The following is a 144,179-nucleotide window of genomic DNA, read 5'->3' on the forward strand; positions in this document are numbered from 1 at the left end:
CAGCAGTTTTGATGACACCCAACTCATTCGTTTTATGATTATTACATTTGCAATTTTAAGCGTGGACTTTTGATAAATATATTACAAAACCTACATACGTGTGTGTGTATATACTTTTACCTGGTACAGCTATCCAAACCGTCCAATGTCAACACTGGACATCGGCCAAATATCCAGGTCGCATGATGACTGACTAATTTAGTTAGGCCTAGCAGGGCACATTTTCGTTGCAATACATAGAAAAGGATCTATAGAGTATATTTAAGTCGGTCAAATATAGATATCGTCCGCTTTGGGCTTTTGTCCGCGTGAATTTCTAACATAAACATTGTGGTTCTGTAATGCACACACAAAGGTACTGGACTTTAAACACATCGTATTGGAAACTGTGCCGCCGTACACCGGGTTGTCAGGAAAAACAAAATATCACCTCTTGACCATTATGATTATGTGATTCGCTGTATTGACCGAACTGACCATAGAGTATTTTAGGACAATATTTGTACTTGTATTTTCTTTGTACCGATGTATGTTAAACTTGGCGTGAGCTTATTTTCTAGTTCCCTCCTGGGTGTATAGACCTGTATAACACAGGCGCTTGTGTAAAATAATATCTGCACAACCCACTTTCACTGCTTTTTTGTTTAATTTAATATTATTTCTTTGTGATCAATTCTTAATAACCAATCATAGTTTGGAGGTCAAATAGGGTCATACAGTCCAAATGTTTAAATTGTTTGCTTGTCAAGAAGAATTAGTGCAAAAAATGGCAGAAAAGTAAAAGAATGTCCCAGGTATTGTAGGTAACGCACATCTTCAAAATACACATCGCTATACAAACATGTATCTTCCTTACACCCTTTGACTTTCTCGTGACAGAATCGAACACTTCCTGTTAGGTATCATTAGCTCCAATGATGTAAAATTGACCAATCACAAGACTGATAAACAGGGATACACTTGCCGGTTTTCTCCGGTTACTCCGGTTTCCCGCCACACGAGGACCCCCGCGCGTTATCATCCGGGCCAGCAAGAGTGATTAAAATAAGTTGAAATAACTTGTTTCATAATTGTTGTTAAATAGATAAAGTTAATATAGGAATACTTGCACATTGAACATTACCACAGAGCTAATCTCAGATCAAATTTGGTCAATTTTACCGTTACGCTGCTGAATGAACTACATTTTTCCAAAGCACTTTTCTGAGATCTTCTGGATTCCTTTTCACCTTTTCACCGGGTTAGTCAACACGAATCATTCACACAAAATGCATGAGGACTGATGTCATAAGGAAATCCAGGGGTGCGGAGAAGCTATGAGACATCGAGATTTTCAAAGAGGGATGCAGCAGCCCGAATACTATTGAGTAGGCTTTTTTGTGCCATTTCGCTAATTCGCCGCAAAATAACGAGATTTTAAATCATATAATATCGTCGTTTCATTATTTGCGGCGCAGTAACGACATTTTTAACTTAGTAAATTTTGCCGCGAAATAACAAAACGACTACATTTTATAATTTAAAATCCCGTTATTTCAGGGCGAAATAACGAAATAATGAAATGGCAGAAATAAGCCACCATAGAATACAGTGAAGCGTGTTCACCAATGTCCTCTGCATGGTCACAGACGGAAGCAAACGAGTCTAAGGGAGATCCACATTGGACGCCTCGTGAGATCAGGGCTGCTTTCGTTTATTGCAATCTAAACGGTCGAAACGGGGTGGACCAGAGTTGTTCGTTTGTGAAATAAGGTCGGACCTAATAATCTAATGCTGCTTTTCAGGGGAGCCTTGACGCCTGCATAATTGTTTGCAGGTTCGTCAGGATTTGTACCCGAAAATGTTACATTTAAAAACAGCTAAAACGGTTGTTCCGCATAAATAAACAGTCCCCAGTTGTTTCCCGCAAATAATATGCCGGATTCTGTGTAATTTTAAATTTTATTTTAAATTTAAGAACATTTCTTATAAATCATTTAGGATATTAATTCCTGACCACAAATCCCTGTGATATTGATCAATAAATGTCTTATCGGCCTCAGGACGAAGTACGTAATGGTTAGAGTGACGAAGAAGCTTATCGCCTTTGTTCATAAATCATCGCTTAAAACCACTTGTTTGTGGATTAAAAGTGCCCTTCCTATAACATAAATGAACAGTGCTTGTATTTTTTAAAGACAAAAAGTAAAAACAAATATACATATCTGAAATCATAAAAAATTAAACTAGCGTGTTATGTTAACCACACCGGGACTAGAAATGATTGTATTGACACATTTGCTCGCGCTTTCATTTTTTATCAGATGTGAAATTTCTATTAATTTTATGAACTTTCAACTTAATTCGCCGTATCAAAAGTTTTAAATTTAACCCATGCGCCATGTAAGTGTTGCAAGTATTAATTAAACCTTGTATGAAAGGAAATCTTAATTAAAGATTAATTAATGTGATACGTGAGTAATATAGATAATTACTGGTGTAATTAATGAGATTAGGTGAAATATTTATTTAGCATACAGGTGCGTACTAATTCACACCGGCCGATAGTCCTAAAATAAATGTTTTTGTGCTGATTTTAATGAATTTATTACAACGATGTGCAAAATAAAAAATACCCGAAAAGTTATTTCCTCCTTGTATTTTTATTATTTTTATTATTTCCTTCTTTTCATTACTGCAAAGTAGCATGAAATCACCTGTGGTTCGATTTCTTCAGTTTCATATATGTTTTATCAATATACGTAATGAATTAGTGTCGTCTAACTCACCTCACTATAACTGATATTTAATGCACAAAATCACTTAAAATGACTACAGGAATACAGTCGTATATTACAGTGTTAATACATATGTGTGTCATACACACATTATTTACATTTGCTCTACATCATTCCATTGTAATGATGCTTTAATTTAATCTTGCTGGTATATGTAACAAGCATTATAATTGGCTTAAAACATTATGTTATCAGTCCATAACCTAAAAATGACGTCACCGTTTGTAACGTCGCCGTTTGTAACGTCGCTTTTGATTGGTTGATACAGCGGCGTTACAATATCTAAGAGAAAAAAATCCATCAATAAAAGTGGATTTCAACAGGGATTGTGTATAGTAGATTAAATTATAAGGATTGACTTGAATATATTTTTTATATTATGGAGCTATAACACAAAAAAACGGAGTGTACTCTCACTTCGCGGTTTATTTAGAGTACACTCCGTTTTTTGTGTTATATCTCCATAACATAAAAAATACTTCCAAGTTTTAACATCCTTAAATAACAACATTTCCCATTGAAACGTCATCAATCTCTCTTGTGGCGTCATCAATTTCATTGTTGTCAGCACTTGATTTGCTGTTCAAAAACTGCTCAAATTATTAAATTAAGCCTAACTACTCTATCAAATTGTAAAAATGAATAATTATTTTTTTACCAAATATTGTTATGGTCCTATAACACACATTGCTATAGATGACAAACTTAATAAAGTCCGGTTACATAAAGCTCTACCGGGTTTTATTAAAGGTTGTCATCAATAGCAATGTGTGTTATAGGACCATGACAACATTTGTCATGATGTTTTCCTTTCGTTTTGGTGTCTCCTCAGATCACGTTTTTGATATCGATTTCTGAAGTCTGACTTTGTCCTTATGTGGTGAGTATACAGTAAATACACTTCATAAAGGCATTGTTCCTGTTTCTGAAAGATACAATGGAAAATATCCAGAACGAACACCAGGAATCGATGTTAAATTTTAGCCTATTTTGGTATAACTGTAGATAGTAGTGTAAATATATAGCTGGTCGTGTGACACTGACACTCCGTGATGGTATAACAAAGGAAATATGTACATTGATACCGAAAACTTTAAATCAAAAACTGCCATACTCCCACGCATAATCTAGGATTCTGGATAATCTAATACATCTATATAATATCATTTCTCCTTTATTTTCGTGTTTTATCATTTTTAAATATTCTACGTCAGATATTAGTATGGACAGACAGAGAATGCCGTTAGCAACCGACTTTGAATCTGTTAAACTGATAAGTATCGTCCCACGCGCCTGTTCAAAACTAGAATGTCACTGTGGCGGACATCATTCGTGTACGGTAGATTGCGCCCAGTTAAAAAGGTTCCACGGCCGAGTATGGACAGCTCGCGTGTTTATTAAGATATTTCATAAGTGACGTATCTGTAAATTTGTCGCCTCTTTTTGACACATCCAATAATCAGCACCTGTATGCTTGAACCATACGTGGTAGAAAGAATACCATGTTTACGAGATAATTCAGCAAATATCATAATTATGAAATTAGCTTCCAGCTAATCGCCGGCCCGTGTGTTGTCGGTAAATAAGAAGTACGGGTCGACTACCTTTGATGTTTAGAATTTGTATAGAGGGTATACCTATGACCAACTCGGCAGAATAATACGCTACGACCAATTGGGCTTTTTTAGATCTTGATTTATGGTATATAGCTAAATGCACTGAGTAGCTTTTACTGACAATCTTTGCATATATGTGTCAGTTTGGTTATACTTGTATGTGGTCGGTGTCTATTTCAGAGGAGTTATAATTATTGAGCATTATGAGTTTTTTTAAACCAGTTAAAGATTTTTTTCATTAAATGAAGGCTCTGGCGTGTCAATATAAAAACAAATTCACGACGAGTTTTAGATGAACTGATTTAGGAGTTTCTATTTCAGTTAATCTGTTTTTATATGAACCTTGGTAATCGATTTCAATATCACGACTTCTAGAATTTTTTCCACACATGATATGATATCACGTAATTGGAAGGTCGAACCACCACACCCGTCTGTAACGATAGAAACGTGATAATGAAAAAATGCCTGTCCAATTGATCTGCATCAAATCACACCAGTTTATATTACAAAAGAACTGGAAAAGTTCAACTTGAACGTAAAGCAGCACTGCATATACTCAGTGGCTTGGTATTGGGAAGCATGGTAAGGAGAGGAAGAGTTGACGCTTTAAAAATTATCTACTACGAGTGGTCGGAAATGAAAATGCATAGTTACCATGTTGTTACTATTCATGCACTGAAATGAATTAAATTAAATTAAGAAAAAAAAATACACCCTGCTGTGTGTGTGTGATGTAATACCAATTATGTCTATCAATATCACAATGTTGAGCTGAACCACGTTAGGTGGCGGCCGTCTATATGAAACGTCACAAAAAAAACCAGACGTCACTATTAAGCATCCAGAAACAGCAAAAAAATATGAAAATCGTTTATAGGCAATCAACTTAAAATTTCTACAATAATTGGATACAACGATTACGTCACAAATTCTCCAATTAGAGTGCTAATAAGTGACGGAATGACATTCATCCCTTTATCTACCCCGTTAAGTGTCGACCACAGTAACGGATGGCGGACGAGAAAAGTGGTAGCGTCATACTGTGAGCAATAACAAGACATTAATTGTCAGAAAATGTCGTAAAAGTAAACGTACTTTGCGACATAATTTATTCATGGCCCTCCGTCATGCCATTTGTCGGGTAGAAACAAGTAGATAGTGTGTTTTAATACGTTATCAGTGTGTACACCTGTAGCTATGATACAACACCCAGACAAACACCAACCCACTTCCGCATCAGCTGTCCATTGTGGTAGCGAAACACGAGTCTTCATCACGTATTTTGACCTCCTACTACTTAGTAAAAACCGAATTATATTTTAGGTTTCATGATCAGCTTCATTGCTTTTGAAATATATTTAAATCCCATCTGAAGGAAATGAATATGTGTTTCGTGCTTTGGTAAGTGAAATATAAATAAAGCAGAAATCATAGCGACGTATAAACAAAACTTTGTCAAGTAAATGTTTAAGACATCCCAGTTAACAGAGATAGAACCAGGGGTGAGTTTTACTAAGCAACTTAAGTTACGCAAAAAAATCCAACTTACGAATTTCGTAAGTTTAAACTTAAGTTACGAAGTGTCTGTTTTACTAAAGCGTTCGTAAGTTTCGTCGTAAACTTAACTTACGAACATTTCGTAAGTTAAGATTTCGGAACTCTCTTGTGTTGAAGGTAGGATTCATCTTAGTAACAAACACCACGCAAGCGCAGTCGCCAGTTTCGCCTTTTTTTTGGCCAAGATTGGCAGCATGCCTACATTTGACGTATACGTAGGTCACGTCATTGATGCCGCTACATTAGAAATAGATGTGAAAAGAGGGGGTTTGTTTCATACATTCTACTTCGTTTCAACTCAGATAAACAACAACAACAAAATCGAAAGAAATGTTCTTGTGAATACCCTGGGAAGGGTTAGGGCAGAGATATGCAGATTGTAGAAGTGTAGTATATATACGTCTCGTGGTGAGGGGGGATCTATGTAAGAATCGCGGTTCTGTACAATTAACTTGTGTCCAAGCTCATGCTTATGTTAGTGAAGGCAAATTCGTCACATTAGTAATGGTTTCAGCTAATAATTCGTCCGAATATAGAATGCATAGTATCAAAATGACGACGTTCACCAATACAGAAGATTTTACTGAAATGTCTTTAAATAAACATTGTTGTAAACACGCCTGAATGACGTGACGCAGCAACATTTGTGACGTCAGTCATTCCGTGGTTTGCTCAATGTTTGATACAAACAGCTCCAAATGTGTGTGTTTAACAATGATTAACATTGAAATAAATATAACTTTTCTAGGTTGTGATAGTTGAAATGCTGTTTACGTAAGATCGTTATTTTTTTTTAATACAATCAACCAACAACAACAATTCACGGCAGGGTCGGAAACTGCTGTTTCATTTGTTTTAAGAACAAAAATTACGAAAAACATTTCCCCGCCAGTTTGATTTGCCACTTCTATCATTCAAGCACAATTCAGTAAACTACCGTAATAATGTATACAATGTACGTAGTGGAATATACATGCAGTCATTTAAGTCCATGATTAAAATCAAACCATATTTCAACAATATTGTTTTTTCTTTAAGTCCTTTAAGGTCAACGTTACAGGTACTTTTGCCACGATTAGAAAAGTGCTGATTATACTATTTTTTGCAATGCTTCATTGAACGTGACGGTGCACGTGGCATCCTTTGATTAATTGAGAGATGTTCTACGCACAGGATTCTAACCGCGGTTCTTGATTGCTGACAAGTCAGCGGATTCGCACATTGCTGACATATACTATAGAAACTATCATTTGAAGGAAAGCTAGATAACTGGCGTGATTACTGTCTGAATCTTATCAAAGTAAACTAGCTAGTCTTGTGTGTTTTTTGTAGGTAATTGGATCCAGAAATATAAAAAGTTATTTATCAAAAATGTGTACCGATTTACCATCCTTCTCACGTATGGTTTGTGTACCATATAGCTCCTAAATACTTACACAGTTGTAATACCAACCATCATAAATATATTCAGATTATTAAAAAAAAGAAACATATTATTGTGCCTGCTGTGTAGAAGATGTTACTTGAACCTTAACATCATTATGGTCTTTCTTTACTGTACTGCTACAGTATGTCCTTTTATTTATTTATTTATCTACTTATTTATTCATTTCAACAAAAAGTATCCCTTGTTTCCTCTCCTCTGTGTAGAGTATGTTACCACAATTTGTACGTGTAAGATTGATCGTATTAGTTGACGAGATGTCCAGCGCACAGACCAAATGTTTTAGATCGTCGTCATGTTACAAGCGATTTTATAACTGTTTAAATTAATAATATTGTTTTTTCTTCTTATACCGCTTCTTGTCATTATGTTTAAAAGCTGTGCCTGTGCTGATGACTCCAGTGACGTTATTTACGTCACATCTTCTGTAAATATGACGTGATATGACACAATTACGTCACCGGTTGGCGATTTGGGTGCATGGCGAATTTGCCTGCACTAACCTTATCTTTTAAATATATCCGAGAAAAAATGTAAACTTGTAATTGTATTATGGTTTCAGTGAATCAATTACTAATTTTATATGATTGGTTTGAATATATTCTCATATGATGATTATCAATATCAGTTTAAAGACCCCTAAAAACAAACACGGAGAACTGTATCTACATTTCCTTTTCTTTTTACGCCTCGATACAATTAATTGTTGTAGCAGGAGCTAAGGATTATGGCAACAATTTTCGTTTAAAAAAAAAAAAAAGACAAAATTAAAATGCAATTGTGTCTGTTTAAATACTGTACTTTAGAAAAGCGAAGAAATCATCCAACAACATATGGGCTGGGATGAAGTTAGATCTTGTCGTTCACAAGCCACCCGTCAAAGAAACCTGTAGCGCTAAATAAATCCATTTGAGTAAAGAAAGTTCATTACTTAAGAAAAAATCGTAAGTTAGGGTAGCCCCTAAGCTGTCGTAAGTTACGATGGTTTTTTACGCGTAACTTAGGATACGAACTTTAGTAAGACGGAGATTTAACGTAAGATAAGGTTACGATAAAATCGTAACTTAAGTTGCTTAGTAAAACTCACCCCTGGCCTTTCGGGTAACATATTATTACCTAACCATCAATAGGACGTAAATGGAACATGTACTTACAAATTGTTTTAGCAGATCTCGTGTTTTTAATGTTTAATGGTTGATGGCGCCGATTTGAATTCCCCAAACACCGATGGAAATGCGGTCGACATTTGTGGGAAATGAAATGCAAACAATGGCGTCTGGTTTCGTGCTGTTTGCTTTTTAAAATCACTTACGAATGTGCATATAGAGGCGGAAATATTCCTATTTCCTGTGATGTGCTGAGGACAAGCCCACCATTATTGTTTCTGCATAACTGCTTGTATGTGGCGACGGTCTGTCGCGCATGCACATGTCAATTGTCTATTGTGCATGTTTTTCTCAGTGGCGCGTTCCAGATGACCAGAACTTGGCTCTCATATTTCACGTATCATTAATATCGAAATGTAGTGCTATTTGTTTTTTTGCGCCTGTCCAATTCACTTTACCATGGCGCCTATTAAAACCTATGACGCCTGTTAATGTCACTAACCAAAAAGCATGGCGCATGTCATATGGCGCATGTCTTTGGAGTAAGTCAAAGATACCTATAGGGCGCCTGTCTTTCAATTTAGTCACAGTTACCTATATGGCGCCTGTCTCTTACGCACACCAAAGTTGCAAAACGCCTGTTGTTTCTGGTTTGTGTCTGTGTGCCTGTCAATGTAGTTTCTTGGGCGCACATCAAAAGCACTACCCTCGTCTTAGTTGTCTATGGCGTCTGTCTGTCGCACCATTCTATGACGCTATCTGTGACACATGTCAAAGAATATTTATTCGCAGAGCAAGGTATGTATTAGGGTTACGTGTCGTTAGCGCGTGCTCACTAATTATAATATTCCTTGTGCAATGATTGTAATGTAATTTGAATTTGGGTTAAAAGTGTTATTCACAGCATACATGTGACACATCTGTGTTTGAGTTAAAATTTGACGTTAAACATTAAATTATGTGTTTTCGCATTGCTAATGTGTCTACAAATAAATAATGCATAAATGTTTTGCACTTATTACGATTGAGTATGCAGGTAAACAAAGACCTCGTGATCAAGGCGACACTACAAACAGACAGGCCAGAAGGTATACAAGATACACATTGATAGCTTGTTAAAGGGACTCCGTACAAATATATACACAACCGTAAAACAAATAGTATACGTCATTAAGATTATGAACCGCAAAAAAAATAATAAATACAAATCTGAGCAAGTTCAAGAAGGTATAAAACATACGTCAATTTGTATTTAGTTAGCTGTACAGGTGTACGTTCCCGCCCGAGCCCGGGTACGAGACACTCTCGTTTAATGTGGGGCTCTGGTCGTGGAGATAAGGACCAAATCGATAGCTTCTGTTTAAATCATGTTTAAATTGACAAATTAATCATACGCTCAAAGGAATTGGTCACGCTGGGGTCAAAGCGATTAAGTTGCCAAGCTACGCGAGATAACTATTCCAACAACACTCTGTAGTAAATAACGAACAACTTCATCAAACATACATTTCTTAAAATGTTTAATCAGGAAACATGTTTTATAACAAGTATTTAAATTTCCATCATAACAAAAGAATTTGAAAGCAAAGAATTGCTTCTGTTTGACATGTACAGGTATCGCTTGCCGTTTTAGAAACTGCCTCCTTTCTAACGCATCTCAACCATAGCAGTTACAATTTCACGGTCGGTTGCTTTGAAGTACAGCAAACGAGTAACGATGATAATCAGTCAAATAATATATTTTTAATTCGACATTTAATTGTTGTTGTTTTTCCTCCAAAAGACAGGTAAATATGTCAATGCATATTTGTTTTTGTACCATTAAAATTAAATGGTCATTTTAAAATTAAGGGAACAACGTCCACGAACGTACCTGTATTTATCAAACCTTGGTTCAATAATCCATTCTTTTCCCAAGTGAAACAAATATCGACCAATCCACTGTGACTTCTTTCAGTGAAGAAGACATGCTAATTTCACACCGTTAAGTTATACATATATATATATATATATATATATACCTTGTGGATATCGTCTTTACTGTAAAGACAATGAACGTTGACAGTAAGAATCTGACGTCATAAGAAGCAATACTAACTGAGAACAAACAATTCAGTTCAGGTTTTAAAGAAGAAATGTCTCCTCGGCGACTTAATAAATGGAACAACAGAAAAAGATTCGAAAAGTATTACCATGAGGCATATATATACATGACTTATTCACTTATCAATTCGATGGAAATATTATGGGATTTCCTTACTTATCAATCCGTAAGTTGTACCACGTCTCCAAAGAAATTGTCATTAAAGTATGTGGTACAACGCCAAAACTCTATCTCAAGCCGGAAGTAGCTCCAAGAGTCCTCAAATAAGTTGTCCACAATAAAACCTCCCCCGCTTTATGAGCCGGAAGTACGTGATGCACATTTGAATAAGGAAGTACGTTGCAGTTTCCATGGTTACCTAAGCACACGTTTCTCCGGTAGGGATGACTAGCGCTCGCTCGGCTCGTTGACTCACGGCCGGGTCCAGAGGGGGTAGCTTCATTAGTCCAATAGCCTGTGCTCTTCCCCCATATACAGACATGTTTTTTGTTGAACTCCTAACGGCCCCCGAACCTTCAGCTCGGAGAGAAGCCCTACGCGAGACCGGTCTCGCTTGCGGTTTCCGGTCGTAACTTTCCCTTTGAAGCCGCTGTGGTTGCGTTAGTGTGTTAAGAGGGAGTTGCTGTGACTGGTAAGTCTTTGATGATGTTGTGCCCTGGTTTGGACTGGTGTCAATAGTCAAGAGAGATTTTGTATTCCCTGACGCGTTAACTAAAGTTTTTTCTGATTTGGGCCTAGATGTGGTAGTATGGGGCCCCCTTGAAAGGCGGGATTCCGTCCGCTGTCGTACTAAGAACACGTTTTCAGATGTCGGTCTATTCGACCGTGCAGATTTCAGTTGCTGTCTCCTGTGTTTCTGTAGAGGTGAAGACTCCCGTGCCGAGTCCGGGGGATCTATGGAAAGAACCGTCGTCTCCTCCTGAATTTGGCAGTTATTTTTAGCGTTCATGTTGTCAGTACTTGATGAAGAGACAGACATATCGGTCGCCATACTAGTGTCACAAAATCCTCTGATCCGTGATCTCTGCCGTATGAGACCAGTCGTAGGCGCATATCGTGTGTTCGCGTATTTATCATAGTTCTTTGTTCCGTCCACAGAATCTTTGTCGAGATCCGCGTCTACTTGATTCCTGAAGGGAACTTCCTGTTGGTTATTGTAGTTGGTTTCCTTAAGTACCATTCGACGACTCCGAGGGTCCCCGCTTCGAACCCCGCAACGCGACATTGGCCGAACCTGCGGTCGAGGCTCATCGTCGCTGTCACCATAACTCTGACACATCGTGGTTCGTCTTACATAGCTTGATTTGGGTCTGTTGACCCGCGTGTTTATCTGACGTTCTTGTTCTGCCATTTCGTCGGTTTTTTCGTTGTCTTCGTCAGAACTTATATCCTCAGCATTGTGATAAAATCCCACAGAAGACTTCGACCTCCCGCCCCTTTGTCTATGTAACGATAGCCGGACTGAAAGCCGTTTTTCAGTTGCTTTCAAAGAATCCTCGCTTAAACTGTCGTCGATTTCGTCTTCGTCGTCTTTTGCTAACTTTACGCAGCTAGGCTTTGACGTTAACACTTTGTTTAGATTCTCCTGATCTTGTAAAAGTCGGAAGATCTGGTTTGCTTTTGATTCGTGGTAACTTTCATTAATTCGGGACAAAACGTCTCCGTTGATAGATGCGGCTGGGCTAGCTGTACCACTGTTGTCTATTGTTGCGTTACTGTGACTCCTAGCACTGTTTGGCGAACCGGCCATTGTCTATATACATTTCAAGTTCCTGAAATAAAGAAAATATAGTTGGAATAGTTAGATGATATTTGATAACAGACAAAACGACTCCAGTAGCGCTGGGCCCAATCTATCTACAAAGAATATTTTAAGAATAGTAAATACACACAGTTCGATACGAGTCATTGATCTGTCAAATACACACACATATATATATATATATGTACATGAATACACCGTCTTTTTAGGATTCTATTTATGTTAAAGAAATTCCTAGCCAAGTTTCTAGTCAACGACGGTAATATTAAAAATCTGTAAGACATATTTTATATATGTAACATGAAATTAATCTTACAATAGTAACAATGACAAATCGAATTATTCTGACGCGAAGCAAACATTTCTAAACAATCTCTCGTGTATGTCGTCGTAACAAGGCCTTACATACGGTATCTAGTTTCTTCTTAAATTCCAAACGATTTTGTTCTTGCGATCTCCAACAAGGTATTTTGTATACCGGTCTTTGTGACAGTATGAAACATAAGTCGGTATCTATAATTCCCGCACGTCAGTAATCTATATTTTTTTAGTATTAAACAGTCACCATTACAAAGCACGCGTATTTGACCTAAAGCCTTCGAAGGCTTGTTCCAAAACAAAATGTTATAAAAAATAGGATATCAATGAGAATTTAGGAGTCTTACCTATTATTGTTTAATGTGTTACATCATGATACAGTGTGAAATCAATATAAATGACATTTCAGTATATTTTAAAACGTTAACTATATAAAATATATCAATAACAAGAAATATCAATATACCAACGAGTACCAAAAACAAACATGCTACGCGTTCAACTCACCACTCGGATACAGTACGTCCAAAAATTAAAAATCACATTTGTCATCGAGAACAAATTGAATGTCAACACACATTGCTAGAATTGGAAGCTGTACTGCCTAAATAGATAGTGTCACCCGTCCGTTCCCACACCACGGAGCCCACGGAGTCTCATACATACACGCTACACTGCCTTCAACCTGATAACTGAACGCTCAGCTTCAAAGCCAGACTTGGTCAGTTGACGGTGATCGATCACTAACTTATGTTCGCTGCTGACTTCAAGTCTCAGCTCAGCCTACCTACAACGAATATTCGTTAGCAGAAAAATGTAGAAATAATTATTTCAAATCACCTGTGTTGCCTCCATGGTATAGAAGGTAGTCCGTCTTCTCGGTGAGTCCGTGGTATACCGTTGTAAACTTGTGATCAGAGAGAGCGCGGCCCGAACCTCACCTGTGTGTGTATCTGGGTATACAGAAAACACCTGAGCATACCTGTGGCTGTATGTATATGTATATCGCCGTGTTTGTATACATGCACAGTTACCACAGAGCACCTGTGTATTTCAGGTATGTATATAGATGTGTGTTTATACCTGTAAACATATACCTATACATAACCCAGGTAAGTTTACCTGTCCGTATCATTTACCTACGTCCACTATCAAAACCGTTAATACAAATAAACACCATCAAATCACTATTCATATCTCCAAGTCCAACCTGACACTATAGACACGCCCAAATTTCAATTTGAATTCAAAAATGTTTTCTTCAATATTCTTCAGTGTTCGTGAGTCTAACCGGGTGAAAAATTGTCAGCTACACGAGAAACATGAAAACAAAGGTGTTCTCTCATACCCAAGAACTGAAATTTAACCAAAAGTGGAGGAGGACGTATCTGGGCACATGGAACGCTTTATATTCTCGTGGACAGTCAGAACATACGATGACTTCCGCGAGTCAATAACGCCATTTATCATTTAAGTTTGAATCGTTTTCAAAGGTCAAAGCAAGCTCCACGCGACAAAGACGATGCTGACTTGTAACTGACATACAAAGATATATTGGGTTTTAATGGAGATCTCTTTTCACAACCTTGCAAATACAATGCCCTGAGAAACGATTTGCACTCCCAATACATTAATCTAAGTTTGTTCTCACTCCCTAAGAAAGTCTCACACCTAAATAGACGTCAATAGTGGGAGAGGGGGAAAAGTGTCTTATAGTAGCATTCTTTTCTTTTGTAACAATTGAACAAGGCAACAATTCCATGCAGGGGTCAAGCACGCTCTCGGCGATAGCTGTGAGAGATGCGTTTCTGATGTCTACTTTTGAATACCTGTAGATACCTGTGAATAAAGGTAAAGATATATATCAGTAACTGTGCCTCCTGCAACGATGTAAACAATACTGGCGTTTATCGGTTACCTCTCTGATTTATAGCAAGTATACAAACCAAATGTATCGTCCTTCTACGGCTACGGCAACTAGCGATGACGCACTTCCGGTCGGACCGCAGTAAACATCGGTCAATGGCACTCGTTGCTGGGACGAAACATTTTTAATCGATTTCGGAGAAGATTAATAATTCATCTCTGGTTCGTCTTTTGATACCACACTGGACTGAAATGGAAAAATGAAAATATTTATATTTTGTGGTACAGTTAGATTTTCGTTATTCCCACGTTTCTATAATTCGGATAGTTGGTTTTACAGTCATTATCTCAGTAATCAATTAAATGATATCGTGAACTAAACTATTTCATTTCTCTGGACCTGCAGCTGATACTTTTTGGTAGTTTGGAATAAAGCCAACATGAAAAGGAAATAATATGTCAACATACTCGGCCATATATCCTAGACTCACATAGATTTTGATAAATATATCCACACACACACACACACACACACACACACACACACACTTTTTTTACAGAAATTATACGATCTTGGTATTACGTTGGTTAATTTATTAGTCGATAATCATTTTTATCTTAAATGTTGAAGAGTCGTGTTTTTGGTCTTCCCTGATACAAACGGCACTAGTGAAACGAAAATACCAGAAGGAATCGAATTTACAAGGTGAAGGCAACAGAGGCACGGGAAGTGATGAACACTTGAGTGGTCCAACCCAATGTATCTGTGGAAACAGTTACTGTTAAATGTTTCTTCCCTTAAAATAGATCCTTCAGTAGCAATTGTCTGGTTTCGTCCACTGGTGCAACCTGCTTCAGAACAGCCATCGTTCGCCACCTGGTGAAGAAACGTAGAACGAAGAACGAAATAAAGAAATGCCGGTCTTTATCTAATATGTCCTTTTTGTTTAAAACTGTTGAAACATCGAGATGACAATTTTCTACATGAACACCAACAAACTATTAACTGTATATACGACTCAACAAAAATTGTTTATCAGAGAGTATCTCATCGCAAGGCCTTGACCTTGATACGTTGATACCTTGACCTTGATACCTTGATACGTTCAGCACTTCTGTTGGTACTGGATGTATCTTAAATTTGATGTCACTCAAAATGGTAAATGGCTCAAGCGACTGGAATATGCATATGGTATATTTGAAGAACCAGGTTCCTTGATTTAGTCCGATTCAACAATTAAAATTTAAACTGGGTATAATTCCTAAAAGGCTCTTGCCCTTAGATAGAAAGATAATTGTGTGTGTCCCCGAGATTAATCTTTCATGCGGCCAAAAAAGCAAAAGCACTAGACATGAAACACTGTAACATAAAACAAGACGTCACTATAAACATATGGTAAACCAGGGGTCACTATAAACAAGCGATAAACAGGAAGTCACTTTAAACAAGTGTAGACCGGAAGTTCACTATAAACTATTGCAAGTAACCATGGAAACCGTTTTCCTAGATGTATCTCTTTGCGTCCTTCTGAAACGGGACAGCTTAGCAATGTCAACGACTTACATGAATATTAGCAACGGTCAGAACACCAATGTCCAGTAATTGACCAGTGAAGGTCAGTCTACATCTCCTGTCCTGTGGATAATGACCTCACCTTCTGTAAAGTGCGCGCTGATTAATAAAATAAAATGCTGCGTCATTCTACGACTAGTTACATATTTATATTGCGCCGCATATGAAGCGCTCTCCTGTCGTCGCTTCGTATGGATCTTTATGACTGATAATTGCATCCATGTCATTTCATAGCAGAAAGAGTCCCAAAAGCTGTTCTCTTTCAAATTACCAAAACATTAAAAATGAGCGCTTTTATTAAGATTCTTAGGGCCTTCTAACAATGTCGTACGCTATACAAATGTTTGTTGTGTTGTCTTGTGTAGCAAACACGTCACAGTACGGCGGCCTTTGCTGATGTGTAATGGCATACCCCATTAATATTGATAGTTGTAGTCGGTTATAGCTCGCTGCGTCTAATAATAGCTTGTTAATATGATCACTGTTTCGCACTAGTACATTCCACAGGTATCACAAGCAATATAAAGGTCCAAAAATCAATGTTTTGATATCTGTTTTGAAGACGAAAGTGTGAGGATGACGAAACCATTGCGTGTCTCATTATTATCAGCTGGTAGGGTTTCCTTTGTACTCACTTGTTTGTCCAGAACAGCAATAAATAGTGTTGACAAGACTAAATAACATTGCTATTTCAGTTGTTTTTTATGTCCTCAACCCTTATTGTAGTTTTTGTGACCATTTTGAGCTCGTGTCCTTGTATATCGGCGCTGTTGTACTTTTTTATCTATTTTTTTCCACTGTGTTAAGCAATCTAAAACTAAGCATCTTGTCAAGTGCATGAGGTTTTGTAACTTGGCTGTGGCATGCTGGGACGAAGGGCTGTCAAGTTTCAAACTACAGCTCGTGAAGTTTGTACACGGGTTTCAAGGTCACGCGGGTCAAATGTGTTAAAAAGTTTGACTAACTTCTTCTTGACAACTAAGAGTCCAAGGGTCATGAGTGGATGGAGGGTTATCAACTCTATCTAAATGAATGAATCTTTATCCAATTTCAATGTCAAGTGTGTTAAGATTTTAAGACAACTTCTTCCGAATAACCTAGAACCTGGCCTGTAGAATGTTGGGATGATGAACTATCAAGTTTGTTGTTTTAACGAAAGACATTTTATTTGTTGTTTTTTACATGTCAAACAGGTCAAATGTGTTAAAACTTTAAAATAACTTCTTTTAAATTTCAAAAAATATTTGTGATACCAGCTAGTCGCATGTTTTGATAAAGGTTTATCAAGTTTATTGTTTAAATGAATGACCCTGGCCCACTTTTATGGTCAGAGAGAATAAAATGTTTTAAAACATTTAAACGACTTGTTCTGGGTAGCCAAGAGGCGTATGGTGATGGATCTTGAGCAAGCAGCATGCTTTGATTAAGATAAATCTTATATTTCAAATCGTTTTACTTTACCGACTTTCATGGTCAAGGGGAACATTTTAACAACTTCTTTTAAAAAAAAGAGGTTTGTTTTGGTTTGTTTATGTTTTACATCCTATTAACAGCTATGGTCATTTAAGGACGTGTCAGGTTCGGTGGTGGAGGAAAGCCGGATTTTCCGGAGAAAACCACCGACCTACTGCCAGTACCTTGAGGTAAATGAGGAAACCAAGAGGCTTAGGATAAAATGCTATAACGTTCGGGTCTAAATTCGTGACCTAGATCATTTTTGAAAGTTATTGTGATGAATGAAATAAGTAATAACACTCAATGAGCAATCCTCGGATGTAGAGTAATAAAATATCCCTTCTAAGATCAATAATGTGCAGAGTCATGCTATTTAGCATACCAGTATTTAAATAGCTGGCGAGCGATACAAGTCCATTGGGCCTCTTGATAAGATTTACTAGTGGACTTGTGGGACAAAAATAATCTGGTTACATACCAGATTATATATTATTCTGGATGGGAATCGAAGGTTATATTTTTGTTAAGAATCTTTAAAAATCTAAATGTAATATGACACGTGTTCATTTAAAGCCAAAAAGAATTATCAAAATTTAAATAAGCTCAATTTAAACATATCGAACAGCATATTAATTCGTTTGCAATAAAAACACGTCATCATATTTGAAAGGATGCAATATCGAGTATTTCTTTTTTATACGTTAAGATTAAAATTAATTTAAATTCCATTAAGATAAATATTAACTAATGAAATCTGATATTGAATAAATAAATCACAAACCGTGTTAGATTCTGAATTGCTTTCGTTGTGCATCCGTTTGTTTTGTTTCTTTGTTGACTGACAACCTAACGGTCGTCACAAACAACTTCCAATCTCCCGTGAGGCAAGGTGTCACACCACCAATTGTCGTCAATACACATGGATCTTAATTGGTTTGTTAATCATACGCCACACATTACAGAATGTCTCAGATATCTTAAGCTGCTCCGTCATTTTTTACCCGAGGATGACTATCAATAAAGACGTATTTCAACTGAAAATACATTTTAAAATCCACAGAGGTTGACGTTTAGTGACCTTATCAATCTTAAAAACCACAAGACATCGGAGTTTCTTTTATTGTAACAACTTGATCACATTGCTTGGGTAACTCGAGGAGTAGAAAGATTAGTAGAATGATCATTTAATAGTGGAAAAGCTTACCGACATAACACGTCTATAACAGTTTAAATACCTCCATTACTTTCGTATTAAACGTTTTATACAAGCGATAATTAATCATTTCGGAGGTTTTTATGTATACATAGATGGATATTCAAACCCTCCCTAGGTGAATTATAACGTACAACTGGCATCGCATATCAACCAATGTGTTGTGAACCGGCATCCTGTTTGGCTGGAAAAATCCAAATCCACGAGATTTTACGTCTTCGCAACAGGCAAGGTCTTATGACGTCGGAAATCTACATGAAGGCAAAGAAATTAAAAGTCATCTACCCACCCCCACCCCCATCCCCGCAGAAGACACAAATACGTGTTTCCATTTTACATTTTTTCAATTGTAATATGGCTTAATCAACCAAATTAGAAACACTCTTAATGAAAGACATTTTAGATTAACCTTAGCGGAACTCTTTCAGAAAGGAGATACAGTATCACAGTAAAGTAGCATGCATCTTCTGAAGGCAAACCTCCGCTATTGATCTATACATAACACAATGACACTTTCCCCTTACGATGTGAATGTGTCTCTGACGTATTTATTTGGGCGATCATGACTGTTATCAACAGGTTATATTTAGCAGTACAAAGGTGCACAGACATACAAATTGAATCCTAATTTCCACCCCCACATGTATGCGATTCCTACCTGACGCGCGACGCACCTTTAGTACAAATTAACGATTCATTAAAGCTTATCTACTTTACCTTTTATCAGATTGCAATCACTGTATAGCCTTCCTTATCAAAAGGCCGACATCGATCACAATTGACAGGCTTCCAAGAGGTATGTTACCTAAATAACTCATGTCTACACATTTAATTTTTCCTTTTCAAAATGAGACGATACGATTTTTTCAAATCATTTAGTCCAGTTTATAATATGACGACATGTATATAATGTTTAATGTCGTTATTAAGATTCCGTGAATAAATTGATTGACCTGTAAGATCGGGGGTGAAGCTACATTGGCGCTCGTCTCTTTCAAAAACTCAACACGGAAGTGTCCTCTCTACGTTATAATATTCCAACTTTCAACACTCATTGAAATAAACCGGATTGCGAAATCAAATTAGCGAGAAAGCAAAATGTTCTATACGCATGAAAACATTTGTCGATTCACTGTACTTCGCTTTTTTTGTTTCTTTGGCTGTGTAGTAAGCACTTCAAACGTGAAAAGGGTATTGGATCACCTGCTGGAGTAAGTGGTTTGTGTTCCTGGTACTTCGGATTCCTACAAAATCAAGAACCTCTATGCGCTTCCATCCGTACAAAAGAGCATTAGGGCCACGCAGAAAGAAAAAAAATATTTCGGGATTTTTCGTGTTAATAACTAGAAACATGTACATCCGGGCCATCAAAAGTGATTAATATAAGTTGGAAAATTTTGTTTTATAATTGTTACAAAATAAATAAAATTATTGTATACTTGACGTTGTGCGGATTTGGAAGTCGATTCTGGCATACCGACCAACTTCGTTGCTGGTATGGGTAGGCGGGGGATCGTTATAAGGAAATTAGATCGCCACAATGGTTAGAAATCTCAACATCTACGTATCAAACTTACAGGGGGTGACAACGTAAAATTCCTCTTGAAAAAACGTACATAAGATTAATTAAATTCCGAGAAGACTATGGTCCCTACACTAAGTAAACCAAGATACAAGCTATTTTAGGGATTATAATCAATGCTACATGATTTCTCAATTAGCATCATGTGCTTTGGGCCTATGTTTAGCTCATATCGTCCTAACTTATCGGGAATTATCGACTAATGAATGTAAATAGGGTGTGAATGTAGGTGGAAAAACAGCTAGTATCAGTATAGATGTGTTAATTTTGACCTACTTCTCAAAGGTTAAATTATTATAAATAAAGACTCATTATTTATTCTGACCGTAGGATCACTTAAGGATCACTGTCCCACTGCGCTGTGGGTTTTCCTATTAACAGTAACGTCCGTTTAATACATGTAACTGTAGCACACTTAGACAACCACGCTTCCGTTGAGCAGGTATAGCTCAATTGGTTATATCGATATAGTACATCACTCTGAAGGCCTGAGGTTCGAATCTCGGTTTAGATGCACTTTTACACTCAGGACACTGTTGTTAATCGTATTTTGTTTATATCGTTTTTATTGTTTCTCAAAAATGTTCAGTAATGTATGGATGTAAAGGGTTCATCAGAGCTATAGTCATGCATGAAAAAAAAAGTTTCCAATGTAGTTATAGTTTTGGGCAGTGAACAGAGATAATTGGAGATCATTTCTGCGGAACGACTGAGATGATTATAATGTACACTTGTATGATGTAATAGGGCTACTGGGGAAAACATTCATCTCAATTCAACGATAACAAAAAATTATGTAGATCCACACAAACTAGAAAATGTGAGTTTTGAAATGAACATTTAAAGTTCGGTAATTTTGTTTGTTTCGAGAGTGTCAGAATCCATTTTATCTCCTACGTTATATATCAAACGTACATTTGTGACTACATTACCTGGTCCCGTCATCAGAACAGATCGGAATGTTCGTATTCCACTATTGATGAGCGTCAAGTCTGATAAAACCCATATCCATGACTTTGTTGACGTCATCGTGACGTAAGAGCAAGCGAGAAATAGATACAGACAATGTATTTTTAGCTTTCCGAGTCCTTTGATCGCTTGCTTCAGGTGGTTTGTGGTATTGTCGTACGGGTATGATCAAAGGACTTCAGACTGCACATTTCCTCTGTGACGGGTGGAGCAGAGCTGCACCTGCTATCTCTCTCTCCCCGTCCTTTCTCCACGAGCGACCTGCCTCCCACACGTACTTAAACCTAACGTTACTTGTTCTTTATTAGCCATTGATAACATCGTGTACGTGTATTATAATTTCCATTTTACAAACAAACAAAAAATTCTCATATAAAGCTTTTACATTGGGCAAAGAAGGAATAATTTTGTCCTTATTTCAAAAAGGAAACTATTTCTTTTTTTAAATCGTCATATCATCGTACATACACATGTTTTGTTTTATGCACACCAGCATTACTTTAACGCGATTATGATATACCAGACAGCAGTGGTTACGAAAAGAGAAATACTGTATTTGAAAATTATTCTAAACATTTTGTTTTAAACCAAACCTTTGACATTTTCGGAGCATAGATGAAATTTGAAAACAAATCTGTCTTTCCTATCCGTCTCGCATTGTGATTCCTGTTTTATCACATACCTGTTGAATCTTGTTGTAGTAATTAATACAAGCAATTTTCAGACCATGAAATACAACGTTCTGTATTGCACATGTGCAATACGGAATGTTGTATTTACCTACTAGCCGGAATTACTTTTTATGGGAATCCCCTTGTCATGGCGAACTGAAAAGTTCCCGGTATTTGCATAAAATATCAAAGTTTATAAAATGTTTGTATCGATCTCTACCAAATTTGGAAGGTATGTGATAAAAGCAAGACCATCCGCGCACTCGTGAATATATTCGTCCGCGCAATAAACTCTGATTCGTTAGAAAAACAGAAGTGGCCTGTGTAGAATCGAGAGGATTCCGTATGTGTCCTTGGTTTAGGGACATTGAGTGAATCAAAAATGATCAGCTGACTCTGTTGTCATACTTGGTATCTACATCTTTCTTTCCTCGCCTCCACGTCTCTCTGGGTATCTGTCTCCATATGATCTTAACTGTGTCAATGGGAACACCGCCGAAGATAGGAAAGAACGATCCAAAGTCCAACAGAAGTAGATTACACGGAAGATCCCCTCCCCACCGCCACCCAACCACCGATTCTACAAAATGGCAGGGTCATGTTGAGTTTCTCCAATGTTCTCTAAGGGCCTGTCACACCTAGCAGATTTGGGTCGCCGGAGCTATACCGGAGCACAAATTTGGCGATTTTCGTGGAAAGGTTCTAGTACGGCAGCGCAACTGTATCACATCGCTAAGAACGGTAGTACATCGTCAGGACATCGGCGAAATAGTTAGCAACGGTAGGCGACAGTAGAATGTTTTGAACATGCTCAAAAATGCTCCAGCAACGGGACTACAACGAAAGTACATCGGCAGTACTCCGGTATGGCTTCCTTTAAGCGGCAATTTCACCAAGGATTGTTTGGTCCCGATAGTAACCGATCCTATTTTTGGTCGATCGGCCGCATTTTTGCGTAAATAGTCGGAAACTTGCGAGCACTGTCGAGCACTACCCTATACCTTCGGGTAAGATCTGACGCGATCACCTCAGTCCTCCGAAGGTCGGGTACCGGAAAAGTGATCGGCTACTGTTTATAAACATGATGAAAAACAGTAGCCGATCAAAATCCGTCGGCCCGTGGTCGTCTTGGTCGTCGGAGGGTCCCCTGAAGGTCCCCTTGTCTCGCCCGCCCTCTGGAGCTTTCGTATAGCCTCTGCCGCTCTCTACCGAGGGTCGTGCATATTTTCAAGTGTAATAACATTTTGCTGTGCTATTGCAGAACGACGTTGTAGAGCTACAACAAGCCCCACCACTGCTTGTTGGTCCATGGCCTTCCCTGGCTGGTCAGAAAGGGATGAAAGGCTTCGATCTGGGTCGCTTTATATAGTCGGGCCCCAAAAACACCAATCTCCGGCCGATGTAGGCAAATTTGGTCGGCCAAAGAAAGTCCGAAGATCGTTTAATTGTCCGAAGACCATTTACTTTCGGCTTCCTGCGTCAACATACGCCTACATTCGGCCAATCTCGCGCGAAGAACGGCGGACATCGGCCGCAGAGCGGCCGAACAAATCGCGAAGATCGCTCACTTGCACGCGAGAAGCGGGTCTCTACCGGGCCTTTGCCGTGTATCTGCGGGTACTTGCGCGTACTTTCGCATACGTGCGCCCAGGAAACGTGTAGATCGTGCGAGGAACGTCCGTGATTCGTCCCCCCCCCCCCCTCGCAATGGTCCATTGTTCGGGACTCAATCGGGTCAAAAAGGGGGACGATTGGAGGCGATTCAGAACGACAATCGGGCCGATCAAAAAATTGATTCATCAGGGACAATTTGGTCCAGATCGGGCCGATTGAAAAAAAAAAAAAATCCTTGGTGTAATGGCCCCTTTAATGTCGGTAGAGCACCGGTAGCGCCCCGTAATGGATCGGCGGCTCTTCGGTGGCCTCAATGTGTACCGTACTGGTACTGATGTGATACCGTAGTACTACCGAATAACACCGAAGTAGTGCCGATGCGCCGCCGATATACTACTGTAACATTGGCAACGCAACGGTATCACTCCGCTATAGCTCCGCTCAACGGTGGCACATCGTTAGAACAACCTTTTATTTTATTTGCAATAGGCAACAATGCCTTTGTGCTCGACGGCGCCTCGTTATAACATCGGCGGCGCCTCGGTAACACTGATGTGACAGAAAAGTGGTATTCGGTAGCACATCGGCAGAACAACGGTATCACAACGGGAACGCCGAAACTTTATCGGTATTGCTACGGTCAATTTGATTATGCAAGTGCTTTCCGATTTTCTCGCCGTTGTTTATATTTTGCTCCGGTTTAGTACCGGCGAGGTACATCGGTAGTCTGTGACAAGCCCTTACTCTGGCGAGCGCGTTAACCCTCAAACAAAACCATTTGTGAAGCAATACGTACGTATGCGCCTTGTTGTTTTGTTTAACTCAAACATATGCTGACGTGTCACAGATGATGACAAAGTTTTAAATGACTTTTTAATAGCTTTAATATTTCTTTTCAAAACAACTTTTGATAACAAATACTGATGAACGTTCAGGGGATTCGTGCATGATTTGATTCGAAAAAAAATCAAATATTTTGATTATAAATGCACCAAAACTAATAACCCCTTTAAGACCATTATGCAAATATTGTAATAGACAGCAAATAGGGAAGGCACACCACAGAACATGACCGCGACAAATAGTTTAAATTAAACTCCCTATATTTAGCTGATTATACGCTCCTATTTAACGTCCCCGTACCTTGTAAATAGCGTACCTATTCATTAGTGTCATTTTTCTTATTACCTACATTATATACAAAGATAACGATCTATATTAAACTTAATAAACTGTGCATGTCAGTATTTATTTTAATAATTAAATATTTACGCATGTTTAATGAAACTTAACCGAAAATTCACATATTTATATTTTTATACTTATTGGTATACATTATATCACAACCTGTTTAGTTCATACACCATGTATTTAGCCAATAACAAGCGATGAACTAGATTTACATCATTTTTAAATATTTATAATATACACAAAGAAAAAAGTTAAGCACCCCCTGATATATTGAATTATAGTATGTTACCAAACATTTCAATTTAAATGCAAATATTGATTTTAACAAGACCATTGTTCCATTAAAAATATGTGATCATACAGGTGTGACAGGTAATTAAGATATTGAGGTATTATGCACGTGAGCCATGCCTCCCATGCAATTTCCAAAATTCACTCAATAATACCTCAATATCTTAATTCCCTGTCACACCTGTATGATCACATATTTTTGATGGAACAATGGTCTTGTTAAAATACTACCCACGCTTCAAATTTGGGTATTTTTAAGTCCGGCGTTTTGAAAAAAAAAAATTCATTCTCTGTGAACATGGTACGAAGACGAATATCAAAGTCCCAAAGATGGCAAATTATCGTCATGCGGTCAACAGGGATGTCCTGTAAAGCTATTGGACGTCAGATGGGCTATCATTATACTGTAGTCAGCCGGCTTGTGAGAAAACACAACCAAACCAACACCGTCAAAGACTTGCCAAGATCCGGTAAACCTACCGTAACAGCGCAGCGTGAAGACAGGGCACTATAACGCCTAGTTAGACGAATGCCATTTGCAACTAGTCCTGTTCTAAAAAGACAATGGTTACCTTATAGACGTCTATCAACCAGTAAACGAGGAACCGGTTGAAATCAGCAGGACTGAAGTCAAGGAGGGTAATTAGACGCCCCATGTTAACTGATCGACATCGAAGATTGCGTTTGGCATGGTGTTTAGCGCGACGTGGCTGGAACTTGAGGACCTAGAGCAAGATCCATTGGTCGGACGAGAGCCGGTTTGTGCTGCATGTAACAGATGGACGAAAGGGAGTTTGGAGATAGGAAAATACAGCATATACCCCAAAGAACATCAAACCAACTGTCCCTTACGGTGGAGGCTCTGTAATGGTATGGGGGTGCATCTCTCATGATTGCAAGTTGGACTTGGTGACCATACGAGGAAACCTGAATGGTGATCAATACATCAGAGAAATTCTTCAGCCAGATGTTGTCCCCCATTTTGATAACCATCCATTAGCTGCAAGACATGTGTTTATGGATGACAGGGCCAGGCCGCATCGTTCAAGGGCGGTAACCGTCTCCCGTCAAGGCGAAGCAGTGACTTCTCTTTCATGGCCAGCCTTGAGCCCGGATTTGAACCCGAAAGAGCATGTTTCGGACATGTTAGGCCGTCGTGTACAGGCAGTCGAACCTCCTGTACAAAACTTACGTCTGTTGGAAGCAGGATTGCATCGAGAATGGTGAGAGCTACCACAGCAGGAAATCCGACGACTGACTGGAGGGATGAGACGCAGGGTTGAGGCCGGCATCCAAGCACGTGGTGGTTTCTCTCGTTATTAAACTTTGAACCATGGATTTCGTTAAGTGACTTAAAATTGACGTTTTCTAAGTGAAATGACAATCTTATCGGGCATTATGACCTAAGAAGGTCAATACTAAAAATGGACATGTTTTAGTGTAATAACTGGACTTGTGATTTTTTGACAATCTTTTCATTAAATTATCATTTCTGTTGATACTTGTTGTGTTTTCCTTAAAGCTAATGTAATGTCCTAACAGGCTGCGTTTGTATTTTTGCGATTATTTGTTCCGTTATCTCATGACACTAATCGTATCATTTGTCATTCCAAAAAAACGTGGGGGTGCTTAACTTTTTTCTTTGTGTATATATACGTTAGGACTCTACAAGCAGTGGAATATAAAAATAGTATCTATAATTAGTTGTTTGTTATCTAAAAACAACAAATATACACACCCAAACATGATAGGACCCCGTGATTTTAATTATTTACAAGATGCACTGAAAACACAAGTTATGCAATTATATAATGAATAACTATTTATCATAATTACTTCAAAGGTATGTAAGGTACAAAATGTTAAATGGTAGCCATATAACGTTTATATTTTTATTTTATTTTTGTGGTGGGTTTTTTTGTGGGAGGGGGAGAGGGATATGGCGGGCGGTGGTAGGGGCAAGATAACGAAGACACCTAACAGCCTCGGGGGCTCTGTACCATTCCCTCCCTAGCACCATCCCAATATCCGTCGTTAGTCACTGGATCAACACCTCGTCAACCTAACTATAGTGTAACGAGAATAATTAGTAAATAAAAATCTCTGATTAGCACCTGGGAATACATATTGGAGCCACAACAAAGCGATCAAAACAAGATCTACCAGATGCTTCCCGTGCTTCAAGAAAAGGGAGATATATCGGGTTACCATGTACTATACTTACGGCGCGTGCTATAACCGGTTGAATCCACAATCTTGATACGGACAGCACGGCCATACTTCTTGTGTAGCACGATATCAATCTCCTACTGTATACAGTTGTTAATGAACCGTCACAGTTAAGTACTGATCGAACCAAATATAACCCCTATAAATCGGGTACAACGTCTATCTGACCCCCGGGAGAATACGCAGGGTTAGGGCGTCAAGTACGGAACACTCGTAGTCACACAATAAAGATGTGTATGAACTGCTTAAGGACATATGATCATTCCTTAACGAACCTCCTCTTCAAAAGAGGTCAATATATAACAAATATGTGATTGTAATTTAGAAGTTGATTAATTATATCAAAAGACACATTTGAAAATTCATGTGAATACATTTATCGATAGCGCTCCACTAACTGAATTATTAGATGACCATAGATTCTTTATCACTGGCTTTCCAAAAGAGAAAACTGACCACACTGGATATTGGCTTCAGGTCATGTCATTTTCACCTACGTACATTTTCAATGGGAGATACATGACCGACTGTTAGCGAATCAGTTCACTAAAAAGCCTTTGATGTTGCGTAGCACAATCATCTTTGGACACCGTTGACATAGGGATGTTGTGTGGTCTAAATGAAGGACATAAACGAATATATTTAAACGGCATATTTAAAAGTGTAACACAAACCGCATGTGCATGTACATGTACATGATGCAAATCATGATATAGCATTGAGTTTGGAGTGTTTGTGCTTCACGTCCTATTAATAGCTATGGCAGTTTAAGGACGAGCCATGTTTTGGGGGTGGAGGAAAGCCGTGCTCCCGGAAGAAAAATCACCGACCTGCGGATAGTACCTGGTGACTCGTATGCCTCGAACCCGCGACCTAGCCTTATTTTACTGACCATTATGTACATTGTATGTATGGAAGATCGCAGTTTCGAACCCTGGCCGAGCATCACCGAAAAACAGATATATATGTTGTTCCCTGTGGTAGACATTGACATGGTTGTGCCGCCATTGGTCGGGAGACATCCGCAGTTTCTTGGACACTCCAAAACATTCACAGTTATGCTAGGATTCACTTCTCCCAAGAAACATTGTTAGATGTAGGTAGTAAACTCATGTTTTTTCAACATTTATACACAATCAAACGTTCAGATCGAAACAAAGACAAAACTACCAATTATATCATTACAATGTATCGACAAACACAGGAATTTGGAGTTTCTAACAGTTGCAGTAGCTAGCGTGTTTCAGGGTCCGTGACTAGACCGTAAACATCCGGACAACGAACTGTTGATCGCAAAATCATGGACTGTAATAAACCGGGCATTTACTGACCACAAGGAGCGCAGACAAATGTAACTGGACAAATAATTGATGACCAAAAACATGGACCGTAGACCGCCAATGACCGCCTCTGAATCGCTGACAACACCGGACATCGAGCCACCGACCGCAATTATATTGACCAAATCATTCGGACACTCATGGCCATAAAGTCACGTCAATCAAGGACTAACAGATTAATTTAGTTATGTGAACTAATGAATAAGTAATCTCTCTCCGCGCGTCATGAGCAAATACAGTCTGTCTGTTCTCTGGTACGCTGTAGAGTGTGTCATGTTGCTTATTACAAACAAATAAACATGCGATCATTAATCAAAATATTTCATATTTATATAATGTTCCTAAGTCCCCCTTACACACATTTTCGGACACCCCTATCCCCCATTATTTTTCTTTTAAAACGGCTGTATTGCTGGTCATAAATATGCAATAAAACAAAATCGCGAACGCAGCAGAATTACCCCCAAACAACATACCTTGTGATGTGTCTAGCAGGGAGAGACAGAAGGGACTATTAGTGAAATATGTCTTTTTAATAATCTTGTCACAAAATCCATCGTGAAAATATATAAAATATATTATGAGCAATTCATGTCGAGAAATAGACATAAGTCAACATTTACTTGACATTCCGTAATCAACAATGGTATGGGATGGCTATACGTTTTAGCGGCAGTTCCATTGTTGTCCATTTCAAACTAACTTCAAGCGTGTTTCATTTTTGTAAACAGAAATGTTTGCCAAGGCGAGAAGTAAAATTCACGCTTTGTTCACTTTACTTCTTTGGGACACAAGTAAATGTATTTATTTTGAATCCATAACAGCTTCCAAACAACTCGCATGTTTAGCTATTTTGGCTTTAACTATCTTTATCACTGGCTTTCCAAAATGGAAAACTGACAACACTGGATATTGGCTTCAGGTCATGTCATTTTTAACTACGTAAATTTTCAATAGGAGATAGATATGTTCGGTACATGACCGACTGTTAGCGAATCAGTTCACTAAATAGCCTTTGATGTTGCGTAGCACAATCATCTTTGGACACCGTTGACATAGGGATGCTGTGTGATCTAAATAAAGGACATAAATGAATATATTTAAACGGCAGGTGTACTGAGAGAGACCGGAAATAGATGTACATTGGTCGACAGAGGCGCCGAATTGATAATAAAAATATATCCAAAAAGACCTTTTGGCTAGAAGACACTTATATCCTTAATTATGACAGTATCACGTAGAATACACCATTATCTGTATGTCACAGTAAGGTAGCATACAACCTTGATGATGTCGGCTCAATCTGGGTGTGTGACCTGATCTTAGGGCAATGATCGAACGTGTAACCACGCTGAATGATACGATAACTTGATACTAAATACGTATAATGATCCAGCCAATTAAATGCTAGCTTCATAGAACCATTATATGTGCCACATTTATCGGCTCTGCACACAAAGGTCGATATCCGTAGAAATAGAAACCTTTCCCAGGACAGGTATCAATGTACATGTATACGATGATTACCCAGCACAGGTATCAATGTACATTTATACGATGATTTCCCAGCACAGGTATCAATGTACATGTATACGACGAGTACCCAGCACAGGTAGCAATGTACATGTATACGACTATTACCCAGCATAGGTATCAATGTACATGTATACGACGATTACCCATCATAGGTATCAATGTACATGTATACGATGATTCCCCAGCACAGGTATCTATGTACATGTATACGACGATTGCCCAGCACAGGTAGCAATGTACATGTATACGATGATTACCCAGCACAGGTATAAATGTACATGTATACGACGATTACCCAGCATAGATATCAATGTACATGTATACGACGATTACCCATCATAGGTATCAATGTACATGTATACGATGATTAACCAGCACAGGTATCAATGTACATTTATACGATGATTTCCCAGCACAGGTATCAATGTACATGTATACGATGATTACCCAGCATAGGTATCAATGTACATGTATACGACGATTACCCATCATAGGTATCAATGTACATGTATACGATGATTCCCCAGCACAGGTATCAATGTACATGTATACGATGATTACCCAGCACAGGTATCTATGTACATGTATACGACGATTACCCAGCACAGGAAGCAATGTACATGTATACGACGATTACCCAGCATAGATATCAATGTACATGTATACGACGATTACCCAGCATAGGTATCAATGTACATGTATACGATGATTCCCCAGCACAGGTATCTATGTACATGTATACGACGATTACCCAGCACAGGGATCAATGTACATGTATACGACGATTACCCAGCATAGATATCAATGTACATGTATACGACGATTACCCAGCACAGGTATCAATGTACATGTATACGACGATCACCCAGCACAGGTATCAATGAACATACAATAACCTCCCAGACACTTGCGGATCTACATGAGGGAACCACTAACTTAGGGATTTTCATTTCTGAAAACCTTAAGAAACCAGCGTAGAAACCAGAGTAGGAAACCAGGGTAGAAAACCATATGGATCCGCGTCTGTAGCGTCCTATAAGTCACTATCGTAACCGAGTAATACCACACGCCACATCCTCATTGGGATGGATCACAATCACGTGGAAGTCGGAGATTTGTTACATTAACTCTGTGTTACTATTTTCAGAAACAGCGGATTAATATGCATTATAAGATGTAAGTTCATAGTAACGACACAACGCTCTCTGCCAAACGCAGTCCTTTCCCCCGTACATTTTTTTCACACGTTTTACATTGCTTTCTTATAAAAAAAGATATTTTTATCATATATAGTTTAACAGGAGAGGAAAAAATGCAAGGCCAGACCGTGGTTCGAACCCGGGCCCGGGACCTTCCGAACTTCAGACGGACGCTCTACCAATTGAGCTATCTGGTCACCGACGATCGATCCAGTCCAGTTCCGCTCCAATAGCAATCAGAGACTTTCATTTTTGTGACTATGTGGTTATATGGACCTGAGAAAGTGATGTTAACCTGAAGTTCGAACACAATTTTAATTGTATTTGAAAGTTGAATTGAAAAAAATTATGATCAATCTCCTACGGTATGAGGACCAGTCAATGCAATGGCCTAATCTGACTTTCATAGTGACGTCACGAGTAGCATGTAACGAGATGACGTCACGAATTCGCTGTAAAGGGCAATAGTAGTTACTTAACATTCTCTGTGATGTCACAAGTAGCAAGGTTACTACGACAGAAATTCGTGGGGATGTGTTTATATTCGTTTTTAATTTTCTGACAAGTTGTGTTGTTTAAAAATTTGGTAAATCTTGTCTTAAAGTAATCCCAAAGTAAATGCAATTCCATCTGAAACGCTTTTCATACAAATCATAGTTATTCAATAGGAACTTGTTTCAGTCAGTGAACCCTTTCTTCATCTCCTTTAAAGGACATCCTGTAATATTTAACATGATTTGATGTCCTCAAATGACTGTTTTTTTTCACGCTGCTGACTTTCCGAAACACCGGTATCCATAGGTCATATTTCAAAATTTTGTAACACACAACAATGATTCTCTCTCCGACCACGTTGAACTTGTAGACTATGACAGGATGAAAAGTATCTGAAGAGGTGTTCTTTTTAGTGCACTGTATTTAGACAGCAAAATTTTGTATTGCAGCCTGTATCGTACATGTAACCAATAAAGTGAATATAACACTGGTGTATTGAGCTATTCCTTTCGAATTCTGGTAAACACGCGCTAAAGTGTAACTACAGATTTTAGAATCTTTGCAAAGACGTCATGTAAATACCACCCTTTTATTTGTTCAATTATGTGCACATTGGTTACTTAAATGTATAAAAGTGAATGTAAGCCTTTGTTTTTTGTTTTCAAAATTATAACCATTACTATTATCCATATGTTGTAAAGCACTTTAGAGTAATTTTACAAATTATATAGGGCGCTATATAAATGTTGTATATTATTATTATTATTACAGATCATCTGCAGACTGCCAGTTTGTTTCATTCTAACATATTGTAATGACACTGAATAGTCAAAGAGACCAGTTAGTGTGTCAGATAAGCCATACAGAAGGGTTTTGCTGTAATCAGAAACCAACAGTAATCAGAGAATGTAAAAAATATTACATGCGTTTTTAGTGATAAAGAAAATGTGCTAGTCATTTCTCGTTGTTTTGATCATGAAGTAGTATTTCTGTGTTACCTCAGGCTGACAATATCAGTGTCTAGGAACGGTTATTTCATAAAAAAAAAATCTTAAGCATTGAACTGTTTTGTATGGTATTTATGATCTATTTGAATGACACAGCTTTGCAAGCAAACAACATAATGCGCGCTAAATACAATACAAAAACAGTTCAATTCTTATATTTACGTTTTCTCTGCCTCTTATGTTCTTTTTTAACTTATAATTTATATTTAAAATTAAAAATGCCCGCCTTATCGACAGTCCACACAATTTCGTTCAATAGTTTGAACAGCGTATTGTCGCGTGCTGATTGGCAAACAAAGTAGTACTTTGAAATTTTAACAAACACTTCAATTTTATTCCACAATTCAGTATCAATACAATTGCGTATGATATGTCTATAGTGTGATTTAAGTTTATCAATAGAACTCTGAGCTGAAAGTTAGATTTGAAATTGTTTCGATTTTTCCCCGGAACAAATTTCGCGCATGGACAAATACAGTGAACACCGTAAATCCGACCTTGCCCTCCACGAGGGAGTTATTTTTGGAAGTTAATTCGAACTTTTCTCTTTGCTCATTTTGTGAAGAATCCAGGCGTGAATTTATTTGTTGATTGTATGGGAACCTGACAACAGTCGGTAGATTCTATAACAGCCTCGTTATTTGACATGTCGTCAGAAACTGAGGAACCGTGGATGCGAGACGCGTGAAACTGATAGCGTTTGAAGTGAGTGATCTTGCGACGGAGCACAGGTTCGTTACAAATGTCTGAAATGTTTATGTGTGCTGTGACTCATATCAGTAGGTCTGTAACATATGTGTCAGTAGGTCTATAGAATATGTGTATTTCAGACATTTGTAACGAACCCCTGTTGATCAGTGCAGTGTAACAGACGATATTTCTGATAAATTGCATGAGCGTTAAAATTGTTTCCATTGCCGGCATTGGTGATTTCAACCGATGTGCATTTTGTACGATATTGCAGAACTTGGTCTTGTTTTCGTTGTAATAAAAGTGTTTTTTTTATTTTATTTTATATTTTGCACATAAATTTACAATGACATTGTCAAATCTCACAATGCCCAGCGATATTTCAGCAGCCGTCATGTTTATTTATATTGGATATTGTAGTTTCGGTCAGTGTTGTATTAATGCGCTAAGAATTGTGTCTCGTGATGCATGGTAATTAAAGTCCCATCATCGACACAGCTTTCAAAGAGGCTAGGATATAGTGACAATGCCACGCAAATGTAAATATAAGTTTATGAAGTAACGTTTCTTTCCGTTCAGCTGACTGAAAGATCTCTAAAAACAGGATGTAGTGACATAGTATAAGGTCTTTCTTTAAATCATTAAAGTTTCATTTCACTAGCCTCTTTGAACACCCCCTCTCCCCGCCCACATGCGCAAACAAAGCTTGGACTTTAGCGAGGCTAAGGAATGTATAAGTGATATGTTCCTCTGACTCTGATCGAGCGAAACGATGTTTGTGAAGCAGAAACACCATGCTAGGTTCAAATTTATTATATCCATTACAATTCATAACATTCACTAAAACGTGAAAATCGACCGTATCCAGCTCGCGTGTGTTTCAATCGTATTTTGATCGACCCCATTAAGTGCATTAAAAGCTTCTTATTCGGTATAGGACTAGTAGTTAGCGCCTGATAAGGCAGCTCCTGTGAATTCCTGAAAATTGTATTGATTAATGTATATGCTAATTGTATTAATTGTATATATATGTACTGTAAAGCGCTTTAGAGTGGCGTGTGTTAGCTAGATAGGGCGCTATATCAAATGTTGTATGTTAAATCATTTATGAAGAAAACAACATACCTTGCGGGATTCAAAAAAGGATAATAAACAAAATGGAAAACCAGCAATAGTGTTCTGAATGCTAGGCCGGGATTCGAACCCCGGACTTTGTACTATCGCTCTAACCGTCGAGCCACCTGGTCAAGGGAACTCACGGACCTGGGACAACTGTACTGCGATTACTACGATTACCTAGTTAATCAATATACGAAAAAACACGGGGCAACGGGACAGGGGTCCTCAAATGAATGACAACGTAAAGGTCAGCTTATAGCACGTAGAATTAGTTTAAAATGTACGTTTTTTAAAAATTGAAATGTAGCTAAATGTTCGGTCGAATGATCATTGTATATGGGAAAATATATAATTTATAATTGGAAGGTTTACACTGACCTATCCTCAGTATAAGTATACGGTAACAATGTGGCCACAGGGCCCTGGGAATTTGTTACAGCTGAATGTGGACCTAAACTTAGCTGTTAGAGCGTTTAGAGCAAGTGTTATACGTTATAGGAGTTAAGAACAATTTTCGGTAAAAATTCCACTCGAACATACTATCATTGGGGTGGCATGTTCACCGAAAGTCGTTCCAACCGTGAAATAATACTCTGAGCGCCTCAATTTAGGTCCAAATATAGCTGTATCTAACTCCCAGGTCCCTGTGTGCGTGGCGTGACGATACACTGGTAACACAAGTGTCAATTAACACATACCTGTACAGGTGATTACCTACCTTGAAACTCTCTTTCAGTCGTCCCAATTAGGTAATTAGCGCATAATATGTTCACTATAGAGCTCGAATCCGGTGTTTTCAAGTTTGAATGGATTTTTTTTTATAAAAAGTATCACGATTTCATACGATTCGCAGGTGATTTTTGAGTATATAATAATCAACATGGTAAGTTTTTGAATACGGATTTTATTTATGGATTAATAGTACTTATGACACGTACTTATATTAGACCGGCCCTGAGTCTTGATGGTTGAGGACAGGTGTACCGGGGGCGTTATACTTACTATTTGTTGCGCAACATCACGGATTTTGATCTCAGATGTATGTAAACGATTGACAGATGATGTAGCTAGCGTGTATTTGTTATAAACGTTATACTGCGCACAGTTTGGAATTCGTGGGTTATTATTGTCACAATTTCGTGAAAAAAAATACACCCAGTGGTACAGGTAGTGGTATTTGATAAGAAATGTTCGCTGTTCGGTTGAGTTCGAGGATCCTTCGTACCAAGGACAATAAATGTCACAAAAATACAGTAAGATTAACATCAGACTCACCCATGAATTACACTGCATCACATAGTCCGGCAGATTGGTGCAGAAATCAGAAGAATTGTGGGTTCTACAGTAAAAGCATAAATATTGTCATGCATGTATCAATCAATTTTGGATACGGGCCAATCAACAAAATACATCTGTTTCGATCCTCTAGGACTTGTAGGTGATGCTAGGGACTAAAAAAAGGTAGAAATCTAAATTGCTCTTAATTGCTTTTGATACAGAAGGGGAGATGCGTAATACACTTTAGTTATAGCAGAGTAGTACTGTTTAATTTCAGATAAATAATAAGTCAATGATATTGAGTAACTCATCTGCAGAGGAGTCTACCATCTTGTATCTCGAAAGATGAACGGAAGACACACACAAGTAGATACAGTATGCCAAAAAGGAATGAGACCGCACCGTACAGCTGTTAAAAAACCTAACAAAGACTAAATAATACACTGTGCTTTACCGGCGTGTAGATGCCTGTACGCTTGTACACAAGTGAATCCGACAAATAGTCAAAAGAGAATCCGTATAGGATGTGAATGTCTTCAGAAGGTATGTATGTTGATATAAAATTTAACTAAAAACATGATTTTATTGAAGAATGTCTCAATTTACCCATTCGAAAATGATCATAAGACAATTCATCTTAAAATAGGATTTTCTTTTTTCCGTCCGGGAGGGGAATTTTATGGCAAAATCGAGGGCGCGCAGTTACTATTTGGTCTGTTTAAGGTGGGGGAAAAATACCAATCGCTAGGCAAATATGTAACTAGCCATTGAATATTACAGAAGGGCGAACACTCTACTTCAAAGCCAGTCAATTTTACCGTTACGGTGCCGCATGATTCTTTTGGTACAGAGCCTTCGATTTCGTCCTGACAGGGACGAAGAGAATGTATGAGAGGACAACCCTTGGAATGTGGAGGATGACAAGATACGTCTCACGATTCACTTAAAGCTTATTGTCATTATTGTGTAATTAGCGCTATTGTTCGTTTTAATAGATCACGCGATACGTTTTATAACGTTTTTAGCGATACGAAGTTCCCAATTTAATCAGAATGTGCATTAAATAAAACTGGCATTTTTGACCGGTGAAAGATAAAAACATTACTGTCCAAATGCTATTTTAAACCAATCAAACACTGAACACATAGTATTAGAATTAACTGATCTAAACTATTGTTTTTATGTAAAAATTGAATTACATTTCAACTTGAAAGGAAAATGTAAAGGTAATTATTCACGTTAATGAAGAGCATCATCTCAACATCATGGTGATCTTAAATGAAAATAAACAGCAGCACGTGTGTTTCCTTTGATGGAGCGGGTCAGTACCCCAAAATTCTTTCTGTCAATCGAATACGGCCAATTTCAAAATACGAAGGTTCTCTCATATGACACCGGCGACAGTCCTCCATCATCATTAATCCAATCGGGTCTTTCCGTCATATATACTAGGAAAGTGACGGAACCTCCCGAGTGATATTCCATTTTAAGTTTATCGGCACTTCATTCCAAACGTCAGTTTTCATTATAGCTCAATTCTCTATCGGAAATCACTTTAGAAGTTATTCGGTGTGTTTTATTTCTAGACGTTCATTTATTTTCAAAATTGCCATGATTTTACACAATGTCAAGAAAGATCCAAAGAGGCTATTAAGAATTGGTCCACGAACATAGAAACAATCACACCGTGTAATTACCTTTTCTCCCATCGATCAGGTGCAACCTTTAAGAAAGATCGTGGATCGATGACTCTGCACTTAATGTTTGTTACGTGTACGCATCGAAATGTTACATATCACCGACATGATGGAGTCGACCCAAAATAGAATGTTTGAAAGGGGTACCACAGGTAGCGACGCTATTCTCCAGGAACCTGATATCCAAGAAAAAGAACAGCGTAAAAAATATACCCGAAACTCGGTGTTACCACAATGTTGTTATGCAATTAGTATTCCTGTATGTATGTAAATTAGAAAGCAGTTGATTAAAATCGCCCTTTCGAAGGCCCCATTTTTTCAAGTACATAAAGTATTCGTATATAATGATGATGACCGACGTAAAAGCCCGTTAAACATCACCAGTATACTTAGTAGATAATTGAACAATCCCGGGGGAATACGAAAGGTCGTGTAATAGGCCGCCTTGAAGAAGAATGTTTCTCGAACTTCCGGTGATCGCCATGACAACGAGACTACAGACTCCGTGATACATGTGCTCTTCCGGTCGCCTTGAATGGCACAATAATAAGCCAGAAATTGCCCCTAGGATATTCACACATTCTTTCGAACAATCTACAAACACGTAATTATGATAATATTTTTAAATAATGATTTCAGGTAAACATCATGACAAGTCACTGACTTCCGCGCAGTCGACTATGGACGCTGAGTGTAAGGATAGAGAAACTGCTATAATGGCGCAGTCGGTTGTGGGTCCGCTCATTGGACTGAAGGTCGTGGATTCGGCCCTCGGCCAGACATAACAAATGGTACATGAGTATTGTTTACTTGGCAATCAGGATGGAGAGTATAGAACATTAGATAAGAAGCATAAAACGCGTACATGCAATGTTAAAATATATAACTGTTGGCAGGTACCTGTTACATTGCGTTTGCGATGTTAAATTTCATGTAACAGTATTCAACAAAAGGTCTGAGATTATCAAGGTTTCTTTAAATATTTCTCACACAGCGGAACAATGTATAGATAGTGATGCGTGCGCAACAGGAAATAACACCCGTTATATATTGTTGTATCTCCTGCAGTGGAAAGGTCAATGTCATACAAATCGGACACATTAGTGTATTTAGAAAATCAATCGGGAGGAGGGGTGTTCAAATGAGTCATATCTTTGCTTATTTATATATAGTTGCCAACCTTTGATTTTGATTTTTAATAAAATCCCAAAATTGGGCGGGGAGGGGGACCCACTAAAAATCCTGTAGATCCGTCGTTCGGACATAGTACTAGCTATCACACAATGAGGTTAATGTCCCATAATGTTATTAGCCATCAGGTTTGACCATAAGTGTGTAACTAATCCGATGGGATTGGATATTGGTGTCATAAAGCTAATATTGACCCGACAGCTGATCCATACAGGTCGGCCCGTGGACCCCACACGATGTCGAGTGAGCTTGTTATTGCTGGGCTGTAACTGTTAACGAAGGTTGATACAAAATTTTCTACGGGATTATTATATCATCCAGCGGTAGAGGTGTAAATTACAATCTCACTACAGGGGATTAACATCTCAATCTACATTTAACTATCGGGATGTACATGTGTAGCCCTATATTGCATTTTTACTACAGGTTATTTACGGTCAATCTGATCGCAGGGGTGTACATTTCAATTGTACATTTCAATCACAGTGGATTTGATCCAACACGTTATCACAATACATTTTACAAAAGGCAAAGAAAGCTAGTATACATTATCTGAAATTTTTCCGCAAATATTCCCATTTAAAGTAGAATTGTAAACATTTCTCCATTTTATGTTCTGTCTCCGCCTGGTCCAAATGACACTCGATGTCAAATATAGTTGACATACACATGTATGAGGTTAAAAATGTTGTAATCACAATTGTTTCCATGTAATGACCTGAGAATAAGTCCCAAGGGGCGTGGCCAGATCCTTGTAGCATATATGTGCCGTTTTCCTCACGCCTAGCAAACATATACATGTTTATATGATGGAGAGCACAACCGCTTGCATTTCTAATCTACATAAAGTATCTTAATATCGTGGCTCTATAAACATAATGGCTTGAAGGTACTGTGCCACTAACTTTCGCTCTTTTTTTCTTATCAGCAGGATAAATCTGGCTTTCAAAAAAAAAGGACATAGCAAAGGTTACTAACTTTCCATTAATACCAATATCTCACTCATTTTTTCCCTCGTTTACGTTTAAACTACACCAAATCTCTAAGATGACAATTGATACATGTAAATGCACTGCTGGTTTACAATCCTGTAAGAATTGCCCTAGAACTCATTGTTGCTTACAAATTATTGCTTGTTGCACTCTATCCAAGGTACATATTGGCCAAAATGTGCGAATAATATGCTTACAGCGTTTTACTTATCTATAGTAATACACTACAACGTAATAAAGGAAATGTAAAATGAAACCCACCTTCTTTCAAAATACAGAAATTACAATGGATGCCAAATTTCAGAGTAATACATGCAGCAGTCTACTTTTTTTTCGTTCAATGTTCAATTTTCCTGCGGGATAAACAGTTTCAAAAAGACAGTAAACAACTGTTGTTTGTGTAATTCTCACGACCTTGAGTCGAACGTATGTGATAACATGGCCAAAATTTCGCCGCAAAACTCGGGTAACTTGGAGAAATTTAAGTATCGGCTTGAGAAACACTTTTATTAAACATATCATATACGTGAGATAACAGCGGTATCGATAAGTTGTTGGACTTTTCCGTTCTCAGACGAAATCTACCTCGAATCCCGCAGAGCGCGGATCATTTTGGCTCCAGTCCATACGGCAAAGATCGTTCAGACATAACCAAACAGAATTGTGTGTGACCTTGAAGATTGATGACCTTGTAAACTTATCACGTGATAACAGAATTGTATCGGACCGATACTTATGAAACACGTTTCAAAGCATATACGCATACGGCTTCTGTTGATTAAAAACTTAAGGTAGAATAGTGTAATTGTTTGTATTGCTCTCGAACCTTATATTTTAACATTGCATGCGCCCAATGAAAACGGTCGCAGGGTCGTTTTTAAAAACTTTGAACCGCTTTCACTTGGAATCGGAAGGCATTGTGAATGCTACACAGAAGAAACAGTTTCCGTGACGAGCATGGTATTGGTGCTTCACTGGGTACTTCACGTTTAAATACCTTCAATTCAATCGTTCAAATATTGAAGTAAACGAAGTTTGGATTAATTAAACAACATTGCAAAAACACGTATGTGTATGTGTGGTCATTGTGTACATGATAATGATTTAGATTTACTTACCCTCCAGTCCATTAATTGTATATTAACAGCATTTAAGGCCTTGGTGTGAATGGCCTCCCTGTGATCTCTACAGCTATCTTGGATAACGATATTTAATGTACATGTACTTTTACAATAAAAGTAGGCCAGAAATAGGTAAACATAGATAGATAGATGATTTATATTTCTTCCTTAGGCAAGAGATTTTATTTAGCACGTAGTGATGTGTTAAATGAGAAATGTATTTGTATTTCCCTTTGCCGTATTACAGCCTATATATGATTGCAAACATTTCGAAATGATAAACATTCATATCTGTCCATTGGATATTGGTAGTGTATATATATATTCGTATATATCTCAAATTATTACTTAAGCTAATTCAAAGATCTGAAATCCGTTAACATATTTATCTACGATGCTAACAATTGTGTGTAATATATTTTCTCTAATTACCCAAACTCTTTTTCGATATTCCACACCAACCATGCCATTCCCTGCGGTTGCTTGCGACTTTTCAGAGAAGCAACCGGAAGCTGCGTTTGCCGGAAAGGCCCGAAGATGTCCGATTGTACAGAACGAACGCGGGTTAAAGCTCTACATATGAATTCCAAGATAACACTTCACAACAATTATGAAAATAAAGTTTTTTCAACTCATATAAAGCACTCTTGCGGACCCGAATAGAAGCGCTTAGTTGATCTAAAAGTTTACCCTATCATGTCCGATCTGATTACCCCGGCCGTGAAAGGTGAGTACGCTACTACTGCGCCAGCCGACCACTAACTTACAACCGTAGTTCATGATACTATTGTCTTTTTTGGAAGAGAAATTAGCGAAAACGCCCATGTTCTGCTTTTTATTAAAGTTTTCACGTATAATCTAAAAATTAACAATTGTTTATACTGACAGGCAAATTTAAATTATATCAAAATTCCCGCGTTCATATTCAGAGCAAACATATGAAATACAAGGATTAACGAACAGACCTTTCTAGTTAGTCAAAGCTAGACAAATCGTTTGTACGGTTGCGGGACGTACTTCGTTTGATCGTATGAGGCGACTTACTAAAAGCCTCCTGCCCAGCGTAGGTTATGTCCTTATTTACAAAGAGTTATCTCCCTTTTATATAAATAATGAAACGACAAAAACGTTTTCTGTTTGAGAGATACTTCCCTTGTCAAGGAGTTCATCTCTCATTTTGATGCTTAGCACATATGATTCATGAAAACGAAATCGGTATAGTGTAGGATTGGCAGCACAAGGTATCGGGTTCGATCTTTGAAGTTTTCGTTCTGTTTCATTTGTTTCTATATATGCCTGTTTCCAACAACTCGAACATCGAACGACTATAATTTTGTAAACGCGTCACAAGATATGATTTATATGTAATGCTTCTGCAGAAAATACTTGAACGAATAGTTTTAACAGCGATCCCGATAACGACAATTATACACTCATTTTTTCGCAGTGCAGGATTGAAGGCCTCTGTGTCACTTCTCTTTTAAAGAAAGGGTAAGCTATCCACATCGCCTACATAAGGTGAAAGAGGTCTGAGACTTACTGGTCAATGTAAGTGTGTGTCGACTGGCCATATGTATTGACTTGACCGATTTTGTACCATGAACAATAAACCATAAAATCAAGAGGTAGGTACTTGAACGATGTTATAACTGTAGTATCGTTATCGGGGTCCCGGGACCTGTATATCGGGTGTGGGATGGAGAGTGTAAACAACGCTATTGTTTACCTGAAATGCCCTATATATATACACAGAGAGCAAATATCCAACTCCGTCACCTTCTGCCAGGCTTTCGATTAACAAGAGATCTATCAAAAGTTGTACATAAGGTCGGCCTCAATTACTTTTACACGGCGTGCAGATGAATGTGTATCATTACGGCCTAAATCGTAACCATAATAAGAAGAGCTACAATACGTACGGGTCTAGGTCACGATTAAAAGCTCCCCAATCCTCTCCAATAAAATCCTTTTTTCAAACTTGTCTTGTGCGTACTCCCCATTTTGTTCGGCATCAAGGTAAAGCTAGCAGAAGAATGGTATATCGGGTACTTTGGCCTTTTATATTGTATATATATAAGAAAAAAATACTCTTTGATCTCTTCTTCTCTGTAGTACTTAATATACATCGATATTAATATGTTTTTGATGTGATAGTGACGATCTATATATCACAGTCATATGTGTTACATTTCACATCACTGCCATTTTATCAATGTATATCAATTATATTACTTAAATTGATTTTTTTATACCAACAATAAAATATGCGACGCATCTGAAGTTACAAATTTCACAAAGATTCGCGGTGGGTATTTTTTTGCCTTTGCTGTTTTAATATACACAATTTAAGCTGACCTGGCCATTTTTATTTCATTGTCAAAAAATTCTCATGTTAAAGAACATTTACATCATTTTGAATGTTCACAATCCGCGTACAGCGATAAGGAACACGCATATTTCAATGCCATCAATTAAATACAGCTGAAAACGAACAGATCTTTAACACAAGTTTGCGTTACAAAACCAAATGAAAAAAAAAAGTTTAGTCAAAACAGAAACTTTTTTTATTCGCATATATATAAAAACAAGTTTGTTGTTTAAAACGCATTATGAACATGATATGCAGAATAATATAATAGATGACTATGGTTAAGTGTCCTGATAAAACATGTATTGTTCAATATCGGGGTAGAGAATTTAACAGAATACTTTTAAATATGACTTCAGGACACGTCAGCAGTCTTTAAAATACAGACACTACAATGTGGGTTAAACAGCAGATCGTTTATAACAAAAGAAATACAGTACAGTGTAAATAAAAAATAAATATATCTCAATTACACAAGGTTTTAAGATTGACCTACATTTGATATATACTTTTCAATGCCGATTGATACGCCCGCTGGGGCGTTATTAAAGGGTGTCGGTTTATAGTAGGTTTACTTAATAGTGTGTATCTTTCTTCTGTGGCATAATTGCTAATATCGAATAGTACTTAATTCTATTTAATTCGTGACTTATACTCAACATGTATTTGCGTTCAGCAAACTATTTGGAACTGACAGGCTACAGAACTAATTGAATTGAATTGAGTTCAAATATAATACCAACAGTGTTACAATTGGTCAACAAAAATATGAGCAATGTGAAAGTTTCCACTCAAAACGACGATTACATGACAAAGTGGAATTTACACTAGATAGAAAACTAATTTCTAATTTCGTCTGTGATTTTGATTTCTAATTAAAAAATATCAATATTGATAAAAATTAAAATACAAAATGTTACTCTTGTGATGAGACGTTATACAAAAATAACCTAGACTAAATGAACAGCGTCGTTATTGTTTTCAGTACAGTCTGCCTGTTAACTGGCCTTGGTGAGGGTTTGCTGACATTAATGACAAAAAGGGTGAAACACTTTTGACTTCGACCACGTGTAATGGCATCCTCGATACTTCATGGGTTACGCTCATTTACGTTCAACGCACAGAGCGTAAGTGAGCGTAACCCATGGAGTATCGAGAATGTTCACTGGACAGAGCGTAAGTGAGTGAGTTTACAACCCCTAGAGTATCGAGGAAACATACTGCACAGAGCGTAAGTGAGCGTAACCCCTGCAGTTTCGAGAATGTTCAATGCACAGAGCGTAAGTGAGCGTAACCCATGGAGAATGTTCACTGCACAGAGCGTTAGTGAGTGAGCTTTACCCCTGAAGTATCGAGAATGTTCACTGCACAGAGCGTAAGTGAGCGTAACCCCTAAAGTATCGAGGATGTTCACTGCACAGAGCGTAAGTGAGTGAGCTTAACCCCTGAAGTATCGAGAATGTTCACTGCACAGAGCGTAAGTGAGCATAACCCCTGCAGTATCGAGGATGCTCACTTCACAGAGCGTAAGTGAGCGTAACCCCTGGAGTATCGAGGATGTTCACTGCACAGAGCGTAAGTGAGTGAGCTTAACACCTGGAGTATGGAGGATTCTCACTTCACAGAGCGTAAAGGAGAGTAACCCCTGGAGTATCGAGGATGTTCACTGCACAGACCGTAAGTGAGCTTAACCCCTGGAGTATCGAGGTTGCTTACTGCACAGAGCGTAAGTGAGCGTAACCCCTGGGGTATCGATGATGTTTACTACACAGAGCGGAAGTGAGCGTAACCCCTGGGGTATCGAGGATGTTTACTACATAGAGCGTAAGTGAGCGTAACCCCTGGAGTATCGAGAATGTTCACTGCACAGAGCGTAAGTGAGCGTAATCCCTGGAGTATCGAGGACGTTCACTGCATAGAGCGTAAGTGAGCGTAACCCCTGGAGTATCGAGGATGTTCACTGCACAGAGCGTAAAGGAGAGTAACCCCTGGGGTATCGAGGATGGTGTGACGGTAACACTCAAGTTTCAATATACGGTTCATTAATAAGCCTCGGTTGGTCAATCAATTAAAACAACACAAACAACTACCGTGATAGCTAGAACCAATACTTCTCATCTAAATTTGTGTCGAGCTCTATTTCCTTACAGTCCGTATTTTGCACTTGTAATAGTGGATGTATTGATTACATGCATTACTGAAGGAGTTAGGAAAGCTAAAATCATTTTTAATGAGACGAGACATAGAGATGGTAGTTATTACCTGCTTAACGAGTAGCTTGTTTACCCATTGTCAGTCTAATGTGACTGGCCGGAATAATGTGCTGGGTGTCTTCGGCATGGTATTTCAGTGAAATAGCACTATAAAGGGTGATATACCCATCAGACCCGCGATATCGCAAGGAGGCAATACACAACCTATCCTATAGCACACATTTACACATGGAAGCGCATCTTTTAATGACTTTCGCTTATGATAGGGCGTTAAACAAAATAACCAACACCAAACGAAAACGAAAAAATCAATAAACTTATATAATAATAATAGTAACGTGTACATTTTAAGGTTTAATATTTGTATATATATATTCAGACAATTTCACACACATCAACATATATTTGTTTACATATAATATCAATACATCACTATATAGGATCATCCAAGCATTAAAGAGAACCATTCCCTGGTATAATTCCCGATCATTCTTATATGTATATTAAATTCCGTCTTATTCAAGCATGAAATCGGGAAACCGAACTTTAGAATCTGCCGTATCTTAATTTCGCACTCCAATACCTACTTATGAAATTGTGCCAAAATTCATTCGATATTTTTAAAAAGTTTCCTTCAAAATATTTTCCTAACGTTGTATTGTTTGCCGACATTGACATTTTGAATTGTCCAGCGAGCGTGTAGTCTAACGTCAATCGGCTCCTGTAAAATGTGTTTATAATCACTTATAAAGCTGCTATCTTGTGGCGGGTATTATATCAGTAAATGTTAATGTCAATATAGAAGTGACCATAAATCATTGGTCTTGTAGACATGTAATCAAGCTCTGTCAAAGCTGGTTGTTGACTTTGAAAAGACAGCCAGCATATATAGACTGTATCTAAAGCATGTCGGTACGGAAAATGTATTGGACAACAACACAGAACGTTGTTTATGACGCCACCGCCTTTCTGTAACATTGAGTAATATTTAATTGACTACTCGTTCATAACACAATTACGTTGTTTTTTTAATTATTAAATATAATCTAACGATAAATAGTGAATTACTGAACTAGCTAGGGAACATGTGAACAGACAGAACGACAGCACAAAGACTAGACGAAACATACCAAAACGTCATCACATCAGGACTAAATAAAAAGTCTAAATCGATACAACAAAACAATGTCTGGAAACATCATGACACCAAAACTAAAGGAAAGACAACATGAGAAACAAAAAACCCGGAATACTCCAGGGCCCGTTTTCATGAACCCGTTCTCATGCTCAAGCATGGATTCTGTGATCAGGCCATCTTTCTTGTATCTCACCTAAATCATGTCAACGATCAAAAAGTCAGATTTAAATATTGAAAATATTATTCGGCTTCAAGTCTCTGCAATGTTTGTCCAAAACTTAAACAAAATATGATTTTTTAAATATTTTTTAACTGGAACAAGAAATTAGGCATGAGCACAAAATCCAGGCTTGAGCATGAGAATGTACGTTTCATGAATCAAGTGGAAGGTTAAGTGTCTTCTGGTAAAAATCAAAATAATGTCACGTACTCAAAGAGCAAACTAAAATTGAGAAGGATTTTCGAAGGTCAGGTTCGGGCTCACGAGATGGTTTTAGGACCAAAGAGGACTTGAGAAAGCTCATGTTTTTAAGCAAAATGAAGAAAGCCAAACAAGATGATAACAGAAAGGTTAAGATTAGTTTGTGAGCAAGGACGAAGCAAGCCCATATACAGGACGGTTGAAAGATCACGTTTGGATTCTGAGCAAAAAACGAACAAAATGATATGTAAGATGGTAATCTAGAATCTAACTTTAAAGACGAAGACGCCCGACTAAGAAAGATAGTCCGCGGTGAATACTTTATTAGATTTCGTTGAAATCAAGTTATCCTTTGCAACACTACATTAAAACGACAGGTATTAATTTTGAGACATCTTGAATTTAAAATAAGTATTTTTGTTTCTTTTGTCAGATGTGATAGACAAACCGTAATAGTACTGTATATTAGTCTAAGGGAGGCAACTCCAATAAATATGGAAACCAAATCGGAATGTATTGGAACGAAGACACGGTAATATATATTTCAAAATTCCAAAGGAAAATTCCCTGTCGATATCTTCCTAAATATTCCCTGTGGTTTCTTTGGCCATATACAAACATCGTACAAAAATAACGGTTTGATTGGTGGCTAGGTGCATCACGGCAATATCACGTACCTGATCATATATATAGAGTATATATATCCACGGAATTAGATTCTAAGATATATCACGGGCTTCGCAAATATAATTCCGTTATCTTTATAAAGTATAATTTTATATACAGATTTCAATGTCACTGTTTGAAAAAAAAAAAAAAAAATGAAGGATATTATATAATATGAATTATTAACGAAAATCCTTCATTTTTTATTATTTAGAAAAAATATTTTGTTAAAAAAAAATGAATACAAGACACAAGAAATAAGTGTACAGAGGTAGATGCTGAAGAGTCGTTATGTATTCGATTCTCCATTTGAAAAAATAACAGTTTGTTCGTATTATAGTCATAGTATTTGTAGGTGTTCTACCATATGTACAACGAATAACCCAATGACATCGTCTGTTTATATACTGCTAACGAAAGCTTCGCTATACTGCCATCATTTGCTCACCATTATATCAGAATTTTCTGCTAAAAAATTATGGGCTTTATATCGATTTGGCTTTTTTTAATGAGGTTTTACTGTATATAAACGAGGGGCATTTATATCAGCGTTTGGCTATATGTAAACCAGGGGCATTTATATCAACGTTTGGCTGTATGTAAACCAGGGGCATTTATATCAACGTTTGGTTGTATGTAAACCAGGGGCATTTATATCAACGTTTGGTTGTATGTAAACCAGTGGCATTTATATCAACGTTTGGCTATATGTAAACCAGGGGCATTTATATCAACGTTTGGTTGTATGTAAACCAGGGGCATTTATATCAACGTTTGGTTGTATGTAAACCAGGGGCATTTATATCAACGTTTAGCTGTATGTAAACCAGGGGCAAAATATCTTATATGAAAGGCTTTCTTGTTTTAACTGGGGGCATATGCTATTTCCATGTTTTTACTGTATCATAAGCGATGGGCGTTATCTATATCGAAGTTTTACTGTATGACTTCATTCTGTAAATAATATCTATTTCCATCTATGTATATCAATGATACTTTTATGTATAAATATTTTGTATAAAATATATTGCCCATTGCATAATTGATACCATTATATAATTGTTAATGGCAAAGGACGTTTTTAAGTTACAATAACTTGTGTCCGATTCCTTTTGAATTATTCAAGTAAAATATGTTGAAACTGAACTTCATTCTACTAGAATAAGAGTAAACTTTTATGAATAGAGAAAATAACGTTTTCTTGATATGGACTAGTATCAATTCAGGTTTCGATTCAAGATTCATTTTAAGGATAAACTTTTATTAATTGATGCATAACTATATGAGTATTGTTGTGAACACTATCTGGGGGTTGTCATTTTGAATCCAAAGTCAGGTTTATTCTGTTTTAGTTTTAAAAATCATGAAAATTTCACATATTCGAATTTTCAATCCGTTGCCGCTTAGTTGTGTCTAGAAAGTTTCATTCGCTTGACTAAATGACAGAGTAAGATTAAATTGGAATCTAATCATGAATATGTCCTAGTTTGGTATGTTTGATATAAAAAAGAAAACATGTAGCAGGATATCGAAAAATTATAAGAACGAGAAAGTGGTGAACTTGTGTCATTGTTAAATAACACCAACAGGGCCAGAAATCAACCCCACTACCATAAATAATGTTTCAACAACAATTAACACCTAAAATCAATAGTTCTGTAAGTTGAGTTGAGGTTAAAAAGAGGTTCCAAGTTGTAGGACGGGAAGATATACAATTCGGAGCCCTCTAATCTATCCATCAGAAACAACCTACTTAAAACAAGGGTGAGGGTACCCAAAATGGAACACCTTTTAAAGATATTTTTTTTTAATTTCCAATATTTTTTTTGAAAGACCAAATTTTATACTGCTACGAAACAATACTAGCGTTTAGCCTTCATTTTATGTATTCCTTGGGTATCAACAGTGCGTGTGTCTAAGATTCACTAGGAATTATAAGCTGTGGTCGAGTACCCAAAATGGAACACTTCATCGTGCAAGTTATAGTTTATGAAAATAACTGACGACATTTAAATAATTTTCTTCGTTTCAAAATGTTTTGACAATTTATGACAAATGTTTGTCATTTAACTATTCCTTAAAATATTTGTTTGAACATAGAGCTGTCCATAGAAATATGATAAAATATTTATATGTAGTCGCACCGTACGGTTTCCCCGAGATGTTTTTTTCATTTCATTTTTTTTTTTTATATTTCAACTGAGTTTATGAGCAATGTTTAAGAAGTAGAAACTTGCTCAAAATGCATTAAATTATATAAATCTTGATTGAGAATACATATCATTTATTGCAAAGAATACTGCATCATATATATATTAAGTGTTCTATTTTGGGTACAGTACCGTTCCATTTTGGGTACAGTACCGTTCCATTTTGGGTACTCTCACCCTATAACTAACTAAACTAACTAACTAACATTAGTCTCGCCACGATCTATGTGACATACACGTGTTTATATATTTGAACAAATTACGCGGAAATACTTATTACATTTTGTCGTAAAAAATATTTTAGAACAGTTACCTCCCTTGATTATATTCTCCTTTATGTAAAAATGAAAGTAGAATATAAATAACAACACATCCACGTGTACAGGGGATTTATTTTTATTATATGGGATGAAGGTGTGGGAGGTGGGACAGTGGGATGGAGGCAAATTAAGCTTGCCGAGTACCGAGCAAGGAAGGCAAAGAAACTGGTAGACAGGAGGGCAGTCAATCCGGTCTCATATCAAACTTACTGCGGCGAAATAAGGTAATTCGTTTGTTTGTCAAATTCTAGCCCAAGTTTCATCAAGCCCTGACACCAGACTTAAAATTAACAGCTAGATGCATGTCTGCCCACTCCAGACATCTATCTGTCAAACTGTTTATGTCTGATGTCAGGGCCCGAAGAAACCCGGGCTGATTCTAGTTAGTCAAATTCTAGATTAACATCTTGGAAGTATTAGTTATAGCACGGACTTAGATAATCTAATTCCGTGGTTATAGTATCCCGATATCTAGGATATGTGACATGAATTATACAAAAATGCTATACAGTTGTGGCCTTTATTAGACCGTATGAAAGGCTATCAATTTTGTTCAAATGTTAAGCAATTGAATGTGTTAAAACCTTCTAATAACATTTCAATTTTCATGACATACAAAGTAAGAGTCCCTGGAGCATTATATTTGCTCTGTTCATGTATTTAAATGGGAGGGTGGGGGTCTTCAGACTTAAAAGGGGACAGGTTGGGGTCCTCAGACTTTAAAAGGGAGAGGTGGGGGTCCTTAGACTTTAAAAGGGAAAGGTGGGGGTCCTCAGACTTTAAAAGGGGAGTGGGGTTCCTCAGACTTTAAAAGGGAGAGGTGGGGTTCCTCAGACTTTAAGAGGGAAAGGTGGGGGTCCTCAGACTTTAAAAGGGAAGGGTGTGTGGTCAACAGATTTTAAAGGGGTAGGGTCATCAGACTTTGAAGGGGAGGGGTGTGTGGATACAGACTTCGAATNGGGGCTTAGACTTTAAATGGGAGGGGGGGTCCTTAGACTTAAATGGGAGGATGGAGGGGTCCCCAGACTTCGTATGGGAGGGATGAGGGTCTATAGACTTTCAAAGGTTTACCGGCTACGGGCTACAAATGAAAAATGTAAAGGGACAAGGCCAGTCAGCAAAGATGATCAAATGTTTTAAGTTACTTATAGAACAACTATCTAAAGAGTTTCAGGGTCAAAATCTTCTCTGGTCCCTTTGTTTTTTTATTCCTTCTGCTACACATGTACTCAGCTTTTAACAACTTATCCACATGTATATTTCAGACTGATGGGTGTGTTGACTCTTCATAATCTATATCAGAATCTCAAAATAATACAAACTCTGCAGCTATGTCAACTAAAGACGGCCAACAGCAGCAGCAGCAGCAGGAAGATCCCGGGGAAGAGGTTTCAGAGCCTAAAGTGTGGGATAAATTAGCAATAATGGTGTTTGGTCTTAAGTGTCTGTTATGGCTTGCTCTGTGGGGACTCTTCGTAGAGATGCAATTTGGTGCCATCTTTGTTTTGTTATCGGCCTTTATTTTTCTCTACAAAAGCTTGAGCAATAGAAAAAGGAAGAAAAACCAACTAAGTGCCTATTCCGTGTTTAACCCAAACTGTGAGAGGCTTGATGGAACATTAACTGCGGAGCAATTCGAGCAGGAGCTACGCTATGGTCTATTTGTTTAATGCATTTTGAATATATTGATTCTCACAAGTGGTTTTAATACCTGTACAGTGTGTATTATAGTTTCTTACAAAGATGATGTTTTTCAGGCTTTTCTGATTTTAAGTTGGCTCCACACTTTCGCAATTAACCAGGAAAATTCGTTGAAACTTTCATATAATGGTTATGCAACTACGTAGAGTTGATTTTATGAAAATCTAAACATTCCGATAGTTTGGGGACTTTTTTGGAAAAAATACCAAAAAAATGAATTTTCGTCAATTTTAATATTTTCTGTTTTAAGCTCACCTGGCACGAAGTCCCATGTGAGCTTATGCCGTGGCGCGGCGTCCGTCGTCCGGCCGTCGTCCGGCGTCAATATTTTACTTTAAACAACTTCTTCTGAATAACCAAAATGCCCAGGGTGATGATATTTGGCCTGTAGCATGCTGAGGTGAAGGGCTACAAAGTTTGTTCAAATGAATGACCTTCACCCATATTCAAGGTCACAGGGGTCAAAAATGTTAAAAACTTTAAACAACTTCTTCTGAATAACCAAAATGCCCAGGGTGATTATATTTGGCCAGTAGCATGCTGAGATGAAGGGCTACAAAGTTTGTTCAAATGAATGACCTTCACCCATATTCAAGGTCACAGGGGTCAAATATGTTAAAATCTTTAAACAACTTCTTCTGAATAACCAAAATGCCCAGGGTGATTATATTTGGCCAGTAGCATGCTGGGGCAAAGGGCTATCAAGTTTGTTATGAATGACCTTCACCTATATTCAAGGTCACAGGGGTCAAATATGTGAAAAACATTAAATAACTTCTTCTGAATAGCCAAAATGCACAGGGTGATGATATTTGGCCAGTAGCATGCTGAGATGAAGGGCTGCAAAGTTTGTTTAAATGTATGACCTTGAATCATATTCAAGGTCACAAGGAGCAAATATGTTCAAAATATTTAAACAACTTGTTCTGAATAACCAAAAGGCTCAGGATGTTGATATTTAGTCAGATCAAGGACTTCTTTGTTTGTTCAAGTGAATGACTTTGACTTATATTCAAGGTCACACGGGTCAAATTTGTTTAAAATCTTTAAACAACCTCTTCTGAATAACCATGGGTCCCAGGATGTTGAAACTTTGCAAGTTGCATACTGAGATGAAAGGCTATACAATTTGTTCAACATAATGACTTTGTTCGACTTTCAAAGTAACAAGGGTGAAATGTTTTAAAATCTTTTAACAGATTCTTTTGAATGACTTTAATAAAAAATATTGATATTTTGCCTGTAGCTTTATTTTAGATCACTTTTAAGGTTGCAAGTGTGAGATTTTAACCAGGTGAACGATGCAGGCCCATTGGGCCTCTTGTTTTGTGTGTGTGGCATTGTTCGGAACAATAACAATAATAATAAAATGAAAAGAAGCATTTCTAATTAACCCTACAAATATTTTATTTATCGCAAAATAGGTAACACATGTTACACAAAGTGTTTTTTTATTGAATTTGTACGGATAAAATAAAATGAAAATAAAATGAATGTTTACATGCACATTTCGATCAAGATAATTGGGTCCGAGCTGTACTTTTTCCGGAAGTACGTCACGAAAATGGACGCTGATGACGATGTGTGGAGCCACCTTAATAGTATGCATGTGTGTAATCGGAAGATATTTTTTCAACAACCTTATCACCAAAACATTTTTTTTGTGGCAGTGTTATTTCCAAACGAGTTTTGCAGTATAATGAGTCTGCAAAGAAAAGATAACTGCAAACATTTAAAGATCGAAATAATACTTACTTAAATATCTCTGTGCATTTGCAACACATATATCCAAAACTGCACAAAATTATACTTTTCACAATAACAGGAAAATATTGATGCATAAAATGAAAGCTGAGTACAGTATACATTTTCAGTTTTGTTATAATTTTGTATTGAAAAACAAACTGTGATTGTTCTATAACCCTATACATTCCTCTTTGATCTTTTTGTCATGTCTGTATTGTTGGTCGGAATGTGATACAAAGCAAAATGTGATATTAAAAGAAAACACCATTTCTGTGAAAACTAAGCATATTATTTACCAGGTAGGTTCAAGTTAAAACTCTGAATAGTACATACGTATATATGCATATATCAATCAAGATACGAAAAAGGCCAGTTTTCATAGGTTTCGTCCTGTAGAAGTACTTTTTTTTTATTGTATGGAAAATGTAAGACAACTGGCAATAGAACATGATATTAACAGGATTTCATGTTATATTACATTATGTAAAACAAACTAAATTACATAGTTTGTCATTGATAGCATTAATCCTGTTTTTGTATCAAAATAAGCCAAAAAAATATAAGGTCTGATTTAAAAATATAAATATTTATACTATTGAGTTGTATGTTTAGTCAAATTATTCTCTTGCTTGCAATTGTGTCCCCACCATTCTAAAGCATAGTGCTTACACTAAGTGTTCTAATAGAAACATTGAGTGTTATGAAAACATGATATTATCAGAAATGTGACATTAAGTGGAGTTCACGGTAAGATGTAATATGAACGTTAACAGTGACACACCACCACAGAACCATGGTAACCCGGGGGGGTATCTTGTACACTTGGTGCACTGTTATATAGCATTACATTTTAACTCGATTCAGTAATTAATGTTTACAATACTGCGTACCAGTAAACTTTCACCTTGTCAAACTTTCCTCCTTCACTGGTAAAAATTACATTCACCGAGCCTTAATTTGCCCATTTAATGACTATATACAGAATTCTGTGTATTACTTCTCACTCTCAGGATAAATGTCCTCATGATGGAGGACGAAACTGGCTAACGTTAAACTGCAGCGAAATGTTCCTGGTATACAGTATGTTCGACTTTACATTTATATAGTTATATCATATTGTCTTATTTATTAACTAACAAAATTTACGTAAGTACTGCTGTAATAAGAATATAAGTTATATTAAATAAGCTGAGTTTTACATCACATTTCATGTATTTTATGTACATCTGTATTATGCTTTGTATTTCTCCTTTTTTTCCAAAGGTTTATAATTTGTTTGATCTAGAAGGTATGAGAACCTGACAATTGAAGAGATCAGAACTTTTAAATTGCTATTTTCTGTGAAAAATAAAATTTCAACAGAAATATTTATTGTTCAAATAATGTGTTGGTCTGTTTTCAAATTTCCCATTTTTTATTTTAAACAAAAAATCCAGGACCACCAATGACTACAGTAATATTGTAGTATGTATCAACATAATCACTCCAATTAGTGCACATGTTCCTAGAACTAAAAAGTCCCATTTTTGTCCTGTTATAAATATCGTAAATATATTCGTTCAGCCATATAAGAAAGTTTACAAATTTTGTTTTCGATTTATTCAGTAATGTCACAAAACAATGGAAGAGTGGAGGGTTTTCAGTCTGCTTTAGATTTCAACTCAGATTAACTATTTAACAGAAAAAAACTTACGCTAGCAACTCTAAGGGCATGACACAGGAGTAGTCAATAACAAACCCTTTTATATTAGCACTCCTAACATTTTTGCATGTTTATACGCCCGTCAAATTTGACGGGAGTCAGTTATGGTATGGCGTTGTCCGTCTGGCGTAAACTTTTGTTTGTCCGGCAATCTCCTCATACATTTTTCGACCGATCTCTTTGAAACTTGGTATACATTATAATCATGATATGAAGTTGTGTCTCCCTTAAAGGAATTTTGTTTCAACCATTTTTAGCTCATCTGGTCCGAAGGACCATGGTGAGCTTATGCCGTACCGCAGCGTCCGTCGTCCGTCCATCAACTTTTCCTTTAAAACGCTACTAGTCCTTAACAGCCAAGTAGATTTTGACTAAATTTGGTCTGGAGCATCCTTAGGCCAAGGGGACTCAATTTTGTATAAATGGTGGGTGTGGCCCCCCTGGGGGCATAGGGGCGGGGCCCAATAGGGGAAATAGAGGTAAAACTTTCAAAATCCTTCTTCTACCATACGGAATAAGGGATTTTATCCTAATTTAGTCTGGAGCATCCTTGGGCCAAGGGGACTCAATTTTGTATAAATGGTGGGTGTGGCGCCCCTTGGGGCAGATGGGCAGGGCCGAATAGGGGAAATAGGTAAAACCTTCAAAATCCTTCTCCTACCGTAGGGAATAAGGGATTTTATCCTCATTTAGTCTGGAGCATCAGTGGGCCAAGGGGACTCAATTTTGTATAAATGGTGGGTGTGGCGCCCCTTGGGGCAGATGGGCGGGGCCGAATAGGGGAAATAGGTAAAACCTTCAAAATCCTTCTCCTACCGTAGTGAATAAGGGATTTTATCCTCATTTAGTCTGGAGCATCAGTGGGCCAAGGGGGCTCAATTTTGTATAAATGGTGGGTGTGGCCCCCCCCCCCCCCCCTTGGGGCAGAGGGCCGGGGCCGAATAGGGGAAATAGAGGTAAAACCTTCAAAATCCTTCTCCTACCCTAGAGATTAAGGGTTTTTATCCTCATTAAGTCTGGAGCATCCTTGGGCCAAGGGGACTCATTTTGTATAAACTGTGGGTTTGGCCCCCCTGAGGGGCGGGGCCCAATAGGGGAACATAGCAAATTATTCTTTAAAATCCTTCTACTTCTGTAAGAATTACAGGATTTGGTCCTATTTGGTGTTGAGCATCCTTGGGTTAAGGGAAACCATTTTTTTCATAAACGGTGGGTGTGGCCCCCTTGGGGGCTGAGGGGCGGTGCCCAATATGGGAAATATAGCAATATATTCATTAAAATCCTTCTTCTGTAGGAATGAAACGATTTGGTCCATATTTGGTGTTAAGCATCCTTGGGTGAAGGGGTACCAATTTTGTATAAATGGTGGGTGTGGCCCCCTCTGGGACCTGAGGGGTGGGGCCCAATAGGGGAAATAGAGGTAAAACCTTTAAAATCCTACTTCTACCATAGGGATTAAGGGATTTTATCCTAATTTAGTCTGGAGCATCCTTGGGCCAAGGGATCTCAATTTTGTATAAGCAGTGGGTGTGGTCTCCCAGGGGGCAGAAGGGCGGGGTCCAATAGGAGAAATAGAGGTAAAACCTTTAAAATCCTTCTTCTACCATCGTGATTATGGGATGTTATCCTAATTTAGTCTGGAGCATCCTTTGGCCAAGGGGACTCAATTTTGTATAAACGGTGTGTATGACCCCCCCTAGGGGCATAGGGGTGGGGCTCTGTTTGAAATTTGTTATATCTCAAGTACTGGATGGATTTTTCTGAAATTTCATATGTACTTACCATCAGCACCTACCATGGAGTGCTATATCTTTACTTCAAACCGATTATTTTTAACATATTCAGGTGAGCGATACAGGCCCTCTGGGCCTCTTGTTTTAAAAGTTATTGCCCTTTGTTCATTTCAGTATTTGATTTTTGTCCAGCAATCTCCTCCTACATTTTATAACGGATCTCTTTGAAACTTGGTATACATTATAAACATGATATGAAGTTGTGTCTCCATTAAAAGAATTTTGATTTGATAATTTTTCCAAAAGTTATTGCCCTTTGTTCATTTCAGTATTTGATTTTTGTCCAGCAACCTCCTCCTACATTTTATAACGGATCTCTTTGAAACTTGGTATACGTTATAAACATGATATGAAGTTGTGTCTCCATTAAAAGAATTTTGATTTGATAATTTTTCCAAAAGTTATTGCCCTTTGTTCATTTCAGTATTTGATTTTTTGTCCGGAGATCTCCTTCATTTTTTGACAGATTTCTTTGAAACATAGTAGGCTAAATAATCATGATATGTTGTTGTGTTTCCTTTAAAAGAATTTTGGTTTGACAATTTTTGCAAAAGTTATTGCCCTTTGTTCACTTCAGTATTTGAATTTTTTTATCTGGAGATTTTCGGTCTGTTATCGCTTAATTGTATCTAGAAAGTTTCATTCGCTTGACTAAATAATATGGTGGCCAATATCAGTACCCTGGGCCTTTTCGTTATGGAGAAAAAGTACGTCGTTTGAAGATTTTAACATATTTGACCCATGTGACATTTAAAGTGGGTCACGGTCATTCATTTGGAAAAACTTGGTAGCCCTTCATCCCAGCATACTACAGGCCCAATGCCAGTACCCTGGGCCTTTTGGGTATTTAGAAGAGGTTGTTTGAAGATTTTAACATATTTGACCCATGGGACATTGAAAGTGGGTCACGGTCATTCATTTGGTCAAACTTGGTAGCCCTTCATCCAAGCATACTACAGGCCCAATACCAGTACCCTGGTCCTTTTGGTTATTTAGAAGAGGCTGTTTGAAGATTTTAACATATTTGACCCATGTGACATTTAAAGTGGGTCACGGTCATTCATTTGGTCAAACTTGGTAGCCCTTCATCCCAGCATGCTACAGGTCCAATTTCAGTACCCTCTGCCTTTTGGTTATTGAGCAGAAGTTGTTTGAAGATGTTAAGACAATTGACCCATGTGACCTTGAAAGTGGGTCAAGGTCATTCATTTGAACAAACTTGGTAGCCCTTTATCCAAGCATGCCACAAGCCCAATATCAGTACCCTTTGCCTTTTCGTTATGGAGAAAAAGCATGTCGTTTGAAGATTTTAACATATTTGACCCATGTGACATGGAAAGTAGTGCAAGTTCATTCATTTGAACAAACTTGGTAGGCCTTCATCCCAGCATGCTACAGGTCCAATTTCAGTACCCTCTGCCTTTTGTTTATTGAGCAGAAGTTCTTTGAAGATTTTAAGACAATTGACCCATGTGACCTTGAAAGTGTGTCAAGGTCATTCATTTGAACAAACTTGGTAGCCCTTTATCCAAGCATGCCACAAGCCCAATATCAGTACCCTTTGCCTTTTCGTTATGGAGAAAAAGCATGTCGTTTGAAGATTTTAACATATTTGACCCATGTGACATGGAAAGTAGTGCAAGTTCATTCATTTGAACAAACTTGGTAGTCCTTCATCCCATCATGCTACAGGCCAATATCAGTACTTTGAGCCTTTTGGTTATTTAGAAGAGGCTGTTTGAAGATTTTAACATATTTGACCCATGTGACATGGAAAGTAGGTCAAGTTTATTCATTTGAACAAACTTGGTAGCCCTTTATCCAAGCATGCCACAGCCCCAATATCAGTACCCTGGGCCTTTTCATTATGGAGAAAAAGTGCGTCGTTTGAAGATTTTAACATATTTGACCCATGTGACATTTAAAGTGGGTCACGGTCATTCATTTGGAAAAACTTGGTAGCCCTTCATCCCATCATGCTACAGGTCCAATTTCAGTACCCTCTGCCCTTTGGTTATTGAGCAGAAGTTGTTTGAAGATTTTAACATGTTTGACCCATGTGACATTGAAAGTGGGTCACGGTCCTTCATTTAGACAAACTTGGTAGCGCTTCATCCCAGCATACTGCAGGCCCAATGTCAGTACCCTAGGCCTTTTGGTTATTGAGAAGAAGTTGTTTAAAGTAAAATATTGACGACGGACGCCGCACCATACGGCATAAGCTCACTTGGCCCTTACTCTCGACTAACTAACTACATGTGTAAACTAACTAACTAACATTATTCTCGCCACGATATTTGATAATTTTTTCAAAAGTTATTGCCCTTTGTTCACTTCAGTATTTGAATTTTTTTATCTGGAGAATTTCGGTCTGTTATCGCTTAATTGTATCTAGAAAGTTTCATTCGCTTGACTAAATACTATGGTGCCCAATATCAGTACCCTGCGCCTTTTCGTTATGGAGAAAAAGCATGTCGTTTGAAGATTTTAACATATTTGACCCATGTGACATTTAAAGTGGGTCACGGTCATTCATTTGGTCAAACTTGGTAGCCCTTCATCCCAGCATACTACAGGCCCAATACCAGTACCCTGGGCCTTTTGGTTATTTAGAAGAGGTTGTTTGAAGATTTTAACATATTTGACCCATGTGACATTGAAAGTGGGTCACGGTCATTCATTTAGACAAACTTGGTAGCCCTTCATCCCAGCATACTGCAGGCCCAATGTCAGTACCCTGGGCCTTTTGGTTATTGAGAAGAAGTTGTTTAAAGTAAAATATTGACGACGGACGCCGCACCATACGGCATAAGCTCACTTGGCCCTTACTCTCGACTAACTAACTACATGTGTAAACTAACTAACTAACATTATTCTCGCCACGATCTATGTGACAACTCTACACGTTATATATTTGAACAAATTGCGCGGAAATCATTCTTCGAATTTGTCGTAAAAAGATGTTTCTTTTTACTAAAATATGACGGTGTATCCCTATGATTCTGCAATGTGTTTCCTCAAATCAGACGAATCCATTTCATTTAGAACAGTTACCTCCCTTGATTATACTCTCCTTTTGTAGAAATGAAAGTAGAATGTAAATAACAACACATCAACGTGTACAGAGGTTTATTTTTGGACGTAGGGGGTGAGAGGTGGGATGGAGGCCAAGCTTGCAGAGTACCGAGCAAGGAAAGCCAAAGAAACTGGTAGACAGGAAGGCAGTCAATCCGGTCTCATATCAAACTTACTGCGGCGAAATAAGGTAATTCGTGTGTTTGTCAAATTCAAGCCTATACTAGGTTCCCTCAAGATGCGATAACGTAGCTTTCTGACGACGAGAGACGGGTAATAATATAAGTACTAAGTTTCATCATGCCCTGACACTAGACTTCAACATTTTGACAGCTAGATGTCTGCCCAATCCAGACATCTATCTGTCAAACTTTTTTTGTCTTATGTCAGGGCCTGAGAAAACCCCGGCTGGTCAATCTCTTTATCAACATCTTGGAAGTATTATTTATAGCTATATATAGTATCCCGATATTTCATTTCAACAAATTTTATTGTTTAGAAAACAAATAGATTGGACAACAGGCAAGACTATATCTAAACAATAAAATTTGTTGAAATGAAATATCGGGATACTATATATAGCTATAAATAATACTTCCAAGATGTTGAAGATAAGTCCTCTCAAATAGGTACCACATATATACATGTACAAGTCAAAGTGAATAAAGTAAATAATAGATATCATAGACAGTAATGTATATATATAAAGAGAAATAGATTTTAACATGAAAGCATTGATGGTAGTATTACACAATATTCAGAGAGTAGAATGATTACTTCGGGTAATGTATAATAATTAAATATGTAAACACATCTACTAATACCGATATCTGGATATATGACATGAAATATACCAAAATGCCAACGTTATACAGTTGTGGTCTTTATTATACCGTATGTTATGGCTATAAACTTTGTTCAAATGTATGACCTTGACCCACTTGCAAAGTTAAGCAGTTAAATGTGTTATAACATTTAATTTTAACAACATTTCATATCATACAATGTGAGAGTCCTTAGAGCAGCAGTATATTTGGTCTGTTCCTTGGTACATTATATTTGGTCTGTACATGTACGCATGCAGTATCATGCTTGGATGAAATGCTAGTTAGTTGAAATAAATCACCTTGACCAACTTTCAAGGTCATAGTGTGTGAAAAACTTTTAAACAACTTCAAACAATGTTTACAGTTATTGTTGTCCTAAAAGTGAGACGTTGAATCAAAGAGGTAGGGTCCTCAGACTTAAAAAGTGAGGGTTGGGGTTATCATATTTTAAAGGGGAGGACTGGGGTCATCAGACTTTAAATGGAAGGGATGATTGTCCGTAGACTTTAAAATGTGGAGGTGTGGGTTCCTCAAACCTTTTTAAGGGATGGAAGGGTACTCAGACTTTAGATGGAAAGGTTGGAAAGGGACTGAGCAAAAACAGTGAAGAATATGGCTGAATATGACAGGGTTAATTATAGATAAGCATTTACTACAGTGTATTACTGGAGGATATACCTCTAGCTCAGAGTAAAGAGTCTCAGGTTTGAATCCTGATCTAGTCTATTGAAGTTTCCCCTTCCTGTTGCATTGGTAACTGTATCCAAAGGTTTTATTAAGATTCAAGTTGCATGCACATAAAGTAGGTGGTTAATTTCAGTACAAAGTGCCCCATTACTATTCTTCTTACTGGTGAAATATCTGCAGTAGGACCATATTTTTACCAGCTACGGGCTACAAATGAAAAATGTATAGGGACAAGGCCAGTCAGCAAAGATGATCAAATGTTTTAAGTTACTTATAGAACAACTATCTAAAGAGTTTCAGGGTCAAAATCTTCTCTGGTCCCTTTGTTTTTTTATTCCTTCTGCTACACATGTACTCAGCTTTTAACAACTTATCCACATGTATATTTCAGACTGATGGGTGTGTTGACTCTTCATAATCTATATCAGAATCTCAAAATAATACAAACTCTGCAGCTATGTCAACTAAAGACGGCCAACAGCAGCAGCAGCAGCAGGAAGATCCCGGGGAAGAGGTTTCAGAGCCTAAAGTGTGGGATAAATTAGCAATAATGGTGTTTGGTCTTAAGTGTCTGTTATGGCTTGCTCTGTGGGGACTCTTCGTAGAGATGCAATTTGGTGCCATCTTTGTTTTGTTATCGGCCTTTATTTTTCTCTACAAAAGCTTGAGCAATAGAAAAAGGAAGAAAAACCAACTAAGTGCCTATTCCGTGTTTAACCCAAACTGTGAGAGGCTTGATGGAACATTTACTGCAGAGCAATTCGAGCAGGAGCTACGCTATGGTCCGGGTGCTGTCAGGTGATAGGCCACAATCTTACAGCAGTTGAACTGGTCTGAACTGTGTATTATATTTATTTTATGCATTTTGAATATATTGATTCTCACAAGTGTTGGTTTTAATACCTGTACATTATGTATTATAGTTTCTTACAAAGATGATGTTTTTAAAGTTTTTCAGATATAAATACTATGTTTGGCATTGGAAGATAGTTTTTCAACAACCTTATCAAAAAAAGTTATTTTTAAATAATGAAAAAATGAAACAATCTGGATTTTCATTAAGAAATATTTTAAGGTCAGCGGGCACAAATGTCTACACTGCTGCAACAGTGCATTGTCCATCTGTTATTCTTTAACAACTTTTTCTATAGAACTCTGATGCCTACTGTCGTACTATTTGAAGCTTCATGTAGTAAATCCACTTCCAAGGTCAACAGGTCAAATGTGTGGGAAGTTTCAATGAATTATGCAGAGCCTAGAATCATCGTAATGAGCCAATAGCCTACTTAGGCCCAAGCATGTTTTATGTTTTTTATTGAAACTTGACCCATATTGATTATTTCATATATCTACTGGCATATGCTAGGTTAATCTTATTTATTGGCAGTGATCCCCAGAACACATACAGGGTCAATATTATACATGTGAGCATTCCACCGTCTATTCTTTTCAAGTCAACAACTTATTTCAAAACTTAGTGAGAACACTTCAAACAAATCAATCCATCCTTGCTAAACCAATCAGTCTGCAGTAGAAGTATTTTTTTTATATGATATATGTTAGACAACTGGCAATTGAACATGATATAAACAGGATTTCATGTTATATTACATGATATTAAACAAACTGAATTACATACATTGTCATTGATAGCACTAATCCTGTTTTTGTATCATAATAAGCCAAAAAATGTAAAGACTGATTAAAAAATATCAATATATATACCATTGATTTGTATGTGTAGCCAAATTATTCACTTGCTTGTGTCCCCACCATTCAAAAGAATAGTGCTTACACTAAGTGTTCTTATAGAAAAATTGGGTGTTATGAAAACATGATATGAAATGTGACATTAAGCTGAGTTCACGGTAAGATGTAATATAAGAACCAGTAACTGTGACACAACACCAGAAAGCTATGACCAGCAGAGTATCTTGTACTGTTGGTGCACTGTAGTAGCATTAAATTTTAATCCAGTCATATATGAATGTTTACAATACTGTATATCAGGAAACTTTCACCTTGTCAAAATGTCCCCCTTCCTGGTAAAATTCACATTCCCGAGCCTTAATTTGCCCATTTAATGACTATATACAGAATTCTATGTATTACTTCTCACTCTCAGGATAAATGTCCTCATGATGGACGACGAAACTGGCTAACGTTAAACTGCAGCGAAATGTTCCTGGTATACAACTATTTATGTATGACTTAACATTTAAAAAGTTATACATTGTATCATATTGTCTTATTTATTAACTAACACAACTTACCTAAGTACTGTTTGATCTGAATTTTATATAACATTTTCCTCTTAGATTTTATGTACATATCTACTATGCTTTGTATTACTCCTTTTTTTCCAAGGTTTATAATGATTTGTTTGATCTAGAGGTATGAGAACCTGACAATTGAAGAGATCTGAACTTTTATATTGCTATTTTCTGTGAAAAATAAAATTTCAACAGAAATATTTATTGCTTGAATAATGTGTGTCTGCTTTCAATTTTTTTCTTTTAAACAAAATTGGACAAGTTGACTTTGTTTCCGAATTTTGAGCCACGTCTCAAAACAATGGTAGAGTGTAGGGTTTTCAGTCTGCTTTAGATTTCAACTCAGATTTAAGGTGGCTCCACACATCGTCATCAGCGTCCATTTTCGTGACTTACTTCCGGAAAAAGTACAGCTCGGACTCAATTATCTTGATCGAAATGTGCATGTACACCGTGTCGTCATTTCCGTATTGCGTATCGGGCATTCAATGTCGTTGTGCAAATTATAGTTACACCTTGACCGTTTTCGTTTAAACGGTCAAACCGATCGGACCACTGTTGTTCGTTCATTAAATAAGGTCGGACCTAGTAATCTGATGCTGCTTTCAGGCGAGCCGTGAGAAAGCCTTGCAAGGCCTGCATATACATTTGCAGGTCCGCCAGGATTTATACCCGAAATTGTTACATTTATAAACGGTCAAACCGGTTGCTCCGCATACACGAACAGGCCCCTGGTAAACAATAGTACACGTGCGTGCCGATGATATGTCAACACCCGATATCGAGATTTTACCGGGAAATGTATAATCACACGTATTTCAGGAATAAAGCTTTCAAATTCATAGACATAAACAGACTCACGGGAAGATAGTGACATGAGACCAAACGACCTCAAGAAGGTCATATAGGAAACGCATGGAATGCGGACGTACCGACCTCACATGTGCAACACGAGTTCATAAGCTCGAGGTCGTTACGATTTTCGCTGTTGAGGAAGTTTCGCTCTGTCGATTAAATCGTGTTTACAAATGTAGTCTACTTACTCTGTGAAAATAATGTTTTGTAAAATATCAAGATACCTATAAAATGCATGTGTGAGTGCACGTGAGAACGGCATACCATGCGATAGCCTCTGGTCACATATGTACCTGACATGTAATTATAAACATACCGTGAGTTAGCGGACTGTGGAATGATGTCCAAAGTGTACATGACTGAGGGTAATTTGGTTCCATTAAAGAACAATAAATTGATAATTTTGATATCATATTTTTGATTTATTTCCATCATTTTTGTTATATGTAAACAGGGACAACTGTCATTGTGTAAATGTCACCCCTCTGCAAAAAGTTCCGATTTTTTTCAAGGAAGATAACTCTTACCCGGATCGAAGTGATTGTAAAATGTAAAATAAATTAATTATAAAGCCATTGTGTATATTTTGTTCAATTTCCCATTCTATATGTATAGATCTTTGTGTCCTGTTGGCTTTTAGCTTGTAGATAATCACTTTTATCCGTTCAAATTCAATAAAAAACACTTTGTGTAACATGTGTTACATATTTTGCGATAAATAAAATATTTGTAGGGTTAATTAGAAATGCTTCTTTTCATTTTATTATTGTTGTTATTGTTCAGAACAATGTCACACCCAAAAAAAACCCGGAAAATATTAAAATTGACGAAAATTCAATTTTTTGGTATTTTTTCCAAAAAAGTCCCCTAACTATCGGAGTGTTTAGATTTTCATAAAATCAACTCTACATAGTTGCATAACCATTATATAAAAGTTTCAACGAATTTCGCTGGTTAATTACGAAAGTGTGGAGCCACCTTAACTATTTAACAGAAAAAAAACTTTCCCTAGCAACTCTTAGGGCATGACACAGGAGTAGTCAATAACAAACCCTTTTAAATTAGCTCTTCTAACATTTTTGCGATTTCGTAAGTGCCCTAGGTGCCTATGAGGAGACACCTGATTTTTTACCCTTTAAATCAGCATTTGTTTGCTTAAAAATCCCTGTCCAACTAAGTTGCCGTTTTTCCTATACACAGTAATCTGCTCTTAATTTCCATTTTAATATAACTGTAGCACAGTTGGGCTAGTACACTTCAGTTGACCAGTTAACTCAATCAGTTACAGCAATAGTATAACAATCTGAAGTCCAGGAGACCTGGATTTTTTACATTCAGAACACTGTTGATGGTTATATATATGTTCATGTCATCTCCGTTATTCTTCATAAGGCCCATTGGTTATTGTTTTATTTTCAGACACAACTTATCATGGCTATAGTTCTGCTGGAAGAAACAGTTTCCAATACATAGTTACAGTTTTTGACAGTGGTACGGGGATCCTTGATTGTCAATAATCGGTTGCAAATGCATAAAATAGCTTATACTGTATGACCAATTACTTATTCTTTTTTGGTAAATAGGGCTCATCGTAAGTTTTAGATTTTGTGATATGGTTTCATTTCCATATTTTTTTTCTTAATTTTGTCAAATATAAAGGAGTCCAGTGTCACATCATTGTGACTGAAATCATTTGATAAAACTTTAAAGACATGTTTCAGAAAAGGATCATTGCTTTTTCATTCCTGTACAGGTAAGCTCTCATCTTTTGTTTTGACCTGTGGAAGTAAAGTCTGATGTGAAAGTTTGATGTTGGCTCCTTATAATTATAACTGAGAGAGTGGTTGTTTATGTATTTTATTTATATGGAAATAAAGGTGAAAATAAAAACTGAAATATTTAGGAAATATTCAGGCTTAAAGCGTTTTCTTTTTTCTGCCAAATTTACAAAACTGTTGTTATCTTAAACATATTTATATAAAATGTGCACTCACATTTTAGCACTCAAGGTAGATCTGTTCTATCAGCATACCAGTAATCATAAATTAACACTCTGACTCTTTGAAGAAAATCTACTAATTAATGCTATACACAATTAAGCACACCAGAGATACCAGGGAAGAAAGCCAATATTTTTCAGATAGATGTCTGGAGGTACATCCATCTGTCAAAATGTCAAAAGTCTGTTGTAGGGGCTACAGGAAACTGTGGTTTGTGGGTTAAGAATTATGCAAAAATAGGTTTACTACTGCCAGAAAAAAATGGTTGATTTATTCTGACATCTTTACTCATTTTTAGAATACAATAAACATACTTGTTTGGTTTATTATTCCTAAATTATACATTTTTTGTTGAACGGTATTGTCTATCAGTCTTCCACTAAAATTTTAAAAATCAACTGTTTGTTTTCTTCAATTAAATGCCACTGAATAATTAAGTGAACTTATTTGTCATCTCCAATCATTTTCATTTCTGAGAACAAGTGTAGAAGCTCAACATACGAAAACACCAAACTAGTCCAGTTTATTTTTTTGACCTGATGATCCTCAAGGTCTTGCAGTTCAGTTTTTTTTAAATTTTAAGAAATGAACTCGACACACTTTGGGTTTTTACTATTTTATTTGTTATTTTCCCACTTTTAAAACAACCATATTCTCTTTAAAGTGCCAACCAATTGCACAAACACATACATATAACAATTAAATAATAAATATACCTCAATAAATAAGATACAGTACAAATCTGACAATCAAACGATAATAATGGACCCAACATATCTATGACCATATTGTTAATATATGTAGTAGCGACACATCGTGACACACAGTGATGTGTCTAACCATATCACATCTTGTATTAGATCGGTCACTTTTGTTACAATTTTGAAATGTTTGTGAATAGATGATTTAAGCAGATTTGAGTTTTTGTAAAAATAAAGGAGATTAAAATTACATAAGTAAATATTCATTGTTTAATGATAATGACCTATGAAACTTTTACCAGGTGTCACATGACTGTCATGTGATAGTAACATGTCATTGTCTTGTGATCACTGAGCTGTTGTCATTGCAGATTTGGCCTCTGCTGAAAGCTGTTGTAATTTCTTGTAGCTTTCCAAGCCTTCCTTTTGCACCCCATAACCTGTGATCTGGAATTTTCAAGAAAAAAACAAATTCAAATCATTTTTAAAATATGGTAATATTTGAGGGGTGGAAGAATACTCACTTATCCTCTCTGTTTAAGAGATATTTCACTTCTGGTTTTTGTGTGTCCGTGTATGATGGAAAATATTAAGGTAAGGCTATCATGGTTATAATGTTGGTTGAGTGGAAACAGTCTTTTTGTCTCAAGCATAACGTTATTGCTATTTCACTTTCATTCATCAAATCTACTGTACTTGTGTATCTTTCAAAGAGCCGAGTGTTGCATAGTGAATCAAGTCATGTGCCCACACAGAGTAATGGCCCTTTGTAAATTTCAGTTTTAAGATGGTTACCTGTTGTCCGTAGCTGTCAATGTCTAGTATGATCTGCTGTCGGATCTTGTCATCATCTGTTAGCCCCTGGGACCCCGCCCCCTTGTCTGTACCTCGCACCCTCTTTAATCTCTTCAGAGAATCCTCCATCTTTTTCACGGACAGAAGGACGTCGGAGGTCACAGAGAAATACCTGAAACAAAACACACACTAATGGTAATCAGAGATATGTCTTCTATCATTCAGTACTGAAAACATAACCATAATACTGAGGGGCAGATTAGCCCAATAGAAAAACCAATATCTTCCAAAAAGACAGCAAATATTTGTCTGTATTTTCTTGGAATTTTAGAGATTATCTCCTTTTCATAAAAAAACATTTCTACAAGTTTGATATCAGAGCAAGCTATGACTACTTCAGAAGCGACATAAACAGATTTAGAAAAATATGCAACTATCATAACTAGAGTACCAGGGTAACATTATTGAAACTACAATGTATATAAACTGCAATATGTTTTACTGAAAATATTGTTGATCACGTGTCAACAGCTGCAATACTAAGCCAGAAACGAAAAACATTTGTTTGAGATTTCTGTGTCTTACATCACAGTTAAATGCAGTTAGTAATTCTTTTATCCTTCTGCCGTTTTGACAAATCGTCATTAAATGATAATCAATTTGCATGCCTGTTGTTTAAGTTTCACTGTTATGGTACAGTGTGTACCAGAGGACTAGAGAGAAAACACCTTAAACATATTGATATCATTGTCTAGTAGGTTAAAGTATTACACTTTCAAGAAATTCTTAACAAACACATACTGTTCTGCCAGGCGAGTGAATATCTCTTGAAATATTTCTTGTTTCTGTTTTTCTCCGAGAATATTGCCATGTTCCTGTACAAACAGACTGACCGGCTTGAAGGCATTCCCTATGTATGTGGACGGCTTTACGGGTACCTGGGGAAACAAGATAAACAGAATGTTGATTTGGATCAGTATTTGTTAACAGTGACAAGCTGTTCAAACCTTGTCACATAAAGAACTCAGGATCTGCTTTTGTCATATTAACTCGACAAGAATGGTGTATATATTCAGACACAGTCAACATTATATTATAGTACTAACTAAAATGACACTCTCACTGTTTACGCTAACTTGTAGTTAATGTGAGACAGTGGACATCAGAATAGTATATTTAGTACAGTGAATATATGTACAGTCAACCCTGCTTGAGAGACCGACCTCTGTAAAGGCAGCACCCGAGTTACAGACCATGCACTTTCAAAACTGTTGTTATTTAAATAAATAATTATACAACATTTGATATAGCGCCCTATCTAGCTATATCATAAGCCACTCTAAAGCGCTTTACAGTACATAGATATACAATTGATACAATTAGCATATACATTAATCAATACAATTTTGAGGAATTCGCAGGAGCTGCCTTATCAGGCCCTAACTACTAGTCCTATGCCACCTGGCTAATATCCCCCTATGTGTGTATGCCTGCATGTGTGCTGGAGATGTAATGTGTTCTGTTTGTAGTGGGACTGTGCTTCCAACGGCATCATTTATAGTGCCACCTCAATTGAATGCTACAGCACCGATACCGTAACATTTACATGTTAACTAAACCTTTATTAAGAGACCATCTACATTAAGTGACTACTTTATGGACTTGTGGTCTGAGTACAGGTTTGACTGTACATCTTAACCGACTTGACTTCACAAATCAACAAAATGGTGTATAAATTGTAAAAAGAAAGCACTTAGATAATTTCATGTTTACCACACAGTATATTATCAAGTGATGTAAAGTCCTAATATCTCCAGACCCCAGTCTCAAGAAACTTCTGAACTATAAAAGCATTCTTAGTGTGAATATTGTTAAATTTTACATTTCATCTCGAAAGATCTACAGTTGTTGAATTTATACAATCCATTCACTGTTCCATGTCAAAAGTGATTTCGTTACTAAATTCTGTGAATATTTTACTTTTACAATTGACATTTGAGGAAATGTAGCGATTAAATAAATCAGAATTTGAGAATTGAGCGTGTTCATAAAATTAAGAAGTTTTGTTCAAACACAGTTTTTCTGTAATATGACCTGACACCTACCTCCCTGTTTGTACGGCGATACAGTCGTGGGACATCGTTCACCTGTTTTAGATTTATGGAGCACTGACAACTGATTTCCTCCACAATAAACTCACGGTACCGTGGCAGTTTGCTCATCAGGCTTGCACTGCACTCCTGGATACTGCCTATATACCAATTTAATCCAGTAAAGGTCATAGGTCAACAGGTAATATAATTCAATAGAGGTCATAGGGCAACATATCATATGCTTCAGTACAATCATAGGTCAGCAGGTCATATACTTTAGTGCTGTACACTTTAAAACAGGTCATAGGTCACAGGTCATGCACTTCAGTAAAAGTCTCAAACAGGTCACATAGGTCAATAGGTCATGTACTTCAGTTAAAGTCATAGGACAACAGGTCATACACTTCAGTACAGGTCATTCACTTTGGGTTAGGTCAAAGGGTCATACATGTACACTTAAGTACCATCCTCGAGTACTTGGCAGCTGAAGTTTTGGAATTGGCAGGAAACAGAGATAAAAAGAAGACTAGGATCAAAGGTCAACTGGTAATACACTTTGGTATAGGTCATAGGTCAAACTGATGTTTACAGATCATAGGAAAAACTTAATCTACATTATTCATATTTTTTTTCTAATATACATTCTTGCTTGACTGGGATTTTGTTTGTTTGTTCGTCTTATTTTTGACAATTTTGATAAATAATTACTGAAACTGATATTTGTGGACAACATGAGGAAGCACACTTACCCTTTAGATTATCAGTGTCCTCAAAACCTGCAGCAGTTATCTTTGGTTTTATTGTCTCATCAAACAAACTGGAAATCTGTAGATGGAAACCAATAGAATTCTATTCCAAAGTGTACATTGTTATATAACCCAACACTCAGTGGAGTATTTCTGATTTACACTAGCCATAACCTGCTAGTGTTTATCACCTCTTTAACGATAAAAGCTACCTGATTGTTACAAAGAAACTGAAAATGAATCTCCATTTCAGAAGAGTTTCACACTGTGAAACTTGTAACAATTATAGAAGTACTATATTAATCGTGTATAATGATTAGCAGTATCAGAATAAGAGTATGCCCAATATAATAGGACACAGTTTATGTAAAAGTGTCACAATGTTAGCTTGATCAAATATAAACTACAGTGACATATTTTATTGTATACCTGTTGTGAGAATTTTTCCACATCGGAGAGCAGGCAGAGAATTTGTCCAAGAGTGACGGGAGGTGTTGCTGGAGTTATCTGCCCCTCACCTGTTGTACCACTTGTGTCCATCGCTCCGTTGTTTCGGTCTGTATGGGTTAAATTGGGCATGGATACGGACGTATTCATTTTCTGATTTTCTGCTTCCAAACTTCTTTTTTCAATCTGAAAAACACATAATGCATGGTGTAGATATCCTGACCAGGAGAATCAAAAGTGTGCTTTCCTCTGTACCATTGAAGGGATTTTCCATCCAAATATTGCATGAAGCATCCTTAGGCAAAGGGGACTTAATTTTGTATAAACGGAGGGTGTGGCCTTTCTGGGTGCAGAGTGGGGGGGGGTTGGGTTGGGTACAATAGGGAAATTTGAGGTTTAAATCTTTAAAATCCTTCTTCTTCTGTACCATTGGAGGTATTTTTGTAATATGAATAATTTCCCATGGTTGCTTTACTATCCAAGTGAGCGATACAGGCCCTCTGGGCCTCTTGTTTTTTAATAATTTACTTTTTTACAACCCTAGTATTTAGCATGAAATCCTAGACCCGACAATACTGACAAAAGGATTTAATTGGGTTGTTTTGATATAAATTGATGAAATTAATCCTACCTTTTTTGTAATTTTTATTCTTTGTGATCTGAACTTTGATATACAATCTATATTTACCCCTTTCCACACACGCTGGATTTCCTATATTGAAGTATATTACAGGAGTCAAAATTACACCTTTCACTATACAGTCTCTTATTAAACCTACAAATGTGAAATGTTGTCCTGAAAGCACTTGCTTCAGTACATCAGAGACATTAATGCAATAGCATCTTCTGTTATCTGGAAAAGCGTGATGTTACCCTCTGGAATGTACACAAGTTAGATGTGGGAGTATTTTCACTGCAGTACAACATTCATCTTAGAGAAAATAAATCACAAAAGCAAATTTTAAAACACAGCATTTTATATAGTAATAACATGTGATGGGTGAAACTGACACAGGGTAAATATTCTTTTTACCAGTGAAGGAGAAATATTTGACTGGGAAAAGATTGCCCTGTATACAGCATAAGTGTAATTTTCCAATCAGAATCTGTTTAGGACTTTCTGTTACACAGTTGTAGTAACTGGGGACCAATCATACAGCGACATCCAAATCCAAACTTACTAAGGATTCTCCAAAATTGTTTTCAACCCACATTGGTCCACTGATGGGATTGATAACCATTGAAAACAAGACTATTTCTCTGACAAGAACAGCTGTTACACCATTTTATAAAATGTTTGTTAAAATGTATAATAAAACAAAACAGGCAACACGGAACGATAGAATTTTGTTTGATTTGAACATTGCATTTACAATGCACATAATTAAATAAATGTTCAGAATATAAATTTGAGTCTTACATTAATATCTACCAACATTTGTTAAACTGATGTAGAGTCGGTAGAAAACAAACAAAATCATGCTGATACAACACTGATAAGAGGCACTAATACATGACCTGGTACAACTTTACCACTCTGATAAGAGGCACTAATACATGACCTGGAACAAGTTTACCGCACTGATAAGAGGAACTAATACATGACCTGGTACAACTTTACCTCACTGCTAAGAGGCACTAATACATGACCTGGTACAACTTTCCCACACTGATAAGAGGCACTAATACATGACTTGGTACAACTTTACCACACTGATAAGAGACACTAATACATGACCTGGTACAACTTTACCTCACTGCTAAGAGGCACTAATACATGACCTGGTACAACGTTACCACACTGATAAGAGGCACTAATACATGGCCTGGTACAACTTTACCACACTGATAAGACATGACCTGGTACAACTTTACCACACTGATAAGAGGCACTAATACATGACTTGGTACAACTTTACCACACTGATAAGAGACACTAATACATGACCTGGTACAACTTTACTACACTGATAAGAGGCACTAATACATGACCTGGAACAACTTTACCACACTGATAAGAGGTACTAATACATGACCTGGTACAACTTTACCACTCTGATAAGAGGCACTAATACATGACCTGGTACATCTTTACCACACTGATAAGAGCACTAATACATGACCTGGAACAACTTTACCACACTGATAAGAGGTACTAATACATGACCTGGTACAACTTTACCTCCTGTTTGTAGCACTCATCCAGCCAGGTGGAGTAGCGACTGATAAGCTGCAGTGACAACTTCCAGAGTTTGTGACAGATCGGGGCGAGGTAAACGTCTTCACCCCAGCACCGACTTACACATCGCCACAAGGTCAAGGTCACATTGAGATGGAACAAGTCTTGGTCTGAAAGGATCGCAAATACAACAGTTTAGTAACAACATGTTGAAATATTCTGTAAAAGACTTGTTTTAGCAGCACATGTATTCCTACGTTAGCAGTTTTTCTTGTCTCAAACCTTTTTTTAGCAAAACGCTCATAAAAAGTTAACGCAAAGTCAACATAATACTGACATCTCATCTTTTAAGATATTTGAGTTTTTGGAGTGCTTGGGGATTCCAGACAGACCAGAGACATAACATTATAATTTACTGTTGTAGATAACTATGGTAAGTGTAGGCCCTTATACTGTCCAAACAGTTCTTGTCTGAAATTTTATATCGAATAAACAAATATTCTAGATTAATTGTAAAAGAATTTAAATATCAAAACGTGCAGAAACTGTTGCTGTTTCACAGACTGTCACTGTTAAATGTCTGGGTGCTGACGAGGTGTCGAGGCATGTGTCCCTATATAAACTTGTAACACTCACCAGCAGAATTGTTGAAGGCCGTACAAAGTGAGGTCTCTAGAGAACCCGCCATCTCTTGGAACCTGAAAACCAAATAATATACAAAACATGACCATGGTAACCAAAGGTCATACTACTTTTTTTTAGAAAAAAATTATTGTTCAGTAATCCTAAACTGCAAGTTATGTTTACATTTTAAAGGTTAGCTATACCGTAAAATTTCTATAAAATGCCCCTCAATTCATGGCACCTTCTTATACCCCAAATGTATTTGAAGGTCCCCTTTTGGGTTTTACTAACAAGACTTTTATTCATCTCCCTAAATACCGACAAACCCCTTTATAATATGACACATTTCCTCAACAAATGTTGGCAGCATAATACTGGCTTAGGTGGGAAATTTCGAACGCCTGAAAACTGGGAACTCAATTGAAAGAATATAGTAGTGGTTATTGATAATGAGGGCGGTTTTGGATAAATAAATGACCCATTAATCGCTATATGTGATGTTGGTGGTGCGCCATAGTAGATTTTTGCTGCCAGCACCTCAAAACTTAGCACTACTAAACGCTGTCGAAGAATCTGCAGATGTTTACCTGATTTGGTAATATACAGGCAAGCTCCACTTGTTGATAAATATATGGTAACTAGGATGTTCCCTCAGTCTTCGTACACTGGCCTGAGACCCACATAGAGCTTCAAAGTCATCCAAAAACTTCATACTAACCAGGAATTTCTGATGACAAAAGAAATATACAAAACTATGTAGAATCAGTTATCGAATTTAAACAGCCCAATGAAGAAATATATGGACATGTTATTTTGTTATAGATGACTTAAACTCATGAATGGATTTATTTTGATTTCTAAATACATGTAATATGTTTACCAAGAAAGTCAGACTGTGGTTTGAATTTACATCAATTATGTTTTTTAATTATTCCCTGAAAATTTAAAATCATTCTTTGAACATATCTTGCAGCTTTGCTACTCTTTCCTCAAATTTAGCAACCATATGACTTCATAGAAGGTTAATATTATGAGTAGTCTCCCTTTGATCATCATACATTGAAGGTTTTCTTCATATTTCCTATATATCTCAATATTTTGCCACATTCCTTTATAATTTCAAAATTTGGGTGAAAAATTTGTGGCAGTATAACGAGGTTAATGTCAAGATTTATTATAAATAATTATGGTAAGACATCATGACAAACGACCTCTCTCTTACATCATGAAAAGTATTTGGGTTCCCAGGTGCAAAAATGGACGGTGTCCTGGCCTCAATGTTACTGACCACCTCAGGCCACACAGCATTGACCATAAAGTCGTAGCCTCGCACACTCTCCATAGCACTATAACACAAACACTTAACATTTATCTGGATATTACAAAATATTCAGCATTTACAGTGAGTTTCCACATGTAAAGAACAGTTGTGAATTCCTAATAACTTGTATCTCTCTATAGTGCTTTATATCTTATAACACATACAAGTACATAGCGAGAAAAAATCTGATAAAAAAATTGTACATTAATAGCAATATTCCAACTGCAACTCCAACAAACCTATTTAGAGCCATGTCTACTCTATTAATGCTGTCTGTACTGTTGTCTCTAGATTATTAACAACTGGGTAAGATCTTGTCAGTACAAGCTCTGCCTACTTCTCACCTAGCTGTCTTACCTTTTTCCATGAGGAAATGATGGAAGTCACTGAGGGAGTTAGTCTGCACCCCCCTCAAAAAAGCCAAGGACTATCAGGGTTTTAGTTTTCGTACTATAAACAGCTGACAAAGGACTAACTCCCTATACAGCGAGGTTAGGACAAAGAAGAGATATAGTCAATTTAACAACTTACTTTATTTTGAGTGAATTAACTACATGTAGGTTTATATCAATATTTTATCTTTAAAACCAAAATGTACTCAAAAAACTCATTTTTACTTAAATTGACTCTAACCAAGCCAGAAACCTATTTTGAAAACCTATCGTTGTGTTGATATTACAATACCTACCATTGGTGATCCATCCTTGAAGGCACAAAATAAAAGATAAACAACAAACTTGATATACAGATTAGATCACACACACATTCACTGTTTGTTGTTTAACCAGTTTTATACTAACATAAATATTTGTAATTTGTGTTTTTGAGTTATTGCCTTTAAATGCTTGTATACTTGTGTACCTTTCAAACTTGTCCTTAATTAACTTAGCTCAAATTATCGCTGATGAAAGATCTGTCATAGGTTTTGTAGTATGGAACTCTTACTATCATGACATATTTGCCTGTAGATAAATTTTGTTAGCAGTCCTAATATGAGACTCTATCGTGCCTAGGGGTGTAGGATAGGGGAATGCCACCCAAGGGGTTTTCAAATTGGGTAAAACCTGATGGTTACAGAGGGTTTTGCGCCAATTTGAAAACTTCAAGATACAAATTTCCTATCCTACATCCCAGGGGCATGACAGAGTATTTATTTCTCATTTCAATCACCAAGAAACCATGAAAAGGCATCAGCTGTTTCTGCATCATGACATCAGAATGTTTCCAATTTTGTTGCGTCATGTAACTGTTGTGCCATTGTGACATCATGGCACTGTTGTGCCATTGTGACATCATGTCACTGTTGTGCCATTGTGACATCATGTCACTGTTGTGCCATTGTGACGTCATGTCACTGTTGTGCCATTGTGACGTCATGTTACTGTTGTGCCATTGCGACATCATACATGTGAAATTTCTCTCATTTCCCTGTGTGTAAGATAGATCGGTCCAGGGTAAGAAAGGGGTGTAGAAAATTTCTATCTTACACCCCATTTCACGCAACATGACGTCACAATGGCTCAACAATGACGTGACGTCATGAATTTGGAATTCTCCGATGCGGCAATGTGGAAAAGGCGACGTGATGAAATTAAAACCTTTTAAGATATATTAACCATACACGTTAGAAAGATGTAATTAGTTTTTCAGTGCAAACATTGTTTGCAAATATGGGATATGCTCAATCTGGCTGGCTAATTCGTTTTCGTCTGAAAAGCTCAGGGGGAAAATTGATATTTTCAAAATGGTGGCCAGTCCAAAAGCATTTTCATGGTTTCTGAGCTTATTCTGGTGGTTGGAATGAGAGAAGGGCGGAATTTCCCTATCCTACACCCCTGTGCATGAAAGAGTCTTATAGTCTTATACTTCTTTCTTGCCCTGGACAGCTGTCATATCGGCATAAGAATGAGAGAAATTTCTATCATGATATTTTTGTTTGCAGCAAGGAATTGCTATCATGATATTTGTTAATAAATGTTTTTTGTGGATTGAAGGAAAATGAAGCTAGCACTACCAATTGGAAAGTATACAGCTAGAAATTCTTTTTTTAAATTGATATATAACAGTAAAAGTCGATAAATAATCAGTATATGGTAACTTAATATAACTTTTATACCTATGTGTCTCGTTAAACTTACCCCATACGACCCCCTGTGGTGACCTCCCTGAGAATGCCACAGTGCTGGGGTACAAAGTCCAGGATCTGCTGGAACATGCCCTTTAGACCTGGTCGGCCCCCTGTGGACTTCACATTCTGCTCATTGATCACCTGGTCACATAGCATAGAAATTAGGAAGATCAAAAATATAAGAATATTGAATGTAACATTTTTTTTTTAATTCTGCCCTTTTTGAATAATGCAGATTTTAATTAAATCAAGATCATTATTCCCATCCTCTATGACAAATCATTACGGGTATATAAAGGTATTAAACGGAAGAGGAATGACATTTGTTAAGATATCAATCTGGAATTCTTTCTATAAAAGTCAATGACATCAGAAATCATGCACAATGTTAGCATAATTTATTTTATGTAATTCCATTTGTATTTCAAACAAAGAAAGAGTACAGTTAGAAACTCAGACATTAGATACCCTACCTCCTCCATGTAGGGTCGGACCTTCTCCTTTCGGAACAAGTTCTCTACATCCTGTATCTTGTCTATGAGGGCGTAGGTCCGGAGACACTGCTGGAGTATCTCTGTGTTTCCAGTGTCCAATCCCTCCAGGAAGTGACCCTCAAGACTTATTTGTAGTGTGCTTGTAATATTGGAAATTCTCTGTGATACAAGAAATATTTTACAATGAATTCTTGTTAGTGTTGATACCTCAGTTTCTGATAGAAACATCTGGAATGTCCATGAGAGGAAATCCAGTTTCCAAATTTTTGTTTTTCAAGATTTATAAAGTCAAGATTACAATTTCTTGAAAAAAGTTCCACTTATTTAAGACTTAACTTTCTAAAAAAAAAAAGTTTTTGTCACAAAATATGTATTATTTAGTTACATGTATATGTATTCAATTTAAGTTTTTAATATGCAGAGAACATTCATTATTCCTTGATATATACCATTGCAAAGTATGGGTGAAAACATGAAGTTTTCTGGGAAAGAAGTGAAATATATTATGATACTCATAACATTATGTTTTCTCAGAAGTTAACTTTTTCACAAACCCTTCCCACACTATGTCAACTTTGAGATGACATCTTCCCTGATAGATACGTTTTTTACTTTCTTATTTATAGAATGTAAACCTTTGAAATGTCTAATATTACCTTATTTTGCTTTAGTATTTTATTAATATTATAAGTTATCAAACTTATGTAAGTGTATGGCAATGCACTTAATGTTATTGGGGTTTCTTTATAGTAGGAATTCAATCCCACAAATACCTGTAAAAAGGGATTTATAATCAGGAGGACGCTTTTTAAATAAGGAACGTTCATGAAACTGGGACTTGTAGCACTGTAGACCTGATGATTTCATGGCCACCTTGGAAATGATTACGATGATTACCTTGGAAAGTATTAGTTTTAACTAGTAACCTTGCACAGACTGACAGAGGCAATATTTATCTCAAAATACATTTCACACTGTGACATCATGGTTACTTACTGGTCGTATTCGTTCCACTAGGGGGAGCCCTGTACTCTTGATGACATAAAATTGAAGTTTGTTGAACTCATTGGCCACTCTTTCTATCAATGGACCATTCAGCTGGCTGTCAAAGATACCATAACACATTAAAAATTATAATATATATTTAAGAAAACATTTAATGTACAGTATATGTTAGCTATCATACAAGAGGCCAAGAGGGCCTGTATCGCTCACCTAGATATCTAAGCAATCACAGCAAAATAAGATCCAAATAAGATCCAAAGGAATGGGCCAGACTCCTAGGCCAATCCATGTAGTATATCTGTATTAGAATTTTCATGCCCAGCAATTTATGTATAGTTATGCGGTAGGGATCTCAACTATTTCCAAGCTGTGACTCAGAAACAAGGTCCCTAGGGGTTTGGCCAGACCCCAGGGTCTATTCTAATATCATGACTGCGTTCGTCTCTTTATGCCCAGCATTTGTATATAGTTTTATGGTGGGGATCTCAACTGTTTCAAAGTTATGACCCAGTGGTTAAGTTTGCAAGGGTGGGGCAGACCCCGGGGTCAATTCTAATATCAATACTGCATTCGTCTCTTTATACTCAACAATTGAATATATAGTTTTGGGGTGAGGATCTCAACCATTTCAAAGTTATGACCCAGGGACTATGTCTCCAAGGGTGGGGCCAGACTCCAGGGCCATCCCAGAAGCATATGTGCATTCTTTTCTTTATACTCAGCAATTGTAAATAGGTTGGGAATCTCAACCATTTCCAAGTAATAATCTATTTTTGACCCCACCCCTTAGCAAGGAGGGTCAGCCCCACTATTTGTACAGTTTTGAATTCCTGCCTCCCATGAATACTTCTAACCAAAATGATTGATATCCAGTGCATAGTTCTACAAAAGAAGTCGTTTTTAGCAATATAGCCAAATTACCCACTTTTGGCCCTGCCCCTCAGCCTCCTGGGAGATCAGCTCCACTATTTGTACAATTTTGAATCTCCACTACCTAGGGATGCTTCAAGTCAAATATGATTGATACCCATGTCTTAGTTCCAGAGAAGAAGTTGCTTAAAGCAGTATAGACAAATAAACCTTTTTGGCCCCGCCACTCAGCCCCCTTGGGGGGGGGGGGGGGGGGGGGGTGTCAACCCCACCATTTGTACAATGTTGAATCCCCACTACCTAGGGATGCTTCCAGTCAAATATGGTTGATATCCATCACCTATTTCCAGAGAAGAAGTCGTTTAAAGTAATAAAGCCAAATTGCCCCCACTCTTCAGCCCCACCATTTGTACAATGTGTAATCCCCACCATGCTTCCAGTCAAATTTAGATAAATTCCAATCAGTGGTTAAGAATTAGTTGTTTGAAAGAATTGTTGACAAACGGACGACTGACGCCACGGTATGGCATAAGCTCACCTTGGTCCTTCGGACCTGGTGAGCTAATCATTACCATTTTCCTGATTTGTTTATTTTGATTCACAAGAGTACAGGGGGAATTTTTTTTTATAGAAAAATGACAAAACAGCTGGCAAATCATAGCTAAATAACATCTATAAACATGTTACTTTAGATAAGAATTTGAACATTTTAAAAATATCCCTTTTTTGTTTAATTTGTTTTTATACTATTTTGTACCGCAGTATTGCCATGGGCTGCATAGTTCTAGGTTAAACTGGTATATATGGATAACACTGTAAACTAGCTACAACTTACGCCTGGATTATCTCCCCTCCTTCTCCACTGTGTATCCCCAGGAGTCTCTCAATTTTCTCTACAGACTGTACAATGTTCATCAATCTCTGGAGACACGCCTGAGACAAAAAAGTTTATGTAAAATACAGTGTTCTCCACAATAAAGCCAATGAATTGGTGAAAAATTATTAAACCACCAATTTTATAATATGCACTGATTTGTTTGATTTTAACAAAATAATTTAATCGACAAAAGTCAGTCAGGTCAGACCATTTTGTAATTTTGGGAAAACACTGATAAGTGAAAGTGGAGTATGATATGAGTTCAGGAAGGTTTACAACAGACATACACTGGGAAAATTTGGCCTAACTTAACATTATCTGTTTAAAAGTTCACAAAGTTGGACAATGCCTTACTGCACATTTTACACATATGATTGTGTACAAAAAATAATATCTTCTGAGCACTTGGTTATCCTAAAATACTGGTGAAAACACTGAAATCATGACTCTTATTCACTGTGTGGTAATCGCATAATGTATTTCTTATAAAATAATGAAATGTGTTTACTACCTGTTTAATCTACGATCTCCTGTACAATAAGTGACAGTATCTCTGATAGGAGTTTTACCTTTTTCTGTCTGATCTGTTCTCGCTGTTTCAGTTTCTGTTCTACTGCAGAGATAGCTTGGTCCATGGCAATCTTCACAGTCTGCGAAAAAATGTTTATCTTCAAGTAAATATTCATTACATTTATCTTCAAGTGAATATCAATTAATTTTCAGAAAGTATCAAATTTACTATTTAAACATTAGCATAGTACTTGTAAAGGTTTGTCCAGATCAGACCTACACAAATTGTGTGGTTCAGGTGACCCTACTATTTTCATTTTCTTTCTCTTTCTATTTGAAAATCGAGCATAAGAGAAACTGTCCCAAATTCCATTTTCAACATCTTGGTAGTGTATTGAATAAGCTTTATCAAGAGTTCCCTAGAACTTTACTGACATGCATATATTACATAAATCATAAAATTAAAAAACAAAATTTTAGCCAACTGAAATTTTTGAAATGATGAAACCAATACACACATGTATTTTTAGACCGAAATAGTAGAGAAATAGAGAACCCCTGAAGTAGGATAGGTAATCTTCAATTTCAAAAGAGCATTTACAACTAAATTTCATGGGTGAAAAAATCAAAAAGTAGTCCAGATTTCTGTTAACTTCTCAACATTATATACTATACTACGTATACCTTATACACCTAACCTGCACGGTCTGTAAGGTTTATCTCCCTTAGAAAATCAATCTCTTATCCGAGTGATGTCAATGCATCCAACAGTAGAAAGCTGAAAGGTACATAAAGTATAAAGCCTTAAAGGATTTCCAATACCAACTGGAAGGTTGCTGTCGTTTTAATAAAATAATAAAAAGCACTCACCATGACTTGATCTTTCAGTTCACATAAAGGTGTTGTGAGGTTACCAATGGCTTTGTCCATCCCAACCTAAATTGGTACAGCTTCATTAATTACTGGCACTGACAGTTCAAATAAACATATTTTTTTTGGGTATAATTTGTTATTTTTGAATGTATGTGTAAATATCTTTGGAGCATTCATGAACAACACTATTTAGATTAATATTAGCTGATAACCTCATTAAATACATTCACTCGAATATGTGTGTTTTCCTTAGAAACTTACTAAGATGGCTACAAGGGTATTTTCCTGGACACATATGAACAAAACAAACTGTTTTGTGTGCTCTTCATTAATTAAGTCAAATTAAAAAGAGGCTGAGCTTTAATACTGAACATCAGTTTATGATAACAGTTAGGAAATATGTGTGACATATTTTCATGATGTACCAGGTTCGAGGACAGGTTGACAAAGTCTGCATAGTCTTTGTTTATGAGTTCAATCATTGCACTCCTAAGAATCTTGAGGTAAGTAGATAGGTCGTCCCTCAGAGTCTCCAGTGGTACACGGCGTCGGCACTCCATCACAAATGTGTCAACATCAAACGAGTCCTAAAAGCACAAATACTACAGATTGCTTTCTTGACAATTGTGTCATGCTACATTTATCAATATAATAAGTTAGACACCCTCATATTTACATACAAGTATTAACAACAAAATGTAGTGTAAAAGCTTGATACAATGAAAATGTTTTTAATCCCTGTCCAACCAGAGTCCCATGCATGCTGGCAGGATATTCTAGATCTGCTGACAACATATCAAGTGAGACATTCATATGTCTCTACAAGCTTAAGCCTTCCATCAACTGCCTTCAACTACAATATACATATGAAATAGACAAGAACTCCAATTAGTATTTTAAAAATTAGTTTTACTTTTCAAACAGTGTGAATAAAATAACAACATTTCTGATGTTGAATGGACATGGCAGTACATATCGTGAATACTAGTGTTCAAACAGCGAGATATGTTTAGTTATAATATATAAATTAACCAAATGTGAGGTAGTACAGGCCTGCCTGCAGTGTCAGAGAAAAAATATTATAAATGGATGGTACATGTACAAGCATCAATCACAATGAAGCAGTCCAAAATAATTGTCGATCCCTTTGATGGGGTCGAAAATAGTCAGTTATTTCGGACTACCAGGGAAAATCCTGGAATTTTGAGAGCAGTTGGTCATTTCAGCAAATTTGTGTCACTTATCAAAATTAATAGGGGCCATTCTATGCAAAATTAAAAGAAAGTTGAACCATGGAGGGGTCAATTTTTAAGTTTTGAGGGGCCAATGGAGCCATGGCCCTTCCAGGATTATCCCTGACCTTGGACTACCAGAAAAGGGCCAGGGGCTTTAAACACTGAATATTGAAGCACACTTTTAAATTCTATTATTGTATGCATTACATAGTATATATGTAAAACATATCATTATCTCAGTAAAACAGGCTGGTGCTTGCTCCTTATTTGTACTGTATCTGTACATTATTGTATGTTGATATTTCCATAAAGACACCTTTTAGGGAAGTTTACTGAAACTTCTATTATTCCAGTACCGAAACGTCCTGGTCAGCTGGTGTCGAAAAGTCGGAACCATTGGTCTTTCCGTAGACCGTTTTAACTAGCCAAGCACGTTCCCACCAAAGTAACCTGAACCAATACTTCACTAACCTTCATGAACATGTCGTTGTCGAAACACAAGGACGCTGGCCCACTCGGAAGGGGCAGATATTTCGCTGGTTCACCGGGACCCGTCATCTTAGTTGGTTCTTTCGTTCTTGATGATGTTGTATACCGGAAACGATTGAAGGGACACTACTCTGAACCAAAATCGCCACGTCTGCGCGATTGGGTAATACTATTGTCAGGAATGTATCCAAACTGATCATGTCAGCAAACTGAAATGGAGCTATGTTCAGACAGAGACATATACAGACATGTAGTATGTACGTCTCTGGTTCAGGAGATGAAAAGATACTATAAAAGAAGAAGAAACATTTCAAGTATTTTCGTTATCTCTCATATAGTGAACCGAACATAAATACATTTACATTTTCTGCGCCACATTTGGCTAAGGGATTTGAAGAGACAGACAACAGAGACGTATAATAAATATGTCCGTTCAGCATACCTGAAAAGTATGTCTTGTTTTTGAGAAAATGCTTCTTTTTTGAAAATTTGTGACGGTTTTCCTTTCATCTCAGCCCCATTACAAAAAAGTTAGGACGGGAGATTTTGGGATTAGATGATGATCTTTATGTAGTTTTAAATTCTAATGTCATCTTGTCTGAAGATCACACATCACGTGACCTCGTACAGAGTTCAAAATATGCATATTTACTAGGCTATAGATGGGGCGTCACCTGGCCTGTCTATCATCTGAGTGACGAGAGAGACATGCTCTCAGTCACTACACGTATTATTGCATCAAATGACCGTATAATATGAAATAATGAAAAATCGTGGTAAAAAAATCCTATAAGAGGTATCCTAGGTTACATACTGCCCATTCTATTCTAGTCCGTCATTCTTACTTTAACAAATTTCTTAATTTGAATGCAATAGTGAAAAAGTAATTAGGACTAATTTTGTTAACAAGTTTTTTTTATCTGTGATATGTAGTGCTCCGTTTATATTATCCTATCCATGAATCAGTGCTATGATGATTTCTGAGATCTTTTAACATTTTTTACCAGCAGTAACTTAATCATGTCTTATCTAAGTCATGTTTTACTTGATATATTGCATGTGTACTACAGTATATTATATCCCTGAATAAACATCATTATTTTTTTTATTATTTTAATAATATCTAAGAGTCCATGATGTTTTACTGTAAATAATAATATTGTAGGGAAAGTTGTATAAGTTAGTCCCAACGCTGGTCTGTTGTAGGAGATGATGGACGGGGACTTCTACTAGGTTATTGATGATTTTGTAGAACATGATGTTCCTATTTCTCACTCTTCAATGTTCTAGTGGTTCCCAGTTTAGTTGCTGAAGCATGGTAGTAACGCAACCAGGGTCTCGGGAGTAGTAATTACCTGTAGAAAATAGTGCTGCCTGTCTTTGTACGTTTTCGATTTGTTGCATTTGATGGTATTGGTATGGTGCCCAGACTACAGATGTGTATTCCAAAACTGGCCTGACTAAGGTCGTGTATGCCTGAGATTTTACTGCTTGCGGACAGTTCCTGAGGTTTCGTCTCAAGAATCCTACTGTTCTTGAGGCCTTGGCTGTTGTCTGATCAATGTGATCCCGCCACGATAGGTATTGGCTTATGTATACTCCAAGGTACTTTCCACCTGGAACTGTCGCAAGAGTGTGGTCATGAAGTTGGAACTCGGTGTCAACTATTTTCCTCTTCTTCGGGATGTGGACGGCGGTACATTTTTCTGGATAGAATGCCATTTGCCAGTCTTTTCCCCACTTTTCCAAAGCATTCAAGTCTTCTTGTAGGATCTTACTATCGTTAGATGTTTCTATGTTCCTGTATATCAAGCAGTCATCCGCAAACAGTTTGACAGAGGAGCTCACAAGTTCAGGCAGGTCGTTGATGAAAGTCAGGAAAAGTAGGGGTCCTATGACCGTTCCCTGTGGAACTCCTTAATCCACGTCTCCTTCAGATGACTTAGCTCCTTCTACCAATACGTGCTGCTTTCTACTGCTAAGGAAGTTTCCAATCCAGTGGATTCCATAGTAGTGGACTTTGTGAAGTAGACGTTGACGCGGTACCTTGTCAAAGGCTTTCGCAAAGTCAAGTAGTATAACATCCATCTGTTATCCATTGGAAAGTCCTTCTGCAAGGTCTTGGATGGTTGCGATAAGCTGTGTTTCACAGGAACGTTTGCTTCGAAATCCGTGCTGGGCGTCTGTAAGTATGTTGTTGGTCTCAAAATGGTTCAAGATGGTAGAGTGGAGAATGTGCTCACTGACCTAACTGTAGATGGAAGTCAACGAGACTGGCATGTAATTAGCAGCTTTACTCTTGTCTCCTTTCTTAAAGACTGGTACTACATGTGCCATTTTCCAGTCATCTGGAACAGTTCCGAGATTAATCGAGGTCTGGTAAATGAGACGAAGGGCTGGTGCCAGTTCGTTGGCCAGATCCTTTAAAAATCTTGCTGGTACTGAGTCTGGTCCTGAAGCTTTGAGGGCTTCAAGTTTTTTAGGAGTTTGTATACACCTGCAGTTGAGATAGTTATAGGAGCCATAGATGGAAATGGGCTTGGTCCTTTGTCCGGTATGCTGCTTATGTCCTCTTTGGTGAACACCGATTTAAATTGGTCGTTCAGCATGTTAGCTTTGGTGGTTGGATCGCTATGAATGAGGCCTTCAGTATTGCGTAATGGGGCTACTCCTGATGATTCCTGTTTCCTGCCTTTGATGAAGGACCAGAACTTCTTCAGCTTATTTCTTGCTTCTGGGCTGATGACGTCACGAACATATATGTCATGCGCTTGTCGGATGCTCGTCTGGCATTTGGATTTCAGAAGATGGTAGAGTTTGACATCCTTCTTTTTTCCACTTCCTTTGGCTTTGTGGTATGCTGTTTGTTTCTGGCAAGTTAATTGCCTAGTTGTAATGTTCATCCAAGGGTTGGTGTACTTGGAGCGTGTTTGTTTGCTTTGGATATGCTTGTCCATGATCGTCAGGATCGAATCCCTGAAGGTGGTCCACATGGTATTAACACATTGATGGGTCCCTGATGTAAATTTGTTAACAAATACTGTTGTATCAGCCCTCAAATTGGTTATATCAGCTTTTTCCCATAGGAAGATCTTTCTTGGAGATGGCTTGACTCTTCTTGGCCGAAAAGATAAGCCAATCAATACTGCGTCATGGTCTCCCACTCCTGGTATTGGTTTAATCTTGTCTACTAACGATGGATTGCTGGTCAAGAATTTTGTCCTTTCTAGTTGGGAAGTTGACTATTTGTTCTATACCGCAATCGTGGGTTAGATTTATGAAGCTGTTGGATAGTGCTTGTGGATACTGGTTGGAGGTGGTGGTTAGAGATGGCCAGTCAATATATGATTTCATCAATTACCTGTTGTGCGTATTCATCTGAGGTTTTACTTGGTGGTCTATAGAAGGCAACAACTATGATGGACTTGTTCCTGTTGATGTGAAGTTTGATGGCAATAATTTCATGGTCTTGACAGGGGAAAACTGGAGTGCATATGATGTCGTTTATTACAGCAAAAGGAATACCTCCATATCCATCTGCTCGGTCTCTCCTAAATACATTATAGTTCGGTGGTAGAACTTCTGGGGGGAGAATGTTCCCATTCAGCCAGGTTTCTGTTCCTTTTATAATTGAAGGTTCGGAATTGACAATAAGGACTTCAATAAGGCGTTTCAGGTACATTGTTTTTTATACTCTGGAGGTTCAGTATAACAGTTCGCAATGATTGGTAGTTCTTCTTTTGGTTCGATGCTTGACTATTTTTTGGAGAAGACGTGGCTGTTGGGCTACCAGGTGCATGTGTAGATACTGGGCTTTTCAGTGCTGATGAAACTGCTGAAAGTGAGTGTAAACTTTCAAAGCTGTTACTGTGTACTGAGATGGAGTCATATAAAGTTGTATGGTTTTGTGCATTACATGAACTGCATATCCATGTAACTGAAGAGTTGGCAAGGAGGTCATAGTCTGCTGTTGGCATAGACACACATGATACATGGCACCACTTGTCACAGTTGTCGCAAGCGAGTGCACGTTGACCATATTTCACTGCTTTTGAGCATAACATACACGGGTATTTAGGTGTATATGGGACTGGGTTATATTCTACTTGACTGCTGAGAAGGTGGAGTAGTTGAGTGACCTGTGTAGTCTGGACTCGAGTCGCAACCTTCTTTTGTGTGATGTGATAGTACATGGTATGCAAGTCACTAATATGGATGTGAACTGGTTAATCGTTAATCTTTATTGGGAAAATATTCGCCGACTATGAAGATTAGATTATAAACAATTCTCATGGAAAGGAAAGTCAGACAACAATCTGAAAACGTTGCAATATCTTAATTATGACCTCTTTCTGTAACCGGTTGAATATATTCCTGACATTAGGAACGCCTCGTTACGCGTGCCGGAAGTAGAAGTTCACACACATGTGAAAAATGGCTGAAGCAATGAGAGCAAACGTAGCCGCCTTATTGAAAGGAATTGATAGGTAAATGTGGTAAACGGTTTGGGTGATATCACCTTTATATACTAAGAAAGTAGAATTCTCTCCTATTACCTACTTGAATCCACCGTACTGATTTGATTATTCGCTAAAATAGACGTCATATTCCCCATGTTTTTCGTCCGGTGTTTTGTTTTTTTATTCGCTGACGTGCCGGTTCGTTACAAATGTTAAATAGTAAATACACATATGCTATACTTATATGGGTCACAGCACATATAGTGTATGTGTATTAGACATTTGTAACGAATCCCTGTTATTTATTAGAGGAACACATTTCGTCTAGTTTGTTTAACAATAATAATGGCATTTTATACCACAGGTGATGGACACACTTAAGTAATATGATGTGTATATAGAATATAATCACTGTAACAAATTATAGAAACACTAATTGTGCATGATGTGTATAAACCATATAATCGGGTTGGGCACAAGGCTCATATGGGTAACGAACCTGCATTAGGGTAACAGTTACCCATTTCAGTAACAGTTTTATTACTAAAATGGGGAATAATGTGAAATAAAAACACACAGATTTGTTTTAAACAATATGAAATAAAGAATTGTTACTGAAATGAGAAACTGTTGCCGAAATGCAGGATAATTACCCATGTGTGCCGTTGTGTCCAACCTAATAATACTACATGTATTTATATGTATTACAATGTATATAGTATATACATTCTTGAGTGCCTCAAGGAACCTGTTTGGGACCAGTCCTCTTACTCATATACATTAACGACTTCCCAAATACATATCGCATAGTACACAAATAAGACTTTTTGTAGATAACAGCATACCCTTCTACAAAACCATCAATAACAAATAAGATACAATAAAACTACAAACAGATTTAGACGCAGCTAGTAATGGGAAGAGGACTGGCTCATGAAATTCTACCCAGACAAATGCACTATACTCACAATATCACCAAAATGCACACAAATTAAACACCAATACACACTCCATGTGACCACATACACACTATAAACTATAACATCAAACAATTATCTAATTAAGAACATCACATCAAATGCAAATAAATCACTAGGCTTTTTGAAATACAACCTAAAATTAATTCACCACACATAAAAGAACACGCATATATATATAGCCATCGTAAGACCAAACCTTGAATACTGCTCTTCAGTTTGGGATCCTCGTTTAATACACAAATAACATAAACCAATTAGAAAACTTACAACAAAGAGCAGCACGCTAGGTCCTAAACAAATATCACAACACAAGCTCTGTCACACAACCCTACACACACACACACATGCAGAACAAGAACACACATTATTCTTCTCTACAAAATGATACACCAACAAGTAGCAATACAAGTAACAATCTCATTCCGGCAGACACCAGAACACGTCAAGGACACAACCTTAATAAGTTACAGACATATATTTACACATCCAAAGACACATACAGACACTCTTTCCATACACCATAACACAGCGGAACCTCCTACCCAAAATAATCATCCAATCGGAAACACTAGCAGAATTCAGGAAATGCACGGCACATATAACATAATCAAACAAATACCAAACCTACAACATAACTAACACTAACAGCTTATAACCTGTTTTTCATCCTATAGGAAATTCTAAAAAAAAAAAAAACTGTACATAACAATGCAGTACATGTACAGCACACCACCACAAAAAATATTGATGGAGGAAGGTACTTAGATGAAGATTACAATTAATAGTGTGTCCAGCACCTGTCGTACTAACCTTCGATCGTTTGTCAATACACCTATGATGTAAACAAGGTTACTCCATCACCCCAGTAAAATGTCCTTGTTCTGAAAAACATGCGATTGTGTCATAACGGTTAAACCTTTTATAATATCAAGCCAGGAGCGGTCTGGATTGAGAGAAAATATTTTTTTTCAATTTGATGTATGATTTATGCCAGACTTCGATAGCAATGTAATAAAATTCTATGGATTTACTATCTTTCATGCTGTATAATATTTGGTAGACTTCATGAAACATGAAAAAAAACCACATTCAAACTTTAGTGGACACTGCTGTTTCAGGGATGGCATGGAAATTCACTAGCAGGTGGCAAAAAATACACAGCATATATGCAATTCAGCTTCTATGATAGGTCTAAGTAACAAACTTACTTGTATGATAGGCCGTGCCATTGTTTAAATATGTCAGCCATCCAAGTCCAGTTTTCAAGCTGGCCAAGCTGACAATTGGAAACCTGAAGTAAGTCAACAATTTTCTTTGACTTAGGTGGCCTGAAAGCTGATTGGCTTCTATATTTGATTTTAGTTTTAGATATACATGTATGTCCCTAGGCTAACTGGGTACATGTACTAAGTAAATATGTATACATTATACAGGCTTCTGATTGTTCCATTTTCATGCTCTGTTTATATTTTCCAGATACAATCCAGAAAACCTACTAACTCTGGAAAAATACATGGCAGCCCAAGCACAGGAGAATACGTATGATCTGGAGGCTAACCTGGCTGTACTTAAATTGTAAGGTTGCTTTGTCCGCCATTTACACCCTACTTATAGGCAGAGCTAGTGCAATAGCAAACTCCATGACATTTATAATTGGTTATGATTTAATACAGGTGTAGTTGAGGCTTCTTTCACTGAGGCCTAAACAATTAAAGACTCTTTACCATTCTTCATTGGCTGGGACAAAATATTGTGATACTTACTGGAATAATATATAGGTATAGATACACTGTGTACAGTAGTGTCATGGATACATTATAAATATGTGAGTTATTACCTATATACATTTCTGAAAAATGATTTAGACTGCTGTTTACATTATGAAATCACCTATCATGATGGTTGAGGTATCTCAAACATTCTGATATTGCATGTTAAGGAACTCAATAGATATAAAATTCCACAAGCTTTAACCACTAGAATAGACCTTAGGTAGAACTTTTACCTTGAAAGATGATAGAGTAAATGACTGGATATAAAGGGACCCTGTGATAGAAAGAAGATATGTACTTTTTTGTTTCATCATGTTTGTTTATTGTCCAAGCATAATATTTTTGTTTCAAATACTGTGGTATATAATGCATCAATTCCTGCTCTGCTTACCTTTAATAATTAGAGAAAAGTTAAGATTGAACTAATTGCTAGCGTTATCCATGTATATTGTTTACCTGCAACAATTAACACTATATATAGATTATTTTTCTTAAGAAACACTTTGTTAAAATCTTTGATTGATAAAACATGTATTATTTATTATATACATACATGTATATATCTATTATTTAGTTCAAATGTGTTGTTTCTTTTGACAGATACCAGTTTAACCCAAATCACTACCAGGCTAGTGTGGCTGCCCAGATCCTGTTGAAAGCTCTCACCAACCTCCCACACACAGACTTTACACTGTGTAAATGTCTCATAGAGTCAACAAAGGTAGGGCATACGGTATACAACATGTTGCTTGTAGAAACTATTTAAACAATCCACTAGCTCGAAATAGAATTCTGCCTGCCTGACAATTACACAATGTATCAATGTGACAACATTAACACTTGATCTATATATCGCATTTGATCAAATTCACAAATGGATATGGGTTTTTTTTTGGGTTTTTTTTCAAAAAGGACAGATTAAATCATAATATTATTTACCCTCAACTAATTGTCCTTAAAATTATTGAACATTTAAAGAAAATAACTGCTCCCTAAAATTGGTCCAGATAAAATCAGACATGTTAGACAGCAAAATGTATTGGCTGACTTTTGGAGAGATGAACTTTTCTGCACCCAACATGCATGCTCATGTCAAATAGAAGTGATTGATTTTATAACATTTGCCATTTTGTTGTATTGTACCTGGCCATGGTATCAGTGTTTTTTGGGACTCGGATATTTGAGTCCTGGACTCGAGTTTTTCCCATGGGACTCGCCAGCGTTTTCAGGACCCGCTATATTTCTTGATAATGAAACACATCATAATTTTGAAAAAGATGTTCAGGAGTGTTTAAAAAAGTTCTACAACTTTCAAAATTATTGATGTTGAAGCTAGTGGATTTTTACACCCCTGGTAAGTAACACTCAAAATGTCTAAACCACTTACACTAATCTACAATGCATATATGGATATAGTTTTGGAAGGTACATATACTGTATGTGAATTGTTTAGCTGGAGTTTGGTAAGTTTGACATCCTTTTTTTTCTATTTACAGCATGAAGGAGAGGCTATGACACCAGTCATACATTTAGCAGATCTGTTGGAAACCTGTCAATTTCATGAGTTCTGGGTAAGTGGGAAGGTTGAGTTTACAGGCGGAATGATACTACAAGTACTATGTACATGCACATTTCACAAATCTATTAATTCCAGTCCAAGGTAAATCGATGTGTTGTATTGCCCAACATCCAGATATAGGAATTGCGTTGTCTGTCCTGTTGCAAATGTGCCATCGACCACCACATACAGTTTGGTTTCTGGATGATCTTTTGGCAAAATTATTCGATTTTGATGAAAATTACTTGTTAGTTTACTAACTAAGTCCATCACACAAGTTGGAGGCTTTGTGGAAATTGCGCTCTTTTAATTTATATAAGGCTGCTGCGATAAGAATTTTGATTCTACTTTTTTCTTCAGAATGAAAATTATAATGCTTAGTGTATATGTTCTAAGATTTTTGTAATAGAATGAATGTGATTTGAAATTGTACCCCCAAAATATCGTAAAGCTAACAGTAGGTGGATAAAGTATGTTACTTTGGTATAAAGCTGTGTGTATTAGGGCGGCAACAATTTATCGTGTGATATATCTTGATATTTTGAATGCGGTACGATGCAGAATACTTTTTGTGAGGACACGATACACCTACGATATTCCCACATGGCTAGTGACAGCTCCAGCTCGGCATGTACGTCAAAAGACGTGAATTGTGTGAAATTTTAAAGTCATGCCCATTTTGGACCAAGTCTATTTCCTGTTGTGATATTGCATCAAAAATTTGCAACATATCTTTTTGTTTTGCTTCTACTGTAACTATATGTATCGTGATAGGTATTGTATCGTGACCACAGTAACGTGACAGGTATCGTATCGGACCACAGTATCGTGATACATATTGTATCGTCATGCTAATGTATCGTTGCAGCCCTAGTGTGTATATTTACTATGTTTTTAGATTGCTATATAAATATACTATACATTCACTGCCTTGATCAATACATATGTACACCTTATGGCAAGATTGGCTGTTGCATTTAAAAATATAACCCTGTAGGCGTATAAATTGATTCAAAACTGTCCACTGTCGATTCTGATTCTCCTTTCTGTTGGCTATATTTTCAATGTTTGGCAAAGTTGACTTTTTACTATTAAACAAGATATATTTTCAATATCTCCTGTAATCTAATGATAATATGGACTGTTAAATGATTTATATTTCCTCTGAATTACAGAAAGAGTTAAAAAGCAACCCTTTAGTAACATCAAACATAAAAGGTTTTGACGACTCAATACGGAAATGTAAGTATGATTTCTTTGGAATGGTCTTTTGTCATCCATTTTCATCTTTTAAATTTATCAAATCTATATATAATTTAGTGTGTTTATTTTCATCTTTCAAATTTATAAAATCGATATATAATTAAGCGTGTTCAAATGATCTATCTGTAAAATTTCTTCCGATATATATCCTGTTGTTGTATTTTCAAATTGTTTCAAAAGGCTGTGTCTCGGTAACATGCACAACAATCTACTTTATGTGATATGCTACAAGCATCTTATCAATATATATTGTTTTACTTTATATCAGATGGACATTACTCCTGATCTTAAACCGAAACGATAAGTTTGGAAAGTTTCCTTCTTTTTTTTTATAAAATTAATACAAAGTGAAATGAGCGATTACGATGTTTCAGGTTTCATTACAATTAAAACTGTTTAGGGCAAAGATTTGTGTACAGGAACCCTTGTGATACTCTTGTATGTGTTTACAGTTGTGTGTCATGTGATCGGAGCGACTTATGAGACGATACCTGTCCACACACTAACTGAGCTGTTGGGAGATGTCACAGGTCAGTGTTTATACAATTTAGCAGAGCACCAATAATTTTACTTTGACTCTTGGAACTATTTTGAGAAATATAATATATACCAATTCAGAAAAATAATTTATATGTTGGAATTTTTAATGTTTATCAGTGTTTGAAAAAAAATCTGAAATGATGAGGTAGCCAAGTTTTGCAAGGCAGGTTTGGAACAATTGTTGAGCAAATTCCACTCACACCTTTCCAATTGAAACCAGTTCCAACCTAATCAGGTTTAATATCCTCTATTACAATCTAAGTATCAGAAGGGAAATTATCTGTTTCCACATCACAGATCAATGGCCTCAGTAAATCAAATCACTGAATCTTCACAAATATATTCATTCTCAAAGTTTTTCCTCCAGTGTCATTCATAAGGATCTGTATTCTCAGAAGGGACATTAATGGTCGTAACATTATGTTTCTTGTTCACAAGATATTTAAATATATGATCTGTCTCCATAGAAATTGAAATAAAATCTTACAAAACATATTGTGATTAACAGTAAAAATAGAGCCGTTTTCTTCTAGTAGGATTTAAAGGTACACATACTTGCAGTTGTTTTTGAGATATTTTCAGCAGAAAATGAGAAATTTGGTTGTCCTTTATGTGATAACGATATATTTGTAAAGAGATATGATTACTGTTGACAGAGGAGCAGGTACGACAATGGATCAACAAATATGGATGGACCCTTCAAAATGATGGCAATGTCTTCATCCTGAACCAAGAGGAAAATGTCAAAACAAAAAATATCACAGAAAAAATCACATTCGAAAGTAAGTGTTACATTTCCCTTGCATGATGCTTACATTTTTCAACAAACCATAAGGCTTAAAGTAATAAATCTGGCCTGCTGCATGTACAAGTGAAGAACAATCAATATCAGCATTAATCAAATTAATTGCCTCATTCATTCATGGTAACCTGTTAATATATTGAAATCTTCTTCCAACAGAAAACAACAAACATAATATAATAACTTAACATTCTCTCTCAATGTCATACAGGTGATTTGTGTTAATATCTCAATCAACTTATTTTGAATTATGAGGCCTAGAGAAGCCTGCTGAGATTAAGGACTGAGGCCTAGAGAAGCCTGCTGAGATTAAGGACTGAGGCCTAGAGAAGCCTGCTGAGATTAAGGACTGAGGCCTATAGTAGCCTGCTGAGATTAAGGACTGAGGCCTATAGTAGCCTGCTGAGATTAAGGACTGAGGCCTATAGTAGCCTGCTGAGATTAAGGACTGAGGCCTATAGTAGCCTGCTGAGATTAAGGACTGAGGTCTATTGTAGCTTGCTGAGATTTAATGACTGAGGTCTATAGTTGCTTGCTGAGATTAAGGACTGAGGTCTATAGTAGCTTGCTGAGATGAATGACCAAGCTATATCGTAGCCTGATGAGATAAGGACTGAGGCCTATAGTAGCCTGCTGAGATTAAGGACTGAGGCATATAGTAGCTTGCTGAGATTAAGGACTGATGCATATATACAATAATGTAGTAGCCTGCTAAGATTAAGGACTGAGGCTTATAGTAGCTTGCTGAGATTAAGGACTGAGGCCTGTAGTAGCCTGCTGAGATTAAGGACTAAGGCATATAGTAACCTGCTGAGATTAAAAACTGAGGCATATAGTAGCCTGCTGAGATTAAGGACTGAGGCCTATAGTAGCCTGCTGAGATTAAGGACTGAGGCCTATAGTAGCCTGCTGAGATTAAGGACTGAGGCCTATAGTAGCCTGCTGAGATTAAGGACTGAGGCCTATAGTAGCCTGCTGAGATTAAGGACTGAGGCCTATAGTAGCCTGCTGAGATTAAGGACTGAGGCCTATAGTAGCCTGCTGAGATTAAGGACTGAGGCCTATAGTAGCCTGCTGAGATTAAGGACTGAGGCCTATAGTAGCCTGCTGAGATTAAGGACTGAGGCCTATAGTAGCCTGCTGAGATTAAGGACTGAGGCCTATAGTAGCCTGCTGAGATTAAGGACTGAGGCCTATAGTAGCCTGCTGAGATTAAGGACTGAGGCATATAGTAGCTTGCTGAGATTAAGGTCTGAGGCATACTGTAGCCTGCTGAGATTACGGACTGAGGCATATAGTAGCCTGCTGAGATTAAGGACTGAGGCATATAGTAGCCTGCTAAGGTTAAGGACTATTAAGCAATATCTAATTTTTGTTTCAAAATAAATAACCTTAATCAACATTTCTACCAACTATTGCTGAAGTTATACTTGCCCTATGGTCCATTTATTTATATAGCTCTATCACTTAAACAAAACATGGTTTGTATGGGTGATGAGTATTGTGTGCCGCATGTGTAGCTGTGTTCATATACTCATTTCGTTTTCTTAATATTTCAGGTGTATCTGGTATCATGGCTGCAAGTCGCTGACAGGTGATGGAGACTGTACATACAAACTCAGTGCTATTGTATTTATTCTTCTGTGAGGATGTGGGTCTTCCATTTCTGCAAGACTTTCAAATCTGTGATGCAGATGGAGACCAAAGAAAGACCTGACATTTTGTTGGCTTGAACTGGAATCCGAAACAGCATACAGAAACATCAACAAACATTTCCTTTAGACTAATAAATTACTGGCATTCAACAACAAACAGATTTTCCTTGATTTCATACCTGGTCTGAAAATTGTCCGATTTAGAGTATAATTATGTCATGGCAACTCCTGGACATGCGTCCGTTATTTGACCATCTTTAAAACTAATACCATTATCAAGTTGTTCAAGATCAGATTATCCTAACAGTTTACAACAATGTTGAATTCAAATACAAACATGAGGAAAGCAGGGCAGTACAATTTACACTCGCCCCATGCCAATCTGACATACTTAAAATCCTTCTGATACATTACTGTATCTAAATGTATAAAAATATGGAAATGTAAGATGAATAAACAACATTTGGACTGTATTACTCAATAAAGTTGAAAACTATTCCTGGAATGTGGTGAAAGGAGAAAACACTGTATTTGACAAAAATTAAGCTGAAGGAATTATTCAGTATAGATTTCATATGACCTTCATGTCCTTCAACAAACTGATTTGCAATTACCTGGTAACTCCCATTGAAAATAGAACTTGAAATTAACTATTTTTGCCAAAAAAAATCAATTTGTCTAACACCATTAAAACTAAAGATATTTCTGTAGTTTATTAATTCCTTGCCGAACGAGCTAGACAAATTGTAAATATTGACCAAGTCTCCTCAGAATCCTGTCATATGTGACGAACTTATTGTGCATCAAACAATCGGAGCACAGAATGCGTATTAAATATGCTCAGATTTTGCTTAAATGCGAACTTAGCTTGTTTTCATATAATGTATATGCATACTACGTTTCCTCAAAATCGAACAATATGTAAGCAAGTTATCTTACAGAAACTAAAGTTTGGAAATTGACCATTCCAAGCACAGCATGTCATTTATGTGCAGATTTTGATCGACTTCGAACTTGGCCTTATTCTTCATATAATGTACATGCATACCAAGGTTGCAAGTTATCTTGCTGAAACCGAAGTGTGGACTGGCAGATGGATGGACGGCTGCTCGTACCATAATAGGTCCCCGCAAATTGGTTTGACTTTAGACAGGCATATAATTCCATGAAAAGATTCCAAATTCTCTGCAATGGAAGGGAAATAACCAAAAAAGTAGGATGTAATTACTAGCTCACTGGACACAATGCTTGTGAGCTACTGCAATAATACGGTATTGGTCGAGTGTCAACATTTATAAACAAAATCCTAAGGTCCATAAGGATTAGTTTATTGTTATTCGACATGAAGGTTACTAAGGTGAAGGCTACGGTCCAAGTTTGTTCAACTAAATAACGTTGACCCGTAGATCAAAGGGTCAAATATGTTCATCAAATCTTCAACCAACCGGCCATCAGGTTTGTTAGAATAAATTAACATGACCCACTTTCAAGATCACGGTCTGTTTTGTCCAATTCTTCATAAAAGATTCCTTGAAAGATCAATAAGGTGCATTAATATGTGACCCATAGGGTGCTGCTATTAAGGCTATCTAGTTGGTCTGAATATATGACCTTGACCCAATTTCTAGGTCAAAGAGTATATATAGTCTGCAGTTTGGATCCAGTTCACCACTTTTCCCTTCAAGTTTTATGTTGTTTGACCAAATTAAGCTGATAGTTGCAATCTTTGTGCATGAATGCTTTTGGGTATATAATAGGTATATAGTGGTTTATAGAAACGTGAACGGTTTTATGTGCTGTGTAATAAGCACTAACAAGAGGACCAGTGGCCTTATATCCCTCAGTTTTGATTCAATGTTGTTGGCAAAGGCATTTCACATCTTTGACCTTAAAAGTCGATCAATGTCAAATTAGTTTTGGCACACTTAGGAAGCTTACACAACAGGTTCAGTATCACTACTCTATACCTTGTGGATCTTTGTTGGACGATTTTAACCTGTTTTACTCATATGACCTTCACAAAATTTGTCAAGGTGATTTATTGGAACAAACTTTATAGTGTGTTACCCAGGAAAGCTGAAGGCTAAAATTAATGTTCTAGGCCTTAAGAATCTTTAGAAGTGGTTGTTTTAATATTCCCCAATATTTCCCCCCGGCCAAGAAATTGGGTTAAGGTTGTTATCTTACAGAAGTTAGAACTTGGTTGATAGCCATACTAGTAAGCTGCAGACCAAATATAATCAGTATAGATGTCATAGAACTTAAGAAAAAGGTTTAAGATTTTTTTTTAATTACATCTGACCCTTTTTAGCTTGAAAGAGGTTGAATGTCATTCATTTAATCAAGCAATAGGATAACTGCCATTGCTCTTGACTTTTCTTGGGTATTTTGAACATTTTACTTTTGTGACCTTGAAAATGGTTAAAGTTCATTCATTGTAACAAACTTGATAACCATCCAGTACATTACAGGCATACATTGATCCAATGCCGTTCAGAAGAAGCTATATAATTCTTTCAAGACATTTGTCCCGTTTTCTCAAGATCCTGGCGGTTGTGAGCACGTTAAACCACTGAAAATAAAACAGGAAATTTTCCCTTGTGACCTAGTTAGAGGGTCAAGGTCATTCATTCGAACAAACTTGATTGCCCTTTATCTTAGCGTGTTGCTGACAAAGTAGCATGACTTTGGGCATCTTTATAATGTCAGGATTTCAAGACATAACCGTTGTGACAATGAAAGGGGGGTCGCTCAGGAAATCCATTTGAACACCGTGACATTCGTTCTTCAAAGCATGTTACAGACCATGTCTCTAGACGTATTGGTTATGTTACAGACCATATCTCTAGACGTATTTGTTATGTTACAGACCATGTCTCTAGACGTATTGGTTATATTACAGACCATATCTCTAGACGTATTGGTTATATTACAGACCATATCTCTAAACGTATTGGTTATGTTACAGACCATATCCCTAGACGTATTGGTAATATAACAGACCATATCTCTAGACGTATTGGTTATATTACAGACCATATCTCTAAACGTATTGGTTATGTTACAGACCATATCTCTCGACGTATTGGTTATGTTACAGACCATATCCCTAGACGTATTGGTCATGTTACAGACCATGTCCCTAGACGCATTGGTTATGTTACAGACCCTGTCCCTAGACGTATTGGTTATGTTACAGACCATGTCCCTAGGCGTATTGGTTATGTTACAGACCATATCTCTCGACGTATTGGTTATGTTACAGACCATATCCCTAGACGTATTGGTAATATAACAGACCATATCTCTAGACGTACTGGTTATGTTACAGACCATATCTCTAGACGTATTTGTTATGTTACAGACCATATCTCTAGACGTATTTGTTATGTTACAGACCATGTCTCTAGACGTATTGGTTATATTACAGACCATGTCTCTAGACGTATTGGTTATATTACAGACCATGTCTCTAGACGTATTGGTTATGTTACAAACCATGTCTCTAGACGTATTGGTTATGTTACAAACCATGTCTCTAGACGTATTGGTTATGTTACAGACCATGTCCCTAGGCGTATTGGTTATGTTACAGACCATATCTCTAAACGTATTGGTTATGTTACAGACCATATCCCTAGACGTATTGGTCATGTTACAGACCATGTCCCTAGACGCATTGGTTATGTTACAGACCATATCTCTAGACGTATTGTTTATGTTAAAGACCATATCTCTAGACGTATTGGTTATGTTACAGAGCATATCTCTAGACGTATTGGTTATGTTACATACCATATCCCTAGACGTATTTGTTATGTTACAGACCATATCTCTAGACGTATTGGGTATGTTACAGACCATGTCTCTAGACGTATTGGTTATATTTCAGACCATGTCTCTAGACGTATTGGTTATATTACAGACCATGTCTCTAGACGTATTGGTTATATTTCAGACCATGTCTCTAGACGTATTGGTTATGTTACAAACCATGTCTCTAGACGTATTGGTTATGTTACAGACCATATCACTAGACGTATTGGTTATGTTACAGACCATATCCCTAGACGTATTGGTAATATAACAGACCATATCTCTAGACGTATTGGTTATGTTACAGACCATATCTCTAGACGTATTGGTTATGTTACAGACCATATCTCTAGACGTATTGGTTATGTTACAGACCATATCTCTAAACGTATTGGTTATGTTACAGACCATATCCCTAGACGTATTGGTTATGCAGATGATGTATTTTATCAAACATTTTACGCGATTTGACCCCTGCGATATTTAAATAAAGGTTTTTAAGCATTTTACCTCTTCTACCTTAAAAGGGGGTTATGCTCGTTCTTTTGAAGACATTTGGTGAAATGTTATAATATATTTAACCCATGTTGCTTTGATAATTCATTGATCTCAGCATCCGACGTTTTAAAGGTTGCCGTCAGACAGATGATGGACGCTGCGCCGTGCATGACATTATGTACTGTATTTTAATACATTCTAGCTATATATTAATGCATAAACTGAACTTTGTGTATTTTCATTCATATGTCGGTCATAATGGCTTGAAGAATGTGGAAACGAACTCATTAACTCGGCAATTCCGAATCAGAATGAAATCAACATTTTTAAGTTGCTTTCCATATCAAAAGTAACTTTCATAAAATATCATTTTAAAGATGCTAACCAACCTATACATTAAGGAGGCTCCACACTTTCGAAATTTACCAGCAAAATTCGTTGAAACTTTTGTACAATGATTATGCAACTTTGTAGAGTATATTTTATGAAAATCTAAGCATTCCGATAGATTTGGGGACTTCTTTGGAAAAAATACCAATTTTTTTTAGTTTTCGTCAATTTCAATAATTTCGGTTTCTTTTTATGCGTCGCATTGTTCTGAACAATAACGACAATAAAAAAAATGAAAAGAAGCATTGCTAATTAACCCTACAAATTTATCGCAAAATATATAAAACACGTTACACGAAGTGGTTTTTTCATTGAAATTGTACGGATTAAAGTGATTATCTTCAAGCTCAAAGCAAACAGGACACAAAGATTCATACATAAAGAGTGGGAAATTGAACAAAATATACACAATGGCTTTATATTTAATTTATTTTACATTTTACAATCACTTTGATGCTGGTGAGAGTTGTCTTCCTTGAAAAAAATCGGAACTTTTTGCAGAAGGATACAATTTACACAATGACAGTTCTCTTTTTACATATATCGAAAGTGTTGGAAATAAAGTAAAATTATGATATCAAAATTGTCATTGTTTTTTTATGGAACCAAATTACTCTCAGTCATGTACACTTTGGACATCATTCCATAACCCGCTAACGCATGGTATATTTACATGTCGGGTACATATATGACCAGAGGCTATCAATCTGATTAAAATCATGTTACCTGGCTTCGTTAGCTTCGTACTACGCATGTGTACGAAGTTAACGAAGCCAGGGAACATGATTTAAATCAGATTGAGAGGCTATCGCATGGTATGCCGTTCGCACGTGCACCCACCTACGCATTTTCATAGGGATCTTGATATTTTACAAAACACTATTTTCACAGAGTAAGTGCTCTGCATTTGTTAAAATGATTTAATCGACAAAGCGAAATTCGCTCAATAGCGAAAATCGTAACGACATCGAGCTTGTGAAATTGTGTAAGCACATGTTAGTTCGGTACAAAACAGTCTGCATTCCATGCGTTTCATATATGACCTTCTTGAAGTCGTCTGGTCTCATGTCAGTGTCTTCCCGTGAGTCAGTTTATATCTTTGTATTGGCAGCTTTATTTCGTAATTACGTGTGATTTCCTAACAAAATCTCGAAATTGGGAGTTGAAATACATGTATCTATAGGATACGCAACACGAAAATGACGACACGATGTACATGCACATTTTGTTCACGATAATTGAGTCCGAGCTGTACTTTTTTCGGAAGTACGTCACGAAAACGGACACTGATGCCGATGTGTGGAGCCACCTTAAGTACAAGGAAACTATGATTTAATAAAACTGGATTGAAATACAGAATAATGCATTTGAACACAACTTTTTTTTCGACTTTTTTTACGATGGGGGATACTTAGAGTTCCAGGTTTCTGTGTTGACGCTGTGGTATAGTTTGTCTTTTTTTTGTATGTTGACGCTGTGGTATATTTTGTATTTGTGTATTGACGATGTGGTATATTTTGTCCTTGTGCGTTGACGCTGTGGTATATTTTCTAATTTTATTGTTGACGCTGCGGTATATATTGCTTTGAATGTTAACGCTTTTGTAAATTTTGTCTCTTTTTAGTGTTGACGCTGTGGTATATTTTGTCTTTGTGCGTTGACGTTGTGGTATATTTTGGCTATGTTTTGACAATATGGCACATTTATCCTTCGTGTTGACTCTTAATTATGTATATATTTTGTCTTTGTGTGTTGACGCTGTGGTATATTTTCCATTTTGTTTTTGACGCTGTGGTATATTGTGTCCTTTTTTGTGTTGACGCTGTTGTATATATTGCTTTGAATGTTGACGCTTTGGTATATTTTGTCTCTTTTTAGTGTTGACGCTGTGGTATATTTTGTCTTTGTGCGTTGACGTTGTGGTATATTTGGCTTTGTGCGTTGACGTTGTGGTATATTTTCCATTTTTTTTTTTGACGCTGTGGTATATTATGTCTTTTTTTGTGTTGACGCTGTGGTGTATTTTGTCTTTGTGCGTTGACGTTGCGGTATATTTTGTCTTTGTGCGTTGACGTTGTGGTATATTTTGGCTATGTTTTGACAATATGGCACATTTATACTTTCCTGTTGACGCTTAATTATGTTTATATTTTGTCTTTGTGTTTTGACGCTGTGATTTATTTTGTCTTTGTGTGTTGAAGCTGTGGTATATTTTGTCTTTGTGTGTTGACGCTGTGGTATATTTGTCTTTCTTTTTTGTGTTGACGCTGTGGTATATTTTGTCTGTTTGTATTGACGCTGTGGTATAACCCTGAAAAGGGTTAAGCAACCAAAACAATCACCCCGAGGGATAGAGTTTTCTCTGTCATACCCTCGAGGAAGGGGATGATTACTTTTCTCCTATCCTATTTTTTCGGCCACAGCTCCACCGACAGTAGTCTGCAATGTTTGTAAACAAACACATGTGGGTATGTATATCGTCATTCACTTTTGATGACGGCAAAATTACCGATGACGCATTTCACAATTGAACACGTGCTAATCGGCGCAAGGCTATCTCCCCCTTGGGGTGACATGCTGATATTTCCCGGTTTTAACGGGAGACACACCAGTGAAGGATGGGAGAATAGTTTGTCTTTGTGTGTTGACACTGTGGTATAAATGATGTCCTTTTGGTTTGACGCTGTGGTATATTTTTTTCTTTATGTGTGGACGCTGTGGTATTTTTTGTCTTTGAATGTAAACGCTGTAGTATGTTGTCTTTGTGTGTTGACGCTGTGGTATAGATTGTCTTTGTGTGTTAACACTGTGGTATATTTGATGTCCTTTTGGTTTGACGCTGTGGTATATTTTGTCTTTATGTGTTAATGCTGTGTTGTATTTAGTATTTCTTTTTTGTGTTGACGCTGTGTTATATTTTGTCCTTGTGTGTTGACGCTGTGGTATATTTTGTTTTTATGTGTTGACACTGTGGTATATTTTGTCCGTTTGTCTTGACGCTGTGGTATATTTTGTCCGTTTGTGTTGACGCTGTGGTATATTTTGTTATTGTGTATTGACGCTGTGGTATATTTTGTCTTTGTGTGTTGACGCTGTGTTATATTTTGTCCTTGTGTATTGACGCTGTGGTATATTTTGTCATTGTGTATTGACGCTCTGTTATATTTTGTTATTGTGTATTGACGTTGTGACATATTTTGTTATTGTGTATTGACGTTGTGACATATTTTGTCATTGTGTATGGACTCTGTGTTATATTTTGTCATCGTGTATTGACGCTGTGCCATATTTTGTCATTGTGTATTGACGTTGTGACATATTTTGTTATTGTGTATTGACGCTGGGTTATATTTTGTCATTGTGTATTGACGTTGTGACATATTTTGTTATTGTGTATAGACGCTGTGTTATATTTTGGCATCGTGTATTGACGCTGTGCCATATTTTGTCATTGTGTAGTGACGCTGTGTTATATATTGTTAATAGTGTTGACGCTGTGGTATAGATTGTCTTTGTGTGTTAAGACTGCGGTATATTTGATTTCCTTTTGGTTTGACGCTGTGGTATATTTTGTCATTGTGTATTGACGCTGGGTTATATTTTGTCATTGTTTATTGACGCTGTGTTATATTGTGTCATTGTGGATTGACTCTGTGTTATATTTTGTCATTGTGTATTGACGCTCTGTTATATTTTGTTATTGTGTATTGACGCTGTGTTATATTTTGTCATCGTGTATTGACGCTGTGTTATATTTTGTTATCGTGTATTGACGCTGTGACATATTTTGTCATTGTGTATTAACCCTGTGTTATATTTTGTCATTGTGTATTGACGCTGTTGTATATGTTTTTCTTTTGTATTGACACTGTGGTATATTTTGTCCTTGCTTGATGACCTGTGGTATTATTTGTTATTTTACTTTACTGAGGAAAAGGAAGATAATGTTTTTACAAATGACGTTTCAATACATAGATATAGTTAGTTTAGAATGGTTTTGTGAAATGACTTGATAACTATATACTGTTCCTTACCGAGGACAGTCGGCTGCGATTTGAAATACCTCACAGATATTGAAGGCCTACTTAATGTCACTTTCGTGTTCAATAAAATTACATAAGACTTTACATAATAGGTGTTGAATTTTTTAAGAAAATACGCACATGCTGATATACGTACATATCTATGATACATTCAGAAGTATTCGTCGCACGTGTATGTAACACAGTGAAAAGTGTGTAGATTTATTTATCACTCGATTTAAAATGTTCTCATTAACACTTGATTATTAAAACCTTGTGATTAAAAGAGTTATAATATTTCCCCTAAACTATGCTCTACATATTCAAAGTATAAATTTGGCCCTGGACAGCGGTCATCCTCTTGGTATAACCTTAAACAACACATTAATTACCCACTCCAAAAAATATCAGGAAATGACCGGAGAACGAACTAAATAAATCCGTGGTTGGTCAACCATGTATCATTTTGCTTAGTAACCATTGTAGACTGGTATTAATTTAAACCAAAATAGCTTCACAGTTCCATCATTTATGATTTTCTGTCTGATCAGGAACTTTAGATCAATGTATTAAATTTCAAATTGTAATCGACTTTTTTTAAAACTATAGCCGGCTTAAAGGTTTAGACATCAAAGTGCTGTATATTTGTTACTTGCATACAAAAACAATTCATCCAATTACACATACCTGTAATGTCAGACCCTACACTAAGTGATCCATCATATGAGAACACATATATATGCATTGCTCAGCCATTTAAAGTATGATTCACCTTCCGTTTGACGTTTTTCCCGCAAAGTAATTGATTACTGTAACCAGAAACAACAGACATGCATATGTTACATGTAATCAGAAAATGATTTCCGCTGAAGGAAATAATAAATAAAAAGTGCATGCGAAAATTTCTCAGAATGATAGATAGATATAAGACGACATTTATAGCATCTGTAAAGGATAAAAGCGGTTCTTGGTCACTGTGTGCTATCGTATTGTGCTATTCTGGTAAGTATTTTTCTGTTATCAATATTTCATATTTTCCATTATACACAGTTCACTATGTACATTTCAGTAAGCCGGAGTGGGAATTTATAGAACAAAGTGTTTAGAATGGAAACTGTAAGATGACCAAATTCGATATTCGCAGTTAGAGAGAAGGATAGTACGTTGTTTTGATTGGCTATACTGGCGATTAGAATATGAAATATGGTTTGAACTCGAGACAGTAAACCAAATTTCATGTTCTAATCGCCAGTATAGCCAGGAAAAACAACATACTATCCCCATTCTTCCTTGTACAAAAGTACGTAGTAAAGTACATTGTAACCTGAACTGGCGACGATCGGAAAAATTACTTCAAAAGTCGGCCATTTGGCCCCGCCCATACTGGCGAGCGCTCGATCTGTATGTTGACGAGGCGGAATATTTGGATTGTTCGTGAGCGTCCTGTTACTAAAGTTTATACGACACATTTGGATTAATATTGACCAAATTCTTACATTTCCATATCACTATACATACCAATCTGTGCTTATCGACAAAATCGGTGATTATTTGTACAGATCTGTGAAGAGTTTTGTGTACATCTAACTAGGTATTGTTAGAAGCCTTCACACGGATGGAACGAACGTTTCTGTAATAAATGCAGGTAAGAACAAGGAATGTTTACTTTTTACTTTTCAATTCATTCAACAAATACATTTCATCGGTCGTTTCTGTTCTGTTGCCTGCTAGGCCTAGCCTTATCAGTGGGATTTCGCTAAGAAGCGAGCTCGACGCCATACTGTTTTGGTTAGAAACGGGGCGTGGCTTGTGCGATGGCAGGAGCTTAACACGATTGATCATGATTCTATCGCAGATTAGAACATGGACCGTATCCAATCAAAACACGCGTTGCAAACAAATCGTGATAGAATAATAGCTAGTTGATAATACATGTAGTTATGTGGTCACATTTTTGTCGTTATAACGCTACAGTGGCGGCTCCAGAGGTGTTTTGGGGATCAGGAACCAATTGCCATTTTAATTGTAGCAAGTTGATTTCTGCTGTACACGTTTATAATGTCCAATATTATGAAATACTATGTAGCAAGGGGAAGCTGAAACCCATATTTGTTTTTTGATAATGCAGTAGTTGAAAACACATACACACACAAATAAGGCAAAAAAGAAGCATAGCGACNCCCCCCCCCTTATTTTATGAAGAGAAAAAATTGCTCTCGGATTTGAAAGTGAGACCTGTGAAACTGACTGTTGTGAAAGTGACACATGTGAGGTTTAACTGTGGCGAAAGCATTTTACTTCCAAGTTAACAGTATTTTTACGAAAAGCTTTATTTAAAATATAAATTTAAAGTTATATAAGCTTATAATCACACTCATTGGCCCGGTGCATTATCCACTGCGCCACCCTACTACCAAGCAGGTTTTTTTTAGACGTTTATCAAACTATTTTTACAGAAATGAAGACGACAATGTTAAAGACTGTGGTGGTGTTATTGCTGATCAATGTTGTCATGTCTACCAACAGGTGGAGGCCGAGGAGAGGACGTAAGTGGTCTTTGGCGGGAACAAAGAACGAATTCGTTTAATTATAACGCAAAAGCAAAACATCGTTAGTTTATATGCTGAAAAGTTCTGATTTATCAAAAGTACATGATCTTTTTTTAAAGCATGTAAAATTATACACATAATTAATGAAAACATCGTTGATTATACAGCAAATGACTGAATATTTTGTAACGTACTTTTAGATTATATCCTTAATGTGTGTGTTGTTTGTTTCAGTCTGTACGGGTCCTCCAGATTCCGGACCCTGCTATGCAAACATGAGACGTTTTTACCATGTTGCGGGAGTCTGTGTTCCGTTTACGTATGGCGGATGCGCAGGTAACGCAAACAATCACGAGAGTTGGATAGGATGCATGCAGACGTGCGTTTTCCGGGGGCCGATAGGGCGGAGGTACTGATAACCCTAAACTTAATCGGAAACCATAAAGGACAGTATTTCAGACGGATACAAAACAATTCATCAAATAAATATCAATGTTTAAACTATTTTCACATGTAAGTTATTTTTGTCTTTTCTGAAATAAAATAATTCCTGAAACTGTCTGTTTGATATAAACCGCAGGTTTCAAAAAGGGTTGTTATACAGCTCGATCAGTTTTGGCAGATTTCTAAGTTTATTTTCAAATAATTTTTAAAACACCCAACAACAAAAAAAAAACCCCCCCCCCCCCCCCCACCCCCTCTCAGTGTTCACTAAGAATTTCTTCAAACACTTCGCTCCGTTCAATTTGAATCATATTACCTTGAATATATCACTCATCGAATATATACTGTAGTTATAAATCACCAAAACGAGTTTTCATTTACTTGAAGCTCAGGGTAACTCCGACTAGACACGTATAATAACCGGAACTGTCCCAGTACAGTCTGATCCAGAGACGTATGACTTTATCACAAGACGCGCATCCCTATTGTAACAGACGACAACCATTGGAGCGGAAACCCAATGTTATCGGACATGTTGGATATTGACGGGACACAAGTCTTGTGAAACCGTACAGAAACAGTTATGAGTTTTTATTCAAGAACAATGAACACAATATCAACCGAAACACATCTTTATTGATTCGACAGCTCAATGATTAACTGAAATATATATCCATGGTCAGTCTATTTACACTACGCTGGTTTCAAACGGATCACGTGAAGCATTGCCCTTTCCCGGTACTGATGATGACAGTACTGTAGTTTAAAAAAAAAATGTCAGTGGAAGTCGGACAAAACAGTGTGTTGGTCGAGAGTAAAACAAGAGCAGTTAGGAGTTGAAACAGTTCCAGTACAGTCTGATCACAAGACTCGCATCCCTATTGTAACAGACGACCACCATTGGAGTAGAAACCCAATGTTATCGGACATGTTGGATATTTACGGGATACAAGTCTTGTGAAACCGTACGGAAACAGTTAGGGTTCCCAGAGTTTACATTCAACAACAAATAAATAAAAATAACAAACACAATATTTACAGAGGAAATATTCATTGATTTGACACCCAAGGATGAAATGAAATATTTCCCCTATGTCAATTCACAGGCTAAGTTGATTCAAACGGATTGCGTGAAGTCATTACCGTTAGCAATGGGAATGATTTCTCGTTTACGAAAAGTGCCGACGGTTCCCGATTGGTTTCACAGCACTGTTGTTGGGAGCGCTGCTTTAGTCAATGGAGCGAAAAGTGAGTGGAAACTTGGCAAGACAGTAAAAATGTCGGAGTGGAACCGTTCCAGCACAGTGAAATCACAAGACACGCATCCCTAGTACAGAAGACGACCACCATTGGATCGGACACCCAATGTTATCGCACATGTTGGATATTGGCGGGATACAAGTCTTGTGAAACCGTACGGAAACAGTTACGCCCAGAGTTTACATTCAACAACAATTAAATAAAAACAATTAACACAATATTTACAGACGAAAATTGATTTGACACCCCAATGATGAAATGGAATATATTGTCTACGTGTTAATTACATAATGTTGATTTCAAACGGATGAAGCGAATAGAGAAACAGAACTCTGAACAAAACAGTTCATGTGTTGGGAACGAGTGGAAATGTTCCAGTACAGTCTGATCACAAGACGCGCATCCCTATTGTAGCAGACGACCACCATTGGAGCGGAAACCCAATGTTATCGGACATTTTGGATATTGACGGGATACAAGTTTTGTGAAACCATACGGAAACAGTTGTAAAATAAAAGAGTTTACATTTAAAAAATAAAAACAACTAACACAAGATTTACTGAAACAAATTTGTATTGAGTAATTGGCACTCCAAGGATTAATTGAAATATACTACCTTTTTGTCAATTTACGCCATGTTGATTTCAAACGGATGTAGCGAATAGCGAAGCGGAACTCGGAACAAAACAGTTCACGTGTTGGGAACGAGTGGAACTGTTCCAGTACAGTCTGATCACAAGACGCGCATCCCTATTGTAGCAGACGACCACCATTGGAGCGGAAACCCAATGCTATCGGACATTTTGGATATTGACGGGATACAAGTATTGTGAAACCGTACGGAAACAGTTAGGAAATAAGAGGTATACAAGCGCACAGAATGATTCAAGCTCCTCTCTGGTCATGTTTTCCCTTACAATAATGGTCATGTTTTCCCTTACTTAAATCGTTTTTACTGTAGCGTTAATTCAGTTTTGAAAAAACACCATAATATTACTCAAAACTGTTCTGAAATACCTGTTGATTTCTATCAGTGATATTATTATGAAAAATAACCAAACACTTTGAAGAAACTATAAGCCGAGACTTTCCTTTTGCGTTTTACCTTGTTCCTATTCTTTGACTTCAAACTGTCGTTTTTCTTCGTTCAAATTTCAACTGTTCTTAACTTTTCAAAATGTCTGTCGTCTGTTCCATCAGAGAGGTCTGTATGCGCAAGCTCAAGATTGCAATCAGATTCCAGAGAAACTGATTAGCTGTGAAAACCCATGCCATTTGATTGACGTGAAAGACCCATTTCGGGGGCGTGGTTTAAATTGTGAATGTTAACGATTGAACCATTGAAATAAGACTGCAATCTTAAAAATGACAGCAAAATTCAGACTCTCACAAAACCAAAAGTGAAAACAAACGTTCCCTTTGATCTACGTCTAATAAATTCGTCTGTTCATCTTTTTTTTGCGATATTAAACTAATGAATGTATGTCACTTAATATATCAGTGCAGTTGAGACAACCAGCTACATCTAATAGCTCCGGTCATTTCGGATTTCGGCTCAATCGAAACACCTCGGAGAGATTTCTGGCGATCTGCGGAAATCCGCCGAAGATTGCCGGAAATCTCCTGGAGATGTATACACCGCGACATGCCAAGTGTGCAGGAAAAGTCCAAACTTTGATCCGAAAACATCAATGCATACCGGGGAACTTAATATATACAATTTTAGCTTATTGTTTGTTTTAGTTTTAATCAATACAACTATAAAACCTGTATGTATGGAAAATACCCCACATACTATAAAAATGATAAATATAAGGGGTATTTTTTACACAGTTATAGTTATAATAAGTAAACGTCAGACTCCTGTGATTAACACATTCACCCCTAAAGACAAACTTGAACTATTCTAATTCAAAGGTTGGAATAGTTCATTATGAAATTTCATGGGTAAATGAGTTGAGGTTTAAAATCAAGGTCTTTGTCCACTCACTTCCAAAGGTGGATATGGGTGCAAAATTCATGATAACTGATTTTGTTTTCACATTTTAAACTTTGCCCTACCACTGGCAGTAAGGTGGGAGGGGGGTATCCACTTAAGCTACATGTACAAGTTCCATCTGATTGAAAAGTAAATCCATTTAATGAAACTGTGTTTGCATCAAGAATTTAAAAAAAAAACGAGAAGAATATTTCACTGTTTTTCAGCTGTTTATTTCAATCATAATGTACTTTGAGTAGAAATATGTACCTTCAGTTTACATTTCATTCTGTACACATCATGAAACACATATACTTGCCAACTTTTTAAAATGTCCATGGGGGGAGATAATCTACATGCTCAAAATTATAACATTCATAAAATATGTGTATATACCTGCTATTTTGAGTTGTTCTTTCAGGTGAAATCATTAGATCTTAGAATAAAGGAATAGTTTAGCAAATTCACTGGTTAAACATACTAAATTGAAGGGTCCAAAATCGGGAATCTCCGTCCTAAACTGTGAGGTGAAATTGTACATAAACATAGTTTGCATGAATTCAATGCAGCTGTTTGCATTGTAAACACATATTAAACATTAACAGAGGAATAGATCACTGTATATATCTTTAATAGTTTTATTTGTTTCCCAATTTTTGAGAGAATGAGTGATATATCCAGACAATGTCTTCTTCACAACGGACTAAGAAAGATAATCTGATTCTGTGGTCTTCACACTTCTACCTTTATTTTACTACATTTACAGCTGTCGGGCCGAATTGTTCAAGAAAATCTCGAGAAATCAAATTCAATAAAGGATTTAAGTATATTACGTACCTGGCTAAATCAAACTTAAACAAAAATGCCACTACATTGAAATAAACAAGTAGTCAATTTTCTTTTTCTCCTATTTTTTCAATTAACTACACTTGCCTTCAGTAAATGTTTATGCACAGATTTTTTAAATTTTTGCCTCGAATGATATTTTGAATTTGAGTTAGAACTCTGAATGAAAGTAATTTTCGTTTTTGATGTCATTTTAACAGCTATGGTAATTTAAAGACGTTCCAGGTTTTGGTGACAGAGAAAAGCCAGAGTGAAGTAAGATGAGGTTAGAAATGTGTTAGACTGGTTGGATGTTTAAAATCATGATTTCTGAAAATCAGGAAACCAGATTAATTTGGATAGATTGAATATTCAAATCATCTTCCAGCAAAAGTGACAATATAACTAGTGACCGATATGTTGATTTATATACAAAAACGTATCAACAATTTTTATTTTACATCACATTGAAATAAAAACAAAATGTACAATTAAACAGCTGTATATGTACCACTTTCAATCTGTTTTAAAATGTTGAAATTTTCAAAAGAAAACTAAATAAAAAAAACAATGTACAGTGAATGTCTTAAAAATATGTAGCTAATATTTGGGCTTTAAACACAAACAATTGTGTTCTTCTTATAAAATGACATCATACTTTAAGACACAAACTGTAAATTCTTTTATTTCATTTGAAATATTCTAAAAACAAAATCTGCTTAAGTATGACAATGATATTGCTAAGATCTACAAATCTCACTGGAAACGAACCAACACTGGATCAGACCAAAAACATATACTGGAAAATGAACTGTGAACATTACCAGCAAAAATGAAACACATGATTTTTTTTACTTCATCGATGTAAATTACACACAGACAGAATGACGGACACAATGTATGTATTGCAGTTGGTTTTACCAATGGGAATGAATATGTATTCACATCATAACAATTTAACGTCAAAATTCAAACTTTTCTACTTCATAGGGCTGTACATTTTTTTGATTTTTTTTTCTTCAAACGATTCTAATTTTCGTAATTTAAGCTTCAACAAATTTTCTACTACAAATACAAGCAGTAAAATTATTCTCTCTTAATTACCTTAGGGATTTCTGCTATGGCCAATAGACATTAAATCTGCAAAATGTAAATTTTGTAAAATTGAACATTTAGAATCCTTAAAATCTATGCATGGACTGTGAAAAAGTCAACTTCTACAGAATCTGTCCTTGTAGACAGTAAACATTAACAATGAAAACATTAGATGGAACGATAACTTCAGTGGGTTTTTATTTTCGTTCCATATTCCAGACCTGGCAACCAATAATAACATGCTCAGCTGTAAGCTATGATGACACAATGAAATGTACATGTATTTTAGTGTCTGGCACCAAAGCGTTTTTTGAAAATTTTTAGTGCTACACATTTGTAATGCACTTTTATAAACAATTGATGACATAAAAATAACAAATCTGATATTATCCATATTAAACACTTAATGCCTATATCCTACGAGAATATGTACATGATCATGACTTCATATATTATGAACGATTTCTTTCTTCCCTTGTGTATATGACAGAAATGTCCAGGGCAAGAAAAGGGTGTGGACATTTTTATTTAGTACATCCTATTTCATGTGCGTGACATCAATGACGTGACATCACAAGATAGGAAACATTCAAATGCCATGATGGAAATTGGGGATGCCTTAGCGCTGGTTTCTGAGTTTACCCTTGTAATCAGAATGACAGCATTGCAGCACAGGGAAATCAGGCTTCTGGATTTCAAATACGTGCAAAATCACCCAGCAAGTTTCTGGGCTTTACCAAATTTAGCGATCCTACACCACTGGGCATGAAAGAGTCGGACAGTCTCTGTTAATTTGTCACGGAATGTTATCCAAGTCCGTGATTGTACATGCCATTTTAAGTCTACAACATCAAATCAATATTAACACTTAACATGTATCCGTATTTGTTTTGGCTTGCTATATAACAAGGAAAAGTTTATGCGTGTAATATTTGTTGTTTTTGTGGTTGCCTATATAGGACCACAACAATAAATGCGATGAATTCAGTTTATATATACTGGACTATTGTTTGATTTATATGGAGTAACCACAAAAGTTTAAACTATGAAATGAAGAATTTGTGTTACAAGGTTGTACAGTAATTGTGCGTACGTATTGCCCTGCCTATACAGTCTCTTTAAAACTGCAATCGCCTTATTTCTGGACAATTTTCATTTCCATTTTAATTACCTGACCACGAAATTACCTGCATGTAAAAAATGTGTCCCTAACAATATTACAAATAAATTATGTTAGCTACAAATTTAAACAATATTTAACGACTGAAATTAATATACATGCACTGTACTTCAATATTTAAGATCATATAAAACCATTTTACTTACAGAATTATTCCATGATACAAAGTAACACATCTAAAGTCAAACTTGTGTTAAGAGACCAACCTCCGAAAGTCCAAAAAGTGGCCTCTTTAATGGGTAACATAAAAAGTGGTCTCTTAGGACAGGTGGTCTCTTTATGGAGTGGAGACATGAGCTGGTTTGACTGAAGTATATTTTTGAGGAATCTGGTGTCGTATCATCGCAAATGTTAATAATATAAATTTAATCCTTATATTTATTTGTGTTCAAATAAACAGCGACACAAACAATTCTATTTGATCTTTCTGGGTGGTTCCGATAGGTCACAATACATTTTAAACAGTTTTACCCAGAGTGGACAGCAATATTTGTTGGGACATTGAGGTTGGTTGAAAAGTAGGAACAACAGGATCAGTGGTGGCTAAATTATCATCAGGCGTGAATGTCCATCTCAAATTATACAAAAATACATTATACAATGTATTAAATACTATAATATACACAACACACTCCAAATAAATCGAGGGACTGTAATCTGGTCTGAGCAACGATTAAAATTAAAGCTTAACAAATAGCTTAAAACATAAAATCAGTTCATATTTATCGTGACAACATTTTACACAGAACTAATTTAATTGCAAATTCATAAAATACTGTACAACACTTGAACACTGTGTATTAAACAACTTAGTACCCAGCTTGCAGTAGCAATAATAAAAATCTACAAAACTTACATCAAATCAAAAACACCAGAATCTACAAAACTATAGCATCAAATCAAAAACACCAGAATCATTGTCAAACGGAATTTGAACATCAAACCATTCTGATTATTCCATAAATATTGAAAATAAATATTTGCTACATTACTTAAATTTCATTAACTTTTTACAACCTTCAACCTCTTTCTATCCTAACAGGAACAGCTGGTAATACTGTAGATCAAAACTACATGTAGCTCGCAGCATGTAGTTTCATTGCAAGAAATTTTACCCTTTTGGTCCAGTCTACCTAGCTGTATAAATGGTACATCTGTACCAGCCTTCTAGTAGGTAACCCGGTGATGGACCAGTGTCCTAGAAGAGATATATGACTTACTTCATGCCAGGAAGCACTTTCATACCACAATTTTTCATGAACGAACTATCTGTGTACACATGCTACATTGTCCCAAAAATTTTATTGACAATCTCTCACCCAAATTTTCTTAAAATCAGATAATTGCATGCTGGTTTTTTTTTCTTTTCTTGAATAAGACATGGCTACATGTTTTTTCAACATTAAAAGAAGCGAATTGTGTTTAAAAATACTGTAGATACTTAATCAATATTGAATTCATGATCAATAAATGCAAAAATGAATATTACAAAAAATATATGTAATTTCTGTATGCAGCATGAAAAACTATGGTAGACTTCTGATGGTGATTTCACTTAATAATACTTCTAAAATTGTACATGTTTCAAGTTATGAAATGTATAATACTGTCAACTATACATATTGCATGCAAAAGTGGTTTGATTGTATGAACCTTGAATTTAAAAAATAGGAAAAACTATGAGCTGGAGAGTGGGACAACAGGATAAGCAATGATGGATTAATGATGTTGGGAAAACGGCCAGATTAGTGGTGGCGTGATTAATGCCAGATTAGTGGTAACGTGATTAACGGCCAGATTAGTGGTGGCGTAGTTAATGCCAGATTAGTGGTGGCGTGATAAACAAACAGATAAGTGGTGGCGTGATTAACGGCCAGATTAGTGGTGGCGTGATTGACGGCCAGCTTAGGGGTGGCGCGATTGACGGTCAGATTAGTGGTGGCGTGATTGACGGCCAGCTTAGTGGTGGCGTGATTAATGGTCAGCTTAGTGGTGGCGTGATTAACGGCCAGCTTAGTGGTGGCGTGATTGACGGCCAGCTTAGGGGTGGCGTGATTGACGGCCAGATTAGTGGTGGCGTGATTAACGACCAGATTAGTGGCGGCTTAATTAACACGGAGATTAGTGGTGGCATGATTACCTGACAGATTAGTGGTGGCGTGATTAGCAACCAGATTAGTGGTGGCATGATTACCAGACAGATTAGTGGTGGCGTAATTAACAGAAAGATTAGTGGTGGCATGATTACCAGACGGATTAGTGGTGGCATGATTACCAGACAGATTAGTGGTGGCGTGATTAACAGACAGATTAGTGGTGGCATGATTACCAGACAGATTAGTGGTGGCGTAATTAACAGAAAGATTAGTGGAGGCATGATTACCAGACGGATTAGTGGTGGCATGATTACCAGCCAGATTAGTGGTGGCGTAATTAACAGAAAGTTTAGTGGTGGCATGATTACCAGACGGATTAGTGGTGGCATGATTACCAGCCAGATTAGTGGTGGCGTAATTAACAGAAAGTTTAGTGGTGGCATGATTACCAGACGGATTATTGGTGGCATGATTACCAGACAGATTAGTGGCGGCGTAATTAACAGAAAGATTAGTGGTGGCATGATTACCAGACGGATTAGTGGTGGCATGATTACCAGACAGATTAGTGGTGGCGTAATTAACAGACAGATTAGTGGTGGCATGATTACCAGACAGATTAGTGGTGGCGTAATTAACAGAAAGTTTAGTGGTGGCATGATTACCAGACGGATTAGTGGTGGCATGATTACCAGACAGATTAGTGGTGGCGTAATTAACAGCAAGATTAGTGGTGGCATGATTACCAGACGGATTATTGGTGGCATGATTACCAGACAGATTAGTGGTGGCGTGATTAAAGGGCAGATTAGAGGTGGCGTGATTAACAGACAGATTAGAGGTGCCAGATAAACAAGGCAGGACCATACACAACACCTCTATTGTGTTGACCACAGGTACCAGTCCTATAGGACCTGAGGTAGTATTATATGTATTACACCTTGTGTGAACCACTGGGGTAGTAGTAACACAGCATTGTTTTATATTTACAGTAATAGTGTGTCAAACACTGTCAATCTTGGCCTATGTAATCTTCACATTCCTAGCACGAGACAGACTTGGTGTACTGATGAAACAAAACCCATCATCACACGTATGGACGGCTCGCTCGGATAACACAAACTCATCACCAAGTTTAAAGTCCTTAAGCCAAATATGTCCAAGTTACAAACTGATACCCTACAAATCAACGTCAGACACAGGAAACAATCAGGACGGACCGGTAAACAGACCAGCACAACCTGCTGGTAATTTTCCATCAATCTCCAACCTCTTCAGGCGATCCAGTAGGTCACAGCGTGGGATTTTTCTGAGGTCATTCCGAAGTTGCTGGACACTATAGCGTTGGAAAGTGCGGATTAAGTACTCAAAGGGACTGCTGATCCTGTGGTTCTTCCACAATTGTTCAATGTCCTGAATCTGGCGGTAGTTGAGACCGTGTAGGTCAGCCAGGTTCCTCCAATTGTACATCTGGGAACAGTCCAGCTGGTCCCGAATAAACTCAAACACGGACAAGGCTAGATCATGGATGTCAACCTGGTTCTCTGCTCCCACAGCATCATTGGCAGGCCCTGGGTCCATTGCGCCCGAGGCGCCGTCTAATAGAAAACAACATGGAAAACAATCATATCAACAATATGTGATTGTATACAATGTCTTAGTCATGCTTTGTAGTGTTTTTATTTCCCCAGAAATATTAATGATAATTTCTGATACCATGTCCATATAACACAGTGATTGATTGATTGGATGAATTGGACGACATTAAAATCAAACACATTATCATCACAGAGTCATTTCGCCTTACAAGCCACATTTCTCACAGTCTGTTTTCCCTCATATCGGACGGTTTCCTCTTACAGTCATATTTCTCTCATAGAGCCATATTTCCCTCACACCAGCATATTTCCCTCACAAAGCAGCATTTTCCATTCTATCATAGTTTTATCACAGTCATTTCCGACACACAAGCATACTTCCCTCACATAGCCATATTATCCCCACACAGCTATATTATCCCCACACAGCCATATTATCCCCACACATCCATATTGTCCCCACACAGCTCTATCATTAATACACAGCAATAGTATCCCCGCACAGCTATATCATCCCCACATAGCTATATCATCCCCACACAGCTATACTATCCCCACACAGCAATATTATCCACACACAGCCATATTATCCCCACACAGCCATATCATCCCCACACATCCATATTGTCCCCTCACAGCCATATTATCCCCACACAGCTATATTACCCCCACACAGCTATATTATCCCCACACAGCCATATTATCCCCACACAGTTATATTATCCCCGCACAGCTATATTATCCCCAGACAGCTATATTATCCCCACACAGCCATATTATCCCCACACATCCATATTGTCCCCACACATCCATATTATCCCCACACAGCCATATTATCCCCGCACAGCTATATTATCCCCACACAGCTATATTATCCCCACACAGCCATATTATCCCCACACATCCATATTGCCCCCACACATCCATATTGTCCCCACACAGCCATATTATCCCCACACAGCTATATTGTCCCCACACAGCCATATTATACCCACACAGCCATATCATCCCCACACATCCATATTGTCCCCTCACAGCCATATTATCCCCACACAGCTATATTGTCCCCACACAGCCATATTACCCCCACACAGCTATATTGTCCCCACACAGCCATATTATACCCACACAGCCATATTATCCCAACACAGCCATATTATACCCACACATCCATATTGTCCCCACACGGCTATATCATTAATACACAGCAATAGTATCCCCGCACAGCTATATCATCCCCACATAGCTATATCATCCCCACACAGCTATACTATCCCCACACAGCTATACTATCCCCACACAGCTATACTATCCCCACACAGCCATATTTCCCTTACACAGCAATAGTTCCTTAAACAGCTGTATTTTCCTTACATCATCATTATCCTGTGTAATATGCCAAGTAAAATTTGATAATTACATTTACAGAAAAACTAACTTTCCACAAAACAATTAACCAGGAAATCAGCTTCAAACACAACAAAATGTTCATCCCAATTGTCAATTAACAAGGCTTGATCGGTGAAATCACAGAAAGCCTAATTCTGATACCTGTAGCTTTAGCCATCTTAGGTACGTTTTCTCAGGGTTATGATACAACTTATTCAATCACCTGTGTCATCATCAATTTACAGTTTATTTTATATTTAAAATATTGTGTAACTGCTAATAAATCATGATACTATCAGGAGTTTATGTCAAATAACGCAAGGGAAAACAAACTAAATTACACAGGTACTTTAAATGTATTGAGAGTAAAGTGATGTTTCAGGAAATCTTGATATCAATGACACTGTGACAGTAGCATCAAGTCACTGATATTTCCCAACATGAATACCAGAAGATCTCATCAATGATACAAATGTATATATTTATTCACAAAAAGGTTAAGTATTCCACTTTTTTTAACTGTGTACAAGTTTTGAAAAGTTCTTAGTCTCTTAAATTCATGGTATTTCCCCTGTCTTCATACAAGGTAAATTACAACTGTATATAGTATTATGTCAAATAAAAAGAACTTATATATATATGTATTTGGTTTTTTTAATTAAATGTTTCCCTTTTTGCTATAGTAAATAGGCAAGCAACTCAAAGTTCGAAAAACGCCAAACAAACTGGAAATCATCTTCATTAGAGACACAACACAAAACATTGGGACTCTCTACTTCAGTGAGGAGAAATAGATCTGCAATGGCTCTTTACAAAATCAAAACCCTTACTAAAAGTCACAGCAGAAAAATGAAAAGATAACCGATAGGATTATAATAAACTTACCATCACGTCCGCGGTGACTGTTTGTATTACTTGAACTGATGGTCCTTGTGCCCCTGTCCTCCTGAAAAAAATAATGGTATTGTTCTATAAGTCTCCTGGTGGTTTCTAGGGTGTTAAAATTGAAATTAAAAGTATAATATTGAAAAATTAATAATTATTCATTTTAAGGAGTGCATATACCGTTGACATTTAAAACGTCATCATCAGCATTCAATTGCATCACATTCATTAACAAACGCTTCCCCATCCTGCCCTCAGATAGTCAACATCAGCATTTCATTAATAGTACACATTTATAAACTCACTTCACTTATCCAACAGGCCCTCAGAAGGTGAATATCAGCCGTTTTCTTATAGTTCACATATACAAATTAAACTCACTTATACCCACCCTACCCTCAGCAAGTTGATAACAAGACGTTCATTGATCACACACATTTTTTCACATTTTGTTTGAGATACATACCCTTCTGGGTGAACCAGTGTTTCCATTCAAACGATCATCAAAATCTCTGTTATCTATCGAAATTCAAAGGATAAAATGTATGGAAATATTTAAGATACGATTTGAAAGTGACAAAACAGAAATGTAAAATAGAGTTTTATAAGAAACATATATGCAATCTGTATTCTTGGCTTTAATTTTATTGTTGCATATACATCTATTTAAATTGATATTGAATTTAACCAATCAAAATTGAGAACAATAATCACATAGATAATGACCATTATTACATTGAGATAGCTAGCTCCTATTTACAAATCGGATGTAAGAGGACTAAATACTTGAAATGACTGAATTGATCTTAATTGCTCAATTACATCTGTAAGTCATCCCCACCACAGTGACACAATTGTAAAAACCATCCTGACCATGATTACCATATTTCTGTGAAAATAAGCGATTCCACACATTTTTTGCAGAAATCAAACTGGCTTCACAAGCAAAGGGATTCACCATGTGCATGTATAGGAAACACCTGATTTACCTGTTTCAGACTGCATACTTGAGTGGTTGTCAGGATCCCCCGGGCGGATGTTGGGCCCCAAGAAGCCTGCAGTGTGCGAGTCTAGATTACTGGGAAGAGACTGGAGTCCCCGAGACGTCCCACCACCAGCACCACTAAAGCTTGATAGCAAGTTCATTTCCGACTCCTGCATCCCAATGGTTGGCATGCTGGTCATTCTCTGAGCCAAGGTCATTCTTTGTGGCGAAGTCATCCCCTGAGATGAGGTCATTACCTGGGGTAAGGTCATCCCCTGAGGCAAGGTCATCCCCTGAGGAAAGGTCATCCCCTGGGGTAAAGTCATCCCCTGAGGCGAGGTCATCTCCTGGGGTGAAGTCATTCTCTGAGACGTGGTCATCCCCTGGGGCAAGGCCATCCTCTGGACAGACACATTCTGCATCCTAAGGTTCTGTGAGTTAGGAGCCATTTTTTGGTCGTGTTGTCCTTGTTCACTATTTCGGTCACACTTCTGATCAGTGTATGCATTTACAATACCACTGATCTGCTGTTGAGTCTCGGATAGTGTGATGTTTCTAAGTCCTGGGAATCTGATGTTTGATATCCCCTCCACTATCTGGTCCACTTGGGTCTGCACAGCCAATGGATCCTGCGAGAACTGCCTTTGATTTAACCTTTGACCTTGTGACATCTGTCCTTGTACCATCTGTCTTTGATTTAACCTTTGACCCTGTGACATCTGTCCTTGTACCATCTGTCTTTGATTTAATCCATAACCTTGTGACATCTGCCCATGTATTGACCTTTGACCTTCTGACACCTGTCCCTGGTTTAACCCTTGTTCTTTCTTTGACATCTGCCCCTGGAATGACGGTTGACTCAACTGATCGCCCTGACCACTGTAAGAATTCTGACTGAGTCCGCTATTTCTACTATTTCCAAGCTTCCCACTTGCATCACTTAGAATCATTGAGTTGATCATGCTTGATTCCATTGATGGTATACTGTCTAATTTCATGTTTTGCCTTTTCTGTGAACATTCTTCACAGACCTCATTCAGAGCAGTGGGACCAAATGTTGGAAATGGAGCTACAGATTCATCTGTGAAAAAGTCTTGATTCTGTGCAGCATCTGGGGGAACGGTTACAGCCAAGGGGTCTTTGCTTTTCTTGCAGTCTACACAGAATCCTGATTTGAAACCCTGCTCTGGGTTATTTGAATTATAAAGGGAAGTTGGTAATGCCTGATCATCCAATAAATGCTCCATGTCTCCACGGACATATGACGAAACCATTGGCGATCCTGTGCTCAGCTGGTCCTGACTGATGAACTGTACACCACTTGACCTATATGTACTAAAGTTTCCACTGTCATTGGTGTTAACACTCACTGCTCCTTGATTGGGAACAGGCTGCACATAGTTCTCCATCACGACACCCTGCTGATTCGACGGGTCATACTGTTGCTGCTGCTGATAACTTGAAAAAAATATGTTCTCAGAGGAAAAGCTTTCTGCTTGTTCTTGATTTTGTTCAGGCACTCTTTGTTGCATCAACTGAGCTGTTGGGTGTTCCGAGGTAATTCCAGTCATGTGACCAGGGTTATTCCCAGTCACCTGACCTGGGTTATATCCAGTCACCTGACCAGGGTTATATACAGTCACCTGACCAGGGTTATTTCGGGTCGCTTGACCAGGATTATATACAGTCATCTGACCAGGGTTATTTCGGGTCGCTTGACCAGGATTATATCCAGTCACGTGACCAGGGTTACTTCCGGTCACCTGACCAGGGTTATTTCGGGTCGCTTGACCAGGGTTATATCCAGTCACCTGACCAGGGTAATTTCGGGTCACTTGACCAGGATTATATCTAGTCGCCTGACCAGGGTTATAACCAGTTGCCTGACCAGGGTTATATCCAGTCACCTGACCAGGGCTACATCCAGTCACCTGACCAGGGTTACTTCCAGTCACCTGACCAGGGCTATATCCAGTCACGTGACCTGGGTTATATCGAGTCGTCTGACCAGGGTTATTTCCAGTCACCTGACCAGGGTTATATCCCATCACTTGTGGTATAGCTCTTGCTGCTGGCTCAGACCTGAATGTAGCAGGGTCCTGTTGGGCTTGTGGTGAGGTGGATGCTGGTAGTGACCTTGATGACCCCTTGTTAAAGGACACCGGGGCTGAATCCCCAACTGGGGGCTGCCTAGACCCATCCGCTGACCCACTATCAGACGATATAGAACAATAGTGCTCCATTGGGCTTCGAATGTTGTGAAGGCCACTTGATGCTGATTCTGAAAGTCACAAAACATTAATGTCATTGAAATTAAAAATGATGTTATGCATAACAAGAGGCCCAGAGGGCCTGTATTGCTCACCTGGATATGTTTAAAGTAATAATAAATAATAAATTATAATAATTTGAGGTTCTTATATACCGCTTTATCACAACATAGTCCGTAGGGCATCTCAAAGCGGTTCACAAATGATAATTCGTGGTTATAGGGCCTTTGCAACCAGCCAATATCTTTCTCAACTCCCTTTGTAGCATATGCTGCCATTTCGGCGCTCACAGCTAGCATTCTACAATTCTAGCACTGCCCAACCACATACTCACTTACAGTTAAGTAGACTGGAACAAGCGGAGTAAAGTATCTTGCTCAACGATACAACGCCGTGCCGTGACTGGAACCGCCACCTTTCGGTCACGAGCCCCGCGTCCTACCACTAGACTACTGTACCTCCTTGATATAGATAAAAATATAGCACTCCTTGGTAGGTATTTTATGTACATATGAAATTTCAGAAAGATCCATCCAGTATTTCTGGAGATATAGCGAGAACAAACTTCAAATTCCAAGATGGCAGCCTGGTGGCCTTCTTGTTTTAATGAAAACACCCTAACAGTAACAGGCACTACTAAACAACTTGATGGAGACAAAATTGGGATAGTCTTGAATCCCTATGGTAGGAGATGGATTTCAATGGTTTTGGGCCCTGCCCCTCTGCCCCCGTGGGGGGGGGGCACACTAACTGTTTATACAAAATTGAGTCCCCATGGCCCAAGGATGCTCCAGACCCAATTTGGATGAAATCCCTTAATTCCCTTTTTGGGCCCTACACCCAACTTTTTTACAAAATAGAGTAAGGATTTTAAAGGTTTGCTTCTATTTCCTCTATTTGGCCCCAAGGGCACCAATTATACAAAATTGAGACCACTTTGATCAANGGGGGGGGGGGCACACCCACCGTTTAAACAAAATTGAGACTGCTTAGCCCAAGGATACATCAGACTAAGTGAATTCAGATAAAATCCCTTTACCCATATGCTAGAAGAAGGATTTTAAAAGTTTTACCTCTATTTCCCATATTGGGCCCCTCTTTTCTGACCTAAGCGGGGGTCACACCCACTGTTTATACAAAATTGAGTGCCCTTGGCACATGGATGCTCCTGACCAAATTTAGTTAAAATCCACTCAGCCGTTCAGGACTAGTAGCGTTTTAAAGAAAAAGTTGAATGACAGACGACAGACACTGCACCATGGCATAAGTTCATTTGCCCTTCGCGAGCTAAAAATACAATGTGTTTTATTTTGAATATTAAGTAAAAAAATGTTTATCAATATAGTGGGCTATACCACTTAATGTCGAATCTGAAAATCCAAAAACTATATTGAATAGATGTTTTGTTTATTTTGAACAGTAAGTACATCAAAGATTAACTCATTCACCCCTGAAGACACATTTGAATCCTTCCAATCCAAAGGTTGGAATAGTTTATTATGAAATTTCAGGGGTTAATTAGCTTATCAGTTTAGAAGGCTATACTGCTTGATGTCAGTCTAAAATTCATGATTAAATAAAAATTCTAAAGGCAATGCATAATCTTAACAGCTAAACGACATAAACCCTACATATAATCTTATAAAAGGCCCAGATAAAAACCTTGTTTAGACATACCTGGTGGAGAGTTGTGTCGCAAGTAGTAAGATGGCAAATTAGAAACAGGCGCAGCATTTTGTAAGGAACTCACGCTCATCCTTTCCCAGTTGGATGAATCAAGGGCTGGGTCGGTGAGATTTCTGACTATTCCTGTAGGAACGCTCACGGACTCCTCTGTAAACAAAAAACCAGGAGTTCAATTGGTTTCTTAAAGTTAATTTCAAAAGTGTCTGCTCAGATGGTCAACACCATTGGAAATTGTGTTTTACAGTTTCCAGGACTGAACCTCATAAAACATCTGTCTGAAGTCATCTGGAGGTATATTTTTCGCGCATTCCCGTGCATATACGACAGAACTGTTCAGGGTAAGCAAGGGGTGTAAGACATTTCTATCTTACATCCCATTTCATGTGTGTGACCTCACAATGGGACAACCATGTGTGAAATCATGAAATCACGAACATTCTGATGCCAGGAGGCACAAATTACAATATTTTTTTCCAAAGTAAAATCTTTCATAACGGACTGGTCGAAATATTACTCCTGACACTTCCACACTGTGACAATGTTATATATAAAACAATGACATCTACCAATGGACATATCGGCACACACATTACCCAGTATAATTTTACAGGCTGATGGCAGACTCCATGTTTTGTGTTATAACAACAGATAAAGATACCAATGAAACCATTCAATTTGGCCTCTGTATGGAAGCCTTGTAGGAAAATACTGGTTTATTGAATATTATTATTATAATTATTATAATATTATTAAAATAGCCCAGTGGAAATGGTTAAGCAATGTTTTGGTAAACTAGAGGCCAGGATGGCCATAGCAGATTTTGACCAGACCTGAAAGAAATATTTCAAAAAAATAATGAAAAAAAAGAAAACTTGGAATGAAGCTCTGTTCCTGCTTCAGTCAAAATTCTACAGCTGCTGTTTTAATGGGAGGAAAAATAAAACATTGACAGGCAGACCCCTTATCTAAAGTTTGTGAGCATTAAGATGAAATAATAAGGACCAGAACTTGACTGTTATCTAATCTACTTTGATAGTTACCAATGGATGCTGTCGGACCGCCGTGACATATCAGTCTGTAGACATAATTGGCAATTTCTGTAATTTCTGCGAAGTGAACAAGTGCTTGCACAAAGTTGTCTGACAAATCAAAATCCTTCTTAAACTCTTCCAGTGCCTCCTCTGAAACACCATGATTGATGAAGAGGACGCGGCCATTTCTCCGGGGATACAGATACTCTGCAAGTCAGGAAAACATATTAACGTTAATTTACTAATTTGGCTTGGTTTTATTGGGTTTAGCCTACTATCAACAGCTAAAAACCCTGTCACTGCGATTGCACAGCGTTGTTAAATTTTCCAGAGTGCTGTGAGATCACAGCATTCTCACAGCGACCTTGGCGTTTCTACGGAGCTTCAAGGCGTTCTACCGCATTCCTACGGAGTACTAGTTGACAACTGTCTGCGCTCTCATGGCGCTCTCATGGCGCTCTCACGGCGCTTTCACTGCGTGCATCGAGTGGTCACGGCACGTATAGGCGCACCAGAGGCAGTGTCATCTCAGAGAATGAGACCTAACTGCGCTGCTACGGCGACCTCACGGCAATTCCACTGTTCTCTTATCAGAATGCCGAGTACCGGCGTTTGTTTTGGGCATGCTCAAAGTGTGCGCAGTCGCTCGGCATTCTATGTGATCCCACTGCATTGCAGCGGCGATGCTTGTGATTCCACTGCGCGCAGATCGGTGTTGGATTTTTCTTGGACGCAGTAGGAACGCGACCCTAGTGTGACAAGGGTTTAAGGTGATTTACAGTAAGGACATGTCCCTTTGTATGTAATGTATGCCTGCATGTGTGTGGCTTCGGAAAGCAGTATAGTTGTGTATTTGCCTCTTTGCAACAGCAAAGATCTAATGGCAAATTTTAGAGTGCAACCTCACGAAAATACCATGCCGAAGGCATTAAGAACAGTATTTCAACTGGTCACATAATTTAGTAATTAAGACAAGTATCCAGAAATATACTTCCAATCATATATTTAAGATTTTACCAATTCCTTCAAAACAAACCAAAATCTAAAGTCATATTGACCATAATAGGCAGAGAGAATTTTAGATTCAATTTTGAACTCGAAATTTGGAAGAGAAAGGTTCAAAAATGAAAATTCCTACCTTTGATGTTCTGGAACAACTTGAATGCCTTTCTGTTCTCTGTTAGGGACAAGAAGTCTCTGTCCAAAATGAATATTGTAGTCCCTTCAAAATCACTCTGCAAAAACAAACCTGCCTTTTGGACATCCTCGACACCTGTGGAAATTAAGGCACAGGTACAGTCATTTAAACAAAGGTTCAAGGTATTGTTTAACTGAACACTTTTGTGAAATTTCATTGACTCAAATCAAGGATGAAGGTGAAAGGGTGACGATAACTGAATTTGTTATGGTCAGGTTTGGACAGATATATGCAGCCCTATATCCCTTCCATACCCCACACTTACATCGTTATCTCCCTTTGCTGTTTTTGTGGGAACATGAAAACAATACTTATCTGAAAGCTTTTTTTCTGTCAAAATATTTTAGTGAGAGGTAATTAGGAGCACAAAGTCAATTTAATCTGGAAATCAATTTCAAAATGCAGAAAGGTTAAGGTTATGAGCTGCCAACATTAATAAGTAACCTCATGACCTAATAGCATGTGACCGCATGGCATTAATGTGATCAAATAAAATAACATGACATTGATGTGACCACATGACATTAATGTGACAACATGACATTGATGCAACCACATGACATTAATGTGACAACATGACTTTTAACATGACAACATAACTTTTAATGTGACCACATGACATTAATGTGACCACATGACTTTAATGTGACCACATGACATTAATGTGACCACATGATATTAATGTGACCACATGAAATTTAACATGACAACATAACTTTTAATGTGACCACATGACTTTAATGTGACCACACAACTTTATTGTGACCACATGACATTAATGTGACCCCATGACATTAATGTGACCACATGACATTAATGTGACCACATGACTTTATTGTGACCACATGACTTTAATGTGACCACATGACATTAATGTGACCACATGACATTAATGTGACCACATGACTTTAATGTGACAACATGACATTAATTTGACCACATGACATTAATGTGACCACATGACTTTAATGTGACCACATGACTTGATTGTGACCACATGACATTAATTTGACCACATGACTTTAATGTGACCACATGACTTTAATGTGACCACATGACTTTATTGTGACCACATGACATTAATGTGACCACATGACATTAATGTGACCACATGACTTTAATGTGACCACATGACTTTAATGTGACCACATGACATTAATGTGACCACATGACATTAATGTGACCACATGACATTAATGTGACCACATGACTTTAATGTGACCACATGACATTAATTTGACCACATGACATTAATGTGACCACATGACTTTAATGTGACCACATGACTTTAATGTGACCACATGACTTTAATGTGACCACATGACTTTAATGTGACCACATGACATTAATGTGACCACATGACATTAATGTGACCACATGACTTTAATGTGACCACATGACTTTAATGTGACCACATGACATTAATGTGACCACATGACATTAATGTGACCACATGACTTTAATGTGACCACATGACATTAATGTGACCACATGACATTAATGTGACCACATGACTTTAATGTGACCACATGACTTTAATGTGACCACATGACATTAATGTGACCACATGACATTAATGTGACCACATGACTTTAATGTGACCACATGACTTTAATGTGACCACATGACATTAATGTGACCACATGACATTAATGTGACCACATGACTTTAATGTGACAACATGACATTAATTTGACCACATGACATTAATGTGACCACATGACTTTAATGTGACCACATGACTTTAATGTGACCACATGACATTAATGTGACCACATGACTTTAATGTGACAACATGACATTAATTTGACCACATGACATTAATGTGACCACATGACTTTAATGTGACCACATGACTTGATTGTGACCACATGACATTAATTTGACCACATGACTTTAATGTGACCACATGACTTTAATGTGACCACATGACATTAATGGGACCACATGACACTAATGTGACCACATGATTTTAATGTGACCACACGACATTAATGTGACCACATGACATTAATGTGACCACATGACTTTATTATGACCACATTACTTTAAATGCCACCTGAGTTTTGATATAAGCTCGTTATTCCACACTTGCATTCCTATGCTATCTGAAGCTTGAGTTACTGTGTGAGACAGCAGGGTATATAAGTTAAATGCTTTTTGTCATAGAAAAATTGACAAATATCTCCAAAATGTTTCTTCAATAGTTTACTTTTGATGAATAGAAACATTGAAGCTTGACTGTTACTGGCTGTGACTAGAAACAAAAAAGTATAATTACCATGTATGATAAGTATCCCAGAGAAGGCTGGCTTAGGTGTTCTGTCTGTCAGAACTTTACTAAGACTTTCAGCCTTTTCCTTCACATCATTTTCACCAGAACAAAGTATCCCTGAAATGAAATAAAAATCAACTAAGTATTCAGAACACCAGTATCTATATGCATATTGATACTTTAATAGTACCCCATTCTCAATCACTATTTTCTCCATCCAACATTGTCTTTGACATCCCCTGGCCTCACTAAATTACATTTTTGAATTATTTAGGTTCAACATACCCTTAAGCATGGTACAGTCACCTTAACTTCAACCCCCAGACAAGTTACTTTTAAAGATCCCAATTAAGCTTTGGAATATAGATATAGAATTTAATCTTGCTTGTAACAAGCATTTCCATTGGCTTAAAAATTTATGTTATCATCCCATAACGTAAAAAAATGACGTCACCATTTGTAACGTCACTTTTGATTGGTTGATACAGCGGGGCAATATTTTTCTAAGAGAAAAGAGTCCATCAATAAAAGTGGATTTCCACAGGGATTGTGTATAGTAGATTAAATTATAAGGATAACTTGAATATATTTTTCATGTAATGGAGCTATAACACAAAGAAACGGAGTTTACTGTCATCATAAACCGCTTCGCAGTTTATATAGAGTACACTCCGTTTTTTTGTGTTATATCTCCATAACATGAAAAATATAATCAAGTTAATCCTTAAGTAATTTGGATATATTTACCTGATACTTATAGTTATTAAAATTGTACATAGCAATGTTCATGAACTGAGTTAGTACTAATATCAATACCCGGCCTCCTCTGCCCCGGCTGGGGCAATATATATACAAACAATCTCTCGTCGTCAGAAAGCCGGGGCAATATATATACAAACAATCTCTCGTCATCAGAAAGCTAGGTTATCGCAGCTAGAACTGAGTCTGCAATGAGGCATTACGGCCAATGACTCTATAAAAATGGTTCAATGGCATTATAATAAGTCAAACTCTTCTGCGACCCAAATGAATTTGATATGTCATAATGACGTATCATCCAAAGTTTGTTTGTATACCTGTAGCCCCTAGGTCATGCGGAGCATAATGAAATCTTAATTTCTAGCTGTGGAGAAGCATCCAGCCACAAATAAAGATTCATATGTGTCCATGCAAATCTTTATTTAAAATATGACTAACCTGCAGAGGGTTGAACTGTTGGTCGACCACACCATCATTAAGGCCGCGGGATTGTGGAACCTTTTGATATACCCCTCACCATGCATATATAGTCATAATAAAACAGATTGATTAACAGATCCTTACCCGATAGAGTAACCAAACATAGTAGCCCGAGTTTCCTCTGGCCCTGACACCAGACTTAAGACATTTTGACAGATAGATGTCTGGCTTACACCAGACAAGACCAGCAGACATCCAACGTCAGTGAAGGCAAATTCGTCACATTAGTAAGGGTTTCTGTTCATAATTCGACCAAATAGGCATGTATCAAAATGCCGACGAGCACTGATACAGAAGATTCGACTGAAATGCCTATAAATAAACATTGTTGTAAACATGCCTGAATGACATCACGCAGCAACATTTGTGACCTCATCAGGCCTTCAGTGGTTTTGCTCAAAGGTGCAGGCAGTTTCGCCACCTTCAAACATTTGACTAATTTACAAGTAATCTAAGTGTTTAAATGTAAAAATAAATATGTTTATGTTACACAAGCTGTACTGATACGAACAGCTCCAAATGTGTGTGTGTAACAATGATTAACATTGAAATACATGGCTTTTTTTAGTTGTGATAGTTAGTTTTCGGTAACTTGAAGAAACTGATTAATGTTGTTTAAGAAAGATGACGGGTATCGGCTGAGATGATGTCAATTTACATGATACGCAATAAAGACTCTGTCCCTTACAAATATAAACTTCTAAATCGCTACCCAATATTATATTTTTCATCGGGTCAGGATGAGAGAGTCCTGGCTTTCACCGATCCCCCCACCCAATTTATCACATGTACATCTCCGATAGTATTGCACGTCAATGGGAAACATCTGACAAATAAAAATGATTTTCTTGGGCTTGAAAACAAAGACTGCCCGGCCAGGTGTTGTAAATGTACTTACTTTTTCATGTAAAAATCAGTCTTTGGTAACTGTCGGTCTCTACGTCAATCAGCATGCGATTGTACAGCAGTACTTTCAGGCCGACCACAAATTACTTTCAGATATAAATCTAGAAAATTTCTAGATGGTATTTTAATTTTAAGTGTTGTAAGATTGTTGAATGTAAGACGCAAACAATACTGTAGTTTTAAACAAAATAAGGAAGAATACTTTAGTTTGTTACTTGTAGATGATGGACATACCGGACCCATTGTTATTACACACTGGGTGGGTCGAGGAGAAACTGGGACCTGTTTATATAACCAACATCATTAATTTCCTTGTAAACAGACAATCGTCGACTGCTGTACATGTACAGACTATTTTTAATGATTACAAAATCGTAAAGGCTTATGAGTACTTTCAGTCTGGTCACTTTCAGGAAGTTTACTACCATTCCACATCAACTGCATCGGCTGTATTTTGTCAGCCAAATGTACACCGTACTGGCGTCACATGAAGTGAAGGGTGACTTACATACAGTGTGAGTTTGCTGTTACAAGGAAAATGGAGCAGTAAAATAGGCTATGAAACCAAGACAACTGTTGATACCTGTAGGTGATTGTGTAATGTTTAAATGAAAGTATTAGTTAACGTTCTATTTATCTTTTTGAATGCAAACTAAATGCTTAATAGCGAGTCATACCCTAATATTGATAATACAAATTTATATATAAATTGTCTAGAAATATATTAGTTAGCTATGAAAACTATTTTAATTAGTGATAAATAAAATAAAGCACTCCTTATAAATATTGTCCTGTACATAACATTCTTGTCAATAATGTGTCATAGACTGGGCACATTCAAATATCAAGGAAACAGTTTTATGGTTTAAAAATATATCAATTATCTCCCTTAGACTAGAACATTAAATAATGAATGTGATGACTCAATAAACAAAAGCAGGTTTCAGTCAAACTTGAACTTGGCCTCAGTCTTAGTATATATTGTACATGCTCTTATAAGTTATCTTGTGAAGAGGAATGTCAGGCGATTTCATTGGCAACAAATGGACAGTGAGAATCCGCTTAGGCATGACATTCGTCAGGACAGATTAACATCATCTAACTTTTTATTCTGTACATACTAAGATATTTTCTTATATGTCAAAGGTAGCAAATATGGAACCTTTATTGTGCAATTTGTTGGAGTATAGAAAAATAACCCAAATATAAAATCTATTAAACATGGCAGGGAACTGGAACCAGAGGCCAAACAATCCTACAAGAAAGAAATGTCAAAGTATTTTTGTAGTAAAGTGTCCATTTCTGAATGTGGCATATTCCTTGACCAGAATCACTCTTATTTAGGAGCAAGTCCAGACATATTGGTCACGTGTGAGTGCTGTTGGAATGGTGTTGTAGAATTAAAATGTCTCCTTGTTACAAAATGTGCTAAGTGTTCAAGGCTCTGCTCCTCTAAGCTTCCAGTCTATTTACAGAACACCAATGGCTCGATATGTTTGAAAAGGAAACATTCATATTGTTTTCAAATCTAAGGGCAGCTTATACCATCACAGGGAGAAAGGGTTGTGACTTTTATATGTAGCAAATGTTGTATACACATGTAATGGCAAACACACAGAAAGGATTTTATTTGACAGCTCCTACTATTTGTAAATACTTGACAGTTTAATATAGTTTTATGTGAAGTTTGTAGTGCCTGAACTTTTTTTAAGGCCTTTGAAAAATCAAAATGAAAAACACAGATCTGCCTGTCATGTCAGAGGCAATGACCATTGATCATGACCCTGCTACAACACATTTCTACCCTGTATGTAATTATATGCATGTAATCAAGGAAGGACACAGCATACAGATTACTAAATGGGCATGTTAAAAGTGCAGTGTTATTGGCAGAGTTTGAAAGTTTTAAGTACAGACTTTGCAAGTTAAGCAAAATATAATACAACATGGCGCTTACATGTATTTGAAGACGATATCGATATTAGTACAAAACATCATACAGCACTATACATATTCCAAAATACTTGTATTATGTTAGATCTATCCACTTACGGAATTTCATTTCCTGACATTGATAGCGTGCCATCCGCACCCGGCTTGCCAAAGAAACCTGCACTGCCGTACAATCAATGTACTGTGACCCTTTTACCTCAGCCCAGTAACGTGTAACGATGTCACTGTCAGTGAATATTATGTCCAGGTTCTGTTTTAGCAACCCGAAGGAAAATGTCTTTCATTTCTTAATCACAGTTTCTGTCGTTGAAATCGCACCACAACCACACTTACACATTTTGTTGTTGTGCGATTCTACTGGGATTTTCCCAACGGGAATTCACCTAACCTGATCGAGTAGTCGTTATTTCTTGCCAAAGCTGGGATCATAGGTGGTANTAACAGCTGAGCTGCCCTCACTGGAACCGGGGCTGACGGGGACCGTCGCTGACCAGGACCGTTGCATATTGTGGCGTTTTCATACACTTCTTTTAGCAAAAGTCTGCCATGATTTGTATCAATATGTGACTAATATTAGCATGGGAAAGTATCAGCATGAAATCATCAAGACAAAGAGATTATGATCATTGTTTTTAATACTTCACTATACGTCCCTGAAAAAGTGTAGCAGAAATCATAATGCGGTGTAGGAATATAGCAGTTACCTCCCTTTGATCATTTAATAACGATCATTTTCACTTACGTTGAGGCTAATAGAGTTGCAATTACTTTAGTTTGTGAACATTTCATTTAGGTTTTCTCTGTATTTATCATTGACAGTATAATTATGAGCAACACATTACACTCACTTAAGTCTGCAAACAAGAAATGTAGAGTGAAATTGNATATGTAACACGCATGCTGATTGGTCGAGCTATTTTCGGCTATTTTTAACCGGCCGTTCGGAACATTTCGGAGGTTTACTTGCTGTGATGCACATATGACAAGAGGACTTCCGAATATTATATCGGATTTTGGCGCAAGATTTTGAAGACGAGAAAAAACACAGAAAAAACATGAAATTTGTACATTCTTGCTAAAATGGCAATTGTCACATGGTAAGTTCTTATTAAAATATCATGGAATGATAAAGTAAAATAGCTGTTAAATTACAAAGCTTTATTCTAATGCTAATGCATTAAAAAAGTAGTTTAAAAATAAAATTGGTGGTAATTGATATTTGAATTTAATTGGAATTGGAATTTAATTAATTTAAAGAAAATTTATCCAATTTGTAATGTGTTTGTTTTTTTGTTTTTTTAACTATAACATAAACATATATTATATGATCTGAAATAATTCTGTCAATTAAAACAAAAGATCCATAAAAAGGTGTATTAGTCTAAACATTCTAAATACAAGATCAAGAATTATACATATATTTCAGTTATTTACCATGACACTGAAAATTATATCTGATGTACAATGTAATGCAACAGCTATTTTATCTATCATAGTTATTCCTTTAGAAGGAATTTTAGGATAAATGATAACAAAAGCAGTCTGCAATTTAACATTGTAATATCCTGCATCATATAAAAGTTGTCATCACTTGATCACATAATAGGGTATTCATTTGGCACACATTCAGTAATTACACATCATAGACAATTCACTCAAGCCAACATTATATTATTATTTGTTTTCCCTTTTCCAACCCGAGTTATCAGCACGGGTAGGCAGGTGAATTATTTATCTTAATATTTAAAGAAAAAAAATCGAAATAAAATATTATTTAAATTTAACACAATCACAAAGTATAAGTACCTTTTTATGCCAACAAAATATTTTGGGTAGGTGTTATTTTGGTGGGTGGATAAATAAAAGGGGAAACAAACAATATTTTATTTTAGGCACATCTTGACAATTTCAACAAAAATGAATAATTCCTATGCTAATTATATTATTCAAATATTGTGTCAGAACTTTCATGTCAGTAAACTAATGTTTATGCTTGTGGATAATAAACTCAGTCAGTTGATTTTCAACACATAATGGTCCCACAATTTCCATTTATTTTGTAATATTTAAAATTTCACATCACTGATATGGGACGTGTGTTCGTTTTTAACAAAGAATGCATGATTTGTAACAGACTAGCGGTACTTTACAACACAAAAAGTTTGAATTCCTTGTAATTTGTTTCTAATAAAGATCACTGTCAGAACTCTTGTTTGTGAGCAACACCACATCATCAATTACCCACTATATAGTATTAACAGAAATGATCCACATACATTCTGTAATTCTCTTACTTTACCTTAGAACACACTTGGGCATGTGTTATATCTACACATACATCTCTAACTTTACCTGAGAACACACCTGGGCAGGTGTTATATCTACACATACATCTTGAACTTTACCTTAGAACACATCTGTATAGGTGTTGTACCTACACATACTACTGTAGTATGTGTAGATATAACACCTATACAGGCATGTTCCCAGGTGAAGTTAGAGTTGACATGTCTAACTTTACCTGAGAACACACCTGGGCAGGTGTTATATCTACACATACATCTCTAACTTTACCTGCGAACACACCTGGCCAGATGTTATATCTCCACATACGACATCTCTAACTTTACCTGGGAACACACCTGGGCAGATGTTATATCAACACATACGACATCTCTAACTTTACCTGGGAACACACCTGGGCAGGTGTTACTAGTATATATACACTCACATCTCTAACTTCGAAGGTTACATGTGCAAAGGTACTGTGTTCTGGATATACATCACTGTCTGTGGTTCTATACGGAGTACATTGTGCAAGGTCCTGAGTGAACACAGTGTTAAAAATTGATATATTTATAATGCAATAAGCCAAAGCTTGAAAGGGGCCAACACATAAACTATGACTCAAAATATGGCTAGTGGGTTTTTTACAGGACAACAGTTGACATAGCATGTATGTGCATTTCCACTAAATGTAATGGACCTCAGTGGGCTTATTACCTGGCATGGGCTTATCGCCGGATAAATACAGTAAGTAAATACTGTAAATCACTTATATTTGAATTTCGCGTATACTTTATTTATTCGCGTGTATTTAAATTTGCGAATGATAAGACTATCATGCATTGTGCCATAGACAATACTATTATTCGCAAAGTATATAATTCTGCGACTGAGTCTACTTGCATATTAACGCGGAAATAACTCTCTCGCAAAATATAACTGATTTACAGCGGTGCAGGTTACACCGTGATGTCCTGGGGGATATTGGGAGGGATTACTTGAGTAAGGTCCTTGTATTCTATTTGCATTCTTTGCAAAAATATTTGACACCTTTTCTGGACCACCTTTTCCATTGTTTCAATTGTTTTAACCCTGCACGATTTCTGTGTAACCACCCTTCACAGTTTTCACACTGGATCCACTGCACAGAACCCGTAGATTTGTCGCACACTTTACACTTGTCCTCCTCATCGCTTTTGGAACTGTGGCGCGGTGACAATTCAACTGTGCTGGGCTGGGTGTTTTCATGAGTGTCGACTCCAGATCTTGATGTGCCAGCTGGTTGTGGATCCTCATGTGTCACAATTCCAGAGCATGATGTGCTGGGCTGGGGGTCTTCATGTGTGATCTCAGGGCCAGATGTGCTGGGCTGGGGGTCTTCATGTGTGATCTGGGGGCCAGATGTGCTGGGTTGGGGGTCTTCATGTGTGATCTCAGAGTGGGATGTACTGAACTGGGGGTCTTCATGTGCGAACCACGAACTGGATGTGCTGGGCTGGGGGTCACCTTGTGTGACTATAGGCTGTTGCGGTGGCGCCGTCTGATGGGCAAACACACTACTACTCTTCATACTGTCCACCTGTGTCACTGCTGGTATTAGGTGGTTGATCAGCGTTGATTTGGTATGCCTGGACTCAACGTATACACCGTAAGCTTTGGCTAGTGTTGCTAACTCAGCTTTTTTAAAAGTTTTGAGTAAGTCACTCTTCCTGAGCAGTAGTCCCTTTAACAAGTTATGGGACATTTTCTTTCCCTCCGTTTGGTCTTTGACAATAGAGTCAAATGTGACATTTGGAGTGCCAGCAGATCCTTTATTTTTTCTTTACGAGAATTTGCTTTCTGTGGGCCATGGTCTTTTCCACAGACAACGCCTGAAGTAAATCTTTCCTGAATTGGTTTAACATAACCATCAAAAACTTTTTGAGGATTTCCATGAATAACGTATCAATTGCATGGACTCTCAAAACTATTTCATGTAAAACATTTCCTGTGGCATGTCGTATGTCGTCCTCAACAGTAGCAGAGAAATCGTCAACGTTCGTTCTCTGTACAAGCACCTTTACAAACTGTTCATGAAGAACACGGCTGTCTTCAGTGTCTGTAAGAACACTGAGACAGTGATTGTAAAGTTGGTCTCCATATGTATGTACATTGATGTCGGTGAGGGTTGAAAGACACTTTTCACAAAGAAGCATGAAAAAACTGTACAAGGTATCTGGTATATGTGTCAGCCCTCTTGAAATGTTTTGCCTCCTTGTGACATCCAATAACGTTTCGGGCAAGTCAGAATGTTTTTCCAGGAACGACTCATTCTCCCTCAACTTGTCTAGACACTGGACCACACTGTTTGCCTCCTCGTAGCGTTCTTGTGCTGCAATGGATGTTTGATAACAAGTACTGTTGCGTTGTTTTATGTACTTGTATCTCACTTTGCTAACACAATAACCCCCCACGTACCGTACCCTAGCACGACATCCACTGGTTATTGTTCTTGTTGATGTGGTCCTATCACATACAGGAAATAGGTCCACTTTTTCCTGCAGAAGGAATTTTCGGATGGCAGTGGTGATGTTAAAGCTGATGTATCCGTGGGCATCTGGATACTGTGACATGTCATGGAACAACATCATGCAGTTAAGTTTATACTCATCAGATGTTTGGTGGAGATGGCTTTTTCTGTAAAAGTCTGACAAGTGTTCTGTTTTAACAGCGACAGGTTCTGCAATGTTTAGATCATCCAGTATGGCTAAGAGAGCCAAGAACTCCTTCTTTGAAAATTCTTGTGCTGCCTGGAGATTGCTGCTGAGCAAGGTCGAAACCAAATCATTGACCTCTTTCATCAAAGGCGTTAAGACATTGTCAGTCTTCATACTACGTAAAACACTGACGACATCAAATCCCGGAGGTAAAACAAAATCCACCATTTCGTCGGAGTTGACGAATACTGTTGATGCAATGATCTTGTTAAAGTCATCGTCAAACTCCTCCTCTTCAACGGTCCCATCCAAAACATGCTGGAGTTCAGATGTCTCAGGATCTGCCTCAATCCACATCATGTCCTGAATGTTGAAGAGCTGTTCAATGGTGGATTCATCCAATCTGAAAGTATAAAATAATCAATACAAATTAAAACTGACAAGTCAGCTAGTGCCTTGCTATGTGTCTGACCCTAATAGTGACATTAAACTAAGCTATATATATACCGTATATCAAATTTGACTTTGACCTTTGACCTAATGACCTCAACATTTGACCTGAGGCTGATGATCTTGACCTGTTGGCAGTTGACTTCTTACGTGATACTGAACAACTTTGCCTCATATTGCCATAAAAAAGTAAAAATGTTTACTGGGTAAGAGATACAAAATTTAAACTTGATCTCCATGCTTGATTTTAACCAACTTTGATGAATCATAATGTCATAACAAAATGTTTACCAAATCAGGCATTTTGTGGGTCATACAAGGTGTAATTTTAGCAGTATACCCACATTCTATGTTTAGCAACAGTGACATTGACCTTATACATTTGTGAAACCCCTATAGCTATTGCACATCTACATGTCACAGTGTAAATATTATTTTCCATAGTTCATATACAATGTAGCCATGCAGCGGAGGGGGAGGGGGAAGGGGTGGGGATGGGTGCAGTAGTGGCAGTAGGGGAAATTAGATCATAACTTAAAAATGATCAAGATCTCCGCCCTGGAATCTCGGCCTCGTGTTGACTTTTTTTTTTTATACTTTCCAGGTTACTTTCAAGAATTCAGGAAATTGAGGGAGGGAAGGTTGCGGGCAAGACACTTTATGATGCCTACTACTATGAGCACGTTGAACAAGGCTGGAAAGTACCCGATCTGATGACCAAGAAAGGCTTCTTCATGCATTTGGTTAACCTTTTCCCCAACATTTCCAAAACAAAGGGCAGAATCTCAAAGACTGACACAATGAACTTCTACAATGGATTGTTCTTAAAGCCCATAGAGTCATTACAACACAATGAACAACACAAGCCATGCATCAGTGACATCCCAAGTTTTCTGCCAGAGGACTTTAATGTGAAACACCAAAACAATAATACTGTGCTGTGTGAATATGTGACAGATACTGCATCAAATGGACACCAAGTGATAAAAAATGTCTTATTCTGTAATGATGGACACTGGGAGTTAAAAGTGGGTGACACTTCAACTAAATTGTCTGCGATCGGTATTGATGAGCATTACAGCATCCAGAAGGAGAGCATTAACTTGGTGTGCCAAATGATCAGAAAGATGGAGTTATGCCAGGGCATACCATTAAAGAAATCTGTTGTCTGTAGCAGCTTCCACACACTAGAAACGTGGAAGAGTAGAGCAGAGACGGGGAAACGACTACGGTCAATAAGCTGTTCAAGAGTGGTATCTTTTATTTCTCAAACCAGTGTATGTAGGATTTGCCAAAAAATGACATTGGGATATAACACTAAGGAAAAGGAACCAATGCTGGTAACTGAAACAAAGACAGAAAAAGAAACCAAGACAGACCTTACGAGGGAGTTTAAAAAACTCATTCCAGATGCTAGCGAGAATATGCTGGAGCTGCTGATCAGTCAAGCAACCAATGTTGGAAGAGATCCAAGGGGCAGACGCTGGAGTAAGTCGATTATCTCGTTATGCCTCCAACTATTCACCAGGAGTCCCAAGAGCTATTCCACATTAAGGGATTGTCAAATGCTTGTGTTGCCGTCACCATCCCTCTTAATTCTTTACAAGAACAATGTCCAGCAGAAAGTGGGATTCCAGAAGGATATTTTTAAGTGGATGTCAAAAGAGGCAAAGAGACTACAGATACCAAAGGAAGGACTGATAGGTGGAATCGTACTCGATGAAATGGCTATCCAGTCGGATGTACAAATTACGAAATGTGGCGATGTGGTAGAATTAGTGGGGTTTGTAGATGTAGGTGAGGAAGGCAATCTGTGTGAGGTGTTGAAGTCAGGGAAAAATGAAAAGAAACTGGGAACCCATGCACTACAACTGCTCTTCCTTGGTTTAACTGGGTTCAGATTTCCATTTGCCCATTTCATATCTACAGAGGTGCATGCAACAGAGATACACTGTCTATTTTGGGAAGCAGTATCAAAGCTGAAAATGTATGGATTTGATGTAGCATACACCTGCATGGATGGTGCACCTTCAAACAGAAACTTCATGCACATCAACCTAGGAAAAGACCCCACGGAAACCATGTGTGCTCCGAATCCATGCTACCCAGATAGTCCAGTGATTTTTATGATGGACTATTCACACGGAATAAAGAAAATAAGGAATAATATCCTGAAGAGCGGTATCTGCAAGGGCTGTACGCGGAACCTGACACTCCCAGATGGCAAGATAATCCAGTGGCAGATGTGGGTTGATGCGTTCAAATGGGACCAGGGAAATGGGTTGGCTCTGCATCGGAAGCTAACAACAGAGCACATATTCCCAGGTTCACAGTCAAAGATGAGAAACCACCTTGCAGAGGAGGTGTTGGACGCAGAAATGCTGCATATGCTACTGGAGTATCAGTCAACATTAGGTAGCAAAGGTGCTGTACTTAATGGTGCAATTCAACTTTTAAAACAAACTTCAAAACTAATAGAAATTTTCCGAGATCGGCGACCAGTTCGGGACATAGCAGATGACAGACTCAAAACGCTACAGTGTGTGTTGTCATGGTTTGTAGAATGGCAGACAGCAATAGTGGATAGAAAGGAACTAAACAAATCGGAGAAGAGCAAAATGTTGATGTCTGGACAATGCTTTGAAGACCTTCAATCGTGCATTATTGGATTTGAAGAGCTGTGTCAGAAACTGCTCACGAGCCTGATTACAACGTCCTTATCACACCTGCGTTGGTAAATTCTGATGCTATTGAAAATGAGTTTAATCAACAGAGATCAACTTATAATGGTGCGAACACAAATCCAAATGCCCTGCAATATAGACGAACACTTAATAGCATCATCCTCGGACAAAACATTGTGTCTACGAAGTCAAATGCTGGCAAATCAATATCTGCAGCCAAATCCTTTGCATTTGAAAATCCCAAACCCCTGAAATCCAACAAAAGAAAAGTGTACCCAACAAACAACATTAACCCTACCCAAAAGATAAAGGTCATTAGGATGTAACTGATTATAACAGTACTAGTGTATCCCTTCTAGAGGACCTCACACACTTGCACCTTTTTCCAGGGAACTTGTAGTGTACATACCTCTCAACCTTGCAACAAGTTAAGCTGTCTTCTCTGGGCATAGAGGGTTCCAGCACAAAAGTGTTGATACACTCCGGCTGAGGTAAGCACCCTTGTTCTTTGAAGTTGATCACCCTCAGACCGGCTGTGGTCCTCACACGTCCCATGGCTACGCCTAACTGGCCCGGCTTGAACATTTGCTGGCAGTCAACTTCTACGCTATCAAAACAAAACAGTAACACACAATATAATATTATATAGATTATAGAATCAATTATAATTAGTATACCAATATGGAGAATCTAGAAAAAAAATATCAGGCCAACATTAAATAATTCTGCTAGCTTCTGTATTACATCAATTTACTAATTAATTATGTGTACATTATGTCATACTATATCAACATTATATGTACCTGAATAATAACAGTGAACATAAAAAAATCCTTTAACATTTTGAAAAATAAACACACATTTTAAAAATTGCTCGATTTGTTAAAAAAATATATCAAACATTGAATTGGTGTGGTAGCTAGCTAGTGAGTTGAAGCATACTTTTTTTTATATATTTAAAACAAAAAATGCACAATTACATATTAATACTAACCTATCAAGAGTCATGCCCTGAGATTTATGTATGCTTAACGCATATGCAAGCTTGAGTGGAACCTGAAACCGTTCAGCAAGATT

General features: G+C 37.2%; 9 protein-coding genes and 1 non-coding gene across 12 annotated transcripts in view; 4 read left to right on the plus strand and 6 right to left on the minus strand.

The window, feature by feature from the left end:
* Positions 1-10,007: 10,007 nt before the first annotated feature.
* On the minus strand, positions 10,008-13,903 carry LOC110447800. 2 transcript variants are annotated; one of them, XM_021493734.1, is made up of 2 exons: positions 13,528-13,903; positions 10,008-12,379 (listed from the first exon to the last, which is right to left on the minus strand). In XM_021493734.1, the coding sequence occupies exon 2, from the start codon at positions 12,355-12,357 to the stop codon at positions 10,966-10,968; it is 1,392 nt and encodes a 463-aa protein (XP_021349409.1). In that variant the 5' UTR covers positions 12,358-12,379; positions 13,528-13,903; the 3' UTR covers positions 10,008-10,965. The 2 variants fall into 2 exon arrangements, with proteins under 2 accessions (XP_021349409.1, XP_021349417.1); XM_021493742.1 differs by lacking the exon at positions 13,528-13,903 and adding an exon at positions 13,195-13,471.
* Positions 13,904-31,534: 17,631 nt separating this feature from the next.
* Positions 31,535-31,613, minus strand: Trnaf-gaa. Its single transcript has one exon. It is a non-coding gene; the product is annotated as a tRNA-Phe (tRNA).
* A 20,060-nt stretch (positions 31,614-51,673) lies between these two features.
* Positions 51,674-52,012, plus strand: LOC110447591 (SAYSvFN domain-containing protein 1-like). The gene has a single exon (XM_021493386.1). The coding sequence runs from the start codon at positions 51,674-51,676 to the stop codon at positions 52,010-52,012; it is 339 nt and encodes a 112-aa protein (XP_021349061.1).
* A 10,318-nt stretch (positions 52,013-62,330) lies between these two features.
* LOC110447599 (SAYSvFN domain-containing protein 1-like) lies at positions 62,331-62,675 on the plus strand. The gene has a single exon (XM_021493396.1). The coding sequence runs from the start codon at positions 62,331-62,333 to the stop codon at positions 62,673-62,675; it is 345 nt and encodes a 114-aa protein (XP_021349071.1).
* Positions 62,676-67,601: 4,926 nt separating this feature from the next.
* LOC110447812 (conserved oligomeric Golgi complex subunit 2-like) lies at positions 67,602-84,498 on the minus strand. 2 transcript variants are annotated; one of them, XM_021493755.1, is made up of 19 exons: positions 84,371-84,498; positions 83,090-83,251; positions 82,662-82,727; positions 81,851-81,931; positions 81,240-81,337; positions 79,526-79,631; positions 78,509-78,688; positions 78,046-78,176; positions 76,596-76,610; positions 75,809-75,932; positions 75,174-75,313; positions 74,599-74,660; positions 73,966-74,132; positions 71,766-71,969; positions 71,340-71,415; positions 70,603-70,748; positions 69,299-69,435; positions 68,498-68,669; positions 67,602-68,149 (listed from the first exon to the last, which is right to left on the minus strand). In XM_021493755.1, the coding sequence occupies exons 1-19, from the start codon at positions 84,455-84,457 to the stop codon at positions 68,051-68,053; spliced, it is 2,253 nt and encodes a 750-aa protein (XP_021349430.1). In that variant the 5' UTR covers positions 84,458-84,498; the 3' UTR covers positions 67,602-68,050. The 2 variants fall into 2 exon arrangements, with proteins under 2 accessions (XP_021349430.1, XP_021349437.1); XM_021493762.1 differs by lacking the exon at positions 76,596-76,610.
* A 4,285-nt stretch (positions 84,499-88,783) lies between these two features.
* LOC110447830 (eukaryotic translation initiation factor 3 subunit K-like) lies at positions 88,784-97,575 on the plus strand. The gene is made up of 8 exons (XM_021493769.1): positions 88,784-88,875; positions 91,305-91,403; positions 92,201-92,321; positions 93,097-93,171; positions 94,334-94,400; positions 94,874-94,951; positions 95,618-95,743; positions 97,323-97,575. The coding sequence occupies exons 1-8, from the start codon at positions 88,823-88,825 to the stop codon at positions 97,352-97,354; spliced, it is 651 nt and encodes a 216-aa protein (XP_021349444.1). The 5' UTR covers positions 88,784-88,822; the 3' UTR covers positions 97,355-97,575.
* A 9,457-nt stretch (positions 97,576-107,032) lies between these two features.
* LOC110447625 (kunitz-type serine protease inhibitor cvp2-like) lies at positions 107,033-109,180 on the plus strand. The gene is made up of 3 exons (XM_021493464.1): positions 107,033-107,146; positions 108,601-108,690; positions 108,928-109,180. The coding sequence occupies exons 1-3, from the start codon at positions 107,038-107,040 to the stop codon at positions 109,107-109,109; spliced, it is 381 nt and encodes a 126-aa protein (XP_021349139.1). The 5' UTR covers positions 107,033-107,037; the 3' UTR covers positions 109,110-109,180.
* Positions 109,181-117,580: 8,400 nt separating this feature from the next.
* Positions 117,581-118,438, minus strand: LOC110447607 (circumsporozoite protein-like). Its single transcript, XM_021493407.1, has one exon. The coding sequence runs from the start codon at positions 118,436-118,438 to the stop codon at positions 117,581-117,583; it is 858 nt and encodes a 285-aa protein (XP_021349082.1).
* Positions 118,324-135,364, minus strand: LOC110447838. Its single transcript, XM_021493780.1, has 9 exons — positions 135,086-135,364; positions 130,895-131,005; positions 128,554-128,688; positions 127,425-127,622; positions 126,376-126,531; positions 122,433-124,709; positions 121,910-121,962; positions 121,444-121,504; positions 118,324-119,169 (listed from the first exon to the last, which is right to left on the minus strand). The coding sequence occupies exons 1-9, from the start codon at positions 135,117-135,119 to the stop codon at positions 118,781-118,783; spliced, it is 3,414 nt and encodes a 1,137-aa protein (XP_021349455.1). The 5' UTR covers positions 135,120-135,364; the 3' UTR covers positions 118,324-118,780.
* A 3,711-nt stretch (positions 135,365-139,075) lies between these two features.
* Positions 139,076-144,179, minus strand: part of LOC110447633 — a 7,677-nt gene continuing 2,573 nt past the window's right edge. The window contains exons 3-5 of the mRNA XM_021493476.1: positions 144,097-144,179; positions 143,512-143,709; positions 139,076-140,371 (exon numbers count right to left, since the gene is read on the minus strand). The exon at positions 144,097-144,179 is cut by the window's right edge and continues 23 nt beyond it. Coding sequence (XP_021349151.1) covers positions 139,084-140,371; positions 143,512-143,709; positions 144,097-144,179 — 1,569 coding nt within the window. The 3' untranslated portion in view covers positions 139,076-139,083. The remainder of the gene's footprint in view (positions 140,372-143,511; positions 143,710-144,096) is intronic.

This window comes from Mizuhopecten yessoensis, unplaced genomic scaffold (genome assembly GCF_002113885.1).
Source record: "Mizuhopecten yessoensis strain PY_sf001 unplaced genomic scaffold, ASM211388v2 scaffold401, whole genome shotgun sequence".
Lineage (NCBI taxonomy): Eukaryota > Metazoa > Mollusca > Bivalvia > Pectinida > Pectinidae > Mizuhopecten > Mizuhopecten yessoensis.

Bases quoted from the DNA above. Each gene is read 5' to 3' on its own strand.
- LOC110447591 (XM_021493386.1), top strand. From the start codon at position 51,674: ATGTCAACTAAAGACGGCCAACAGCAGCAGCAGCAGCAGGAAGATCCC.
- LOC110447599 (XM_021493396.1), top strand. From the start codon at position 62,331: ATGTCAACTAAAGACGGCCAACAGCAGCAGCAGCAGCAGGAAGATCCC.
- LOC110447830 (XM_021493769.1), top strand. From the start codon at position 88,823: ATGGCTGAAGCAATGAGAGCAAACGTAGCCGCCTTATTGAAAGGAATT. The intron at 88,876-91,304 runs GTAAATGTGGTA...TATATTTTCCAG, and splicing joins TTATTGAAAGGAATTGATAG to ATACAATCCAGAAAACCTAC. The intron at 91,404-92,200 runs GTAAGGTTGCTT...TTCTTTTGACAG, and splicing joins AACCTGGCTGTACTTAAATT to ATACCAGTTTAACCCAAATC.
- LOC110447625 (XM_021493464.1), top strand. From the start codon at position 107,038: ATGCGAAAATTTCTCAGAATGATAGATAGATATAAGACGACATTTATA. The intron at 107,147-108,600 runs GTAAGTATTTTT...CTATTTTTACAG, and splicing joins TATCGTATTGTGCTATTCTG to AAATGAAGACGACAATGTTA. The intron at 108,691-108,927 runs GTAAGTGGTCTT...TGTTTGTTTCAG, and splicing joins GTGGAGGCCGAGGAGAGGAC to TCTGTACGGGTCCTCCAGAT.
- LOC110447607 (XM_021493407.1), bottom strand. From the start codon at position 118,438: ATGGTCCTGCCTTGTTTATCTGGCACCTCTAATCTGTCTGTTAATCAC.
- LOC110447838 (XM_021493780.1), bottom strand. From the start codon at position 135,119: ATGGCACGCTATCAATGTCAGGAAATGAAATTCC. The intron at 121,963-122,432 runs GTAAATCAGGTG...GAATTTCGATAG, and splicing joins AAGTATGCAGTCTGAAACAG to ATAACAGAGATTTTGATGAT. The intron at 121,505-121,909 runs GTATGTATCTCA...TATTTTTTTCAG, and splicing joins ACACTGGTTCACCCAGAAGG to GAGGACAGGGGCACAAGGAC.
- LOC110447800 (XM_021493734.1), bottom strand. From the start codon at position 12,357: ATGGCCGGTTCGCCAAACAGTGCTAGGAGTCACAGTAACGCAACAATA.
- LOC110447812 (XM_021493755.1), bottom strand. From the start codon at position 84,457: ATGACGGGTCCCGGTGAACCAGCGAAATATCTGCCCCTTCCGAGTGGG. The intron at 82,728-83,089 runs GTACATCATGAA...GTACCAATTTAG, and splicing joins TCAACCTGTCCTCGAACCTG to GTTGGGATGGACAAAGCCAT. The intron at 74,661-75,173 runs GTAAACATCTGC...TTTGGTTTTCAG, and splicing joins CCTGTATATTACCAAATCAG to GTTCCAAGAGATGGCGGGTT.